The 106,251-nt window shown below is 48.8% G+C and overlaps 7 protein-coding genes and 14 non-coding genes across 27 annotated transcripts; 11 read left to right on the top strand and 10 right to left on the bottom strand.

Annotated features, from left to right (window-relative positions):
* Positions 1-7,884: 7,884 nt before the first annotated feature.
* POFUT2 (protein O-fucosyltransferase 2) lies at positions 7,885-17,429 on the bottom strand. 2 transcript variants are annotated; one of them, XM_021547280.4, is made up of 9 exons: positions 17,248-17,429; positions 16,337-16,587; positions 15,161-15,305; positions 14,756-14,866; positions 12,597-12,663; positions 10,537-10,662; positions 9,824-10,004; positions 9,465-9,588; positions 7,885-9,189 (listed from the first exon to the last, which is right to left on the bottom strand). In XM_021547280.4, the coding sequence occupies exons 1-9, from the start codon at positions 17,421-17,423 to the stop codon at positions 9,036-9,038; spliced, it is 1,335 nt and encodes a 444-aa protein (XP_021402955.1). In that variant the 5' UTR covers positions 17,424-17,429; the 3' UTR covers positions 7,885-9,035. The 2 variants fall into 2 exon arrangements, with proteins under 2 accessions (XP_021402955.1, XP_085440846.1); XM_085584720.1 differs by lacking the exon at positions 17,248-17,429 and having other exon boundaries at positions 9,019-9,189; positions 16,337-17,148.
* On the bottom strand, positions 17,424-18,308 carry YBEY (ybeY metalloendoribonuclease). 2 transcript variants are annotated; one of them, XM_021547277.4, is made up of 3 exons: positions 17,832-18,304; positions 17,678-17,746; positions 17,426-17,563 (listed from the first exon to the last, which is right to left on the bottom strand). In XM_021547277.4, exons 1-3 carry the CDS (start codon positions 18,168-18,170, stop codon positions 17,477-17,479), a joined length of 495 nt encoding a protein of 164 aa, XP_021402952.1. In that variant the 5' UTR covers positions 18,171-18,304; the 3' UTR covers positions 17,426-17,476. The 2 variants fall into 2 exon arrangements, with proteins under 2 accessions (XP_085440847.1, XP_021402952.1); XM_085584721.1 differs by lacking the exon at positions 17,678-17,746 and having other exon boundaries at positions 17,424-17,563; positions 17,832-18,308.
* Positions 18,309-18,700: 392 nt separating this feature from the next.
* MCM3AP (minichromosome maintenance complex component 3 associated protein) lies at positions 18,701-40,790 on the top strand. 4 transcript variants are annotated; one of them, XM_085584718.1, is made up of 28 exons: positions 18,701-19,492; positions 19,577-19,800; positions 20,431-20,509; positions 21,775-21,922; positions 22,987-23,117; positions 24,220-24,359; positions 24,647-24,844; positions 25,060-25,328; positions 25,507-25,669; positions 26,228-26,388; positions 26,859-27,103; positions 27,908-28,098; positions 29,360-29,460; positions 30,282-30,413; positions 31,035-31,148; positions 31,296-31,448; positions 31,858-32,055; positions 32,373-32,441; positions 33,162-33,296; positions 33,698-33,851; positions 34,968-35,226; positions 35,562-35,659; positions 36,414-36,804; positions 36,923-37,180; positions 37,505-37,634; positions 38,267-38,455; positions 39,072-39,222; positions 39,342-40,790. In XM_085584718.1, the coding sequence occupies exons 1-28, from the start codon at positions 18,718-18,720 to the stop codon at positions 39,498-39,500; spliced, it is 5,415 nt and encodes a 1,804-aa protein (XP_085440844.1). In that variant the 5' UTR covers positions 18,701-18,717; the 3' UTR covers positions 39,501-40,790. The 4 variants fall into 4 exon arrangements, with proteins under 4 accessions (XP_085440844.1, XP_085440843.1, XP_021402950.3 ...); XM_085584717.1 differs by having other exon boundaries at positions 22,921-23,117; positions 27,911-28,098; XM_021547275.4 differs by having other exon boundaries at positions 18,703-19,492; positions 22,921-23,117.
* Positions 40,791-40,960: 170 nt separating this feature from the next.
* Positions 40,961-41,042, bottom strand: TRNAS-GCU (transfer RNA serine (anticodon GCU)). Its single transcript has one exon. It is a non-coding gene; the product is annotated as a tRNA-Ser (tRNA).
* A 309-nt stretch (positions 41,043-41,351) lies between these two features.
* TRNAS-GCU (transfer RNA serine (anticodon GCU)) lies at positions 41,352-41,433 on the top strand. The gene has a single exon. It is a non-coding gene; the product is annotated as a tRNA-Ser (tRNA).
* A 1,213-nt stretch (positions 41,434-42,646) lies between these two features.
* Positions 42,647-42,718, bottom strand: TRNAP-AGG (transfer RNA proline (anticodon AGG)). The gene has a single exon. It is a non-coding gene; the product is annotated as a tRNA-Pro (tRNA).
* A 486-nt stretch (positions 42,719-43,204) lies between these two features.
* On the top strand, positions 43,205-43,286 carry TRNAS-CGA (transfer RNA serine (anticodon CGA)). The gene has a single exon. It is a non-coding gene; the product is annotated as a tRNA-Ser (tRNA).
* Positions 43,287-44,500: 1,214 nt separating this feature from the next.
* TRNAP-CGG (transfer RNA proline (anticodon CGG)) lies at positions 44,501-44,572 on the bottom strand. The gene has a single exon. It is a non-coding gene; the product is annotated as a tRNA-Pro (tRNA).
* A 1,113-nt stretch (positions 44,573-45,685) lies between these two features.
* Positions 45,686-45,757, top strand: TRNAA-UGC (transfer RNA alanine (anticodon UGC)). Its single transcript has one exon. It is a non-coding gene; the product is annotated as a tRNA-Ala (tRNA).
* Positions 45,758-46,607: 850 nt separating this feature from the next.
* On the bottom strand, positions 46,608-46,679 carry TRNAA-UGC (transfer RNA alanine (anticodon UGC)). Its single transcript has one exon. It is a non-coding gene; the product is annotated as a tRNA-Ala (tRNA).
* A 1,077-nt stretch (positions 46,680-47,756) lies between these two features.
* Positions 47,757-47,828, top strand: TRNAP-AGG (transfer RNA proline (anticodon AGG)). The gene has a single exon. It is a non-coding gene; the product is annotated as a tRNA-Pro (tRNA).
* Positions 47,829-48,154: 326 nt separating this feature from the next.
* Positions 48,155-48,226, top strand: TRNAA-UGC (transfer RNA alanine (anticodon UGC)). The gene has a single exon. It is a non-coding gene; the product is annotated as a tRNA-Ala (tRNA).
* A 1,342-nt stretch (positions 48,227-49,568) lies between these two features.
* On the top strand, positions 49,569-49,650 carry TRNAS-GCU (transfer RNA serine (anticodon GCU)). Its single transcript has one exon. It is a non-coding gene; the product is annotated as a tRNA-Ser (tRNA).
* A 386-nt stretch (positions 49,651-50,036) lies between these two features.
* On the top strand, positions 50,037-61,685 carry LOC110479768 (feather beta keratin). Its single transcript, XM_085584714.1, has one exon. It carries the CDS (start codon positions 54,312-54,314, stop codon positions 54,597-54,599), a length of 288 nt encoding a protein of 95 aa, XP_085440840.1. The 5' UTR covers positions 50,037-54,311; the 3' UTR covers positions 54,600-61,685.
* Positions 60,084-60,155, top strand: TRNAA-CGC (transfer RNA alanine (anticodon CGC)). Its single transcript has one exon. It is a non-coding gene; the product is annotated as a tRNA-Ala (tRNA).
* On the bottom strand, positions 60,469-60,540 carry TRNAP-AGG (transfer RNA proline (anticodon AGG)). Its single transcript has one exon. It is a non-coding gene; the product is annotated as a tRNA-Pro (tRNA).
* A 773-nt stretch (positions 61,686-62,458) lies between the features above and the next one.
* Positions 62,459-62,530, bottom strand: TRNAA-UGC (transfer RNA alanine (anticodon UGC)). Its single transcript has one exon. It is a non-coding gene; the product is annotated as a tRNA-Ala (tRNA).
* Positions 62,465-69,361, top strand: FTCD (formimidoyltransferase cyclodeaminase). Its single transcript, XM_021547270.3, has 14 exons — positions 62,465-63,613; positions 64,359-64,542; positions 64,878-65,006; positions 65,119-65,207; positions 65,425-65,604; positions 65,693-65,830; positions 66,123-66,254; positions 66,909-66,970; positions 67,641-67,770; positions 67,881-68,042; positions 68,410-68,453; positions 68,532-68,670; positions 68,941-69,036; positions 69,213-69,361. Exons 1-14 carry the CDS (start codon positions 63,560-63,562, stop codon positions 69,297-69,299), a joined length of 1,626 nt encoding a protein of 541 aa, XP_021402945.1. The 5' UTR covers positions 62,465-63,559; the 3' UTR covers positions 69,300-69,361.
* TRNAP-AGG (transfer RNA proline (anticodon AGG)) lies at positions 62,857-62,928 on the bottom strand. The gene has a single exon. It is a non-coding gene; the product is annotated as a tRNA-Pro (tRNA).
* Positions 69,362-70,192: 831 nt separating the features above from the next.
* Positions 70,193-72,584, top strand: LOC110479767 (uncharacterized). The gene is made up of 4 exons (XM_021547278.3): positions 70,193-70,370; positions 70,790-70,825; positions 71,073-71,419; positions 72,278-72,584. The coding sequence occupies exons 1-4, from the start codon at positions 70,208-70,210 to the stop codon at positions 72,335-72,337; spliced, it is 606 nt and encodes a 201-aa protein (XP_021402953.2). The 5' UTR covers positions 70,193-70,207; the 3' UTR covers positions 72,338-72,584.
* Positions 72,585-73,347: 763 nt separating this feature from the next.
* On the bottom strand, positions 73,348-98,951 carry COL6A2 (collagen type VI alpha 2 chain). Of its 2 annotated transcripts, none has more exons than XM_021547281.3 (28): positions 98,736-98,951; positions 94,313-94,449; positions 92,284-92,882; positions 91,793-91,813; positions 91,079-91,144; positions 90,634-90,687; positions 90,508-90,552; positions 90,300-90,326; positions 89,955-89,981; positions 89,806-89,850; positions 88,432-88,485; positions 87,964-88,026; positions 87,630-87,692; positions 87,060-87,149; positions 86,204-86,266; positions 85,772-85,834; positions 85,585-85,647; positions 85,065-85,127; positions 84,587-84,637; positions 84,203-84,238; positions 83,762-83,824; positions 83,462-83,524; positions 83,231-83,266; positions 82,964-83,009; positions 82,686-82,838; positions 82,062-82,514; positions 81,745-81,783; positions 73,348-74,726 (listed from the first exon to the last, which is right to left on the bottom strand). In XM_021547281.3, the coding sequence occupies exons 2-28, from the start codon at positions 94,419-94,421 to the stop codon at positions 74,119-74,121; spliced, it is 3,063 nt and encodes a 1,020-aa protein (XP_021402956.1). In that variant the 5' UTR covers positions 94,422-94,449; positions 98,736-98,951; the 3' UTR covers positions 73,348-74,118. The 2 variants fall into 2 exon arrangements, with proteins under 2 accessions (XP_021402956.1, XP_085440792.1); XM_085584666.1 differs by having other exon boundaries at positions 74,604-79,107; positions 98,736-98,944.
* Positions 98,952-106,251: the final 7,300 nt, after the last annotated feature.

Raw genomic sequence — 106,251 nt, 5'->3', positions numbered from 1 at the left:
GCTGCACTCTGGTAAACCCCAATGGAGAATTTCCTACTGGTAATTGATGGAACACCAGGGACTGTGGGTTTGTATCAATGAGATTAGTATCAGTAACAAGGAGAAACCACGTTCATAGCAGATAAAACTCTACTTTTTGCTACTTACCTGTGCATTTTTAAAACTTTAGGGTAGAAAAGAGCTCCAAACAGAAACCTAAATGGAAAAAAAATAAACCAAATTAGCTGGAGGGTTTTTTCTACTCACTTACAGCTCTTGTACTCTGAGAGGTAGTCTTGCCTTCATCCTTCAGTCAGCTGAGATGGCCACTGTTAAGGCATATCTCATAGAAAAGGTCCTGAACATCATTCCAAATGAAATGGATTTAACCAGCAGGACAGAAGGATTTTGACAGTGCTGCTCTGCCAGATCTGTCCTTTGCAGGGGACAATCTCTTTTTGCAGATTTATACTGTGCTGCACAGAATACACTGACACAGAAACCATTGACATCGTGTAGCCTGTTCTGTGCTGCTGCTTTGGATCTGCCACGTTGCTGTGATGTTTTGTAAATGATACAGGGACTAAAATTTGTCCAGCAGGGAGAGGAAGAACATCACCTGTTAAAGCAAGGTGTTACCTTTAGGCATCTTCTTAAAATTAAAGGGAGAAGGAGAAAACACACTACAAATTTGGCTAATGGCATGAACTGATTTGTGGAAAGCAGTTGACAGCATAAAGCTGGTAATTGCTGGTTAACAAACTTACAACACAGGTGAAAGTAAATTCAGAAGTTTTAGGAGCTAAAGGGAAAATATGTGGAGAAAGACATAACAAAACCCCGAATTCCAGTTACTGCGGCTGTGTCCATCACTGTGAGGAAAAGTGCAATACTGACAGCCGTCAATATTTCACAGAAAATTCTTTTTTCTTATAAATTTGCAATAATTGGAGGGATAATTCAGTACAGATAATGAAACTACATTGCTCCAAGAACAGTGCATGTTTATAAGTTTCTTTCTCTTTCCCTTCATAAAATCTCATATCTAATATGAAGGCTAATAACCCAAACAAATCTCCCAGAGTTCTGAATTCCTTCTTCAGATATCTTTAATACAGATGGCTCATGCATTTTTCCACCTGTGCCATGCAAAGTAGCACTTCACATAGATAGAAAGAAGCAAAGAAAAATTATTGGATTGAGTTGATCTTATTTCTTCCTTGTTTAGTTCATATTCTTCTCAGAGTTTAGCTCCATCAGAGATTCAACCCATTAGTTATCAAATACAGTACCTGTCACAAGACTAATTATCCATTTACTTAAGATTGAAATTGTTCTGTTTGTTCTTACTGAATTTATTTGAAATTTGAATAACTTATGCAAAATATTGTTGTCTTAAAACTGTTTGGATTATTGAAAATGGTTTGATTATTTGTGAGATTTTTACATTTATCCTGTAACACTTGTTTCTTGTACAATCCAGTCATCTTTTCCCTATATGATCTATTTTAGTTACATATTTCCAGCAACATAAAAAGTTTCTTTTGATTTATAAGAGAGATTTGATGAATGTATAGAAAATGCATACAGAATATCAACCATCTGTGAAACCAAAATTTGTTCCCACTTGTGCATGCAGACTGAAATGCTGTGTTCAGACAGATGTGCCCTTGGTGATCTATCTGGAGTAGCTTAAGAAATTGCATTGCAACAAATCTTTGTTTCCATCTTCCTATCACTTACAAGTTCTCTTTTCTTGTCACATCAAAATGAAATAGATTAGTTCAAAGCCACCCCCAAATGACTGTTGGAGTGGAAATGCTCAGATGATTTAAGATGTCATTATTTTTGTATGTCTTTTATTAGGGAAGATGAGAAGACAGCTAATAAAGCTTCTAACAGGTCTGTGTCTGATGCTGTTTGTATTGCAACACCATTATGAAGAAATAAATTTGCAGGTACATTTTTTTCAGCCTTATGCCAAAATAAAGGAAGAGTAAGAGTACAAAAAAGGATGTCAAGATGGACTATTTATGATGACTCCACCAGTTCAAATCCCATTTACAGTGAAATGTAAAAAGTTTATAATCTCTATTTCTTAATGACTTTGACTTGCTAAAGAGGGCATAATGTATAAAACACAGACTGACTGTATTTAGTGACTCAAATCATACACTTTTTTCACTTTTAAGCTAAACAGAGATAAACGGATTTATTAACTATTACATCCTTAAATTTTTATTAGTATTGAGCAGCCTCACAGTAAAAAGAAGATCTGCAGGCAGCTCCTGCTGCAAAGCCCCACCAAGATCCTGAAGGTTGATATCTCTTGTCTCCTTACACATGAGGAAGAGCAGAAACCAGATGACTTTTCGCTATCACCTGATCCTCTCTGGCTTCAGGGACCTTGGCATTCACCAGACTATTTTCACTTTGGTTGTTAATCTTGGTCTGGGGTTATTGGGGGGGGAAAGCTGAGAGTGCCAAGCTGAGGTGACAGCTAAAAACAGTCGAATTCAGGGCCCGTCGTTTAGAATTAGGCAGTACATGCATCATGTCAGAGATTAGAAATCAGACTGCAGTTAAACAGCACCAGCAGCATACATTTTCCCTTTTTTCGTTCTCTGGCCAACATCCAGTTCTTCTTTCTAACTCCAAAAGCCAGCTTTCTCAGCCAGGAAGGAGAACTTAAGGACGTTAATTGAAATGCAGCCCAAGCTTATGATTTCACATCTTGAGACAATGTGTGCTGAAGCTGAATGAAATCAGAAGAGAATTAAACAGCAAATTTTGTAACTGTGGTCTCATTCAGGCAGAAGAAAAATGCTGAAACGATTTGGGAAAACACCCTTGAACTGGTGAAGAGAGCAAAACTAATTTGAAATGCAAGTGACCTGTCTCTTCCAGTTCACAGGTGATGGTACACCAAACAAAAATATTTATTGGCTTTGCCATTAAGAGGACAAATGGCAATGCAGTGCAATTCTAGGTGCTATTTATTTGCCTAATTGGAGTTCCCCACTCTTCTGCTAATTTGGGCATGCATGCCTGGTTGTGTTAGTAATTCCCAGATTGTGACAATTTGTCTGGAACACATAGATCCTTTAGGATTTACAAGCAGTAAGAAAGTTTGCTGCATATTTGGAAAAGAGCTCATAAGATCACAGAGAATAAACTGGATTCTGAGAAAATAAATTTCTAGTTCCCTGAACTGGGAAGATTAAATAGGCTAGATCTCTGTCAGATTCTACTGATATCAGCCAATATTAAATTTTGCTTGAATTTTTTAATTCGCCTGCCTTGAGGTGAAATTAAAGCTAAAAAAGAATATTCTCCCTTCTTTTTACTTATGAAAACATTAGATTGGGAGGCAAATCTAGAAAATTAACAGTATTCTGTATGAAGGACTAGAGACATTATAACATGCATATCTTTTAAACAGACATAAAAATTTTATTTTATCCTTTTTACTGTACATACAGTTACCAAGGAAGCATTTACCTATTCTTTAAATGGGTATTTCAAGCAGTTCCTGTTGAGTGCCTCTTGCATCTTTGTGTGTGACAGACCATACAGATGATATCAATGCTTTTACTATCAGTCTCTGCACAGCCAATAGCTTTTCTTTCTGGATCTAAATTTCAGCCAATTTTTAAAAGTCTGGGATAAAAATCCTCCCCTGTACCATATTTTTATGTCACAGGCATAGCTCATAAAATGCCTGTTTGTCCTGTTGTGTCAGTGTTACAGAAGGGATTATCTGTTTCCTTTATTATATCAGGAAACTACCATAGGCCTGAAACTTCAAAATCTTCCCCAGAAAGGTGAGGAAGATAAGTGTGATTTTTGCTTCATTTAGACATGTTGTGCACCAATTAATTAGCATGTAAATTAATAAGAGAAAGTGGAATTATCAAGAAACCTGTGATGTTTCAGGTTCTGTCATCCCCCTAAGTTTGGGATTTTTTTGAGTAAACCAGGACATCTCTACTGGTAACATCACCATCATCCAAACAATTGTAGATTTCAACAGTTGAATAGGATTTTTCACTCTTGTAGAAGCACAAAATAGTAAAAAAAGAGGAAATATTGGCAACAAAAGGAAGGTGATTAGGTCAGTTCCTTTATTCAGAACTAATATTTATAACTTGGGCAGGTGTTTATTTCATAAAATTGTGTATTTTTAGCAGCTTGTATTTGATTGTTTTGTTAGTTGTTTTTTTTTAAGGCTTCAACACCTTCACAGATGAACAATTTTGCCCCTATTCTGTTATCCTGACACTGATGTTTTTTTCCCTGATATACACTCTTATTCTTCCTTATTGTTATTTATGAGCATTGCAACTTCTCTGAAACTGAAAACTCTAGTTTCTATAATTTTTTTTAGCTGTCTCAGAATTTACAGGGTTATTATTTCAGTCCTTCCCTAGGATTAACATATTATTGTTTTCTAGACCTTCAACCACTCTGTCTCCTCTAGATCCATTCATAGGATAGTGAAAATGCTGAAGAAAGTGAAAGGATTGTTTCAATTGACTTGCATCAAATCTTACTGATCTAGTAAGATATAGGTAAGATACCTGTTAAAAAATAAAAGAAGGGATAATGCTGATTTTAATTTAGCTCGTGGATTGCTGCAAGCCCACTTTTTACTCATTGTCATGGTTGAAGCTATCTTGTAGCTGCTGAATAAATTTGGTCATATCAGACCTTCAACCTCAGCCAGCCTAGAGGTGAAACAGGTCCTCAGCTGAGGCAAGAATAAACTGGATTTCACCCAATCATGTTCCATCCTAAGCTGCACACTCCTCACTGGGCAAGAAGCTGGGCTGTGTGGAGATCAGACCAATCAGTCTGAACTAAACAGTGGTTTAGAATGGGTGTTTCAAACTATATCAACTAGGTTGGATCAATAAAACTCCCTGTTGTTGCATGAAGACCTGGGTGTGTGTTGTCTCCGTCTCTGACCACAGAATCCACATTACATTTCATGCTGCTTAACCAGTTGTTCCTGGTGTTCTGTGTAGCAGATTATTTCTACCTAGATGTAATCCCTCCTACTTTTCCATGTTATACTGTACCTTGCTGGTTTATGTCTGTTCCTTCAGTTTATCAGGATCACCTTGCCCTCTGGAATGGTTGCTATCTATATATCATTTATCATGTTTTAGAAGGAAAGAGTGTATTTTTTATATATATACTTGGTCAAAAACTCTACATATCCTTAATTCCAGGTCCTGTTAGTTTATTGGTGCTCTTGGAAAGGTGTCCACTCCATTAAGTTGCTCCCTGGGGAAGTATTTCACATTTGACAAGCGCTCCTGCCACTTTGCCATCCCCTCTTGATGTGTAGGTGGTGTTTTGCACAGTGGATTCAATAATGGAACTTACAGTGATTTGTAGGGTGTTTCTCTACTGACCAATTTTGCCTCCTCTGTATTAATGAAAATACTCAAAAGTTTTCACCACTTATTTTTCAGCCTGAACACAGATTTCTGGGCTTCACTCAGTCCTTAAATATGTCACTGGTTTATCATCTTGGAGAAACATAATTCCTAAGGTGTTTTATGATTAATCAACAAAGTCCTAAGATTCCTTTTTAATGTCTATACTGTCCTACAAAGTTTCTGGGAAATGTGCCAGTGCTATTATATATTTTCCATAAACCCCCGAAACCTAAAATGATGCTTTGTTTATGATAAACCAGAGTGTGTTACTGCATGTGCAAATACAGCTATGAGTGTTTTGTAGGAATCCTTTTAATGATTCTTTCCTCACTATTTCAAACCCTTTTAGCTTTCACTAGCTTTCACTAGTTTTTCTCAATGAATGTGTATTTTCATTATGAAATCATATTCATCTGTCCTTCCTTGAGCATGTGGTTGTGTTGACTTTGGAATTGGACGTTTAAATAGAAAGCTGAAAATGTTCCCATCATGATAGCACATTATCAAAGAAATACTGCTTTTACTGCTGTGTTCCGAAGATCACAGAATCATGGATTGGGTTGGGTTGGAAGGGATCTTAAGGGTCATACAGTGCCACCATCTGCCATGGACAGGGACACCTTCCACTGTCCCAGGCTGCTCCAAGCCCCAATGTCCAGCCTGGCCTTGGGCACTGCCAGGGAAGTTTACTCCTCTGGAATGTCAGAGCTTGGGAAAAATGGCAGTTTTGGCTTTTCCTGATGGTACCCGTGAGGTGTATTTTACCTAAAAGCCCCTTCCCATGTCTTTCCCTGTATCCACCAAAAATCCCCGTTCATTCCCCAGCTACTTTGTCCCTCTCTTCCTTTATCCAATAGAATTTTAACAGGTGAATATTCCCCTCTGGAAGAGCACCTTTCATTCCAAACCTAATACCAAATGAATAATTTTCTTTGACCTTCATTATAAGGATTCCACCAAAAGCCAGTGGATGGAAAATGATCCTGCCCTGGCCCCTGCTGGATTCCTGGAGCAGGGATTCTTTCCCTCTTTCCCCCATGGTGGCCCTGCTGCCCAGTTCCACACCCTCTTTTCTCCCATCCTTATAGTTTCTCCAAGAACAGAGCTGTGTGTGGAGTTGTGTTTTTATGTATGTTTTATATATTTGTATTGTTTGGTTGGTTCGTTCCTGTACTCCCCTATTTCCCACTTGGTTTGTTCCTTTGTTCTCTGTTTTCCCGCCTGGTCCTCCCTTCCCGCCTTTCCAGTATTTGTCCATCATCCTGGAAAGTGCAAAGTCATTCCCCTGTCTCCTCCCAGGTGCCTTGTCTGTCACTCGGTGTTCCTTCCCCTCCATCTAGAAGCTTCTACTCAGGGCACCGAGTGATTGGACGAGGACCTGGGGCCCCTCCCATAACCCCTTCCCATTGGACCAGGCAGGATCACCCCATCCCGGAGCCACTCCCTTCCCCGCTCCCCATTGGTTCCCCCCTCACGATCCACCCCTCCCACAACCCATAAAGGTCTGTGTTAAGCCCAGCCCAGGGTTCCAGCTGGCTGGCACCTCTCCCCCGCGTTTGGCCCCGTTGGCCGCCAATAAAGGAGATTCAAGCCCGCCACTGGATCCGGCTTTTCTTTACCCTGTCGAGGCTCGCCAGCGACATCCCGGGAACCCACGAAGGCGCCTCCTAAATCCTCTTAGAGGAGCAGCGGGGGGTGCCTCCACTGCCTGTTCTCGCCCCAGGAGAGAAAGAGCTAGCCGGGGCTAGAGAAGGAAGAAGGGCATCTGGGGCGGGAGACGCGGCAGCTGTGCATTTCCATTTCCTCCTTCCACAATTCCCACAAATCTAAACCTAAACTTGACACAAGGAACTCTTGGTGCCTACAAATCCAAACCCAGACCTGGCCATCCCTAAACCAGCAACTTTGAATACACAATCCTGGACAACTGGCATTCATTCAAACCTAACATTTAGGACAAATCGAATACTTCAAAATTCTCAAGAAACATCCTGTCACCTTCAGCTCCCAGGGATTTTTGGACTCATATGGATTTGGGGCTCAAGGGATTTCCCTGAACAAAACCTGTGTGGTGTATGCTGGAATCCCAGTGGTGCATCCTCAATCCCATGACTCCAGAGAGTGTTAGAAGTTTAGGCTAACCTGGGCCACCAGAAAGGAACTCTTAATAGCGATGAAGGGGCACTGCTGAACACCAGGCAACAGCAAGGGGACACTTTAAACACTCACTTGAAACTTTGCAGCAATTGCTAACACCAGCACCAGAGGTTGCACCCTGATGTGCAGGGCTGACTTAGGAGATGAAGCCTGGGCACTGTATGACTGACACCATCAGTATTATTTAGCTGAAATTAGATATAACAAAACCAAAGGGAGCTCACACAAGAAGGGAAAGAGGAAAGAAAAAACACTGCGTGAGCTCAAAAGCAGGAACACTGTATCAGTGCACATCACCATCTTGATTTTTTATATTTAGATATTTATTTGCACTGGATTTTATCCCCAACAGGTCTAAGAAACAATTTTATGAAATGTTTTTCTATTGGTACATTGTGAAAATTTATTATTGCTCTGTGTATGTGGCTTTGGCCACACTTGTGGAGACACAATATAAGCACTTGGATTCCTCTAGACACATAATGGGCAACATGTGTCAGAAACCCTGTGTGGATAAACTGCTGCTCTCCTGTAGATCTGCAGTTGTGCTGAGTTTTGCAGAGTAGTTGAAGGGTTTAACCACCTTCACTGTGGGGAAGGCTGATGGACTCTTGAGTACAGGGCTGTGATGATGGTTTTGCCTTCTGTGTGACTTTACTTTGTGGACACAAACCACTGGAAAAGCAAGGCCCTGAAGCAACCAGGATCCTCCTGAGAGGGCCACCAGCACTGCCCCACTTCCAGCAACAGTGCTGAATACGCCCACTCTCCTCTAGCCAGTGCTGTGGCAGGCAGAGGAGGGAGCTGCCTCAGAAAATGGAATCTTGGCCCTGTTTCACCAGGTACCAACCTCTTTCTCCGCTAGGCAATGTGCCTTCACATGAAAAATGAGTCCCCAAGGGATGGGCCTTGCAGGCCTTTGGAGTGGGAGCAGCTCCCCCTGCTTTTATTCCAGTGGCAGCTTGGTTTCTCCCTGGGTAGAGACCAGTGCTTCCAGGGTGAGCACTCCTGGTGACATGGTCAGGACCCCAGCGCTGCAGTTAGAAAATGACCACAGACCCACTGAGAGAACCATGGCCAGGTATGAAGTGCTCCAGTAGGCGAGGCTGGGTTGAACTGCTGCATCCTGGGCATTGCTTGGCTACTTCCCATCACAGATCTGCAGCCAAGAGGCCCCTGTGGTCTGCAGCAACCCAGCCAGTGCACGTGGGACCACAAGGCAGCAGGAGCAGGACCTACTGGGGACCCAGGTGCAGCAGCCACATAGAAATGCAGTGAGGTCCAGAGACACTGAGCAGTACAGCTACCCCATGTCATACCTACGCTGGAAGGGGAGCAGGAACTGAGGGTACAGGACAGGGTCATACTTCGTTCCAAGGCAGGTAATTGCCCACGATTTTTCCTTATTATTTTGAACTCTAACAGTATCAAAACCTTTGTGTTTCGCTGTGTTTAATATACAATTTTCCAATGAGCTGGCTGCTCACAGTTTTTCTCTGTTTCACCACAAAATCGGTTGTAAGTTGTTTTTGGATCAAATCCCAAGATCTCCCTTTCCTCATGGATTCGGAAGGAAAATGTTGAAACTGAGGTGCCTATAAAATACCTATGGAAAAAAATCAAAAAGGGTTTGTGAGGGGGGGGCAAGTTTTTAAAATTCAAATAATTAGATTTCAGTCCAATGAACTTCACTGTCCAGTGAAATGATAATAAAATTATCATATATACACACACAATATAACCATTATACACATCTCAATTATATAATTGATTATATAATGTCTTACACTATTTGTAAACAAGCTTGGGCCAAAAATCATGTTCAGATTTGTGACAGTGCTGAGTAATAAGCTTTGGCTGAATAGGAGTCAGGTTTGCTACCTTGCATGTGCGCAAATCCACTGGTCAATCACAGCCAAGCCCCCATCCTTATAGAGTTCCAGCTCCTCCAGAGAGGGTTCAAACCTCACCATCTCAGGCAGCAGTTTCTTGAGCAGTTCAACCTCTTAAAAAACAAAGAATATTAAGTTATCTCTACATTATGAACAGCAACTTGCTGCTGTCACACAATGTGTTTGTTTAAGGAAACCCTGGGTGAACAGTTAGAGAGCAAGCGACACCAAAATCTACCAACAATTCAGCTGCTGAAATTCACAGCACTGCAGGCAGGGAGAGGAGCCAGTGGTAACTGCTGCACTCTTCAGAAGTTACCAGTCCTGAAGTGACTGTGATCTACCTACCTTCCTCAACAGCATCAGTGGCTACAAAAACTTTTTCAAGGTTTAGCATCTCCAAGAGGCTGTAGATTTTCTTTACTGCTCCTTGCAGGGAAGGCACATCTTCTCTGTGACCCCAAACGAAGTCTCTCCTTCTGAGATGAACCCCAAGGTATGGGCCACCTAGAGCTGTGCCTGTCTTAATCTATGAGAAAAAGACCAAAACTTGAGAGCATCACTGTTCACACTGAAAAGCCAGAATGCATCATATGTGGATAAGGCACAGAATCTCTCTAGTTGCAGACAGAAATTTTTAAGTATGGACTGGAAGTAGCTTGGGACACATTGCAACATTTAGATCTTGGGTGGCCACCATCATGCAAGAGAAACTGGAGTGCCAAATCTTTGTAAGCAAAAATTCTTCTCGACCAAATAAATCCTCAACTGGCAGGTAGTAGCTGAACTTTACACCCACACATAGTACTGAAAACAGAAGAAATTCAAACTTCCTTTACTGAAATGAGGACAACAAAGATCTGGCCCTCAGAACCAGTCAGGCACAGCTCAACACTCTGTTAGCTCATGTCACACAGGGAGAAGGTGCATGAGGAACATGTGTGTCCACCTTGATCAGAAGAATGTCACTCACGTGTACCTTCCAACATGCTCTACAGCGCATAGCCAGGAATACACAAATAAAATATTTGTTATAGGGAACAGCTTGTTAAGGATTTTACCTTCATCTGTGTCCAGTCCTCCTTGTACTGAGTCTTGTCTGCCTCATCAGTGGATTGAAGGTATTCCTTCCTAAACTTGTCTCCCACCACGCGGAGGTGTTTAGCAAACACCATGCTCCGACGGGTCTGTCGGAATAAGAGCAGACACTGAGTCAGAAAAAGGAGAGTTAAAAATGAGTAGGTGGAGACAGTTTCACACACACAGCACTTCCAGGATGCAGTTACTTCTGGTATTGCTATGCAGTACTCCAAGCAATGATTTTATCCAAGCCTTAATAGCTTATTTCTAATTATCACCACATTTATAACCAGCATACTCACCTGCCCGTGCAATACACAGGTAATAGGGAGGACACAGCAGTTATTTACACAGCAGAGCACATGATACACCAAATTAAATATCCCATCAATATACCTCACTTCTGGAAACAAAAGCTGGGCAAACACTTTAGTGTGCAAAACACCTGTAAGAATAAAACCTGCTGTAAAAATATTACACATCTAGCCAAAGACACGCCTATGAAATTCAGTGGAAAAACGACAAAAAATGAATTATTTCCTTAACTTGTGAATAATAATCTCTAAGATTCTGTGATGCAGTTACCACTGCACACAGCCACAAGTGGCCTTTTTGTTAACAGGCAAAAGAATGAAGGAAATCCCAAGTTTTCCCTTTTTGTCTGGAAAGAAACAGAGCAGGGAGAGATCCTTCTCAGAGAAGCATGGAAAAAAGAGAAAAGGCCCCGGGTCCAAGCTGCAGTGAGTAAATTTTTGTTTGGACATCAGGCAAAACTACTGGGGCAATGTTTAAAGTGCCACTGCTAAGAAATGTGTGTTATGGAGCCATGTGGATTTCATGTCTGCTTTTACAGGACAAGTCATACTCAAAAATGGTACCTGGGTTGCATTTCTTTCTTTGAGAGGTTACTTTTAATGAATAATTTGTGGTAGCAAACTACTGATTGGTCCAGTTCTGAAAACATGCCATATCTCAACTGAATAGCCAGGTATTTACAAGACTGAGGTAATTTGTGTAATTTGTTTTGTAGTATCATGACAGTCAGTTTTTCTTAGGAATTTTAACTACATCAAGCACTCCGTATCATGTTCCATTTTCCTGTGTCTGAACTTTAACATTTTCTTAAAACTTTTATGACAGAAAATATTTTACCATAGACCTTTGCCTTGAAACACATGGGAATTTTGCCTTTGAAGCCAATGGGAAGGGACAATAATGAGCATGTTACGGAATTATTTTGAAAAGACTAATCTTGAGGTTGACTAGGTAAGAAACTGCTCCCTTCTGACTGTAGATGTGTTTTATAGGGGAGGTGCTTTTAATCACCATGACCTGCAGTGTTGTGGTGTGTTTTGCTCTGTTTGCCCCATTCTCCTCCCTAATCCCCTCCCTTCCCCAGTTGTCAATCTTCTGAAGCCTTTCCCTAACATCCTCCAACCCAAGTTGTCAATCCTCCCTGTCTCTACCCCTTTCTCCAGAGAGTTCTGTGTCTGTCTTGTTGCCCTCGACACTCCGTTTATTGCTGTGAATTATTTCCCCCCGCCATTTTCCCTGATAGGCTCATGAGCTATTTGCCCCACCTTATACTCCTCTCTTACCATATCCTCGCTGGTTCACTTTCCCACACCCCTACTCTGAGCTGCTGTTTAAAAACTGTTCACCCCCACCCCAGTCTTGTCGGGGAGCCCAGGAACAAATCCATCTTGTCCCACCCCAAGACCCGTGTCACCGCTGTGTGTCCCTGTGCCGGACCTGCCGATAGCTGGGAATTGCAGAGCTCGCAGGGGTAGAGTTGCACCCCTGCCACAGCCGCCCAGCACGCTGCAACACTGCGCCTTTAGGCACAAGTCAGCAGGGCAAATTCCTGTGTCACATTAATCCACAGCAGCCTGAAAACCATGTTAGTACACATTGCTGAAACAGAAGACAGAAGTGACTTTCAAGACAAGAAACCTGAGGCAAAACTGAAGCACGCATTGGTTACTGGATTTTTAGCAGAGCCAAGGAAAAAGTCTAGAGAAGCTATCTGTAAAATACTCACATTCCAATAATCTTTCCCTCCGTAGTGGTCATGAAGAAGGTTTTCAGCTCTGTCTAACATCACTGACCTATTAAAAATTGTAAAACTGAGTGCAGTTCCCTTAGGAATAGAATTTACATTATGACGTTTCTTTACACATTTGCTAGGATAAAGCGCAGACTATAGTCTGTTTGCTAAGGAATGTGGGGAATGAGGGACAGGCTCCTGTGAGGCAAATTCTAGTTCTCTACAAGGCAAATTGTGACCCACATTCTGCTAGGGAGAGAAGGGAACCATGCCCCTCACTGTGCCTGCTCTCTTCCCTAATAAATGGTATCCTGACTCTGAAAGTTAAACACTAACAAGCATTAACCACCCCCCACGTTCTTTGTAATAGTTGCTATAGGAGACATTAGATTTCTAACAGAGAAGTGACCTGTGTGATAATGCTCGGCCTCAGAGCACACAACAGCCTCTGGGAGGAAGTAGATCATGAAAACAAACCCAGAGAATGTGTTTTCCACATGAAGAATAAAATGTCCTACAGTAAAACAACAAATCAAGGAACACAGAGACACTACCAAAATGTGTGGTAGTAGACAACAGTTTGCCCTTCTCATAAATAAACACTTCAGCATTGTGTACTGGAAACATAATTGCGCTATCAAAGTTCTAATAAGCAGAAGAGATTTTGAGAGCTTCAAGTATTCCAGAGCATAAGAGATGTAGATTTAGTTTGTGAGCACACTGATAAGCAAACACATAGAGAAATGCTTTTGCTAAAAAGGATCAAGGTTGTTATATGCATCTCCTTCTACTAAAAAGAGAGGAAGCAGATAATCAACTTTGGATTATCACTGCTGATCATCAGCTGGACACCTGCATGAAAGGCCCTAAATCACCTGGAAACAGACTAGACTGTGCTGGTGAAGAAACAGCACTGCATCTAACAGGATGATTGGAGGTGATTGAGGTTACTAATTGAAATGCATTGAGAAGTTTCCTTGAAGTGACCACACTTGAGGGGCAAAAACCCAGTCCTAGGACCACACAACTGGCCAGAAGGGCAATATGGGAGATCAGAGCTCTGAACAATCATAGTAGTTTGAGGATACTGCCACACATGAAGTTAAGGGACATCTCAATGACACTGCCTAAGAAGATTTCCTGACAGCCTTCATTAGAGGCTTTTAAGAAAACTTGGCATAGAAAGGTTCTTGCATGGATTAAAAAATAAAAAAAAAAAGAGTTTAGAGACAGGGATTAATGTATGTTTCCCATTGCAGAGGGAGGTCACAAGTGGAAGGCCTCTTAACCATATTCCTAAACAACCTACAGAAGGGCATGCAATTAGGTGATATAGCTTAACTATTTTAAATTCCTCAGAGCAGCTAAGGCCAACTATGAAGAATTAGAGAAGTCTGATCACTGGCAGTGAAGTGGCAAATGAATTCTAACATAGGAGTGAGCATAGTTAAAAAAACCAACAAAACCTGGCTTCATCTAATGGTCTTGATGGTCAAGAATGTGGACAATTTGATGCAAACATCAAGACAACACTCAGACATGAAAATAAGGAACGTGTGTCTCAAGAATTAGCAGAAAAAGTAGAGACCACTTAGGCGTACTGCAATGTAACAGGTTTACCCACACTCAGTGTGCAGGATCCTGCTGAACTGGTTCAGTAAGGTTTGGAGATTGGCAGTGGTGACAACCAAAGGCATGGAATGGCTTTCATATGGAGAACAACTAATGGAGCCAGGACTCTTCCCACTGAAGAGGAGACTGCTGAGGGGGAACGTGCCAGAGATGTAAAATTGCACGTGCTGTGGAGTAGAATACGGAACAGCTGATGGTTCAGCATCTCTTCCACTGCATGATCGAGGGGATATTTGATGATACCTTGGACATATGAGTCACAAAAGCTGCCTAAGAGGGAATATAAAGGAGCTCAAGGCTATTTGCTCTTAGGTTTTAGCACTGCAATCTTAAACTAAACTTACAGTTAAGTGTTTTTTACACTGTAAATCTCTTTTGTAATTATTTTAACAGAGTACAGTAATTCAGTGATGAAGTACCTCAACAGTGGACAAGCCTTTAAATTCCCCCTGCTCTTCCCACCCAGCAATGGGGTTGAACAATAATAATACAAGAAGAAATAGTTACACAAGGCAACTCACTGTGCCGAAGTATTCTTCAGAAGGATGGGAGCCACAACAGAGGCAGATCCTTGGACAGACAAGCAAGAGACATTTAGGCCTCGTGTTTCCTTGTAACCCCAGAACCAGCCCCTAAAACAGAACGTAAAGGATTGGTTCACAGGCTTGTATTTTAAATTAATGCCATATATAGAACAAAACATCCTAAAAAAACTACATATGTTACAAATAAACCAGCCACCTCCTTTATGCTGCTTTTCTGTGTAGCAACAACTTTATAGAATTGGATCTTCTCATACCAATACAACATTGTACTTTTCACGAGCTTTTTAAAAACAAAGTGAACTCCAAGCACCCAGATATCTACAGTAAGCAAGTATCTCTCTGAATACAACTGAAAAGACCACAAGGAATGCTTGATGTTACCTGTAGTAGCCATGTTTGTCTTTGGAGTACATCAGTTGATCAATGCATGGTTTTTCATCTATTTTTTCTTCCCATGTTCCTTCTTTCCATCCTTCTGCATAGCCTTGTAGCACATAAACTTGTTCAATAAAGGGCCCACCTGACTCTGAACAGAAGGCAAAGGATTTGTAAGCATTAAAACCCACACCATAAAGGTATGAACAAGCATCAGTTGCAGTTAAAAATCTGCTAGAAATGCTAATGTTACACTACTCTCTCTTCCCCGCTTTCCCTATAAAAAAGGAAAGAAAGTTCTGAGAGAGCCAGAAAAGCTAAAAGGGTCAGGTAATGTGATTGCTTGCTATCCCACCCAGTTCTGTGTGACTTAATGTCCCAAATGTAATAGAATCACTGTCACCTGAGTAAAACACACTACGAAGAACACAGGTTTTCAGTGCTGTAAGCACCTACCATAGCAGGAGTGCCTCCAAGAAAAATGTCCAGTACAAGCCCTTCTTCCCCTAAATTTCAGGGTTCTCTACAAACATTTTCTTGGAAGGCAGGGAACAGCCTTCCCTTCAGAGCTCTTTGCAGAGGCGTGACATTTGGTGGCCTTTATTTCCTCTGCTGAACATGCCAGTGTGCAGTGTTCACCAACTGAACACTTGGTGATTAGCTCAATGTGGCATTAAGTCCTAAAGGAACCAACTTCACTTTCTTATGGAAAACCTTTCTCTTAGACACAAAAAGCAAGGGGTATTTCAAGGATGTGTAGTACTGATGATGAAAAAGTAAGTTCAGGGAGAACCTGCTTTACAACTTTTACTGTCCAACCACCACATCCAGGAAAAAGGTGGCTTGTCTGTATTTCAACAAGCTGCCTCTCTCCTTTATGGTCTTGTCATTATCGTCAGAAACACACAGAAATACCACAGGTGAATTTAACCACAGGCATTAACTGTCTATCTTTGGGGGTCCCAGAAGTTAAGGGGGCAGCAGTACTACATCAAACAAGCTGCCAAGTAATTGGGTTATTCCATCCTATTGGTTGTGTAGCTCAGCAAAACTCCTTCCCATCCCTCATCTTGCGACCTTTATGATTTTTTTTACATAAAAGGATAGAAGCTCCTACAAGGGCAAACCTGTTAAAAAACCATATCAAATATTAACTGTAGATCGCATGATCCTATACCCCACCTGCAAGGAACTGTTCATATTCAATGACAGGGATGTTCCTGTTGAGGCTTGGGACATCAAAGAACTCGGACCAAGCGATCCGGGTCTGGAGGATGTCAGGGCTCTGCCAGTGATAAAGATGTCCCCAGGGAGGCAGAACCAACACCCAGTTTTCACTTTTCCGCAGGGTCTTAAGAAGGGAAGCAATGCGAATGTAGACATCTCTGCGAAGGTTGAACCCTTCAGGGGGGTTTACATCGTACAAAAGGTATCTGGGGAGAACACAGGAATACCATTTTTTCTGGGAGCACATTGAGGCAATCACACGTTTTTCTTTTTTTACCCTACAATCCTGTGATGAAACTGTTGGGTAAAAAAGCTGTTCCTCTTTTTGAGTTTGTGGTGCTTGGAAGGGGAAGAAGTATGGGAAGTCAGAGCAGTGTGTGCTGCAGGGGCTGGAGGGGCCACTAGGGTCTCCTGGAGAGGTGGCACATGCCAGGAGCCTTTCTTGCAGCAGGTCAAGGAGTGAAGAGTCTTGCTCATCCCGAGGGCAACATGGGGTATGTGGTGAAAATTGTGAAACCACGGGCATGTAACCCAGGCTAACTCTTGTAAGCTGCACATAAAGGCAGGAGGACATGCTCTGGAGAAATAGGGCAAAATAACGCATCTGGGAACTGGCTGACCCCTGCGGCATTCGTGACAACTCGGGACATTCTACAGACGAAAGTCCTCTGATAGCTGCGATGACACCTTCCAAAAACCACCCAAAAAAGCACCAGTAGGCGAAAGAGTCCCTTTACCAGCTGATGGCCGAGGCGCAGAGGGTCGCCTGCGCAAGGGGACACCGCACGGCGGGGGGAGATCCCGGGGGGAGATCCCGGGGGGCAGGACCGGCCCGGGTCGGGGGCGGCGGGGCCGCCGCTCCTCACCTGGTGCGCGAGGCAGCGGCGGCGGCGGGCAGCGAGGAGGCGGCGTGGCCGGCGCGGAGGGCGGCGGGCGGCTCGGAGCCGGCGGCGAGCGGCGGCGGGAGGGCGAGCACGGCCAGGCCAAGGAGCAGCAGCGGCAGCTCCGGGCAGCAGCGGCCGCCGCGCCCCTGCGCCGCCATCCCTACGCCACGTCCGGGGCGGTACCGGCGGAGCCCCAGCCCCTCTAAGGGTCTCAGAAGAGGCCGGCTGTGAGGGGCCGCAGGCGGGAGCCTGTGATGCGGTTCAGCTCCCCCAGGATTTGCGCTTCCTTCTGGTACATCTGCAGAAGCAGCGGCGGTCAGCACCGGGCGAGCCCCGGTTCTCGTCATCGGGGCCTCCGGTCCACACCATGCCGGAGCCCGCACACCCTCCCCGGCCCCCGCGCATCCCGCACCTGCTCCCACTCGGGTTTGGTGTCGTGCCGGTAGCCGAGTAGGTGACACAATCCGTGGGCCGCCGTCACCTGCGCGGGGGGCAGGAGCACGACACGTGTTACCGACCGAGCCCCGTGCTCGCCCCACCGCCCGCCAGGACCCAGCGGGGCTCACCGTCAGGACATCGTCAAAATTCTCCCCGGTTTCGCGGCACTGCTGATGGATGTATTCCACCCCCAGGAAGATGTCCCCCAGGTTGTACTCGCCACGACAACACGGCCGCGGCAGCTCCCCGGCCGCCACTTGGTGGAACGGGAAAGAGAGGACGTCGGTAGGCTCCGGGCAGTGTCGGTAGGCGCCGTTCAGCCGCTGCATCAGCGCGTTGCTGGCGCACACTAGCCCCACGTCGAAGCGGGAGGCGCCCAGGGCGGCGCGCAAGGCGCACACGGCGCGGCGAAGCGCGGCCCGGCGTACCGGCACGGCTCGCTGCGCGTTCCGCAGCGCCACGCTCATGGCGGCGCCACCGCCCCCCACAACCGAGACCGCGCCCGCTCAACGAGACCCACCCCCTGCACGGGGACCACGCCCGCTCAACGAGACCCACCCCCTGCACGGGGACCCCGCCCGCTCAACGAGACCCACCCCCTGCACCGGGACCCCGCCCGCTCAACGAGACCCACCCCCTGCACCGGGACCCCGCCCGCTCAACGAGACCCACCCCCTGCACCGGGACCCCGCCCGCTCAACGAGACCCCGCCCGCTCAACGAGACCCACCCCTTGCACGGGGACCGCGCCCGCTCAACGAGACCCACCCCCTGCACCGGGACCCCGCCCGCTCAACGAGACCCACCCCCTGCACCGGGACCCCGCCCGCCTCCTGTCCCGCCGTTAATACGCCCGCCCACTTAGGCCGCTCCACAGCCGCGCGGCTGCTCCCGCCCGTCTCCCGCCGAGCCCCGCCCGCCCTCACTGCCCCCACCCCGCCCCATGGCTGGAGCGTCTCCGCACTGCGCATGCGGGCCCCGCTCCGTTCGGCGGCCCGGGGCGGCCTCCGCAGCCATGTCGGCGCGGGGCCCGTTCCGTAGCCCGCCCTCCTTCCCGCCGCCCCTGCGCTTCGGGCAGCAGGCCGTGTTCGGCCAGGGCGGCGGCCCCGCCGGCTTCCCCTTTACGCCCGCCGCCACCTTCGCGCCGCCCTACGCGCTGGGCCAGGCTCCAGCCCCGGCGGGGAACGCGGGATTCAGCTTCAGGCCGCCCACCAGCCTGGGCGGCTTCCCGACCTCCAGCGAAGCGCCGGGTGGCGGCGGCGGTGCCTTCGTCGCTCCCGAATTCCGCTTCAAGGCACCCGAGAGCGCCGCCGCCTTCAAGCCAGCGTCAGGCAGCGAGGTGGAGAAGGGCCCGGCTGCCCCCACCGCCTTTGCTTTCTCGTCGCCCTTCGCCTTCGCGTCTGAGACGGGCCCCGAGGCGGCGGTGGCGCGGGAGCCCTTCTCGTTCTTACGTCCCGCCGCCGCTCTGGGGCGGCCGGAAGAGAGAGGTGTGAGGGCGCCGCCGGAGGAGCCGGGGGAGCCGCCGTCCAAGGGGCTGAAGCGGAAGGAGGAGCGGGAGCGCTCGCCGCGGCGGGCGGCGGCGGCGCCGGGCGGGCGGGCGGCGGCGCCGCCGGAGAAGCGGGCGGTGATGCTGAGCCGGCCCCGCGGCGGGATCCTCTTCGGCCGCACGCTGGAGGAGCTGCTCCGCAGCCAGGCCCGCGAGCAGCGGGAGCGCGGGGACGTTCCCGAGGCCGAGCGAGGACCTGCCGAGGAGCCGCCGCCGGCCGAGGCTCGGGAGCCCGCCCGAGAAGGTGGGCGGGAGCCCGGTGGGGAGTAGCCCTGCCGCCCGGTGTCTCCCTGCTTGCTGACTCGTGTCGTGTTCCTTCTCGTCACAGATGCGGCCCCCACCGCCCCTGCTTGCCGGGGCCGCGGCAGCGAGAGCGCGGAGGGGCTGGGGGGCCTGCCAGCCGCCGAGCTGACGGCTGTCCAGTGCAAGAACATCCCGGACTACCTCAACGACAGGACCGTGCTGGAAAAACACTTCGGCCAGTTCGCAAAAGTTCGGCGGATCATGACCAGGCGTAATAAAAAAATGGCTGTTCTCCACTTTTTTGATCACGTGAGTATCAGAAGTGGCATAGCTCTTGGAAGTTTTCAGCCTGGAGAAGTCTCCAGGGATACCTTAGACCCCCTTACAGTGTCTAAAGAGGGCTTACAATATAGAGGGAAGCCAACTTTTTATAGGGACAGTCTGGAAGAGGACAAGGAGAAACAGTATAAACTAACAGAGGATGTTAGGAAGAAATTTTTTGAAGGTGATGAGGCCCTGGCACGGGTTGCTCAGAGAAGCTGTGGCTGCTCCATCCCTGGAAATGTCCAAGATCAGGTTGGATGGGGCTTGGAGCGGCCTGGTTTCGTGGAAGGTACCCCTGCTCAAGGCAGGGGGCTGTAGCTGAATGGCAGGTCCCTTCCAACTCAAACCATTCTATGATAGTATGAAGAAAGACTTAAATCTGAGCACTTGGGGTCGGTCCAGCACTAATGAAAACTACACTCTTGTTTGTAGAAAAGCGACAGTTTTTTTGTGGAGAACAATTCAGCTGATTGCATGTAAGTCTTAACTGAAGTTAAAATACAGCAACCAGAATTTTTTGGGAATCGATAAATGTTTCTGTGGCAAAAACTGTGCTGCGTGTTTGGGTGTTACGATGCCAATAGGTTTCCATGCTCTGCGTTTGTTTCCTTTCAGGCCTCTGCAGTTCTTGCCAGAAAAAAAGCGAAAGAGTTGCACAAAGACATAGTAACATTCTGGCAAAAGAAGAAAACAAGTAAGTCTGTGTTCCCAGACTACTGAATGATCTGTAAGTAGCTTGCCAGCTGCTCTTTTTTTTCCCTGATGTCCTGAGGATGATACCTAAATTATCTCTTAGTAGGAGATACCATGGTTGAATCCTTAATGTAGTCATACAATAGCAATATGGTGATGTTCATCCTTGTGCTTCTGTCCAGAAGTAGGATGTTCTTTGGGGGTGTAAGAAAATCCAATCTGAAATGCCTTAAATGCCTTGTTCCCTGCCACAGATCATGGACTGGGATGGGGACTTCCAGCTTTCAGGAGAAGGTTCTGAGAACCAACCTAAGGAAAGTGTCCTGAGGTTCTCTGCCGTGTCTGCTGAGGTTGCTGTTCTATGCATCAATAGTTAGACAGCGTTTGAACCAAAGAAAAAGAGAACAACCTACAGAGTTTAGAAGTGGGAAACCTGGATTCCAGACCCTGCTTGGTATTAGGGCAAGAGGAGATTATTCAGTCTCCAAGGAAATACTTACAATGTCAAGTACTTCCCTTTCTTTAGCTCCGTGAGTGCAGTGTGTGTGCCTGTGAGAGCCTAGCCTGTGCGTGCACTTTAGCTGCCAGCACATGGATGGTTCACCTCAGCTTTGACCAACCACAGCCTTGCCTCCCAGAAGACAAATAGTTGCTGAGTTGTCTCCCCGAGAATTAACATCTTGAAGCAGCAGCTCTAGGGCTGCCTCTTTGCTAATGTCATTTTATCATGGTGTTACGTCTGTGGCAGCATTCTGAAATAACTATTCTGGGAGGGTTCAAGAAATCCAGCTGGTGGAAAAATTGTCTCTGGAAGAAGAAATTCTCCCTTCCTGCTGGTGCTAATTCATGCCAACCTGAGTCTAAGCTTGGATATGTGAAAAAAAGTACTTTCAGTAGGAGCACTTGTAATTGTGGTTTATGCAGGTGAAATGGATTTCGTATCCCATAGGGAGTTATGACCTGTGGATTATATCGTAAACCTGAAAGAACTGTGATTCAGTTGAGGATTAGACTTCATTTACTGCTAATTACTGTTGTTGCTAAGTAATATTGTCTTGAAAGATGCTTATTCTTTATAGAACAATGACCTTGATAGCAATTGGTGGAAACTTGGTACAGCTCCTAGTGCAAGTTGATGTGGAAGTTTTGCATGCATGTACAAAACTGGGAGTCTCAGTTTTCATCACCACCTCCATGGAGTCAAGAAAGAGCTCTTGCTTAAACTACTTGGCAGGTACCTGGTTTCATACTTATATGTAATTTCAGGTCCAGCAAAAAGAGAATTTTCATCCAAGGAGAAGAAAGCAGGTGAAGATGAAGGAAGGCAAAGCAGTGAAGAGCAAAGCTATCAGCATTCCCCTCTTAGAAAACCTTTAATAAGATCTTCTGCTAGCAGTGTCATGCCTGGGAGAAGGTATGTCCTATCCTCTGGGAATCCATCTGGCAGAAAATGGGGAGCTTGGAGAAGAATGGTGGTCACTGTGTGCCAAATACAGTCACATTATCTTCAGGGAGGCTGCTTCCCTTCTTTTCTGAGTTGTCTGAATTAGAAGCACTCAGCTCTCACGCTTTGTCGGAAGGATATTCCTAATGGCATATTAGGGTTTTCTATTTTGGTGAAAGCAAAAGATTTTGTTTGTAAAAGCACCTGTAGTATGAGGCATGAGGGAAGCGAACAAACAGTACTGAGCCCAGCTAGGACTGAGTAGTAATGACACTGTTTGTGGTTGTGATTCAATGAGCTTCTCAAGCAAGCAGTTTCCTTTGGAGGCAATTAGAGCTCTGTGTAATGAGGGTCTCATTTTTGGAGTAGTTTGGATTACTGTCTCACTTCAAGTGATCAGGTTTGTGGTAGTCACAGAAGTGACAAGACTGTCATCGTTATCATACCTCAATGGTTTGTCTAGTCTGACAAAAGTAATTTGGTGTGTGTAATCATATAACTGTAAAATTAGCAATATGTTGTGAAGCAATCAGTATTCCTTGATTTAAAAAACAGGTTTCTACTTGGCCCTGTAAAATCTTTAAATAATCTCTATTACTGTAGAAAACACATTGGGTTTGTCTCTAGTAAGCCAGTTCCTAACTTAAAATACAAACTACTGTGCCATAGTGTTGCAAATGTTACAAGACTCATCCATTTTTGTTGCCTGTATGGTCTCTTTTCCTTTTCTGTTAGGACTTTCTCCACAATGCCAGAACTCTTGGCAGCATTGTCAGGGTAGTGCTGAAGATTTAACCAGATTAACCCCTGGGGCTGGTGTTAGCGAAGCACATCCATACATTGTTCATGTTTCCCTGTGAACAAAATACTCTTCTAAAGAGATGCTGGTATCCTAATGAACAGTGAACTGATTAAGACCAGGGTATGCACTAATGTATTATTGTTAATAGAAAAGTCTTCTGCTTTAGCTCCCCAGCAAAGAAGCCTGCCCTTCGAAAAACGCTGCAGTTTGAAGCAGAGCTGTTTGTTTCCAGTTCTGAAGGGCAGAGCTCGGAGGGCTTGGGGGCTTCGCTGTCATCACTCAGTAACCTGGTGGGATTGGTGGCTGAGACATCTGAAGAGAGATACAGGCTTTTGGACCAGAGGGACAAAATCATGCGACAAGGTAATTAGTATAAATTAACATAAAAAGTGAGTGTGTTGTCTTTTTCTCTGCTGGAAAGAAGTGTTTGGGTTTTGTGGCAAAGCTGTTGTGATGTTATGGAAATGGCTTAAAAGAGAGTTTAATGTAGAACAGTCCGTAAAATACTCTCTCAGTGTATTATTTTCTGTATTTTTTTTTCTTGTAAAACACACAAATCTGTTCTACTTATTGCATGTGCAATTTTTCCCTTTCCCTTGTGTAAAGGGAAGGGTGGAATGTCCATCTTCTGTGAAGAAGGGCACATAGAGAGATCTGCATCTCTATAGACTCTTTAAAGAAGGTTACTCAAAGCCTTAACTGCATTTTATAGAGCCATGGATAACAGAATTATTTGAGTTGGGAGGGGCCCTAAAGCTCATCCAGTCCCATCCCCTTGGCATAGGTAAGGGGCACCTTCCACTATCCCAGGTTGCTCCAAGCCCCATCCACTTCCAGGGGTGGGGATACTACAGCTTCTCTAAGCAACTTGTGCTAGTGTCTCTAGTTTTTCTCCAAATTCAAACTATTATACAGTTGAGAATTATCTCAAGAAATGTCCTTTTGTTTCACAGTGGTTGTTGTAACACCTTCCATTCTGTTCTTGCAGTTTCAAACTATTATTGGAAATTCAAACTATTATACAGCTGAGAATTATTTCAAGAGATGTCCTTTTGTTTCACAATGGTGGTTGTAACACCTTCCATGCTGTTCTTGCAGTTTCAAAATTGACCCCATTTCTAATTTAAGATCTTATTTTTAATATTGGCAGACTTCTTGTCTGCTCAGTGCAGAATTTTGAAATTGCTGTTCCTTAGGACAGAAAACATAGGGTGTATTTTAAAATCTTCAGTCTTTTCAGCGAAACTCAAAGTATGTACAATACTTGGACAGGCCTCAGAGTGGGGAGAATCCACCCTTGTCCATTTCTGACTGTACCAAAATCTGGGTACATGTTTTGGCACATCAGGGTAATAGGTTATTGTGAAGAAAAAAAAAGGAAGGAAACCCAAAACCCAAGAGATGCTTAGTGTTTGCTCAATTATTTCTGTGGTTTGTTTTTTTGTTTGTTTTTTTTTTTTTTTAGCTCGAATAAAAAGGACTGATCTTGGCAAAGCAAAAACTGTTGTTGGCACTTGCCCAGATATGTGTCCTGAAAAAGAGCGTTACATGAGGGAGACAAGAAGCCAGCTCAGCATCTTTGAATTGCTTCTAGGAACTGATAAGGTATGAGATTGCCAGGATATCAGTATGTCTGATGCTCATTGGAGCTGTCAGTATTGTTTAGCTGATTACAGGTGTAACTCTGGTGCAAAAATTCTAAAGCTGTAATTACATATTATATGTAATTATTTATAGCTATATATTGTCTTAAAGGTTATGAATTTGAGACTAAGTCCATCTTCAATAGTCATCTCCTTACTGAAGTTAAAGGCATGGGTGGGATGAAATCCTCTTTACTGCTGGGAAGTTGTACAGACTTAGGTTTTTATTCATTTCCTCACCTCTTGCAGGTGGATCATGCAGCAGCAATCAAGGAATATAGCAGGTCTTCAGCAGATCAGGAGGAACCTTTGCCCCATGAACTCAGACCCTCCGAGGTGCTGAGCATGACCATGGACTATTTAGTGACAAATATTATGGATCAAGGAGAAGGAAACTACCGAGAATGGTATGACTTTGTCTGGAACAGAACTCGTGGAATTAGAAAGGTAAGCACTGTGGATATAGGTGTTTGGCGATAAAAAGCAAAAGATCCCATCAGGCTGGAAAAAAATTAAGCAAAAAGCAAATGTTGCTGAAATGTTCTGAATTGCAGAGTGACTCAAAGCACAGTGAAATGGGTTTTCCAGAGGTAGCGCCAGGTGACTGCACTCTTCAACTAGTTTAAAAATACATGTAAATGCATTCTTTTTCATTCTGTTAGGATATAACCCAGCAACACCTCTGCAACCCGCTGATGGTGTCTCTGATTGAGAAGTGCACTCGCTTTCATATCCACTGTGCTCACCACTTGTGTGAAGAGCCCATGTCCTCCTTTGATGCTAAAATCAACAATGAGAACATGACTAAATGCCTGCAGAGCTTGAAGGAGATGTATCAGGACTTAGCTAACAAGGGGATTTACTGCAAGAGTGAAGCAGAGTTCCAAGGTTATAATGTCTTGCTGAATCTCAACAAGGGCGATATTCTCAGGTGAGAAGAAGACATCATTTGTTTTCTCTCTTTACCTCTGGGAAGAATTGAGTTTAGAATTAAATAGAGACAAATTGTAATGCTCCTGATTTTAATTCCGTGCTATTACAAGTTGCTCTTGAATTGTGATTTTTCAATATTGAAACAAAGGTTTTTTTCCTGTCTTTTGTCTCCACAGAGAAGTTCAGCAATTTCATCCAGAGGTTAGAAACTCACCTGAAGTTAGATTTGCAGTTCAAGCTTTTGCTGCACTAAACAGCAACAATTTTGTGAGGTTTTTCAAGCTTGTACAAGCAGCTTCCTATCTGAATGCCTGTCTCTTACATTGTTACTTCAACCAGGTGAGGAAAAAAACAGATGGATATTTTTAAAATTATTTAATGAGTAAGACAGTCTGGGATTTGGGAGGAAATCATCAGAAAACTTAGTAGATATTGAGCCATAAAAATAATACTGTTATTACTTCTTTGGAAGTCTTAAAAATTTTCAGGACCCTTCTGCTGTGATATGAAAGGCTCTTTTTTACTGAAATGCTCTTTTTTTTTTTTTTCTTGTAATTGTGTACAAATGAATATTTCCCAGAAACACAATTGGGTAGCAGAGAAGCAGGCCTGAGAGTCCTGCAAAGAAATGTGAGTCTGCACTTTCAGAAGACCTTGCAAGGTGTTTTTTCTGCAGAAGAATCACAAAAAGATATGCTCAAAACAAATATTATGAAAGAGGGATAGAAACCAGAAAGCAAATGAGTAGAATTTAAAAAGAAAGTTGCAACTCTAAATAATTGTGTGCATACTTGATGACAAAGTATCGGTGTATTTAAACGTGATTCTCACATTTATTAGATGCTTTATAGTTTGAGTTCTTTCCTAGTAGTTATGTGGCTTTTTCTTTTCCCCCAGATTCGTAAGGATGGTCTCAAATCCCTCAATATTGCCTACACTGTGAGCACCCAGAGAAGTACAGCATTTCCCTTGGACCACCTTGTCCGCATGCTGCTGTTCAAAGACTGTGAGGAAGCAACTGATTTTATAAGTTACTATGGCCTGAGTGTATCAGATGGGTAAGTGTGAGGAAAGTGATGCCCTGGGGGATTTAGCCTGTTGTCAAACAAAGGCATAATGTGGGCGAGCTGCTCCTGAACGTTGGAACCAGAGAAAGAATGGGCCAAGAACAGGGGATGAGTCTCCATAGGAAATAAGGACACAGTTGTACTTAATGGGAAACTGGCATTATGGTGATGCCTGTAGGGTGGGATGAAGCTGAACAGTGCAAACCAACTTTTAGAGGATGTTGGAGGACAGCAGTTCACAGATAAGTGTCTGCCATTAAAATCCATGCATTGTAAGGTGTGTTCATCCAAACTTGGGAGTTTTGAGAGACTGGGAAAGGATAAAAACCTTTGAAGATGCCAGTTAGTCATCTATTCGTGTCAACCTTCTGTTTCAAACCAATGAGTTTCAGAATTGAAAGCCTGTAGGTTACTGGAGCTTTGTGGACATATGCCTGGTTGTTACTTCTGTTTTTCCCCAGTGGTTACGTGGAGCTGAATCGCTCAGCTTTTCTGGAGCCAGACGGATTGCCCAAACCACGGAAATCCCTGTTTGTCAGCCAGAAGCTCACTGTCTCTGTTGGCGAGGTTGTGAATGGGGGGCCCTTGCCCCCAGTGCCTCACCATGTGCCTGTGTCCAGCTTCAATGGGCAGAACAAGTACATTGGTGGAAGCACCTCCTTGGATCAGGCTGGCAGTAGCCAAAAACCCAGTGTGGAAGCAACAGGTGAGAGCAAACCTGCAGTTTAGGTACTGCTCTAAATACAGTTTCAAGGCAGCTCTGTAAGCAGGTTCATTGTACAAAGCAGAAGCTGTTGGTGGCTCAGAGATTGAAACTGCATGGCAGTTTAAATGTAATGAAAGGATTAGAATTTAAATTTCAAGAGCATTACAGAATGGTTTGAGTTGGAAGGGACCTTGAAGCTCATCAAGTTCCACCACCCGACACGGCAGAGGCACCTTCAACTGGACCAGGTTACTGAGGTGTGTTTATGTATCTGTAAAAACCAAGAACAACCTAATAAATAAAATGTATTTCCCAATTCAGGAAATTCTCTATAGAGCCAAATTTTGCCAACGTAAGTGGAAATAACAAATGTTCAACTACTTCAGAAAACAAACTTCCCTTTGCGGTTTGCATGTTTTTTATTTGCAGCTGTTTGTTGCCTCTGTGTATAAACATGTTAGTTTTCAGATTAGCTGAATGTGTGCTTTTCTGTCTTTGCTGGAAGTACAGATAGTGTGTGTAGGTGCCAGGTGTGCCTGACTTAAAACAGTTGCTTTGTTGGAAATACGTGTGCTCGGTAATGGGGGTAATGTGCAATTAAATGTTTAAATGTTTTGTATAAAACATTCATAAATGTAAATTAATTTCTATGTTATATTTATCACTTTAAGGCAACAAACTGCTCTTTTAGATTTATTTTACGACCCGCTGAGTTTTATCAGACAAGCCATTTTTTGATGATAAAATTTGCTTCTGTTTGTGACTGATCTGATTTCCTTATTTTTTCTCCTTTTCCCTCCCAAGAAGGAAGAGTGGAAAGCAGAGGTGTGGATTTAGAGGCCACAGCAGCAAGAGTCCAGTCCCCATCTCATCTTCTGCCCTCGCTGTTGCCTCATCAGCTGGTGCCAGTCCTGCCCTCTGCACAGCCCATCTCCCAGTCTGCTGCACAGCCTGAGCCTCCCCCTTCAAAGCCTCAGCCTGGTTACTCAGATGAGGTAGGGAAATCTAAACTCATCAGGAAATATTTTGGAAAGATCTGTGAACTATAACAAAAGATAACCAAGTTCTTAGGGTATTTTATTTTTCTGGAACATGCAGGTATGTCAAATGAGACATGACTAAAGTTTCTTGCTGTGGGTACATGACCATTAATGCTGGGTCTTGAATGTGTTGCAGCGAGGGTGGGTCCTGGACGGTCGGGACAGATGGAGATGAAAGATCTTTGGAGTCAGGCCTCAGGGTATATGATTTATTGTGGGGCCCTGCTCGGAGCTGCCAGCCACAGCTCAAAGCAGGTCCCAGGGAGTGGGGTAGGGCGAGATAGCAAAAGAGTTCTACAAGAGGGTCCAAGGGACTAGGAGAAGGGGCTGGAGCAAGGGCTAGGGTAGAGAGAGAAGGGCAAGAGGAGAGAAGAAGGGAGCTTTTCCTCCCGGGGACACCTTATCAAGGGGGTTTCAGAGGGGGGTGAGGAAAAGTACTTTGGACCAATGGGATTACAGATACATCATACTTCAGGGGAGGGTTGCAGGTGCAAGAAAAACTCTACATTTCTGAGGAATGAGACAGAACACTTTATCTGACCCTTTGATTTGTCTGTGGGTCAAAAAAGGGAGTTACCTTCTACTAGCTACACTACTGTCCACCAATGCTTAGCAACCAAAGTCTACCATCTCAAAACTCGTTTTCATCTCAATCTGGCTCGCATTCTCTGCACTTTCCAAATCCCCCACTAGGCAATCGTACTTATAAGGCCTTCCTATTTCATCTCCCCCAGCAATGTGTACCCCGTCTACCTGTGCTGTTTTTCTCCCTCCCACACAGGTTTTTGTATGCTGATGCTGAACCAGTCTCCGAATGTCTCATTGCTTTGTACAGTACAGTTGTCGTATTCTGTCTAGATAATGGCAAATTTCAGTGTAGGGTAGACCTGATAATTTGGAATTAAATCAGCTAGAATGGAACTCTAAAGTAAGAAAATAGGAGTCTCTCCTCAGTTATGGTTTCCTGAATTGCTTTGCCCACATTTAGTACAAAAATCTGCTTTTGTTTCTGGGCTGTTACTAACCTTTTAGATTGTCTAAAAATTTCTGAATTTTGCAGGCTGTTGTGTTTGCTTAAGTTGGCTCAGTTTGTAAGCAGAAATACAGATGCTGCTGTGAATTACAGTCAGTTAAGGAAGGCTGGAGAGTCTTCCTCCCAGCTTACTCCTGACAAGGACCACAGCTTGTTTCAGCTGCTTCCTCTGCTGTGTTACAGGACATTGCTGAAGTGGTGGATGGGCTTGTGCATGATGTCCTCAAAGGAGAGTGCAGAGAAGTGGGCAGAGCAGGAGCAGCTTATGTGACTGCTGCTATCTGGTAAATAGCATTTCTTGCAGGTTCTCCTGGAGTCTGTCCCCAAAGTTGCCCCTTGCCATAGGAGCACCATGTGTGAAGGTGGTAACACTAAGCACTGTCAGGTCTGTGATGGAGACCATGTTACTGATGCAGTGGTAGGGAAAGCAGACCTTTCTTCAGATGTCTGTCACATCCCAGCTCTAGCCTTAAGGGAAGGCTGACCCAAACCTCTGGAAGCTTTGTCTGGTTAAAAACCCCTGTCGTGGAATGGAAGGTGCCCAAAGGGGAAGAAGAGGAGCAAGTCCAGATCTGGCTGCTTCTCTGATTCTGATAAATTTCCTCTCCAGGGCAGTTGGTAGAGTCATAGATGTGGGATGTGACCCAAACAGTTGATGTTCAAACACTGTTTGGATGGGGATAGCTGACCCAGGCTGACTAAAGTCCATTCCCTGTGATGTCATGGTCAGCAATAAAACTGGGTTAGAGGGAGAAATTGGAGATTTGTGGCTTTCAGGGTGGACATTGATTGGGTACTGTCTGGGTATTGCTCTTCCCATGGGAAGTGGTGACTGGCTGCGTTTACTTTGCTTAATGGGGGAGTAGGGGTTTTGCCTTTCTGTATTACAGTGTGTATTTATTCCCATCCACGGGTTTTCCTTTCTTCTTCCTACTTCCCTGTGGCAGTGTGGGGAGGGGAGTGAGCCAGTATCAATGTGTGTGTGCTTGGCTAATGGCTGGATCAGCCCACCACAGAGAGCAAGGTGTGGCTGAGAAAAGTATAGACCTGGGACTTTGAATGAAACCATTCTGGCTTTGAGAAGAGATTTGCTGTTTCTGCACAGTGCCTCAGAAGCCACCGTTGAGGAACTTGTGACTGTGGTGATGGGGGATATCCTTAGAGAAGTGGCTGGAAACATGCTCAGTGTGGAAAGGCAGCGTGTTCAGGAGGAACGGCGCAGAGTGGAGGAGGAGAGGTGAGGCACTGCTTTGGCTGTGGGGCAGAGTGGGCTGGGTAGACCCCAGACAACGTAAGGACAGCTGGTGCCAGCCTGAGTCCTTGTGCCTCTGCTCAAGGCCCATGTCTTTCTGCCACGGTGGCAGGACAGGCTCACCTTGAACTCCCCTGGGATTGTACAGGCAGGGTTCCCCTCTGCATTGTCAGGTGATCTGCAGGTTAGCATCTTGGTCACCTCAGAGCCATGGTGAAAATGGTGGGTGGGAAGTTTAGGAACTTTTATTTACCCAGAGCTTCCAGAGAGGGATATGCATTTGCTGTATGCAGGAGCTTTTCCTTCTGAATGAGCTACTTGTTTGTAGCTTATTGGGGTAAGAATAAATAGAATTCTAGAATAGTTTGGTTTGGAAAGGACCATAACGATCATCTAGTTCCAAGCCCCAGCCATGGTCATGGATGGCACTCACTAGATCAGGTTAAGGTGTTTTTTGAGGGAAACCTGGCTCTATGCAAAGCTGTTTATTTAAAAACGAGATAGTGGGAAATAATTGTAGGCAAATTAGCTGTTTGGCACGGCATGTAGTGCTTGTGTAACTAAGCAGCATTTTTGCCAACGTAATTTTTTTCTTTGTCCTCCCAGACAAAAGCAGGAAAGAGAAGAGTTAATAAAGCAGTTGAGCCAGTTGCTGGGTATGGAATTAATGGAAGAAGTAATAAAGGAAAGTGTTAAAGAAGCTTCAGTCAATGAGTTAAGGTATGTACAATGTGCTGCATGCACGTACATGTAGTTTGCTTTCTCAAGGGTTTCCTACATGTAATGGACTTCCCTGTTTGCCCACTGAATTGGCATTTGCTGGATGTGTTCACCTTAGCAGTCTTGTTTTGTTTTATTTGGAATCAGATGTGCCTTAGAAAGAGACTGGCAAGCCCGGATTGCCCGGTGTTCAGAAGAAGTGTGTGGCCACTTCATGGAGCTCTTTCTGCAGGATGAGATTTTCCAGATTGCTAAAGAAATGCTTCAGGAGCTCCAGTGTTTCTGCAAATACTTAAAACGGTGAGTTACCACCCTGGGACATGGCTGCTTCACTTGGGAACATTGGCATGGAGCAGTTAACAGAGATGGAACTACTGCTGTCTGGTTGTGTTCTTTTTGAGACAGTTTTTTCTGTCTTATCTCCATGATAAAGGTAGACCTTACAGTCTTAGTACCAGCCTTTGCTAAATTATGTGGGGAGGGGATCACATCTTGTTGTAGTCAGGTAATGAGCTTGGTAGGAGATTCCAGCTTCATTCCGTCTAGAAACCTGTAGTAGTTTATCCTTGCATTGTTTCTGCTGATCACTGGTTTTCCTGCCCATATGCTCAGTGTATTGTGGTCGTTGTGTTCATTATAAAAATATCTGATGACAGAGGTCTGCAGAAGAGTTCATGAATGGGACCTATTTATCTGTTGTTCTCCAAAGGTGGAGGGAAGCAGTGGCAGCTCGGACAAAGTTGAAACGTCAGATGAGGGCATTTCCAGCTGCTCCCTGTGGCTTGGATTCCAAACATCAACTGAAAGCACTGTCCCCCAGTGCAGAGTGGCCTATAGCCATGGAGAACTTGTGCAAGAGATTTGTAAACCTGGGGAATGGAGGAAAGCTAGGAATCTCTTGCACGAGGTAAGGGATGCTTCCAGTGGCATCAGTAGGAAATCTGGTTGATTTTTGGAAGATGAGTTATCAAAAATTCATTCATTGTGAATGTTAGTTGGTTTGCAGAACTGGTTATTCTTAAATAGCTTCCAAAATACTTCCTCCATAAATGTCATGGCCAAGACTGAAAATCCAAATAAATTCTCATGCTATCAGCAACATTCTGAGGCCTCTGTAATATTTCCCAGGCCTCAGTGTTCTTACATTTGTTTAAAGTATGTGTTTTATACACATACTTATACGCATATACATAAAATATACAGCAAATAATATTTCGTTTCCAGGTTGAACTTCCTGAGAAACAAGACAGTGCATGAAATTAAAGTTCAGCACTTCTACCAGCAGTTGGTAAGGTAGGCTGGGGTTTGGTTCTTGTTTTCTTTAGAAGCAAGCTGCAGCAGATGTGCCAGAGATACCAGAAGTGGCCAGAAGGTATGGCTAACCATGGCCGAATGCCTGCTTGCAGCCTTGCTTCTGGGAGTATTTTGGAATAAGGGGAGCAGGAAGGTCAGAATCATTGGATGATCTGGGTCAGAGAGGACCTTAAAAGATCATTTTGTTCATTCCATCCCCCTGCCATGGGCAGGGACACCTTCCACTAAATTAATGAAGGCGTTGGGTCAGATGGTTCTCCTGGGTGTAATTTTAAGGATCTGATGGGTATTATGGGGTGTGACTTTGTACCTGGATGGGATGGGGCCTGGGATGGGCTACTGGGGGAAGAAGAGTAAATGAGCTATCGGTGACCTGGCTTGTGGTTGGAAAATATTGATTGAGATGTTTGAACTGTAGCAGAAGACCTGGCTTCCCATGGCTCCTTATGCTCTCCTGGCCTGGGTGTGTGTTGAATCAGTGTGGAAGTGAAGCAGTACACATAAGCTCCTGAAATTTCCAGAGTAAGGCTCATGTGTCAGGTTTAGCAGCTGCAGTTCTTGAAGGATGAGCAACAGATCCAGAGAATTAACTGGTCAATACACTACAATGTTGTAACTGTCAGTGCAAGACAGACATTCCTTAGCTAGGAAAGAGCCCTGAGGTGGAACTTTTCACCAGTTCTTGTGTCTCTCTTTAAGTGATTTAGCTTGGACTCCCCTGGATCTTGTCTCGTTAATCACGGAACATATTCCAGTTCAACAAGAACAGGTTTTTTGGAAGGTGCTCTTGGTTTTGCCCAGTGATGATGAGTATTCCAAGGATGATCCCAATAGGTATGTTGAAGAGTTGGTTGCTGGGTCCCTTTCTCAAACAGGGCAGACTTTTATTTAGCTAGAAGATTAGTAGTACAGTCCTTGATGTAATTTTTCCTGTACCATGTCAGATTTCCAGCTTTTTTTTTTTTCCTTCAGAGTGTTCTAAACAATATAGCTATAATTTATTACAGTGATCTGTATTTTTCAACATTGTTTAATTACTTTTGCTCATACTGAAAACTAAACCTTGATAGATGACAATTTCATTAAAATATATAGCTATTTATTAGGTCTGTTTATAATAACCTAAATATATAGGATTATGATAGATTATGCTATGTTAGAGGTGCTGATACTAAAACCCTAAAATGCCAGTTTCAACAACAAAACCCCCCAAAGCCCTATTTTTTGTTTGCTAGGATACTGGTGGATTGGCTGAAAGCCAAGTTTATGGGACACAGAAGTGGTGAGAAAAATGCTTCACATACAGAAGGCAAAATTCAAACGCTGACGTTATTTAGTTCTCTTGGCATGCAGGGGACCAGAAGCATTAAAGTCAGTGTATGTATAAAGGTAGGTGAGAACAAGTTAATGATATCTAATAGGCTATAAGAGCAAGGTGGGCTCTTTTTCAGTGGATGTTGTGTCCTGTCAGATGGATGGAGATGATACTGGGAGGTTGTCTTGGTTTGAAAAGACAGGTGTCCTCTAAGGAAGGCAGGAGCTTCCCTTGAAACGGAAAATGCAAACCCTCTCCCTCCAAATTAATATAATTTTGAAATTAAGGGCCTCTAAGGCAAAGATATGGGAGTAGAAATAACAGTTCTTTATTAGGAAAAAAATAAAAATAAAAGAAAATATAAAAATAAAATGCAGTTAATAACACTGACAGAATATGACCTGGTACCTTGTTGGTTACCCTATATGGTACTGATAGCAGTCTGATTAAATGGTGGCTGCAGTTTTCCTGGAGTGACAGATGTGGTTCTGTTAAAGCTATGATCCTGTAGAAGGGGGTAGTTTTCCTCTGAAGATCCAGTGGTGGTGTAGATGGGCCTGGTCTTCCTCTGGGAATCCAGTGGGAAAAGCCTGACTGTGGTGTTCCAAATCTCAGATTATATCGAGGAAGGAGTGCTTGGCTCCTCCCCCTGAGCAGAGCATCTCACAGTGGGATGATGGAATTTTATCAGCCATGCAGTGACACTCAGTGGCCCATGAACAGAAGAGATCTCCTGGAGGAAGGATTGGTTATGGAGGAGATAAAGAAAACTGCATGGACCAATTAACAGAAGATAACACCCCATGTCTAACAGATGGCAATAGAATAAATACCCCCACATAGCCACATCTTGCATTTCCAACCTAAGACAGAGGGATAGAGGGTTGTTGAAAAGGTCTGAAAAAAGGTGGATTTTTTTTCTTTGTTTTCAATCAGCTGAGAAATACCTGTAGTAGTAGAACATGAATCATCAATTCCTGATCCCAAAGCAGGTGCTGAAGGGCACTTCAGCGCTCAGCTCACCTATCAGACACATCCATGTTGGCCTGACAACAGCTTACTGTTTAGGTTGTGTAGAGCTCCTGGAAAAGGATGTCAAAGCTGAATGGCAGTGACAATAAACTGCAGTTTTGCTGTGAAAATAGCTTTGTTTAGCTACATTATTGCTGTCATCTTTGTTGCCTGTCTAGGTGGCACATGGTCTGCTCTCTAACTCGGAGCTTGATTTGGCTGAGACACAAAAGGACTTGCTTGGGACCAGTGGCCTCGTTCTTCTCCTGCCCCCCCAAGTTAGCAGTGAAGATATTGCAGAAGATGATGTTTACTGGCTTTCAGCTTTACTGCAGCTGAAACAGCTGCTTCAGGCCAAACCTTTCCACCCTATAATTCCCTTGGTGGTTCTAGTCCCCAGTCAGAAAGAGAAGGCTGTGGAGAAAGAAGTAGAAGATGGTATGTAATTGTTTTTGTGTCTTGAAACAATGAATGTTTAGGGCTGCCCAAAGTAGAAGTGTTGTGACTAGTTCAGCCTCTCTCCCTTTAACTGTAACCAGTTAAAGCAAGAGGCTGTGAAATACAGTGCATCCCAGAGCTTTCCTAAAAATCTTAAGGCCTTAAGTGCTCACCAGTTTTGGCTTCCAGTTTTCTTTCACAAACAGTATTTGATCCTGAGAGTCTGTGGGCAGAGATGGAGGGGAGCAGCAATGCAGTGAATGTAATGCAGAGCATGTGGCCCAAGGACATGTGTCCTTATTCTGTGTACCTGATAAGTTTTCTTATTTTTTAAGGTTTGATGCTCCAGGACTTGATTTCAGCCCATCTTATTTCAGACTACACCATTGTAGAGCTCCCAGGCTCTGTCAATGACTTAGAAGCCACCAGAAGGGTAAGAATAGCAAGATGCAGGAATTATTTTCCCTTATTTGTGACTGTTCTATTTTCACTGACCAGACATCAGTGGCATTTGCTACAAGAAAAAAAAAAAAACAAAAAAAAACAACCTGAAAACTGCACTGAGACCAAAATTCATGGATTACTTAAGCCCACTCTCTTCTGCCCTGCCTGTGTTGCTGCCCAACAGAGGAGTGCTGGTGGTGGGTAAAACCATTTTATCCTCAAGCTCTTAGTCCTAAAATGCTGAAGACCATTTGTAACTGTTGTGCTGCTGTGAGATCATCCAGAGTTATCCCATCTTGGTGGATATGACTGAGATGCCTCTACCTCTCATCTTCTGGAATTCCCTGACAAGCCCGGAGTGATGCTCCCCCACAAACCCTCACAACTTAGGTCTGCACTTCAAGGACTGCCATGATCCAACATAATACAGTCACCCTGGGCTAATTTCTGTGAATTTTTCCAATTTTTCCTGGATAAGTTTTCAACAACACCAGCATCCTGCAGCAGGGAATTTTACTGCATACCTGTACCTCATGTAAACAGCCTCTTCTTTGTTCCTGAGTTTGCTGTGTGGAAATTCAGTTTGTGGCCACCTAGCTGGAGAATTATTGTTGTAAATATAAGTATGATAATGCCTGATTTATTTGCCTTTTGCTGCCTATTCTCTTGAAGAATGTTATTGAAACTTAGGGTTGAATCCTTTGCAGAGCAGTTTCCAGCCCTCCCTCTTTTGTGTGTTGTAGGTCTCTGCAGCCGTAGGCTGGCTGGTGTCCCACTGTCCTGCCTCCCTTGAGCTCTGCAGCCAGACCCTTCAGGAGTACATTGAGGATGGGATTGATGGAGAATTTGGCAAGCGTTTCTACCATGACTGGAAGGAGAGGCATTTAGCTGGGCTGCCATCCCAGGAGCCTGGGGTCATCATAGAGCTCTACAACAGTGTGCTGCAGTTCCTGTCAGATGTGGCATCCTCAGAGCACTTTTATGACTTGTCTTGGCCTGTCACAGAGTTTTCAGAAGCAGGGGGTAACAAGATGTTGCCCCACCTGCAGTGGAACATGCCAGATCACCTGGCTTGGCTGAGGAAGGCTGTGCTGTCCTTCCAGATCCCATACCTAGATCTGCCTCCTTTAGGTGGTAGGTACTTCACACTCTATTATCTTCTTGGAAGCACATTGTTCTCCAAGATATCCCTGTGCAGTGTTGGTTCTGTCACAAATTCTTGCAATTTACTTTGATTTTTTTTTTTCCACAGCTCCTTGGCATCCTGTTTGCCATATGATTTTTCAGTATGTCTCTCAGATTGCAAGTTCTTCCCACACTCAACCACTGATCCAGTCTCGGGTGGAGAATCTGTTGAGCAAAACTTACCAAAACTGGAAAACCAGAACAACTGGGAACTCAGATGAAGATGGACCTTCTGTTGATGAGATCCCTTGGGATTGTATCTTGGCGATCTGTATTGATCATAAACTGAGAGACTGGAAACCACCCAAACTGCCTGTTGCTCCAGGTATTGTATCCTCCTGCAGTATGGATGATGCTTCTTTTGTGATGGTATTTAATCCACTGCCAGTGGTGCCTTTCCATATGGCAGCAAGTGATGTGTAGCAGGCAGCTGTGGTCCTGCTGTGTTCTGCATGTGTCTTCCCGTTGGAGCGTGTATTTAGTATTGGTTATGGCTTGACTTGATCCTGTGAAGAGTGTCCCAGACTCTGAAATCTACTTGAAAGTGAACAATTCCTCTTGCCCCAAATTGCCTTTTTAATAATGAGCTTTTCTTCCGAAGGAGAAAACCTGTGCAAATTATAAACGTTGGGTTTGGGTTTATTCACAGAAGCTATAAGCAAAGATGGTCAGATTCGTGTGTACTTCTTCAAGGGGCACTTAGAGAACTACAGCGTGCCTTTCTCATGGGATCAAGCCAGGCTGCGGACACAGGAGGAGATCCGGCAAGGCCGTGAGAGGTGAGGTGGCCTGCACGGTGCTGAAAAGTAGCATTTGGCATCCTCCCAGAGCCTTCTTGTGTACATCTCCCTAAAATGATGTACAAGGCTGTGCTGAAACAGAGTAGGAAGTAGATTTTATTTGTACAGGGTTACTCAGCTCTCAGAGAAGTGGATTGCTTGGGGAGTGCTGAAAGTGTAGAAATAAACTTCTGCCAAAAAAAACCCTGCTGCTCAGGCTTTGGAGTTGTGCAAAGCATGGTGGGAAAACAGTGTGAATCTGAGAAAATGATAGGTTGAGGGGGAAGGATGCCTTAGAGCTGTGTGGCATTAAAGTGTTTGAGATGGCAAGTCTAGCTCACTTCCCTAGCCATGATCAGATGGCAGCCATTCTCTTCCCTCTTGGAAGCTTAGCTGAAGCTCTGTTCTGTAGTGGGTGAGGTTTGGGGTGAATCCTATGCTCCTGTCTGATTAATTCCTCTAATCCCATGCACAAGTGGTGCTGTGTTGGACCCTGGGACAAGGGCATTATTTCTCTAAATGATTACTTCTCACTCCCTGCTATTTCCAAGCTTCAAGCTGAGAGGGAAAAATCAACACACTCATACCAATTCATGTGGTTTTGTTTATTGTTTTTTTCCTCCCCTCTTCAGATCAAAGATAAAATATCCCAAGTCTTATAAGAAACCCTACAGTTTCTCCATGGTGCCAGGTCAGTATGACTCTGGCATGCTGCCAGGTCAGGAAGTGAGTGTTCCCAGTACAGATCAATTCAGAGACACGTCTTTGGCCCAGCAGCATCTGTTGGCACAGTTACAACTGGAAAAAATAGAAAACAAGAGGTAAGTTCCCAGAGCAGCATATTTTCCTTGCAGCTTCAGCCTAGGGTTGTAAACCATTTGTGACTTTTATGGAATAGCAAGTTAAACTGTGCTAGAAAAGAACCCAGACTGTCTTGAGTTCCATGTGATTTCATCAAGCATCGGGGCAGTTCCCTCCTATTTCCTGCTCGCATCAGGGGAACAGTCCAGGATGGTAGAAATTCTTGGAGTTCTCAGGAATGGTTGGAAGCTCTGTGGTCAGTCATGCCACCAGAACTGAAGCAGTACAGTGGTCTGTGTGTCCCCCAGTGTCACAAGTGTCTATAAAGTCCTCTCTGGGATGTCAGTTTGTAGCAATGAAGATCACAAAGATGAAGAACTAAATCTTTTGAGGTTAGTCCAGGGGGTTTTTGTCTCTTCTGCCTTCCCATAAGTTGAGTATCTTCAGTCTGTGTAGCTCCTCTCTGTACCACAGTCCTCTGTGATGAATTTTGATAGCTGCAGTGGGGCACAACAGACTGTTTTGAATATGGCTGTGGAGATCAGATACTTCTGAATCCAAAAAACCTTAGTGTAATGCACTGGTTACAGGGACAAAGCCTGTCATCTGACTGGTGCTCTTGCCCTTCCCATCCAGGTTTGAAGAGCAGCTGCACCAGTATCTAGCTGAGGATATGGAGCCCCTTGAGGATCTCCTGGGTCTTCCTCTCTACCTCCCTCAGTCTCTGCTCTCCTCCCCAGCTGCCACCTGCCCCTTGGTGAAGAGTCCCATGTCAGCTGCTCAAGAGGTAAGAGAAGGCAGTTCTGAGCTAAACTAAAGCTCTAAGAAGTGCAGTAGCTGCAAAACCTGTAGTGGGAATTAACCTTGGGAGAAAGTCTCAGTCTCATCTCTTTTCCTTCTGCCCAGGCTGGGAGTCAGGAGAAACACAAAATTCCAGAGATGGAGCAAAGCTCTGCGCTGTCAGACAGACTCAAACACCTGCAGCAGCTCCTCAGAGCCACCAAGGAGGCTGAGGCTGCCTCTGAGCTCCACCTCTCTGCTCTGGTGGACATGGTGGACATTTGAGCAAAGCTGAGACATGAAAGAAGTCCAGGTCCAGGTGATTGAAGAGATGCACTCCTCGGCATGTTCCAGAACAAGCAGCTGTTCTCCTGGGATGAGAACATGGAGCAGCCATGGGGCCTGGGCCCTTTTCTCATGGCTGAAGTGCACAGGGTGAGCGTGTCATGGATGGTCTGGAACTCCCTCCTTTTCTGCTCCACAGGCACAGAGACAATTCAAATGCTTTTTCTTGGAGGGCCTTAAATGACAGTGGTGGTTTTTCTTTCTCCCAGCTCTAATTGTGGGTAAACACAGCTTCATCAGGTTCAGCTGTAGGGTAGCATGGACCCCTGGGAATATTGGAGCAATTTCTGTCCATAGCCACAGTCCCTGAAATGTTATGTCAGTCTATGCTTCCTTCATGCAAGAACTGCCTTGCAGCAGCACTGTGGTTTGAAATTCCTATTGTTTCTAGAAATGTCAAAACATTCATTCTCAAGTTGGAGCAGCACTTGGCCATGATTTTTGTACTTCTTATTGCTCAGTGCAAATCCAGAAGAATTTTTGTTGTTCTGGGCCCAAGGTCTATTTTATTAAATGTTTTCAGCATTAAAATTAGGTGAAGTGCTTATTCCACAGATTCCATGTCGTGCTGGAAAACAGGATTCTTCCTTCAGTCTACAGTAAATAGCTATGGAGAAACAATTTTCCTTTGTTTTTGGAAGAGCAAATAGCCTGCATTCTCCAGCATTTAAAAACTTTTGGAAGTTGAAGGCCTTTGGCTTGGGTTTAATTTCCCGCAAATAATTTGAAGATGTATTTCATGTCTGCAGTACTCCTATACAGTTCATCTTTTTCTTATAAAATCAGCCAATTTTTCTCAAACAGAGCCTTCTGCCAGGTTGAATATAAATTACTGCACTAAACTGATTATCTTGCGTGCCCAACCGAAGTTGAAATCCTCAGTAGTCTGAAACTATCAATTGCCTTCCAAAACAGAAGTTTTACATTTTTTTAAAATAGCATTTCATTTGTAGTATTTCTCTTAAACCCAAAATAGCAATAGTAGCTTAATGCTAAGTTGAAATAAATTTAAATTAGAAAGGGTGTGCCTAAGGCCGTTCCTGCTCCATGTGCTTTTTTTTGGCTTAGTTTTGTTGTTTAACTCATTCTATGTGAAGGGAAGCCTGTGCTCTGCTTTTGATGTTTACATGAAATTCAGCTGTCAAAACCCAACAGAGCTTTGGGAGCGTGGCTTATACTATTTGCTGTAAATTGTATTTTGTACCTAATAAAAATTTTAGCGGCTTGAAAGGTGCCTCATTCTTCTATAAAAGCTCATGGTGTGGAATGCTCTCAAGGGGGAAGGGCATGGGGAGGGGTGGCTCCTGTCTGGGGGTACCAGTGCGGGGGGCTGGTCTCACTCCCGGCCTCTCCCATATTGTTTATCTGTGGGTGGAGAAGCCGGCGTAGCGGCAAAATCTCGACGAGGGTGGGATTCGAACCCACGCGTGCAGAGCACAATGGATTAGCAGTCCATCGCCTTAACCACTCGGCCACTTCGTCCCGCGCCGCGCCGTCCGCGGACCCGCCTCGGCAGCGTCCGGGCCGGGCGCGCTGCGGAGCCTCCTCGCGTGGCCACGGGGAAACAAGAAAACACCGCAAAAAACCCCGAACGCTGCCCTCTCTGAGGCTCGGTGTCAGCATTACGAGTGACGCGCTGCCTACTTCCCTAAGAGGACGCTGAACCGAGTGGCTGCCGTCCGGCCTCCCGCGGGCGAGCAGGTGACGAGACCGGGACGGGCGCCGGGCAGGGCGGGAAGGGGCTGCGGCGGCCGCCTCAGGCCGGCAGGGGGCGACAAGCCCTCTTGGCGGGACGAGGTGGCCGAGTGGTTAAGGCGATGGACTGCTAATCCATTGTGCTCTGCACGCGTGGGTTCGAATCCCACCCTCGTCGGAGTTTTGCTGCCGCGCGGAGGGAACCGGGCATAATATGGCATAATAACCGGGCAAAATACTTAGAAATCCTTACGTGAGCGATTACTGCTGAAAGTGGCTTTTGAGCAGTCAGGCGATAACCTTCCAAAACGTAGCGTGCAATAGGGAAGTAAACTGGGACAAAGGAAGTGTGCAACCGTGGATGGATACCATGGATACTGTGGTGAGAGCAGGTACAGGGGAGGAGGTATAGGAGAGTTTTTCCCATGAGACTTGGTAATTATGCCCGTTCATTGTTACTGGGAAAAAATGCAGCAAAGCGAGCAAAAGGCAAAGTGCAAATCTGATCCTGGATGTGGTAGGAGTCCAGAGGGGCAGAGGAAGGTGCCCTGGGCTCACATCACCCTGAGGCCCCACTGGCATCAGGATGCTGGGTGTGGCTCTGGATGATTTACCTGGAGAGGGATCCAAACAGCTTCCTACTTCCCACCCAGCGGGGATTAACCCTCTCCTATGGCTCATCCTGGCCACTGGACAGGTCTGGGCACCTTGGGAAAGGTACCTGAGATGTTACCAGATCTCTCCAGCCAGCCCTGCCAAGTGTAGGAACCTGGAGGGTGGGCTGTCAGCTGGGCAGCCATGCCGAGGGAAACAGATCCGGATGCTGCTTGTAGGTCTTGCAGGTGCCATGGGGCAGGAGCAGGTCCTGGCTGGGAGGGACTTCTTGATGAATTTTTATGTCCAGTGGGGGACCCTAAAATAAGCTTTTAGTAAAAACGTGCACTCGCATTGCTCTGAATCAGCACCATCATTGTGAGGGGCAAACAAGGGCAGTGGGGAAGCCCCAGCAGTGCCCCGAATTTGTGCCAGGGAGGCAAAGTAGACTCCCAGGTGCCACAGGAAGTGGAATCCAGGATCTCCTGTTTACTGGACAGGTGTTTTGACCAGCTGAGCCGGGGCCCTCACCCGCCCCACTACCAGGGGTGCCCCATGGCCACAGACACAGCCCTTCCTATGCCATCCCCATCCCGCTGCCAGCTCAAAAATAGCGTCACTCTGCAGGACCAATGGGTTGGGACTCCAGGGACGGGGAACAGCCCCCTACGATGCTCCGTGGGCTAATCTAAGCTCAAAGCTCTACGGGTATCCCTGTGGGGTGAAAATCGTGGTGCGGGTCCCATCGGGCTCTGCACCGGCCAGGCGAGAGCAGGGTGGTGATGCCCAAAAAAGAAGGGCTCGTCCGGGATTTGAACCCGGGACCTCTCGCACCCTAAGCGAGAATCATACCCCTAGACCAACGAGCCGGGGTGCGGGCCCGCCCGCCCTGCCCGGGCTGGGGCCGCTCCCCGCGCACAGCCGCGTCCGCAGCCCCGCCGGGACAGCGCGGCACCGCGCCCGCACACCCGCACATCCGCACACCCGCACACCCGCACATCCGCACACCCGCACACCCGCCAATCCGCACACCCGCACACCCGCACACCCGCACACCCGCACATCCGCACACCCGCACATCCGCACACCCGCACACCCGCACACCCGCACCTCCGCACACCCGCACACCCGCACACCCGCACACCCGCACACCCGCACATCCACACACCCGCACACTCGCACACCCGCACACCCGCACACCCGCACACCCGCACACCCGCACACCCGCACATCCGCACACCCGCACACCCGCACACCCGCACACCCGCACATCCACACATCCGCACCCTGCCCCGGCCGCACAGCCCGCCCGCTGCCCCCGCCACAGCTGCCGCTGTGCCCGCCCCGCCACTGCCGCTGTGATGGCCGAGGGGTGAAGGCGTTGGAGTCGAAATCCAATAGGGTTTCCCTGCGCAGGTTCGAATCCTGCTCACAGCGATGGGTTTTACCCACGCCCTGATACACCCAAGTCCTGGGATAGCGCTCGATGAACAGCCGCTCTGCCCTAACCTCTGCCCTTCTCCCTCGCGCTTCTGCAAGATTTGCACAGCGGAGCAGGAGCATCCTGAGGATGCTGGTGTATGACTCCTCATAACTCTGTCCCGCATTTGTGGGGGAGCAGCGTACCCCGCCTGATTGTGCGGGTGTGAGATTTGTGTTTTAAGAGCAAATGGTTCTGGATTCAACTGCTGGATGAATCTGCCTATTTGGCACTCAATACCCTCCTCCTTCTGAGCCCCATGGGGAAAGTTATAAAAAGGCCTCCTATATTCTGCAGCCTCCGGGTAGGGTAGGGAAAGAGCCACGAGATTTTTATGCAGCCTTGCAATACTAGGACACGACATCAAGCCTTTCTGCGGGAGCTCTGGCAGCCTTGCAACCAGCGTGTGCGTCGGGTCCCTGTGCAGGCAGGGCCCCGTGTGGCAGCGTGTGCGTGGAGTGGCATTTTGCCTGGCAGCGAGGAGGTGTCCAGGATGTCCTGGGCACCCCGGCTCGTTGGTCTAGGGGTATGATTCTCTCTTGGGGTGTAAGAGGCAGGGTTCAAATCCCGGATGAGCCCTTTGTTTTGGACACCCAGCATCCCCCTGCCACCTGGCTGGTCCCCCCAGCACTGGTGATCACCCCAAGAGACCCTGTGAGCGCCGTGGGGAAGAGACTCTGGGTGCCTCCACACTATTCAGTACCTAGGTAAGGAGGGAGATCTCGGCAGGCATTTGCTTGCTGCCTGCCTTGGGGTGCCAAGGGGCAATCCCAGGTCAGACGTGCCCACAGGCAGCTCCAGGGATTTCTTGTGGGGCATCTGGGGAGTCTCTGGCAGCCCTGAATCCATCAGGGAGGTGTCTAGAGAGGCAAAAGGACATGGAGATGCTGGGTGTTGATTCCACGCCCTTTTGCCTGCAAATCAAGCACTCTCCTTCTGAGCTACATCCCCGTTGTGCCATAGCGAGGGAATTTGGCCGAGTGCCCTCACCCCACCCTGCCCCCACGGCTCCAAACCCGACTGCCACAGGCTGCCCTGCACTCTTCCCACTGCTGCTTCCAAGACGCTCCTCCTGGTTTAAGGGCCAGAGCACTGTGCCCATCGCTGCTCCGCAGGCACCGCTGCCCGCACTGGCTCCACCACATCCCAAGGCACGGGGGTGCCAAAAGAAGGGCTCGTCCGGGAGTTGAACCCGGGACCTCTCGCACCCGAAGCGAGAATCATACCCCTAGACCAACGAGCCGGGTGGCCTGGGGCTGGGAGAAAATCCTTTTTCTTAGTTCGAATAGTTACAGCCCTGCCTGGGGTTACATGGGATTTGTGGCGGTTCTTTTTGTCTCTGATACATGGTCACCATAGAGAGGTCACCCCTGCTCTTCCCTGGCTGTGGGGATGTCACCTGGGCATATGTCACAGGTTGCTCTGGAATGCCAGAAACCGGAATGGCAGAAACATGTCAAACAATGCTCTATTTCCCAAACAATCAGTGTTAAATGAAGAAAAAGCAGTCACACTGCTTTTGGTGTTGAATAAAGCTGAAACCAGCCTAACTCATCAACCTCCAATTTAAGCATCCTGATAGTGAGATCAAGATATAGTAGATCTGGTAAAATATCTGGATAAAAGAACACACAACTAATAATGCTGAGAACTTTACTAAAGCTGTTGAGCTGGCACAGCTGGCCTGTATATACCTGTCTCACAGTCCATTCTTTTACAGTATAAAAGTCCCAAATTTGAATAGCAGGGTTTTCTGACAGATCCTTTCTTGAAGTGTATGTGTGGAGATCCCCCCTGGGGTGGAGACACTCCTCAAGGTCACTCCTTAAGGCTGAGCCCGAGAGATTTGCCCCCAGTCATTGGTTATTCTGTTAATAATTGGTTTTGGCAGCTTTAATATAGTTGCTTTAATAAAATTGTTTCAATATTCCTTCACAGCGCACTATATTGTAATAGTTGTTAAAGTACCTATATTGTGTACTAAGTAATTCTGATTGAGATTTTTTTTTGTCTAATCATAATAAATCCTATGTATTTGTGTAAGTATTTATTTTTAATCCTGCAGGATAAAGCTGTATAGAGTTTCTACTACACCTATACAATATTTTAGAGATAAACTGCAAAATCTGGGGCTAAGGTTGGATCCAGCAACACCCAGACTCCTCTCTGAAAAGTTTAGAAAGCCAGGGGTTCCTCTCTGCATCTCATGGTTCAGTGGGAGTTTCTAAACTTTGTCTGAAGCTCCCACTCTGCCCAGCACAGCATGGCTATGGGCTGCATCTACCTGGTTTTAAAATGGGGCCACGAGAGACACGGTGGTCAGCAGAACTCCCCCAGAAAGGAGAGGATCCAGGCAGGGGATGTAGCTCAGTGGGAGAGCGCTTGCTTTGCATGTAAGAGGCCCTGGGTTCAATCCCCAGCATCTCCAGGGGTGTTTTTTTCCCTCCTCAAACCCACCTCCTCCATGGGCCAGTGATAATAAACTTGCATCTACCTCTGGAAGGGCTCCCCAAAGGTGAGGAATGCACCATGGCAGAGCTTCCCCCTGAAGCTGCAGTGGTAGCATGGCCTCCACTGCTCTGACAGCTGTTTCCCAACCCAGGAGGGAACCAGACCTGGCCGTGGCTGAGCTGTGCTTGTGCCCATGGGCACTGGGCAACACTGTGCTCCTGGCAGTGCTGGGGCCATCCCACCCCAGGGGCCACCCAGCAAGGGAGGCTGCCTTTGCCCTGTGTGCTGGGCAGTGTCTCCTGACACTGTAGAGGCCATGCCTGGCCACAGGTGCCCAAAAGGAGGGGTCATGCAGGAGGAGCTGAGCCTAGAGTCCACAAGCCCACCCAATGCAAGAGCACTGCCCCTTCCTGGTCCACTGCTCTCCAGGGAGAAAAATCCTGAGAGAGGGGGTCAGACACCCTGGCACCACACCCCACCTAGCCATGGGTAAAACCTGTCACCTGGAGCAGAATTTGAACCTGTGTAGGGAATCCCTACTGGATTTCAACTCCAACACCTTCACCCCTCAGCCATCACTGCCTGCCATTCAGGTGGTGACAAACGGGCCCATCCCACTTTGCCTCAGGTAATGCCATCCCCCAGCCTGGTGTGGGGCTCTGCTCAGCCCCAGTATCCACACCTGGAGGGATGGGAAAAGGGAACACACAGGAATATTCACTGATGGCTGGAAAAAATTCAGGTGCTTTGGCCATGAGACAGGCAGCACGGGAAAGCATCCTCCAAGGATGCCCAGAGATACAGCAGCTCTCCTAGGGGAAAAGACGTGGAGATGCTGGGGGCTGATCCCAGGGCTTCTTGCATGCAAAGCAAGCGCTCTCCCGCTGAGCTACATCCCCTGTGCAAGGTGGGGAGATAGCCTGCCTGAGTCCCCTCATCCCTGGGGCACACACTGCCAGCTTTGGGGGGTCCATCTTGCCCACCCAGCCAGGAAGGGGCACCCAGCCCTCTGTGCCAGAACCCTGGTTATGCTGCAGTCCCATGTGCCAGCCAAAGAAGTTAGGTGCCCAAAAGGTGGGCTGATCGAGGAGCTGAACCCAGGACCTCTCACACCTTAAGTGAGAATCATGCCCCAGATCTGTGTCCCCCAGTTCTGGAGTTGAGGAGGGTGGCTGATGTTGCCTTTTGTCGCTTGGCACAGCCTGCAACAATGAAATCATGGTGCCCAGGAGGTGGGACTAGCATTCGGAGGTGTCCATGGTGCATAACTTCCCTGGATCCAGTGGCCACAGGGGCAGGTGGACCATGAAGACAGCGGGGACTCTTGGGCACCGCCCTGCCCTTGCACAGGGGCATGGACCTCAGGGGGAGAGCACTTGCTTTGCATGCAAGAGGCCTTGGGATCAACCCCCAGCATCTCCATGTTATTTTGCCTCTCCAGACCCCTCCCTGTTGTTTGTGATGCTGGCAGAACCCCCAAAGACCCCCCCAAAAACCACTGGTACTGCCTGAGGGCATGGCAGCCCCAGGAGCGGGGGGACAGCAGTGGTGCCCAAAGTGTGCCACACCCCATGCCCTCGAGCTGCCCCACTCATCCTGCCCAGCCCCAAGCTGCAGTGACTGGAGGGGAACAATGGGAAGACCCCAGAGGGCTCTGCACCTCCAGAGAAAAATGGGACAGGCTCTGACCAAAGCCACAATTCCTCTGGGAGTGAGACCCATGTCTCATCCTACCTTAAGGTGGAAACACACTGCAAACCTGCATTGTTGGGCACCTTGGCCCCACTGCTGTGGGCTTGCATGGGTCCCAGCTAGCCTGTCAGTAAAAAGAGATAAACTCATCGCCGGGAGCATTTACCCTGACCCTGGAGTGAGTGGTCCATGCCCTGTGCTGGTCCTTATTCCGGCGGGGCCGCGGGCGCGGCCGTGCGTGGGGAGCGGCCCCAGGCCGGGCAAGGCGGGCGGACCGGCACCGCGGCTCGTTGGTCTAGGGGTATGATTCTCGCTTAGGGTGCGAGAGGTCCCGGGTTCAAATCCCGGACGAGCCCTTCTTTTCCCACACCATGCCCACAGCTCCACGCACTGCAAACATGCCTTCCCCTTCCCACTCGCACTCGCCGCCTCCGCCCCGGCCGGCCCTGCAGCCGTGCCACCTGCACTCTGCTCCTTGCACCACCGCGGGCCTGGAGCATCACCTCCCTGCTCTGCCCCACTCATGCCCCCTGCTCCAACCTCCTCCACCCCAATGGCACCCGAGGGACCCGCAGTGCCTGCAAAGCCCTGAACCCCTTTTCCCAGCTTGGGCAGCAGGGGAAGGCAGCAGACGCAGGCATTTTCTCAGACGGAGAAGAACACCAGGACACACCTTGTGTCAGGGGGTGTAGCTCAGCGGGAGAGCGCTTGCTTTGCATGCAAGAGGCCCTGGGATCAACTCCCAGCATCTCCATGTCCTTTTGCCTCTCCAAGACCCCTCCCAGAGACTCCCCAGATGCCCCACAAGAAATCCCTGGGGCTGCCTGTGGGCACGTCTGACCTGGGATTGCCCCTTGGCGCCCAAAGGCAGGAGCAAGGAAATGTTGGTGGACATTTCCCTCCTTACCCTGATGCTATAGGGTGTCGATGCACCCAGAATCTCTTCCTCACGGCGCTCACGGTGTCTCTTGGGGTGACTATTGTCTTTGTTTGATGATTGGTGATAGGAGGGAGCAGCCAGAGATGGAGATGAGACTAAAGTTGTCACCTCAAGGCAGTGTAGGGTGGCAGCTGGAACAGCTCTGCCAGGGCAAGGGGAGGGGGCAGCATGTCCCTGTAGGATCTGGGGACCGCCAAACCAGTTGGTGGTGCTTACAAGATGTGTTGGGTTCCTTGTGCTGGGGCCTTGGGTCAGCATCAGTAGCGTTCTCAGCAACAAAAATAGATCATGTTTGCAGCTGGGGAGCCCCAAACAAGTGGGCAGAGAGGTGGGCAGAAGGTTAGGTGTTTTAAGGAGCACCCAGTGTCAGCAGGGCCAGTGTGTGCCATGGCTCAGCTGGTCAAAGTGCCTGTCTAGTAAACAGGAAATCCTGTGTTCAACTCCCAGTGGTGCCTCAACCTGGGGGAGTATTTTCCTCCCTGTCCCAAACTGGGGGCACTGCTGGGCATCCTTGTCCTGCTCTGAGGCACCGTCAGTCCCCAGTTCTCTATCCCCCGTGACTCTACTCTGAGGATGAAATGTTTCCTTCTGCTTTCCCTCCCTTCACATTGGAGAGTTGTCCTAAACTATTTCCAGAAACCTGGAAATTTGGGAAATAAGAGATACAATAGATGGTGTCTGGACCCCTCCCATCTTCCCTATTACTTTGCACAACCGGTGTGGAATCACGTAGGAAAACCCTCTGGACACAGGCTGGGTGTGGGTGCATGATGGAGATGCCTGGTGCACGCGTTTTTGTGGCAACCATAAATGCCACGTTACCCTCTGCCACCCCATGGACACAGAAGGGAACAGGGAGAGGGGCAAATGAATCACAAATGCTTGCTTGTCTCCCTGCCCTGCTGTGACTGGGACTGCCAGGGCTCTGCCTGCCTAGACTTGCTCACCAAAGGACACCCTGAAGAACCAGCTCCAGTATTGCTGTGGGCAAGAAAAGACAAAAAAAAAAAAATCTGCTAAAACAAATTTTGCTTAAAGAAAAACCCCAAAAACAAACAAACAAACAACAAACAAACAAACAAACAAACACCAAAAAACAAAGACAAACACAAAAAACCAAAAAAAAAAAACCACCAAAAAATTGAGTAGCAACGAGGACGAGGTGGCCGAGTGGTTAAGGCGATGGACTGCTAATCCATTGTGCTCTGCACGCGTGGGTTCGAATCCCACCCTCGTCGGGTTTCCTGTGAGCCCTCCCTTGAAGAATGTCTTTTGTTGTAGCTTGCCCCATATCCTTCTCCCTCCCTGTTTTGCTCTCTTGTGTTAAATACACATTACACTTGCTCCTGGATTGCTGCTCCCACGGGCTGAACCTGCTCATGGTAGCTCAGGGACTGGTGTGGCCCTTCTGTGCAATACCCCATGGAAGCAGGGTGCCTGAGCCCACCTGCCAGCCTCTCCCCTGCCATCCCATTGCCTCTTCTCCAGGAGCATTGAACTGTAGGCAGGGAAGGTCAGGACTGGGCATCCCTGGGCATGCATCCTCAGGGATGCCACCCTGGATGTCTCTGGTGTGTCTCAGAAGTGCTTGTTCAGGGGATGGCAGAGCTACTGTGCACCTCCCTTCTGTGCCTGGAGCAGCACTCACAGATATTCCTGGAGACAAGAGAGCATAACTGATGCCAAGATGAAGAGGAAAGAGGTAAAACTACTTCTGGAATCTCAGTGGTCTTGCAGAGAGGAAATCCCTGCATTTGGCAGTCTGTATTTTGAGGCATCTGGGGAAAGGTATTGTGCCAGTCTTGCCAGTGCCTTCTCGTTTTCCCCTCTACTCCTCTCCACCGATGAGGATGTGGCCAAGCAATGCCATGGCTTCAGAGCAAGGTGAGGATGCTCGGGCTTAGCTGCCCACACCTTTTTGACCTTCACTGTGGCTACATTTCCTTCCCATGCCTTGGGAAAATGTCCCTGGGTACCAGTGAGAAGCTGCTTCCCTTCACCAGCGTCTCCTGAGCCAGAAACCATGACCAGGCTTCTGGGAAACAGTGGCTCCATCCCATTCCACTACCGTGAGATCTTGTGGTGCTTGGCCAGGTCTGCAGCCCCAGTAAAGGGGGATGTCCCTGCCTGGACAGCCAGGTGCCCTGCAAGGGATCTGTGCGAGATTTCCTGGGGAAAATGCATTCATTTGGGTCCAACCCTGCACAGAAACCAGCTTGCGGCTGGAGATGATGAAATGGACTGTGGCTGTGGGTACAGAGGCATGCAGGGGGATTGCTGTCACAGGATGGGACCTGGGACTTGAAAGGCACAGGCAGCCAGGAGAGGATCCCCACTGATTCCCCTGGGACACCCTTCGATCCTGCCCTGGCACACACATGTCCCTGTCATGGTGAGCGGTGACGAGTCCTCCTGAAGGGAATGTGCCACTGTCAGGGGTGCTGGGGGGCATCAGCCCACCCAAGGGACCTGGCAATTACAGGGATCCTTTAACAGCATGGAACTGGATCATCTGCAGCCCCGGGACAGTGCCTGGCAGCCGGAGCCTGGCTCTTCCCAGTGGCACCCCTTGGGCTCCCTGGGCTGCACAGAGTGGCCCTAGAGCACACCAAGTCTGCTTTGGCAAGGACACAGGCAGCCAGGATGATCTGGCTGCATCAAGATTCTGCCTTCTGGCACTGGGGTGTCCCACTCATCCATCAGCCATCTGGGAGTGGTCTCTGACTGTCCTGCTGCCAGGAGGCAAGCCCTGAGTGAGCGCCCTGGATGCAGACATTCCTTGGAGATGGGATGCTGTAAGCCTGTTGCTGCTCCAAGATGTGCCAATGCCTTTGGCTCTCAGGAGAAATTTTTGGACAGGGGTAAGCTCCCACCCTCCAGTCAGTCTCAGATACATCCGACCCTTGGGTTGTTGGAAATCAAAATGCCAAGTGCTACTGGGACTGGTGATAGGAAGGGAAACACATGGATTATTGATCCTGGGCCATGGTTTTTTTTGTCCTTATCTGCAGGAAGGGGCAGGGCTGAGGTGGCCACACATCCTGGATCCATGCAGAAGTTAAGAAAATGGATCTGACATGTTTCATTTGGTGAATTTTTTTCAGGTTTGAGGTTCGTCAAGAGAAAGTCACATCTCAAGCAGAAAGTGCTCATTCCCTGAAATGAATATGGATTGGAAAAGTCAGTCTTTGTTTATCTCCCAGATATCTGCCCTTTCCCCTATTGTTTTCCTTTTTAAAAATTCAATCACTACACAGATCTGATTATTTTAACTTCCTAACATGTGCCTTTTGTTTCCCCTGCTGTATTTTCTGCAGTCCCCTGCTGGAAAAAAAACTTGTTTCTGTCCACAGATCTGCTCACATTCGACAGCATTTCCCCTCTGAGTGCCCCATTGCAGCATTTATCCCAAGCATCACTGCATCTATGGATATTATTCTAGGACATGGTGGCCAATGTGAGCAGAACTTCCAGTGCTTAAACTGGATTTCAAAACTGAAACACACAGTGAAGCTGCAGTTCCAAATATCCCACCCTATGCCTGGAAGCCTGCAAGGGAGTCACCCAGGAAGGGTTGTTTTCCTGAGAAAATGGGATTGCACAGAGACACAGAACAAAAAAATCCAAACAAACCAGATTTGTAGAAGAAGGGTTTTGCTCTCAGGCTGTCGGTCCAAGGTGCACTTTTGGCACCAATTTATTATTCAAGAGTGGTGCAAAAAGCAGCACAGTAAAGCCTAAACTAAAACCTCATATTTTCCTGCTTGCCAAGTCACCATTTAGGAAATCATGAATGATGAACCCACAGCATCCTGCCTTACTCCAGGAGCTGCCAGGTTGCTTCTCCCTGAAGCCCATGTCCTCTGCTGAACCTCGGAAAACCTGATTTTTTTCCCTTCCAGAATGATGTTAAAAAAATACTTGAGTTCAATCTCAGAACCTTGGGAAGTCTTTGTTGCCCTGACAGGCAGGCAAAGAGGAGTCACTAGGGACCATTCAGTGTGATCCATTGTGGCCAAGTCACCTCAAGAACTCAAATGACTCCCCAAACCCCACAAGGCACATTTTTGGGCCCCACACACACACGGTACATGTGTCCCAGTACTGTCAGGGTTTATTCCAGGGCAGGAGATGTTTGCACTGCCAGTTGGGCTCTGCTGGTGTGAAATGAAAAGCCTCTTTCAAACTTTCCTTGCCTCTAGAGCTCATGATGGCTCATCATGGTCCTGCCTGGGACCACATCAGCAATTCCCTCTCCCCACTGTCAGGGTGATTCACGTTTAAGTGCAGGTTGAGATGTTTGGGATGTTTAGTAGCTAACAGGCTTCCAGCAGAGCAATCCTTGATCCCCAGTGTCACACCAGAGCCTTTAATTACTGGAATTAACCCTGTCTTGACTATGTCACTCCATCACAAGGAAGGACACCTGTGACTTTTTGTCTCACTGCTACCACCCTATCCAAAGAGTGGGATGGGGGCCTCTAGAAAGTCATCTCCCTGCACAAAATCACAAAATCAGCTAGTTTAGGTGTGTATCAGCTGTGGGGCTGGACTTCAGAGCCCATGATCACTTTGCTTTTAAAATCTGATGTGTCTTCCAAGCAGGACTTATGCTCCAGCTGTGAGAAATAATAACAAAAAAAAAAAAAAAAAAAAAAAAAGAAAAGGAAAATCCTCTAAGTGCATCCAAACCCATAACAAATTGCTCATGATGGGCTTGTGTCCACATCGCTCATGTCCTCACTCCTGCAGCCCCTCAGCTTTCCTGCCATCCATGAGCCTCCTAGCACAGGATTTCAATACAAATGGATGTTCCTTACATTCAGTTTACATCGCTGGTCTCACCTCAGGTGCATCAGGGAGCTGAATTGGTTGTGCTGAGAGGAAGGTGGGGATGTCTGCTCTAAATTCTACTGAAACACTATCCTGCCTGGTGGCATAAAGACCTAAAATGTCCCTTGGCCTTAGGAAGGAAGGTAATGAATGCCTGTAGCCCAAATAATTTCAATCTTACTCAGTATTACATGGAAGAAAACATGAGAGATGAAAGAGGGAACTGCTTAATCAGTCAGGGGAGCTTTCCAGGAGAAAACTGATGGTTGTTGGGGAGTTTAAAGATGAAGGCACACACCCACTCCCCTGGGGGCCTGGGCCACCCTATAAAACTGTGCAGACAGTGCTTGTCCCCACCACCTGCTCCAGCTGCCACCACTGCCACCTCCGTCTGGGTAAGTCAAAACAGGCTCCATCTGCTTCCCCACCCCTCCCTCTTCCCTTCCAGCTGCACAAGACATCAGGGAAGGGTGTATTTCTGCCCTAAAATGAAGAGTGCAAGGGGATGCACTCTGCAGGATGCTGGGCTTACAGGGTCTGCAACTACATAATCAGTTGCATCCTGCATGATTTTTCTTGCCGAAGCAGAAAAACAAATTAGAACTGCACATGCCTGGGTTGCAGAGATCAACGTGTCTCTGTTTATGGATGTGCATCAAATGTCCCATATATTTTGCGATGGGATGTCTCAATTCACGTTGTGCTGATTTAAGTGGGTTTTGCTTCAACCACATGCATCTTGTGACCACCTTGCTTGTCAAAGGCTCCCCGTTAGCTCAGAGTAGGAGTGGGTCTGCTCTCTGGTCCTAGCCCCTGGTGCCTCCAGCTTTCCCAGACCAACCTGCAGCTCAAACAAAACTCCCCTCATTCTCCCGAGTGGTTTATGGGGCAAGGTGGGGGGAAGCTTTCTTTGATGTTTCTAAACCCTTCAAATTCACTCTATAGCTTGCTCTCCCATGCCTCTCAGTATGGGAGGTACTGCGTGAGGGCTCAACAGGGACAGACGGGCCTCTGCATTGCTTTTGCATCCCAGCTCTGGCTTTCAGGTGCACATCCTTGCTGAACCATGTCCTGCTACGACTTGTGCCTGCCCTTGTCCTGTGGTCCCCGGCCCCTGGCCACCAGCTGCAACCAGCGCTGCTTCCGCCGCTGTGAGGACTCCACTGCCTTCATCCAGCCACCCACAGTCGTGGTGACGCTGCCCGGGCCCATCCTCAGCTCCTTCCCTCAGAGCACCACGGTGGGCTCCACGGCGTCGGCAGCGGTGGGGAGCTACCTGCGCCGCTGCGGCGTCCCCGTGGGCTCCCGGGGCCCGGGCAAGGCAGGACTGCTGTGCCTGGGCGCCGGGCTGTAGGGTGTCCCAGCAGGCTCCTCCTCCTGCCCATGGGTGGTCAGGAAAGGCAAGGAAAGCACGCCACCAAGACTGGGGGAGAGGACTGAGGAGATGCCCCTGGGTTCCCCAGCAGCCACCCCAGGAGGACAGTAACCATGTGAGCTCGTCACTCCAAACCGTGCCTCTGTACACCTTTATCTCACTTAAGTCTTTATATTTCCATGTTCTATACGGCATTTGCTGCTGGCTGGGCAATAAATGCTTCTAGCAGGCTGTAGATGGCAGATGACAATCATGGGGTTGTGGGGCGAGGGGACACCTTGTAGGATCAGCTTGCCCCAAAGTGGGGATATTTCTTTATTGAGCACTGGAAACACACTTGTACTCTGAACTGGTTCACTCTCCTTCTCATTAAAGACTTGCTACATCATAGCCTGAGTCTTCTGTTGTTCCTTGTTCAGGAGCCTGGAGGGGTGACCTCCTCTGGACGCAGCTTGTTGCTGCTGGGGAGGTTTAGTTTTTACATGAAACGGGGGTTTCTGCTGCCCAGCTCTTCCCTGTGCTGACAGACGTGTGTGGTTTGCCGGGACCAGCCCCAAGGCAATTTTCTTATTCTGGAAATCTCTCCTCCTGCCCCACGGCAAGCACCTGCTCAGGGAGGAATTCCTGCAGGAGCACACTTTATTACCAGTTACCTCAAGGACCTGGGAGTGTGTAGGTTTGACATTTCAAAATTACATTTACTCTGCATTTTGCAGTGATATTTTGGGGGCCTGAGCTAAGGAGGTGGGCATGGAGTCAGGGAAAAAATGTAGAAGTGAGATTTTTGGGAGATGGGTTTCTTTGGATGGGCCCCCTATGCCAAGCTTACACAGTGTTTAATGGGTGGCAGCAAAGAGTGAAAAAGAAGAAACAATAATTACTTTATGGGTAGGGGACACTAATGTCTCTGGAAGATGTCATGAACTGAGCAAAGCCTCTTTTTAAGATGCCATGGGCAGAACCTTTTCAGCTGATGAAAGGAGAAATAGGAATATTTGCATAAAGTTTGTGAGTGTTTACAATGAGTGATTATGCTGAGCTTGAAAGCCTAATGGTCATTAAAAGCCTTTAACCAAGCTCAACTGGTTTTATTGCCCAGAAGACCTTTGCTGAGGTGCTAATTTGGAGAAAATTTACATGGCAATTGCTCAGAAGTCAGTGCACCAGGAGAAGGAAGGTGTCTTGTTTCCAAAGACTGCTCAGATATTTTTATCCCAGCTCTGGCAATTGTCTGCAGAGATAGGATGCAAAATTTTGAATAAAAAATCACAAAAAGCTTTGAAATTCCAGCAGAAGTTTTGTTGGGAAGCTGTAGGTCTCTGTGCCTTGTGCAGCTGCCTTCCTCAAGCCTGCTTCACTGAACAGTCCAGGAGGGAGCTGGCGGACAGAACAATGACATTTTTATGTAGTTTTGCACTGAATGATTCCACTGGTGGGGTTATATAGATTTTAATCTGTTTTTTGCTGAAAACCCAATATCTACAAAAATCTACACAGCTCCTTGAAAATGGTGGTGTCTTACTGCAGACAGCTGGGGAAATGAGGACCTCGGTGCCTTTCAGCACTGCCTATCCTGAGGCTTGGGGGACTCTGTCTCCCATGGTGGCCATGACTCCAGCTGAGAGCTGTTGCCTCCTTGGCTCCCAGCTCAAGAGCAGTCCTGAATTCACCATATTTCCCCCCAAGCCAGCCCTTGCCCCAGGCAGAACCCCCCAGACCTGCTGATCAGGCCCTAAATAGAGGCAGGGCAGACAAAGGCTCCAGTGAGAAACACAGAGCTACATAACAAGACGGGGATGAAGAATATTGCTCAGCAGGTGGAAGGGAGGGAGCACATGGAGGGAAATAGTTGGGTCCTGGGTTTTCATCCCAGCATTGCCTACCTATAGCATTTAAAAGCAGCAGAAGCATTTTTTAGAAGAGCTTTGGATTATGGCCCAGATGCTACCCACTGGCCATGCCTGTTGATTTTTATGTCTCCTCCCCACTTCTCATCTTCTTTCAGCTGCTTCATGATCTTGGAGGAAACCTGCTCCCTGTGGTCATTCAGTATCCTCAGGCACCTGAAGGACAGGTACCTTCCCACCCTGGGGGTGGATGAGGTAAAAGGAGAGGGGAAGTTATGGTTTGAGGAGGAACAAACACAGAGACCTGTTGTGGGAAAGGGGAGATTGCTGAGATTGCAAGTTAGTGGGACCATTCATAATGGAGACTTTGCCTGTGGAGGGTTGGGGATAGAGGAAAAGATTCTTTCCCCAGAGGGTGGTGGGGCACTGACCAGGCTCCCCAGGGAATGGGCACAGCCCCAAGGCTGACAGAGCTCTGGGAGCATTTGGACAACCCTTTCAGACAGAGGGTGAGATGTCTGGGTGTCTGTGTAGAGCCAGGAGTTGGACTTTGATGATATTTACGGGTCCCTTCCAATTCAGGATATTCTATGATACTATGGAAGCCCCAGGCAGCATGGTGCTGGTAGTAGGGCTGGGACTGGCGGTGGTTGGATGATTCGTGGGACAACACAGCACATCAATCTGCAGCTTCTCTGTACATCCAGGTGAGAAGACAAAAATCGTGGTGCATCACAAGCAGTGGGAGAGGATGAAAAGACAGATCTACCACCTGTGCCTTTTCTGGGTTGCCAAAGGTTTATTCCAGACTGGCACTGGGGCACTGGGCTGAGGGCAGTGCTGGGAGGGTGAGTTGCATCAACAGACAGCATCCCTCATCCTCTGCACTGGGGCAAGGACTTCTGGTCAGAGCACTTGGGGACATGCCTGGAACCAGCCAGGTGAGAGAGACAGAGCCCCTGGGGCTGGGACCCTGCAGGCATGGCAAGCAGAGAGATGGGACTTGTGTGGCCAGTCCCTGGATGTGTCCAAGGCCAGGCTGGATGGAGCTTGGAGCAACCTTCCAGATTGAGGAAGGGGAGAGAAAGTGGCTGCATGGCCAGGATAAGAGAGAGGAGAGGGCACTGCTGAGGATACCTCACCCCACACACCCATGGATCAAGCACAGGGCAGGGACTCAGGGTGCCCTGCCTGCCACACCTGGGGAGCCAGACAGACAGTGGCTCTGCCAAGGGCTCTGGCTCTCCCCCAGGGCTGGAGGTCCCATAAAACAGGAAAATAACAGCCTGCCCACATGTGTGAGTCAAGGGGGAAGAAGCAGGCAAATTAAAAGGCACAGGCATGCTGGTCTGGCCCTCCTGGTGCTCCCTGTGGGAATGGGGCTCACAAGACTTGCATCCTGCAGCCCTGTTGGCTCCACCAGCACTGTGTCACCCTGAGCCCACATCACCAGCAGACATCGCTCCTGGCTGTCCTACACCCTCCTCTGCTCTGAGTTTTTGCTGTGGAGGGCAGCCCTCAGGGAGAGACTGGAATGAGCACAATGAAAGTCGAGCCCAGATCCCAATGGTTTGCAGGGTCCTGGGATGGAATCTAAGTTTAAAAACTCAAGAATTGTTTGATTAAACATTCCAGAACTGTTAATTCACGTTTGCTGAGAGGTGTCTGCCTACCTCCCAAAGAGGAGAAGTGTGGTGTGGTTATTGCTATGTGGGGTAGCTCTTGTCAGCACTGGTTATGTGGGGTTGAAGGAACTGGGTGTCTGTGGGAGGTTACAAGACCTGGAAATCATGGGGTGCAGTGTTTCCCTTTCCTGCTCCCCTACACCCCTCTGTGATATGAAAGGCTGTGGCTGAATCAGCCTCCCCTCAGTTCCCCTCAGTCGGTTCAGGGAGATTGGATGGGGGAGTCTCTGCACCGGCAGCGCCATGTGTTACAGTTGGCATTGGGGGCTTGCTGCTGTCTGCAAATCATCTCCTTGCACTGTTCTTCCTGTGTGAAGGGGGATCCCCAGCAGCTGGGGCTCCTGCAGCAGCTCATCTTCCCACCCAGCACAGCTACAGGCAGCCGAACCCTCAGGAACTATGTTCTGGAAAATTGCCCATGTCTTGCCCTTGAACTGTGCCCCTATGGCACCCCATAGGAACACCAGTGCCCTGCTGACCCCCATGGGAGCTGGTAAAAAAGAGCAGCTACCCAGCACTCACAGCTCTTGTCCATCAGGAGCCATGCCAAAGCCACACTGGGATCTGTGGGGCTGTGACAAGGATTGAACTAGGACTGGTCCCACATCCTGTCTTGGCAAATTCCTGCAGGCAGTATGGAGCTTCAAGGGTTGGCAGCAAAGGGCTACTGGAGCAAGGGATGTCACTCAGCAGAAGAGTGTTGCATGCAAGAGGCCCTGGGATCAACCCCCAGCATCTCCATGTCCTTCTGCCTCCCTGGACCTCTCCCTGCTGGGTGCAGGGCTGCCAGAGTCCCCTCAAAAGGCCCTGGGATTGCCTCGTGCCATGGATGGCCTGAAAATTCCTCCTCAAGGCTGTGGGTTTGCTGGGCAAAAGCACAGCCTCAGCCGTACCCCGAAATCCAAAGTGTAGGGCTGGGGAGGCAAAAGGGGTGCAGCACTCCAGATTGTTGGTGTAGGGATGTCTTGCACATTTGCAAGAGATCCTGAGTTCAACTCCTGGAAAACCCTCCTTTGGATACAGCCCCTTGTCCTGGTTTAGGGCAAATTTGGGAGAAAACCTCCAAAAAGGGCCCCCTCCAGAAAGCAAACCCACATGGCCCCTCCCACCAATTAGTTTGGGAAGAATTTCCTGGGAGAGAAGTGGAAAAAACCTGTTTATTTAGCAGGCAAAGCACTCCCCAGCACAAAAAGCGAACAGTACCAGATGACAAAACTCATTTGCTGCTCTGAAGAGATTGCAGACTCAGAAAATCTCTCCAGTGGATGGTGGCTCTGTTATCACTGCCTCCAGCACTGGGAATGGCTGCTGTCCTGAGCGGGCCCTGGTAGCCCACAAAGTGCGAGCTCTTGGTGTTTCCCCAGGTCCCTGTCTGGAGCAGGTTTGAACGGATCCAAGAAAAGGGAAAGAAAATCAGCTAGCTAAACTAAAACGCAAAGGAGGGCCCCGTTCCACCCCATCCGCGTCCAGACAGCACAGAGGAGTTCTGTGTTCCAGCAGAATGTGGAGGAGTGAGTGCAGCCCCTGATAACAAACTCCGTGCTCCTTCTTCTTCTCCCTGCCTTCCCTCTCTGAGCCCGTCTTGAAGGCACAGAATATAATATCCAGCATAAACAGAACACACGACTGGGGATACAAGCATCATAACGTTACCCTAGGACATCCTTCCTTTTTGGGGGAAACCCCTCCTTTGGATAAAGCCTCGGCTTTGGAGACGACCCTTTGTTAGGACAGCTCCTCCTCTGGGACTGCACCCCTGCTGCTCTTTGCTAACCGGGTGTAGGACGAGCAGCTCTTGCATCCCCCAGCTCCTGGCAGGCAGCATCCCGTGGGGTGGCTGTACCACCTGCCGTTCAGAGAACATTGCTTTTAGCAGATAACACAACCCCTGCAGCGCCAGGACAATGTGCCCTCCCCTGCAGCCTTGCAGAGGGGATGTAGCTCAGTGGGAGAGCGCTTGCTTCGCATGTAAGAGGCCCTGGGTTCAATCCCCAGCATCTCCAGCTGTTTTGAGGAGCTTTTTTGTTGTTTTGGTTTTTTTTTCCCCTTCCACTTCCACCACGAGGCGGCGGTGATAACTTCCTTTCGCATCGGGTTTTCCCAAAGGCGATTCCGTGCACCGTGGCTGTGCCGCCCGCTCCCGGCCGAAATGCAGCCCCGCAGCTCCGCCGCCCCCCCGTGCCCCGGCAGCCCCTTCCCCACCCAGGACAGGCCCAGCCCCGGGGACAGCCGGGCCATGTCAGGCCCCCGTGTCCCCTGCGCAAGGCGGCGCCGTCCCACGCGTGCCTGGAATCCAGCGACCCGTGCCAAAAAGAAGGGCTCGTCCGGGATTTGAACCCGGGACCTCTCGCACCCTAAGCGAGAATCATACCCCTAGACCAACGAGCCAGCATGTGGGGGTATTTTTCCACACTTTCCCTACGGCTCGGACATCCCAGACATTTTCCCACTTCCCAGCAAAATTGCACAGTGCAACCTGCAGCCACCGTGCCCCCTGCACCATGGGCCCCGGGCTGGTGATGGCCGAGGGGTGAAGGTGTTGGACTCAAAATCCGATAGGGATTCCCTGCGCACTTTTCAATCCTGCTCACAGCGATGGATTTTACCCAGCACCCAGGAACCCATGCTGCAAGTGTTGGGGTGCCCTCGCTGGGGTTCCCGGTAGAAGCTGATACAATGAGGTTATTGGCATCCAGCGCAGCCCCAGGCAGGGGTTGTGATGCCCCCGGGGCAGTTTCGCACCCAGGATTCTCCAGGTTTGGCAGACCTGGGAGAAGTGAGGCAAAAGACACTGAGGGGAGCAGCATAGGGGGAGGTGGAACTGTTTCCAGTCTCGCTGAGTTGGTGCCCGCTCACCATCCTGTCCCAAATCTCTGGCAGAGCAGTTCACCCCACCTCGTTGGTCCAACTCCCAGAACAGTTTCTGGGTGCCACCAGCCCTCCTTCCCAGCTGCTCCTCCCAGCACTGATGTACACTCCTAGAGGCACCCTGAGACTGATGGGGAAGGAAAACAAAGTGATCCAGTGCCCTGCAGCCTCTGGGCAGTGTAGGGAAAGAGCCATGGACATTTCTGCAGAGGCTTGCGGTGCCAGGAGGCAGCGCCAGGCCTTTCCTAGGGAGCTCTGGGAGCCCTGCATCCAACAAAGAGGAGAGTTCGGGGAGGCAAAAGGACATGGAGATACTGGGGGTGGATTTCAGGTCCTCTTGCATGGAAAACAAGCACTCTTCCACTGAGCTACACCCTCTGTGCAAGAGCAGGGAGGGGGCCCTGGGATGCCCCTGCTGGGGTGGGGAAACCTTGGTTCAGGGTTCCTTCCTGGATTCACCATCTTGAGCTGCTTTAGGGATCCAGACGTCAGAGACTTTGCCATGGGAAACCTGCAAGTGGCACCAGGGAGGAAACCATGTGGTGACTGGATGGGAGTGGAGCCTGCAAGGAGACATGTGGGGCCCTCATTGGAACACCTGGAGCTGCCCAATGAAGCATCTGGGGCTCTGTGCAGCCTTTCACACTCTGCGAGCAGGGAGGTGCTCCCAGAGTGTGAGATGCCAGATCCAGCACGTCTCACTTACGGCCCCTCTTTTCTCCATAAATGGCCCTAACCGGCCCTTGCAGCACTTGGAATGGCCGGTGCTTTTTCTGCCACCTTTTGCTGTGGGGCATCCTGCAAAAGCAACCTCCTATGAGCCGTGTTTGTCCTCAGTAGCAGCAAATGGCCGTGTCTGTGTGCCAGGGGCTGTCCATGCATGGGGTCCTGCGGTGCTGGGGGTGGGGGATCATGGGGGAGTGCAGCGAGCAATGTGGGAAGTGTGAGTTAGTGCCGTGAGTGGGGTGTGGAAGGGCTGTAAAGGGTTGTATGGATGCGTGTGCAGGCAGGGCCCCGTGTGGCAGCGTGTGCGTGGAGTGGCATTTTGCCTGGCAGCGAGGAGGTGTCCAGGATGTCCTGGGCACCCCGGCTCGTTGGTCTAGGGGTATGATTGTCTCTTGGGGTGTAAGAGGCAGGGTTCAAATCCCGGATGAGCCCTTTGTTTTGGACACCCAGCGACCCCTGCCACCTGGCTGGTCCCCCCAGCACTGGTGATCACCCCAAGAGACCCTGTGAGCGCCGTGAGGAAGAGACTCTGGGTGCCTCGACACTCTATAGCATCAGGGTAAGGAGGGAAATGTCCACCAACATTTCCTTGCTCCTGCCTTTGGGCGCCAAGGGGCAATCCCAGGTCAGACGTACCCACAGGCAGCCCCAGGGATTTCTTGTGGGGCATCTGGGGAGTCTCTGGGAGGGGTCTTGGAGAGGCAAAAGGACATGGAGATGCTGGGAGTTGATCCCAGGGCCTCTTGCATGCAAAGCAAGCGCTCTCCCGCTGAGCTACACCCCCTGACACAAGGTGTGTCCTGGTGTTCTTCTCCGTCTGAGAAAATGCCTGCGTCTGCTGCCTTCCCCTGCTGCCCAAGCTGGGAAAAGGGGTTCAGGGCTTTGCAGGCACTGCGGGTCCCTCGGGTGCCATTGGGGTGGAGGAGGTTGGAGCAGGGGGCATGAGTGGGGCAGAGCAGGGAGGTGATGCTCCAGGCCCGCGGTGGTGCAAGGAGCAGAGTGCAGGTGGCACGGCTGCAGGGCCGGCCGGGGCGGAGGCGGCGAGTGCGAGTGGGAAGGGGAAGGCATGTTTGCAGTGCGTGGAGCTGTGGGCATGGTGTGGGAAAAGAAGGGCTCGTCCGGGATTTGAACCCGGGACCTCTCGCACCCTAAGCGAGAATCATACCCCTAGACCAACGAGCCGCGGTGCGGGGCCGGGGGGGGTCTGCTCTGCACCCGCCGTGGCTCGGGACATCCCGGACTCTTCTGCACTCCCGCAGAACGGAGCACGGAGTGGCCCTGGGCACCGTGACCCCCGTGCCTGAGGCACCGCCGCTGTGGTGGCCGAAGGGTGAAGGCGTTGGACTCAAAATTTGATCGGGATTCCTGCGCAGATTTGAATCCTGCTCACAGCGATGGGTTTTACCCGGTATCTGTGGTGGAGGTCCTGCCTGGAGCTGTCCCCTTCACTAGGAATAGTGGTCATGTTGCAGTGACTTATCTGCATGTGGCAACCACAGCGTCTTGCTGACTGCAGCAGATTTTTTTCCTTAATCTTTTAATTGGTGCTGGTGATTGCTGCCAATTGCCTCACAGAGCCCTTGTGCCCAGAGCTCCAAGCACGGCAGGGCCAGCATGATGGTGTTTATCCAAGCTCTTTTCTGTCCCCTGGCCACACATCGATTCAGTTAATGAGAAACTCTGGCTTGAGAAAGAGGCAACGTGCTGGCTTCTGAGAGGCTTTCACTCTGCAGTGAGACGGGAAAGGGCAGGAAACCCCCGGGGTGTGAAGAGCTGAGCTAGGGGCTGAGGGCTGCAAGCACGCCGTGGGACCATGGCCAAGCTGGTGGAATGCGTCCCCAACTTCTCAGAGGGGAATAACAAAGAGGTGAGGGAATATGTGGAAGGGCTGAGGGGTGGGTGACAATAAGCTGCTGACAGCCAGGTTTCCTTCTGCAGAGTGGTATGCACTGCTAGACTCTGCCATGCCTCCTTTGCAGTGCTGTGCACCTTTCACTACTTGGCTAGTGCCAAAAATTCTCCCTTTATGGCACCTCGATGAGAAGTAAGGGCTGAGACCTCTTCCACCATTGCCAGCAGGGTGCTGTAGCACCAGGTCTGGGCTTAGTCTGGGATACCCCAGACCCCAAATAAATATTGCTTGCACTTGTTGTGACAAAACACGGTGTCAAGGTTAATGGAGTCTGTCCTGGGCATCAGCCTTCAACTGAACTTTGGCTCTGCCAGTGGCAGGAGAATTTAGCAAACCCAGCAATGCTGCAAAAACACAGCCTCCTCCAGTGAAGAGGCTTAGCAGAGCTAAATGCATTGGGAAGCAAGCAGGTGGATGTATCCTCAGGAACAGCAATTTGTGGTGGTGTTCTGTGACATGCAGCAGCAGCCAAGTGTCTCTCCCCCACCATAGCCAGTTTGGGGAGCCAGGGGTGCCCCAAACCCCCTTGGTGGGAGTGGGATGCTTGTGCAGGGCTACATCCCCACTGATCACGGGATCATTCTCAATCCAATCACAAGTGGGAAGGGGGAGAGCTGAAATGCCCCCTCTCTTGAAATGCCATGGCTGTTGTATAGTCCCAGCCATCTCAGCCCCCTTTCTACCATCTGCTGTCTGGCAGGTGATCGATGCAGTGGCACAGGCCATCTCCCGGACACTGGGATGTGTGCTCCTGGACGTGGATGCCGGCAGCTCCACCAACCGCACCGTCTACACCTTTGTGGGGTCCCCTGAGGCCGTGGTGGAAGGGGCATTGAGTGCAGCCCGTGTGGCTGGGCAGCTCATTGATATGAGGCAACACTCGGGTGAGCCTGGGAGAGGCCCTGGGGCTGGGCTGACGTACTGCTGGAACCACACATGGCACTGGAACAGGGACTGTGGTCACAGGGCCAGGCCCAAAAGAGTTTAAGAAGTGTTTGCAATGCTCTCAGGCACATGGTGTGATTGTTGTGGCTGCCCTGTGCAGGGCCAGGGGTTGGACTCAATGATCCTGGTGGGTCTCTTCCAACTTGGGTTAGTCTGTGATTCTATGATTTTCTCACAGCAACGGCGTCCAGTCTGTAAGAGTGTGCAAACATGTTCTCCCTTCTTGTCTGCTTGTTCTTCCCACCTCCCATTCCTGTATCTGCCCTGCCACCAGGTGAGCACCCTCGGATGGGGGCCTTGGATGTCTGCCCCTTTGTGCCAGTGAGGAATGTCAGCATGGAGGAGTGTGTCACTTGTGCCCACATTTTTGGGCAGCGCTTGGCAGCAGAACTGGGTGTACCTGGTGAGTGGGGTCAGGAGCCTCTCCACATTCCATCCCATCCTGCATGATTCCAGCTGTTGGAGAAAGTGCTAGACCCTGCCTGGTGGTGCTCACGCCCAGCTGTGTCTTGCAGTTTACCTGTATGGAGCGGCCGCACGGCACGAGAGCAGGAAAGCTCTGCCCTCCATCCGTGCCGGGGAGTATGAGGCGCTCCCCAAGAAGGTGAGCCTGGTGGTGGCACAGGCTGGGCAGACCTGACCTGTACTTCCCTGGCTTCAGGGAGCATGCTGGGGGCTGGTGCAGTCCCTTTGCACCAAGAGGAGCTGGTGACACAGGTGGTCATGGCAGATTCAAGCCGGGGAGAGAGATGCCCTCCTTAGGAGGGTGGCATGCGCTCCTGGGCGGTGCCAGGCCACACACTCTCTTCCCTCCTCCCCAGCTTGCAAAACCAGAGTGGGCTCCTGATTTTGGGCCCTCAACTTTTGTCCCCCGATGGGGAGCCACAGTGACGGGTGCCCGGACCTTCCTTATTGCATACAACATCAACCTGCTGTGCACCAAGGAGCTGGCCCACCGCATTGCCCTCAACATCCGTGAGCAGGGCCGTGGCCCCAACCAGGTACCTCAAGAGCACAGGCACACCAGGAGCATCCCTGCCTGTCCCCACACCTCCTGGGCTGTGCCCTGAGTGTGGCAGTTGTTGGCAGCCCGGGCGCTTGAGGAAGGTGCAGGGCATCGGCTGGTATTTGGAGGAGGAGAACATGGCCCAGGTTTCTACGAACCTGCTGGACTTTGAGACCACGCCGCTCCACACCGTCTACGAGGAGGTCTGCCGAGATGCACAGGTGGGTGGCCTGGGGTGCTCGTTCCCAAGGGGGCTTCCCAGACGATGTCTCCCACCAAGTTTTCTTCCCCACTGTCAGGTCAGGCTCTGGTTTCTCTCATGCTTAGCTCGGCCAAAGTGCTAAATATCACAAAACCCCCAGAAACTCAGCAACTTGCTGTGAACCCCTAGCTCCTCTGTTGAAAGCTTTTCTGTGAGCTTCCCATGTCCTGGGAAGGGATGAGGACCACCAGGCTGAGGTAGTAGTGGCAGCAGGGCTCTGGGGAAAATCACATTTCTGATGTCCTTTGCAGGAACTGAATCTCCCTGTGGTGGGGTCTCAGCTGGTAGGGCTTGTTCCCAAGAAGGCCATGCTGGATGCAGCAGACTTTTACATCAAGAAGGAAAAACTCTTCATCTTGGAGGAGGAACAAAAGATCAGGCTGGTAGTGTGGCTTCTCCTGATACCAGCACAAGGGTGGGATCATGGAAGAGACACATCCTACCCCCCCACCAGCCTCCCAAAGTGACACTGAGCACCGATTTGGGACTGCTCAGGCCTCAGGCATGACACTTGTCTCCAACGTGTATTTTGCGGGAGGACAGCAAGTGGGACAAGTTGCTTTATTGTGCTGAGGATGCCGAAATGCACAGGGAGCAGGAAACACAACGCAGGTGGACTGAGTGTGGGTAGCAGCTGCTTGCCTTGCCTGCATGGAGGCCAGGAGGGGAGGACGTGTACCCAGAGCTCAAGGACAGTGTGTGGCACTATGGGAGGCTGTCCCAGGATGGGGAATGAGCTGGAAAGGAGGAGACAGGCTCTGCTGTTCCACTGCAGGAGGGAGGGACTTTTCCAGCCTGTGGGGAACGTGCTAGATAAGAGCAAGGTAATGATTTATCTGTACAGCTCCCAGTCATTCAGAGGTGACCGCATATCACCCCCTAGTCTGCGACGGGATGGGCTGGTGGTGCCAGCTGTCCTCTCCCTGGGTGGTGGCCCAGTCCCAGTGCTGACTCACGCATGGTTAATTAGCAGTGGGGAATGAGGATGCAGCAGAACTTATGTGACAGGGCTGACACAGTGGTGCTGCTCCTTGCAGGTGGTCAGTCGTCTGGGCCTGGACTCGCTGTCTCCATTTCAGCCCCGGGAGCGCATCATCGAGTAGGGATCCACATCCTACTTCTTGTCATGGTGCCCACCTCCCTGGATGGGGGGGATCCTGATGCCTGCATCCTGCACTCGGCTTGTTCTGGGAGTGGTGGCTGCTCCCAGCTCCTCTTCACCTCCTGGGGACATCTCTGCTGGGTGTTGTGCAGGAGCAGGGTGGTCCCTGCTACCAAATGCTGATAGTTGTGAACGTGGAGTGGGGGAAGTCCAGGTGTCTTCAGCAGGCAGTAGAAGCAGGTTTTGTGGCCAGATTTGAATGTTAAATTCCTTACCCTATTCCCATGCAAAACTCCACTGCCTCTGGTTCACATGCTGCAGCACCTGGTGTGAAACATAAGTCTGTGGGGGGAAAGGAAGGGAAATCTATCCATGAGGTGAAATTCTTGTCACCCTTCCTGGGCCATGGCTGCAGGGGCATTTCTGTCCCACCAAATGCTGCTTGTATCAGCCCAACCTGGCTAATGCAGAGCAATGCCCATACCACCTGTGTTCACCAGATGTCCCCAAGGGCCCAGTACTTACCCTGGCCCTCAGGCTGAGTTTTTTGTCTTAGTCCCCTACTCATTCACAGGTTTGATGCTGGAGAGGGCAGTGCTGGGTGAGAAGGGTCTGGGTGGTGTTGGTGTCCCTACACCCGGAGGGCTCTAAAACACCTGTCCTGCAGGTACTTGGTGGAGGCAGGAGAGGTAGATGGGGGGCTGGTGGCCAAGCCTCTGGGTGCCTTTGTGCGAGCAGTCGGAGCGAGGTCAGCAGCGCCGGGAGGAGGCTCCGTGTCTGCAGCTGTGGGAGCCCTGGTATGTGCCCCACACCAGGAGAGAGGCCTGGGAGTCCTGGGTGCGCCAAGGGGAGCTGGCATGGTGGTTGCAGTGGGCACTGTGTCCTACTGAAGTATTTCCCCTGGCAGGGAGCAGCGCTGGGCAGCATGGTGGGGCTGATGAGCTACGGGAAGCGGCAGTTTGAGAACCTGGACCCCATCATGAGGAAGCTGATCCCCCCTTTCCACCAGGCCGTGGAGGAGCTGGTGGCAATGGTGGATGCCGACTCTCAGGCCTTCAGCAGCTACATGGTGAGGTCCCACCAGAGGCATCCTGAAGGGAAACAGGAGAGCTTTCTAGCTGGGAGGAGGGCTGGGATCACTGCCCTCTGGATTCCTTAGGAACAGGGCTCTGACCTTAGAATAACAGAATCATTAATGTTGGAAAAGACCTCCAAGGTTATCAAGTCTGACGTTCTACTGAGTACACCCATGCCCCCTAAACTATATGGCAAAGTTCCATGTCTGCTTGGTTTTTGAACACTTCCGGGGTCTGGGGAAGGGACATTGTCACATAAGGGAGGTTTGGAAGAGCACGGGAGCTATGGGATTTGTCCCAACCCCCGATGCAAGACACGGTCTGGGTGATGGCAGCAAACGTGCTTTTCTTTGCCTACAGGAAGCCATGAAGCTGCCCAAGAACACCCCTGAGGAACAGGAAAGGTGAGCTGGGCAGGTGGGGACTGGCTGACTGTGGGGGCACAGCCACCTGTCATTCAACCCAGGGCTGTCCCCCGCCAGGCGCGCAGCTGCCATGCAGCAGGGGCTGAAGACAGCCGTGGGGGTGCCCTATGGCCTGGCAGAGAAGGTGAGCGGACTCTGGCCCTCTCTGAAGGAGCTGGCACGACACTGCAACCTTGCCTGCAAATCTGACATCCAGGTATGGCTCCAGCTCACACACACTTGTCCTGCAAGGTGTTCGTGTTCCCTCATGTCCTAACCTCCAGGATACATCTCTCCAGATGTGCTTCCTAAACTGGCCGGTGGCTTCCACCACTGGAATTCTTTGATAGCCACTTCCTGAGACTACCAACATATTGGAGAGCGCTGCATGCTGCTGGGTGGTTCAGGGTGGGAGTGCTGCAGCATAAGGGTTTGACCTGCTTCAGCACCGTATGGTGGAGCTTCTCACAAGCCTGACTTTTCCCAGGTGGGAGCCAAAATGCTAGAAGCAGCAGTGTTCGGAGCTTACTTCAACGTCATGATCAACCTCAAGGACATCACAGATGAGAAGTTCAAGCTTGTGGTGAGCTGGGCTGTGTGGGTGCCCCCTGCACAGGCACACCCTGAGGAGTGGTGGAGATGGCGGTGGTGCCCCAGAACCCCTCGTGCTCCTCTGCCGCCGGCAGGACGCATAGGGTGCATGGTGGATGGCTCTTCTGGCCTGTCAAGTGGCAAATTACTTATCTTGTCCCCACACAGATGTCACAGAAGGTGTCCAGGCTGCTGGAAGAGGCGAAGCAAGACTCGGCGGTTGTGCTGGAACTGCTGGACAAACGGGTGGCCTGAGAAGGGCTTGGGAGTGCTCTGGGCGATCTGCCAGTGGCAAATACATCTGGGAAATACTCTTGTCCCTGCCTAGTCGCTGTTGGTATCTGCCTCTGGAGAGCTGGTCTGCTCAAGCACATCCAGCATCATATCCCCTGGCCTTTCCATGGACAAGGGGGATTTTTGCTGTCTGGCTCCATCCTCTGATCCCTGGGGTGACTGGGTAGACAACTGGCTTGGCAGTGCCTGGGACCACAGTGATCCTAACAGAAGGGATGGCAGGATCCCTGTAGCACTGTCTACAAGAGGTTCCCGGTGCATGATCACCTCCTGACCCTGCACAGTCCCTGTGTCCAGAAACCCCCATGAAACACCCTCCTACCCGAGATCTGGGGCAAGACCTGGCACGGTCCCTTTCTGACGGGTGTCTTTCAGGCTGTGTGTGACCATTCCAACCTGTTGAATTGCCTAGGAAGGGAGCACTGCCAAACATGAGGCACCATCAGAGGTGTTAACAGGGAGATGGGGTCGGTTGAGATGGGAGAAATCCTACCCCTTCCTTATAGATCTTCTAAAAGGAAAACCTGAAAGTCAGGGCACCCAGCCCTGCCTCCTGTCCCTGTTGATCGGGTCTGTCAGCAGATAGTGTGTCCTCCACCCGCACACCGCAGCAGCACCCTGAGCAGTGTCAGGCCCCCAGACGCCACTGTCCCACAGCCCCGTCTGCGGGAAGGTCACCCCTGTTCCTGGACACTGTGCTTGAGCGGGGAGCACCGAGTCGGGGTTCATGGTGGGGTCAGCTGACTCACCCCATCCCTCCCTCGACATCGGGAGCTGGAATTACAGCCCTCCATAGCCTGTGTTTATTATCCCCTTTGTGGGACCTTTGTGCTGGCTGGGAGCGGAGTGTTGACGTTTCTTGCGTGCCCATGGTGACAGGGTGGTGTCACCTCTCCGGTGTCACCCCTGCCTGCCACACCCCTGCTCAAAGGGGCAGGGCCCCGCTATTTAACGGATGCCCTACAGCCGGGAGAGCCAAGGACCCGGAGTGCTGCCAGTGTTGCTTCTTCTGGGAACTTTTCCACAGGTTTGGTGAGTGCAGGGCAGCATCAGGCAGCGGGAGCATGGGCACCTGTGGGCCAGGGTGCACTGTCCCCACGGTGGGCACTACACCCAGGCATGTGTCCCCAGTCTCTTGTGGCCCACAAGGACATGAGCTCGGTACCCAGGCTGGGCCAGTGTGGATTTATTTCTATTAACAATGGAAACCACATGCCTGGGCTTTGGGGGTGAATGGAGAGGGGTGGGGGACAGTTGCTCTGGAGGTTGGTGATGTCACCAAAGGGACAGGATGGCATTTGGGGTCTGGGGGGGGATGGCATTCTGAGGGAAGTGAGCATGGTCCCTGTGCTGGGGGCAGACATGTGGGACAGAGGAGACGGGTCCCAGATGCTGGCCGAGCGATGTCCCATGGCAGGAGGTGACTGATGGTGCCTGTCCTTCCCTTTCAGCTTGGAGACCACTGAGGATGTGTGACCCCAACCAAGGTGAGGGGCTGTGGGGCCAGGCAGGGCTGAAGGTACCACACAGCCATCAGGGCTTAGAGGGGAGCTCTGTGCCATGGCCATGTGCACCTGGGAGGTTTACCTGAATCCCAAAGGGATGTGGAGTGTCCTTTGTGAGGAAGAGGTAGACCAGGGTGGGCCCTTTGGGTGGAAGACCACACCAGCTTCCTGCACTGTCTGTCTGGGGAGAGCCTGTCTCTGCTCATTAACAGGCTCCTCTTCTTCCTAGGCCCACCACAACCGTACCTTGCCGTATGCCCTCCTGCCCCTTCAGGATACCCTGGTCCTGGCATGGGTGGTGGCATTGCAGTTTGCCCTGCTGCCCCTCCAGGACACCCCGGTCCTGGCACAGGTCCCTGCTCTGGCAGTGTGCCAGTCTGCTCCCCACACCCTGCTCCGCCTGGCCAGCACCCCCACGGGCACCCCCCGTTGGGGCATCACCCCCACGGGCACCCCCCGTTGGGGCATCATCCCCACGGGCACCAGGAGCACCATGAGAAGCACCATGAGAAGCACCATAAGAAGCACCATGAGAAGCACCATAAGAAGAAGCACTGCAAGCACCATGAAGGCAAGGTAAGAGTGGGACAGGAGTGAACCCTTCCCTATTTCTGCTGAGGACCTCCTCCAGCAGACCACAGCATCTGGCCCAAGCAGCTGGGGCTCTCTTCTCCTACCCTGTAGTGGCTGGAGCAAACTGCCCGAACATCAGTGGCTTTTTTTAGATGTGGAAACTCATTGGAATAATAAATAGGCAAGAATGAGTCATAGTAAGTGAGTAAGTTGAAAAGCAATCCATGAAATTCCTTGAAGACATTTAAAGTGGTAGCATGGCTTGGGGCACGGCTTGCAGTGTATTAAATCCCAGGACTTTGTCCGACTCACTTGAGTGCAAGTCATGCCCCCATAATGGATGATTACTCAGTGTCTTGTAGCAGAGGAACTGTTTGGCTCCTCCTTAAAAAACAAAACAAACAAACAAAAAAATAAACTCACAAAAAAAAAAAACCCAAAAAACAACAACCTAAGCAAAACAAAACAGAAAAGGAGAAGCAATTCCCTGTGCTTAGAGTAGATTCTGCAGAAAATACCATTCGAGGGATGGGCACCATCCTGAGCAGGTCTGAATGAGGGACTGCTGAACAAGGCCAACACTGGAGGTGGAAGCGTTTCTCAAACAAATCCTAACAGCAGCTCCCCTCACTGGGAAACAGCTCTGGAAGTGACCTGCTGTGATGCTGGTCCTTGCTGGCAGAGAGCAAGACCTTTCTGAAATTTCCTTTAGTGACCTTAAGAGTCGTGTAAAAAAAAAATCATAAAAAAACTCCAGCCCTGCCACAGTATGGGGCAGCCACCACAGGGTCACTAACCCATCTCAGGAATGCTGTGACATGCTCGTTTCCCTGCTGTCCTAAAGTTGTTTTCTTTCCCCAGCCCTCTGGTGGTCCGTGCAGCTCAAGCAGCAGCTCAAGCAGCAGCTCTGACTCTGACTAAAGGTCTGGCATGTCCCACCTGCTCCGTGGTGATCAGCATAACATGAGGCCAAACTCCTCTTGGGAACGCCTTGCGTGTCACTCCCCTCCCTCCCCCTTTCCCTTGGAACAATGTTTTGCCTGCTGATTTTTCTTGTGTGTAAGAGCTTGTAAATCCTTTGACCTGGAATCTCCGAGTCAATGAACAACACTTCCACCCTCTATCTTTTGGGAGAGCCTGCTGGAAGTCATCACCTGCTGTTTTCCAATCTGCTCGTGTCTGTGTGTTTTTTCCTGTGCAATGATGCTGGCTGCTAACACAGATCCCATAAAACTCCTTACATTTTGTGTGAGCTTTCCCAGATGTAGCAGAGGGAGTGGCTGGGGGATGCTGTAATTATGTGGGCTGCCATGCTACATGCCAGGGTAATAATTGATAGGAAAAAGCTCACCATGGCAGAAGGATTCTCCTACAAACAGATGAGGAGCATGAACAGCTGGAAGTGTTCAAGACCAGTGCTTGGAGCAATGGCAGGAGGAGTGGAATGACATGAACTTTCAGTTCCTTCCCAACCAAAACCATTCTGTGATTCCATGATTATCTGGACTTACCAACCTGAAACCAGAAGAATCAGCTGCTCACTAAAAATAATTTTTAAAATCCCCACTGTTGCAGCCTGAATTGCTGGGAGTGAGGTCCATGGTAAGGAAGCAAAAAGGACCTTTGCATAATATCCACTGATGTTTAATTCAGCTGCACAGTGAGATGTTCAGAGTCCAAGGCACACTCATCAGGAGACTCCAGGTTTCTCTGTTGAGGGGTCCAGGGGCAAACCTGGTCTCGGGGTGGTACAAAGATGAGGGCCAATCTGGGAATAGGGAGGGAGGGGCTCAGGGACATAGGAACAGCAGAAGGAGCCAATGGAGTCTTAACAGCTTTTTGAGGGAAGCATCTTGTGTCTCCCTAACCCAGGGGATGCCCCCCAGGGTCTCCAAACCCCACAACTACAGAAAAAAGAGGCTTTTTCAGGATAGGTTGGAAAAGGTTTGTTTATTTTTGCAGACAGCACAATTTGAGTTCAAATCTGGGCATTGATGAGTAGATACTGGTGGGAGGAAGGTACCATGGATGCTTTGAGCTTACTGGGATGACTGGAAGGCAGCTCTGGTGGCTGTCCAGTATTTTGTTGATGCTGGGAGTTATGCTGCCCCTCTCAGATGAATTTCTGCATGCAGTAATAGATTACCAGGTTCTGATGAAGGGCAGAATAACAGAAGGAATCAAGGCAGGTATGGCCCACAGGAAAATAAAGATCTTAGAGATGACTTGCAAAATTTATGATAGATAAACCCGCCCCCCAAAAGGGGCAACTGTGGAAGGAAGCAAAACCTCTCACACCAGCCTGCTGTTCCCAGAAAGGCGGAGCAAGAGGCACTGAGAGATATTGAAAACTTGAGTTATTAATTGGTCCTGCTACAGTGGAAAGGTTTCTTGCATCTCTGATAAGCCCTCCTAGGATTACAGTACGTACACAAGTCATGGCTTAGGGTGTGCAGAGCTTTACAGAAGTACTTCATATGGCTCTGTATCCTGCTTTGATCTGGTTTTTAATTAGCACCATAAATGTAAGATATGTGACTCTTCATCATGAAAATCAATAAAGAGCTCTGGATTTTGGTTAGAAAGAAGGACCTAGAGGGCAAGTCTTCAGGGCTAGCAACCATACAGGGGGAAGAAAATACAACAGGTAATATCAGGTGTGTGTATATGAGTGAGAGAAGGATTGTGCTTGTGCACTTCTTTTAACAAATCCACCGAATGAACCTGTCGAAGAAGCTGGGCTGGGAGAGGCTGTCATAGTCCTTCTCCCGGAAGATGGCTGCCCGGTCCCCCAGGCCAAGCTTCAGCAGGACATCCATGTCCACATCGCTCCCCAGAGCCACCACCGTGGGCATGACATCTTGCTTCTTCATGGAGTTGATGGCCTCCTCCAGGTTCTTGCTTCCTGTGATGCCGTCAGTGATGAAGACGAAGGAGAGCTCAGCATTGCGCCGGGCAAGTCGCTGCCCGTTGCCTGGGCTGAGCACAATGTTGTTGATGGCATGGATGATGGCTGACCCGATGTTGGAGGACGAGTCCAGGTACTTGATCTGTGCCAGCGCGTCGGAGATCTCGGTGAGGTTGTGGGTCAGCGGGAAGACCACGTTGTGGTCCCGCTCGCTGCCGTACTGCAGCAGCGCGATCCGGGCGTTCATGAGATCGCTGCTGCTCCGGGCCAGCATCAGCTGCTGGGCCACATCCTCCACGAAGCGGTGGGCACGCTGGAAGTTCTGCTCTCCAATCCTTTCCGAGCCGTCCAGCAAGAAGACGATGTCAACAGGGCGCTGCGTGCACTGGGCTACAGCAAGCTCTGCAGGGGGAAGAAGACAGGAGCTGGGAGGATGAGAAGCCTACAGGATAATTTGGGCTGGAGTTGGCTCTGTGCATCCTTGTCCAAAGAAGAACCAGCCCAACACCACTGCCAAAGCCTGTCTTTACAGCTTGAAATGTAGCTTGGAGCAACAAATGGAGCTTTGCTTCTGATGCTCTCAGCTACTGGGCATTTAATGAATGTTAATTCTGGGGCTGATGGCAGATCCTCGTGAAGTTAGACAGGTCTGTTCATGTCAGTCCCAGAATTACGCCCGCTGCCCTGCATCAATTTCCAGCTCTTATTTGTGAAATATCCAGAGATTAATGGAAAGCAGCATCTGCAAACCTCTCAGTTACTTTGAGAGAGCAGTTTACTGTCAGAGTTACTCTTATCATAAAATCATAGAATCAGAGAATCTGAGAATGATTTGGGTTGGAGGGAACCTAAAGATTTATCTTGTTCCAACCCCCTGACATGGGAAGGTACAACTTCCACTAGATCAGGTTGCCCCAAGCCCAGTCTAACCATATAGAATACATATATGAATATATGCAGTGAATAAACTCAGGAAAAAACAAAAAGGACAAGAAAGTAGCTATCTTTCGAGTCAGCTGATGGGGACCATTATTTCCTCCCCTTTCTGTAGTTATGTGCATTGCATTCAGTGTTCCTCTGAGTTCCTCCCGAGCTGGCAGCAGAGCATAGCACTCTGAAGTAGTTCTGTGGGTCTGAGACTAAATCTTGAAAGGGCGAGGTCCTGAAGATGTTGCCATGTTGTGCTGCATCCCTGACAAACAATAGGAGCTTCTGGAGCAACCCCACCTTGAGCATCCATTTCTGGTAACAAGGGGTAACTTTGGGGGTAGGAGTGTAACGTTACATTGAATTTCCACACTATGAGTGAATCCAGCCTGACAAAGAGCTTCCCTAGTGCTGAACAGTGCTATGCCTGGGTCCAGCACAGAACTGGGGAGTCAGAGAATCTGAATGGTTAGAAAAGCCCTCTGACATTCTCTTGTCCAACCATTAACTCAACACTATTGTGTTAACCTTTAAACCATATCCCTAAGAACAACATCATATTTTTGAACATTTTAATGGATGATGACTCCACTGTTTCCCTGGGCAGCCTGTTTCAGTGCCTGACCACCCTTTCAGTGAAGAAATTTCCCTTAATATCCAACCTAAATCTCCCCTGGTGCAACCTGAGGCCACTTCCTTTTGTCGTCTCACTTGTTATCTCCCTTCTTTTAAAGCAATAAAGGCACATACTCACCTCTGCCCAAAATTTGTGAGAAATGTTGTATAAAGGCAAGTTGATGCTGCAGTTCCTGGTACACAGGCACTGCTGCCATGAGGACACCTCGCCTTGGCAGCACCTGCACTCCTGGTCCTCACCTGCTCTGAGTAGCCATGGAAGGGGAAAGGCAGGAAGGAATCCCCTTGCAACCACACAGTGCAACATCTATGTGAGAGTCTGTGAAAGCAGCTGGGAGCAGGGGCTGTGCATCGTGTTGGGGTAGTGTTAACAGCCTTCCCCAAGGCCTGCCCACATGTTTTTTAAGACGACAAGAAAGCCTGAAGAGCTCCTGGCTAAGCAGATAGCAGCATCACTCCATGGAGCTTCAGTGAGAGTGCAGTGCACATCTGATAGGAGCATTCCCCAGGCTCGCTGCTCAGCCCTCACAGCTGAAGAAGTCTGCCTTCTGGTGCTTGATAAGGTGCCTTTACATACATTTATCACAAGGGAATGTGAGGCAGCAAAGCCTCGGGTTTGTCCTGTTCAGTGTCAGGCTCTGGTTGCGGCTAGTTCCCATTTCTGAGAGGCTGAGGACCTGAGCACCCTTTCCTGCAGCAAGATTCTCATCCTAACTGGAAGAGAAGCTCCCAAAGGCACCACCATGAATTAGGCCAACTAAAATCTTCCTGTTGTGCTTTTAACTGGTGCATTGATCCCTTTCATGTGGATCATGAATGCCTGTGGCTCACAGCTGAGGATGTCTAACAAAGGCAGCAAAAATAATCAGAAATACCATTGATTTTTCTGCCATTAGTGTGTGCAGGGCAACCCCACCCATTCACATCACCTTCCTGCTTCTTATAAAACCTGAGGAACTTGTATTTCCTCTATTCTTTCCCAGTGTTGACAGTGGAGATGAAAAGTGAGGTGGGGACTCACATCCCAGACCTTTTTGGGGTTTCCCCCTTTCCCAGTCCCTCCTGTCTTTGGGGAGGCATGAACCATCCTTTACAGAGCTCCTCATCTGTCCTTCCTTTACCCAAGAGCTTCACTGAAGGAACTGCTACTGTGATGAAGTCCATCTGGTTTTATAAGAGGGATTAGCTAGGATTATGCTCAAAAAAACACTCCTTCACCCATTTGCCTCTAACAAGAACATGCACAAATACTCCTCATGCAAAGAGACATTTTCTCCCTCTCCTCACCTCTAAAGAGCTGAAGGGTTTTGAGAGATAAAAAACTTTGTTTCTAATGTTTTGCTAGGAATAAATGGCCACTGTGTGATGAAATTAAATAAAATCAACACCCCCTTTGCTGAAATCTACCCTAATTCTCTCTTTGTTTGGCAAAATGTCCCAGCCCTGAAATCTTTTTGAATCAGTGGGGTTTGGGAGCTTTTCCTCTGGCATCATGGCTGGAGCAGCTTAACTACTCTGAGTTCAGTCCTGCATCCCAGCAGGCTAAGTCACACTCATTTTGCAGTAAAAAAATCAAAAGAGAGGGAGTAAAAAATCAAAATCAAACTCCAAAGGGAGTTTGGCTTTGCACAGACTATCTGGAATACGTGAATTATGACCAGAGTTAGGCAGAAACTCATCTTTTTGCTTTCACCTAAAACACAGAGCATATCGTGGAAAGCCCTCAGAACTCTTTTCCCTCTATTCTGCGCTGATAGCAGTAGTGTTCTCTGAGCAACTTGTCCCTGGGAGGAAAAAGTGCTGAAACCTCAGAGGAACATGGCAGTAAGTGAAAAGCGGGCAATTACAATGGCTGAGCTTGGCAATTGGCTCCACTTTTTACACCTGGAAATATTACAGCCACATTCCTGAAGATAGCACATCTCCCTTCTGCCCATTAAATATGACATTTTCTCAGTATAGTTTATTGCAATAATACCACGTCAGTCAGAGTAAGCGCTTCTACTCCTGTACACGAAATCCCACTACCTCTAAATAGAGCTTCAGAGCAGTAAAACTGGAGGTGGGAATGGCACGGGCCTGCCTGACTTTGTGCAACCAGGGGCAGCTGAGTGGATGGAGATACCAGGCCTTATCTAAATGCACATACCTGCAGTGCAGGTGGTGGCTCTGTGGTCTCTGAGCCAAAGCAGCACTGGGTGTGGATTGAGTAGGCTCTACTACATCAAGTTTGCTTTTTAACAACTCACATCAGTCAAGGAGTTTTGCTTTGGACCACTTGGCCCCACGTGACAGAATATCTGCCTTTTGTATATGGACAAGTACATGCTGTGGATTATGACAGAGGAAACACAAATGTACAATCAGAGAAAAAGGCCAGGGGAGCCTACAAAGCTTCTGAGAGAAGCACTGCCCAAGTGACAGAGCTCCCAATAGAAAAGGAGCTCCCAATAGAAAAGGCCATCCCATCCTGCTTCCTCCTTCCCTCCACACCCTCAGCTGCCCACGAGGGGTTACACAAAGACATGGTGGTGAGTAGGGATGCACCTTCCTTAGTAAGCCTTGCAGGATCTAGAGAGAGCCTGTGGTAACCAAGAGAGAAGATGCAGAAGATGCTTTGGAGGGGGTCCATAAGAACACATGCAGGAAGGCGTGGAGAAAATGCATCATTCGGCTCTTGGCAAAAAAGCAGCAGGCAGAACAAGAGCATTCTTTGACACTGCTGGGGAAAGCCACCATGATAACTAAGCTGGAGGGGACTGCTCCTTGTGTCCTATCTCCAGCTGAGTGCAACCAAGCCATTCCACTGCCTCTGTCTCTCCTGAACTAAAAGCATCTTCCCCTGGCTGTCCCCTCTGCCATACAGGAGCCATGAGTTCCAACTCCACTCAGCCTCCATCTCCACGTGACCCCCAAGAGAGGTCTCAGCACAGGCCTAGCACAGTCTCTGGGTCCCCCACAATCTCACTGTGCACCATTTTGAAGGTGTCAATGAACAAGTCCATCCACTCTTGCCGCTCATTTCCAGTGGCAAACTTGGCTTTTTCGGCAGTAAAGGCCAAAGTGGCCACCAGCTGGGTGTACATGCTGGGGTCCCGGGATTCCCGCGTGGAGTTTAGGAACTGGGCGATCGAGTGTATGGTGCTGGGGAAATCTATGTTGACTCCCTCTTCCATGGGGTGGAAAATAAGTGGGTTTACACTCCCAGGATTCCTGTCATCTGCAAGTGAGCGTCAAAAGAATATTTTCAGGGCTTGCTAGTAATGGCTGCATCTCTGAAAGTTACCTGGGTTTCCTACTTGCACTGCACCAGAGAAGAACACAGCTAACGAGGACAGAAAAGTAAAGATCAAAGCCAGATTTTAAATCTTTCTGCCATTTGTGTCTAAGGAACCATGAGATTTGCCTGAAATCTTTCACACATCAACCAAGCGACTCCAGCAAATTACACAGAACCTGAACTCCCCACTTCCTACTGATCTGGCATAGGCATGGAGAAGGAGCAGTGCTCAGGAAAAAGGCCACTCCCTTCTGCAGATGGGATTCAACCATCATGTAGCTTAGGACTGTGCTATGTGCAAGCTGCCCACATGATGCTGTAAGGCAGAAAGACATCTAAAGGATAACATTATGTGACCTCCTTGCCTAGCCCTCAGCCTCAGGGCAGTGACTTCAGTCAAAGCTGCGTGGTGTCTGGACTTGTCAGAACCCTGGGAGCCTCTGTCTGCACCTGGATGTGCTGAATTTAACTTCGAATAAAACCCCAAAGCTCAAAGCAAAGCCTTTTGCATCGGTTAGCAAGAGCCTCTCAGGATGTCATGCAGTTTCTATGAAGCAAGTGGTTAGTTCAGGTTTGCTCAGCATTCAACCCTCCAGCATTCTGTTAGCACAGCAGTAACTGATGAGAGACAAGGGGCTGTGCTGAAAATGGGAAAATCTCAGGTAAAGCCCTGAGGCAGCATGGGGGGAAGAGAGGCTCCATGTGGTACCAGTCCCTGCCTGTGCTCTGCTGGCAATACCCAGGCTGAAGCTGGGGCAGTTGATTTGCCCCTCCAAGTGTCAGAACCACCACGCTGAGCCATAGGGCCAAGAACAGGGCTGGTTCAGCTGCCTCCCTGACCTGTCTGTCTGGCCAATCCACAAGACACGCATTGGATGTGCACTGGCTCAGTCCTTCTCTTCGAAGGGCACTGTCTCCACCCAGAGGAACTGCATGGGAATTGGCACGAGCTCACGGGATGTTCTGAGAGAACCAGAGGAGCCCCAGGCCTTGTCATGTGCCTTTTGTCCCATCCCATCCAACATGTTCCATTGACACTAGGGAAGTGTTACCACTGCACATTCTTCTAAATGATGATAGCAGCACACCACCGACCAGCCAGTGTGGTGGGTGGGAGGCTCCTTGCCCAAAGATTCCTGAACCTATAACTTCAAATTTCATCTACCAGACCTAGAACAACTTCTGCCCACGCTGAAAGGGCACTTTGACAGGAGGCAAACCTTTCCCAACCACATCACTCTACCTGCTAAGTTCTCTGGGGCGCAGGTGTTGCCTGCACTTAGCCTGGTTTGTGTATGGCACAGCTTAAGGGATTCACCAAAGAGGGAAACCCCCTCAGATGCATCCTCAAGCCATTTCTGTTCTGGTTCCAGGGCTGCCAGGCACCAGTGAACTGTTCTCACCTTGCATCAGGAACAGGAACACCCAACTGCACTACAAGGAAAGGACTGACAACTTTGCCCTGCTTTGGAGGGCTTTGATGGCCCAAGCCCAGGAGAAACAAGTGTGCCACTGCTTGTGCTCCTTGGAAATGGGAAGGTTGCAAAGACCAAAACCTTTGAAGACACATGCACAATCACCAGTGTGGCTTGGGGATGTCATCTACTTGAGCATACACTGGCAGGCAAAGCTCCTCAGAGGACACAGCAGAGGAGCTCGGCATCATGGTTGCACACTGTGTCCCTGGCATGGCCATGTGCAAGTACTCAAAATACCAGCAAGAGATTTTAGACAGGAATAATTGCAGATTTTTCTCTGGATTTCTGAGCATCCTGGGATCAGTTTTCCTTTCCTTTGCATGGAAACAAAGGGACTTACTTAGAAATGAAATTTGATAGTCTGTATAAGTTGAAGCTGGGGACTGTGACTAAAACATTCATGGCAAGAGAAGAGATAAAAATTGCAGAATGGGCAAAACTGTGGTCCTCTACAAACTTTGTGTATCAGCACAGTGTTCATCTATAGTATTTAAACAGACACTGGAATTCAGACAGACAGGACCTCTAGAAATTTGGGATGCACATCTGCCCCTTAACAAGCAAAATGTGAGGCAATAAAACTACCTTCAGCACACAGAACACCAGAGATCCTTACTGTCTTTTCTTTTAATACAACACCCTGAGTTAATTGTTAATTAAATACAGCCAGCATTAGAGAAGCCAAAGCTTTAGGTCCACTACGTTGCCATTTTCCAATGATCCCTAATATATGCTCTGCCTGTCATTCCCAAGGAGCATTCTGCTAAAAAGGTCATGTGAGTGGGATTTTAGCAAGGAGATTTTGACTTGAGTTCGGAGGTCAAAACCTGGTGGCTCCCAGGAATTTGGATGGGGAAAAATATCAGGGATGAGCTATGCTGGTGCACTCACAGTGCACTTGTACCTACCTCTGAGAACTCAGAGACAGGAAGACAGCAGGAGATGAAACCCTGGAGCCTCTCCTCACGTAAAGTAACACTATTTCCCAAACTCCTGCCTTTCAAAGGAATTGAACAGGGTTGCACCCCCCTCTCTCCTGAGCATCATGCAGTCTCCCCCCAGAGTCTGCAAATGGTATGAAGCTGCTTGTAATGTTTACCTGTCTGGCAGGGCAGCTCAGGGCAGACGACCTGTGGATCTGAAAGCAAAAGAAACAAGGAAAACTAAGCCATGTGTTGCCATCCCCTTTCACAGTCTGCACAGTCAGAGTGGCAGGACAAGGGCTCTTACAAGAAGCACCAGAGGACTGCCCCAAAAGTTTGGTCTGTATCTGAGGAAGGACTCTTAGTCCAGGGCTAAGGTCAGACCCCACTATGGATGACTCAGCTGTTGGCCAATCTACTAGGACACATCTCTGCCCCCTTCCCCAAACCCCGAGTCTCAAAACTCCAGCTCCATGCAAAGACAGGGACAAACCTGGGCAGAGCACATCTTCCATCTTGTCAATGAATTCCTCTGCCACTAGGTCTGAGAAGAGCCTCATCTTCTGGACTCTCTGGGGTTCATTGCAGGCAATGGAGACCAGGGTCTCACTCTGCTCCGGCTGGTCGAACATGTCTCCTATGCCGATGGTGTTGACCACCACATCTCTACCACAAAGAGCCCCGAGGTTCTTGTCATCATCCCGGGGGTCATAGCGCCCATCTGTGATCACCACAGCGAACACTTGGGCTTTCTCTCTCCTGCTTTCCTTGATGAGCTTGTTGTAGGCAAATTGAAGGGCAGATGGTGTCCAGGTGCCTCCAGCGATCCACTCCAGGCGCTTCACCGCTTCCTTGAAGCTCGACAGGGAATCTATGCGCTCATCATCAAGCTTGATAGCTTCAAAAGTCCCTTCATGACTGTACTGTACCACCCCAACACGGGCACCTGCCAAAAAAGTGTCACATTACTTGGCTTTGCATCCTTGGGAAAAAGTGGATAGAGTCAAAGAGCTGCCCAACGGGTCTGAAAAGACATGGAAAATAACCATTGAGGTTGAAAGGATCCAAAACCCTTTTCTTTTCCCCATGTCCCTCTGTGTCCCCACAGAGTCCAGACCTGTCAGTGATTTGGGGTCCTTGGCAATAGAGCCCAGCCTGCTGACCACATTGATGACAAAATTCTTCTCCAGGGTGAAGTTGGTGTAGCCGATACTCTCGGAACTGTCTATAACAAACATGATGTCCAGGGCACCGCAGCGCTTCTCGCAGTCTGGGGAGAGGGGCAGGGGGAGGGAAACACAGGGGTCAGTGATGCTGGGAACCTTCTGGTGACCCCCTGTCCCAGTCCCTCATGTGGCTGTTCCCCTTCCCTGGGGAGAGGTGACATCAGCTCACCACAGCATCCGCACGTCTCTCGCACGTAGGTCATCACGTCACAGTCCTGCCAGGAAAAGGACGCAGGATGAATGCTTCCCTCTAAAGCAAAGGCTCCCCTTTCTCTTCCCACCCAGACAGCCCTCTCCCCTCTTTCCCTGGCTCCCATGGGAAGCCACAGGCCACCTCTGTCAGGCAGCAGCAGGACCTGATGTCCTGTTTTGTTCTTGGGCTGTGCACAGAAAAAACATGATTGCCCCAGAAGGAAGAGTATCAGGGGTTACTTACAGTCAGACCAGGATCTCCTGGTGGGCCAGGGGTCCCCTGTAAGAAGAGCACAGTAATTTCAGGCACAGTTTTCCCAAGAGTTCTTTGTCTGGGAACTAATTGTCAGAGACATCAAAAATGTGGCCTTTTGCAGAAGGGGAAGGAGAAGGTCTACTGTGAGCCAGTGGACACATCTGGAAGCTCTGTCCCCTCCGACAGTGTCTGCTCAGACACAGTGCCATGGGGCTGTACCTCAGGGCCTGCTTCACCAGGTGGACCACGCTGTCCAGGCTCTCCTCCTGGGCCAGGATCACCCTAGGGAAGAAGTAAATAAGAGTCAAATATTGCCTGGACGATGTTGGTAATGCAGCCCTGGTGTTCAGGGCCACTCCTGACCCCCTGGTCAGCCCCAGCCCTGCTAAGCACAGTCACCAGCATGCATGAGCCTGGGGACAGGGACCAAGCAGAGAGTGGCAGTGTCATCCACAGCACACATGGCAGTGGTGTGGGAGGGACACACTGACCCTGGGGTAGGACAGGGAGTCTACTTACCGGCTCCCCCTTCTCTCCTTTGGTCCCTTGTACTCCTTTTGGTCCAAGCTCACCTCTTCCTCCCTGCTCAGTGGAAGGAGAACCAGATGCGGCATGGAGCACATCTGGATGTGCTCAGGCAGAGGCTCTGCTGCATCACAAACACATGCCTGCCTGGCCTGGGACAGCATCCTCTAAAACAGCAGCTCAGAGCACAGCAAACAGTGCTTATACAGGCATTAACAACAACAACAACAACAACAAAATAGTTCTGCAACACATTTTTCATATGATTTCAAAAGGAGATGGGTTGGGAGATATTATCAGGCTTCAGCTGCAGGGAACATCCAGGGCATTTGCTGGCAGGGCTGGCTCCTTAGCCATTAACCTAGGCACTGGGAGACAACTCCTTGGCATTCCAGTGTGTACAAAAACACAGATGACAGAGACAAGCACACTCACCTTGGGTCCTGGCTGCCCCTTCTCACCCTTGTTACCCTGCAAAAGGAGAGGAGGAAGAGATCAGCAGCTGTCCAGGACTGGCCCCACACTTTGCACCAGTACACCCAAAGATTGCATTGAGGGGCAAAAAGTTGAAGAGCAGGCTGTAGCTTCAGGCTGATGCTTGAGGGACCATCACTATGATTGGAGCTGGGGTCCCAAGCACCTGATGGACTGTGGCCAGATTCAGTCCTGGGGCTGAACCCTCTTTCTCCTACACAGGCTTCACACGTCTGTGACCCTGAGCATTTTTCTTCCTCCTTTCCTGTTTTCTCAGTCTTCTCAGATCCAACAGCAACATCCACTCAAACAGATTTCCTCATGTGCTGGATGATGAAGACATACCTGAGGTCCTCTGGGTCCAGGGTAGCTAAAGCCAGGCCTGCCTCTGTCACCCTTTGGTAGGAAAAAAAAAAAGATTAACGAGATACCAAACCTGGCCCTTCTGACCTGCTTCTGTCTGCGACAGTTACAGCCATTTTCATCTTCTCTGGGTGTGAGACACCACCAGGAGCCAAGGCTCTTGCAGCTGGCCCTGAAGCACTGGGAACAGCTTTGCAGAGCAAGGATTTGACGAGGTCTTGGGGATGTCATGTACCAGGGATGCCCCTGAGTTGGCTCAGTGAGGAGTTTAATCTGATCTGCCTTGGTCAGAGAAAGACCTACATTTCTGCCCCATAGGGAGGCTCAGGTCTGATTCTGTTTTTGAGGCACACAAGTTTCTGCTGTGAAAACTAAATTTAATATTTTTTTTAATAATAAATAAATAAATAGGAGCACAAACCTGCCTTTCTAAACATAGAGGTTTATTAATGAACTTTACCTTTGGTCCTGGCGGTCCAGCATCACCTCTTGGGCCCAAGTCACCAGGGTCTCCACGTGATCCCTGCAGGACAGATTTGGGGAGAAGGCAGGAAGTGAGTGAGGATATTCCCTGCTGCCCCCACAGCAGACCCTGCTGGAGAAACCAGCTCTCGAGAGGCGCTGCAGGACCATCTCCCTTCCTGGTGAGTTTACTGAGGCAGTGACTGTCTCAGCAGTGGGGTTCCCATGTCCCATAGAGACATCTGGATGTCACAGCACTACTGCCATAGTGGCATGATGGACTAAGCACAGACACAGGACAAATAGGTGCTGGTGGAATCCCATCTTCTCTCTCCCCAGTGACCCAACCACTCCAGAGATCCCTTCCACATTGTCATGGGAACACTCAGCTTTTGAGCCTCCCTGAGAGAAGGTCGTGCAGGTTCTCCTTGAGAGGGACAGTGCAGGCAGCTTGTGTCATCGGGGCAAGCTCTCACCAGAGGAAGGCACTGTCAAACACACGCCCAAGTGTGACTTACTATCCTGCCTGGCTCTCCCACAGCACCTGAAGGGCCTCGGGGTCCTGCTAGTCCTTGTTCTCCCTGCACATCAAAGAAAAACACAAGAACACACAGTACATGAGGAGGAAAGCCAGGCAAGCTGCCCTGGATGGCACCAGGGCTCCGCCTTCCTCCTGACTGCCACCAAGTCTTGATCCATGCTTACCCTGGCACCTTTGTTTCCAACCTCACCGGGCAGACCACGAATGCCCTCCGGACCAGGATCTCCCTGTGAGAAGGGAAAGATATTCCTGGTCAGGGATGTCTCCAGTGTTATCTGTGTGCATGGCAGTGCTCCATGATGTCCTTCTCAAACTTCGTGTTTCTTAGTTCGAAACAGTGTCAGGGCAGTGTGTCCTCTGAATGTGTCTCTCAACCTTGAGGTCTGCTGCCCTTCATCCCTTCTCTGGACCAAACCCTGGAGGAGGAGACTGTACCTGGTGCCAGTGGCACAGTGGGAACACAGCACAGTGGGATCTGCATTCCCAGCTCTGGTGCTGCATGGACACTTCATGGCTGGGCCGTAGCACATCACACACACTCCAGACCTATACATTTGGGATTTATTTGCAATTAACTGGGCAGTTGCTTTACTCACCCTTTCTCCTATGCCTCCAGGAGAGCCTTTGCTGCCTTTCGTCCCTGGATCTCCACGTCGCCCCTTGGCAGACACAGAAGTCATATAAATGGGGTGAGAGGATGGATGTCACCTGGGCAGTGACCCCTGGCTGTCCTCTCTCCTCCCTCTGGGCCCAGGAGATGTACACCTGCCCCCTAAGCAAGTGTGTTCCCAGCAGCAGGGAAGCAGGGTTGCCCATGCTTCCCTTTGGGAAGCAACAGCCAGACTGTTTCACCACAGTGACCACAAACATGCCTGGTTCATTCCCTCAGGGTTAAAGACTATGATTACTTGCAGCTCATCCAGTATTGCTTTTCCCACTGGATCTTGCACAAGGAGACAGGCTGGCTGGGTTCTAGCCCCTTGGTGCTGGTGGAGCTGTGCCAGGGATCATCCTCTCCAACCCACTCCCCAGAATTTGCAGTGCCCCATCATATTAACTTGGGCCCGTGTGGCACCACTGATATGTGACCCTGCCCTTTTCACAGAGCTCTGCCATTATGACCACCAGATCCCGACTCTTTGAGCTCCTGCAAGGACTCAGAGGTTTGGAGATCTTGCCAGAGTACAACCAAAGTGCCCCTGAGCATCCACAGAGGCCAGGGCTGTGTGGTTATGAGGGAACACAGGATGCTTCTCTAAGGTGAATGGTTAACATCAGCCTTAGGATTATGGGTGTTCTGCTCTGTGACGATGGGAGAGACAAAGAGATCATCATCTGCACATCTTTTGGGATGCACAAAGCATGACAGGGGAGTTTCTCAGCACTCATCCATCAAACTGCCTCAGGTTCTTGCAGTGTGCCCAATATCCAGGGATCTATTCAGCCACTTACAGCCTCTCCTTTGGGTCCAGAAGGTCCCACTTCACCTTTCCTTCCCTTGGTTCCAGCAGGCCCTTGAGCTCCAGGGTTGCCTGGAAGTCCCTTGGAGAAGAAAAATAAATACAGTTTGTTGGAAGAGAGGTCAAGGTGTGCACACACATTTTTATCCTGCGTCAAGCAGTCCTCCTTGAGCAGAAATGTGTATGAGCATTCAGGTTCTGCTTCCACACACACGGCATGCCCACATGGCACTGCCATGAGCAGGGGCTGCAGCCTTGGAGCAGAGTGATCCTGTGTCACCATCCCTCCATCAGCTGACGAGAGGTTTGTCAACTGCTCGTTACAGCAACCATCCAGTCCTGCCCAAAGCCAGAGGGGCTGTGGCTGCCCCATCCCTGGAAGTGTTCTAGGCCAGGCTGGACAGGGCTTAGAGCAGCCTGGTCTAGTGGGAGATGTCCTTGTTCATGGCAGGGGGTGGAACTTGATGAACTTTAATGTCCCTTGCATCCCAAACCATCCTGTGATTTTTTTGAACAGACCACAGTAAAACCCTGGAGAAATTTGAATGCAGCATGAACCTACCGGGCTTCCTTTTTCTCCTGGGGGTCCCAGGGGTCCACTGCGACCAGGCCGGCCAGGATCTCCCTGAAACAGCCAGAGAGCCAATGGTCATTGCCTGCCTCAGCAGCACATTGTACTACAAGTAGCCCAAGGAGCAAGGCCAGCAAGGCCCTTCCCTCAGCTCTTGTGCCTGCTGATGAGATCCAGACACCAAGGCCTATGAGCTCCATAAGCAGTAAAGGATTTAGGATATATATATATATATATATATATATATAAATATGGGAAATGGTGTTTAGCTGTCCCCACTGGCTGCCTCTGCTCATACCCTGCTGTCTGTCCAGAGTACTTGTACCTTTATGCCTGCATCTCCTCTTTCTCCTTGGTCTCCTGCATCTCCTGGGTAGCCATCAGGGCCCTGTGGAGGGAAATGACAAAGAACACATTTCACATTGGGAAGACTTCCATGCAGAATAAATAAAATAAAACTTTCTAATTAAATAACATTTCTAAGCCAGTGCTTAGAAAGTTACTCTAGAGGCTAAGGTCATTTCTGCTTGTTGCTAATGTTGATGAAAGGGGCAATTCCTCCTCCCTGTGTGGAAGGAAGGGACACTGGGGGCTCCCAGCTTGCTTATCCACAGAAAGGAGGCACAGAAAAATCAAACTGTGGTCCTCATTCCAGGGATCCCAGGTCTGCGATCAGATTATACAGCCAGTAGGAAAATGGGCCAGTAGCCTTCCGTTGGCCATCTTTCTACCTGTGTACCTCACTCAGCACCTACATAGCTGATGTGCTAGTGAAAGAGTAAAGCAGTCCTACCTTGTCACCAGGGTCACCCTTGCATCCTGGTGGTCCAATTCTCCCGAGCCTGCCCTGGAGAGATTACATTCAAAAGGAAAAGACTGAGAAGTTACAGGTGGCTGAAGGGAAAACACAGCTTTTCTTGCTGACAGTTAATGATGTTCGCATCATCTGTTGACCTTATCTGTCAACAGCTAGAGAACAAATAGCAAATGTATCCCTTAAATGAGGAGAAAAGTGGAGAGGAAGAAAGCAGAGTAAAGGAAATCAGGCAGGCTCATTCCATGAGTGTACCCTGAGAGGTGGGAATGTCCCTTGAGGCTGAATTTGGTGGTCATTCATATTCAGGGTTGTGCTGGTCCTCTCTCATGCTCCTCCCCATCAGAGCAGCTCAGGTGTGTGGCAACCACTCTGCCTGACAGAGGCCACGAGAGAAGGGAATGCCTTGCCCTGTGTCCCAAAAAAGCTCTGTCACTGAGATAGTGCAGTGCTAAGTGTGCTGAGACAGCTCTGGGACAGAGGCTGCGGGGAGCTGAAGGGCTTCAGTGTTTTAGAGTGGGGAGGATTGAAGGATGTTTTAGATCTTCAGCAGCACTTGAGGAGTGGGAAGAACTGTTCTTACCCACACATACACTGGGGGCTGGGTAGAGGGAACTGTGCAAAGCCAGAGTGTGCTGGCTAGTGGACAAAGCCAGGGACTTTGCTGTGAGGCCTTTGAATTTGAATTTAGGGCTTAAATACTAAATACAAGCTGTGGTTTAGAGATGAAGTGACAAACTGCCCTGAAATTCAAATTTCCATGAAGCTTTCTGTGTCTGTATCCTGTAGGACTCACTAACACCCAGGATAAGTTATCTGCACCCAAATTATCTGGCTTTATCACCTTCTCAGCAGAAGCACAGACTGGGTCACACATCCAGGTCCTGCAGAAAGCTTGCTGACCGAGGGATGGTAGCTAATGGCATGGAGTTGTGTGGGGGAATTAGTCTGGATATTAGGAAAAGGTTCTTCTCCCAGAGGGTGGTGTGGCACTGGACAGGCTCCCCAGGGAAGTGATCACAGCCCCAGTCCTGCCACAACTCCAGGAGAGTTTGGACAACCCTCTCAGGCACAGGAAGGGATTGTTGGGGTGTCCTGTGTGAATTGGGCTTGATCTTTGTGGGTCCCTTCCAACACAGCATAATCTGAGATTCATTCCTGCGACCTGAATTACTTCACGCATTTGTACAGGACATGCAGAATAATGTACAGATAAGTTGACAGGAACTTCAGTTGGAACAGAAAGCCAGCATGTGGGAGAGAAGAAACTAAACAACCTGTGGGGGTGAGAGGGAGTAAAGAAATGCAACAGCAGCAGCAACATTACGGGGTGCTCCCAGTGCTCCCAGTTACCTTCTGTCCATCTGTGCCATTCCTTCCTGCCAAGCCAGGGGCACCCTTGGATCATCACGGGGAAAAAAAAATAAGAGGGATCTATTAACACACAGTCCAAGGGTTCGGGAGCTGGAAATGCATGCAAGTTAGAAAATGTTCTTTCTTACCCTCCGTCCATCAGATCCAATTTCTCCCTGGGAGAAGAGGACAAGAAGTCAGACACTACCTGCATCCCCCATCACCCTGCCCTCCCACTTTGGTCCCTTTCCCCACCACCTGCCTCTCACCCTCCATTTACATCCTAAACCCATTCCTGCTTCATCAGATTGTGATCAAACCCTGAAGGAGGAGACAGGCTTTTCCATGCCCTTGGAAATCTCTCCCCAGGTCGACAATTACACATTAATAGCGCTGCTATCCTTCCCCATCATAGCTAATCTCTCCTCTGTGCATCAGAAAGGAGCGTGGTCCCTGCCAAGTGCCAGCCAGACATTCCATCTCTTCTTTCTCACCTTCTCTCCTTTCATCCCTGGAACACCCTGGGGGAAAAAAAACCCAAAAATCCCTGTGTTAGTGCCTGGGCAATCAGCAGGAGCTGGGGGAAATCAGCAGGGGTCTGGGATGGGAAATGGGCAGGTGTGAGAGGGAAGCAAAGCTCCCCTTGCTTTACCAAAAATCAGGGAATGCAGAGAGCTCAGCCATCATCTATGCAATTCTTACCTTGGGACCAGGGTATCCGATCGGACCTTCAATACCTGGGTCGCCCTTCGGGGAGGAAGGCAAGGAGAGTTAGCTTGAGGTCATCAGAGATATAGCAAACCGAGGGGAGGATTTTGCACAACTCACCTGTCGTCCCTTCAGCCCGGGGGAACCTGGCTCACCCATGTTCCCTTTTGCACCCTAAGGAAAGGAAAAACCCAGCATAAGTCCAGGCTTGGTGCTGACTGAGGAAATGGCAGTTTCTAGGAGAGCAGAGCACCCAGAGCTGGAGCAGGAGAATGGGACACCCTTGTGCATGTGAGAGCTCTGCTCTGAGAGTGAGGAACTCAGCAACAACTGCTGCCTCAATGCTGGTGTCCTCAGGTGCTCCACTGTTTCTCTGCATGGCTGGCAGTGCATCATCCTCGGCACAGACATGGGCATACCAGTGCTGGCTTTGTCTCCCAGGACTAAGACAGACACCTGGGTGCTACCTGAGAAGGCAGCTGAGGTGAGGTGAGGTCTAGGGCACGCTGCAGTTGTTTTGGCAGGCAGGGGCATTAATGCCTTTTCACAGATAAGAGCAACTTACCTTCTGCCCTCGGTATCCCTTGGGACCAGGTGGCCCTGTAATCTCCAGGCAGCTCATCTTGTAGCACTGAAATACAAGAAATTAAACTGAGGTCCTGGCAGTGTGCATCCCAAACTCAGCTCAGCTCTTCACCCACAGCTCTCTACATGCCTCTCCCCATCAACTCAGGGCTAAAATCAATTGGGTCAGGGATGAAGTAGCAACAAGGACACAAAGAAATGATTCCTGTAAATTAAGAGTGGAAAGTTGACATGAGCATGTCATTATAGCTTGGCTCTGGGCCCACACTGGAAGAACAAGACTGCCAAGTGTTAGAGGTGGTGGGGGCTGCTCATCTGCCATCATCATGGGACTGGCATGTTCTTTGGAGCATCCCCTGCACACCCTGTGTGTGCCAAACCCTGCCCCTGTGGTACTAGCAGGGCAGAGCTTCGGCAGGGGCAGCACTTAGGTAATGTGCCTCCAAAGTGAGGAAATTAGTCTATTCCATAGACCAGAACCCACTTCAGGTGAGGGGGAGGCAGGGAGTGAGTCCAGTGTGCCATTACAACCCCTGGATAAGGGAATATGTCCCTAGACTCTGTCCTGATCCACAGGTGGGCAGGGACCCATCCCATGCAGGTCCATACTGTTCTGGGGTGTGAGCTGGTCTACTCTAACTGGGGCAAATTAAACCTATCATGTGGCAAAGGCATAGAGATGCTGCTCACTCACCTCGCCATAGGCTTCGTGTTTCTGCAAAGGAGAGAACAGGAGGAAGAAGATTAGTTAAGTTGTTCAGTCCCACAGGGAGACAGCAGCTCAGCCTTGGAGGGGAGTGTGCTGGTAAGGAAGAGGAGTTGCTAAAGGTCCCCTGGCTGTAAAGATGCCCTCTGGAGATCCCCTGATTAACAGCACCTCACAGCTGAAGTCTCAAAGACCAAGCTGATGGCGAACACATGTCTCAGTGTGGCACACTCTTCCACATGCCCCTGGATGGGGAGCAGGCTGGGGTATGTCCTGGTCTTCAGCAAGAGCAAGGACTAGTGGCTGCCTGCCCAGACATGCTGGGAAACAGAGACACAAACCAAGGCATCCTGGCTAAGTACCAGAGAAAGGCTCCACTTTCCCTACTAGAGGCTATCCCCAAAAGCCAATAGAAGGGAAAGCATCTCCCATCTGTGAACTGCTCCTCTTGTGCCCCCTTTTCCCCTCCTTGCACCTACCATAGCCTGGATGATCCTGTCGATGGTGTTGACATCGATCTCCAGGGTGTCCCTCTGGGTGATGGCATAGTTGTTGCGGTACAGCTCGTGTGGCAGGTTGGCTATCTCCCGCAGGCCCTGCTCGTACACCTTCTCACTGGGGGCCACCGCGAACAGCTTGATGCCCATGTCTCGTGCCCTCTCGGCTTGCATCTTCATCCCCCCACAGGGGCTGCCTGTTACATGGCCATCGGTGATGACCACCGCGAAGTTGACACCATTGGCCATCTGGGTCTGGATCTGCTGGGTCATATTGGAGATTGCGCAGTCTGTGAAGGTGCCCCGGCCCAGGTAATTGATGGCAGACAGCCTGGGCAGGTAAATGTCTTTGCTGCTTGTCAAAGGGCTGTAAATTTCTACCACGTCTGAGTAATGGAGCCCACCAAACTGCCAGGTGATGTAGACTTGGTTCTGGTAGAGCTCACTCTCCAGTTTATCGATGAACATGGGGATGAACCGCTTTATCTGGTCCACGAGGCTCTGGATGGGCACAGTCTGCAGAGCCACGCTCTCTGAGGTGTCAATGATGAAGTAGACATTGATGGGGCAGTTCCTTTTTTCTGCATGGGGACATTTATTCAGACAATGTCAGAGCACTTCATGCACCCCCTTTGCTATCCCGCAGACACCTGGACCAAGTGTGATGCCAGGATAAGCACAAGTCCCACCTAGCTCTAGAAGTGACACTTGTGTTTGGGCCAGATGGTTCCCCAGTGACCAGGATTTCTAAGATCTGCTATAGAGTCACAGAATAATTAAGGTTGGAAAAGACCTCTAAGATTATCAAGTCCTGTGGGAACTCAATATGTCCCTCAGACATTTTTGGAGGTTCCAGGCCCAGGTCAGAAGCATTTGAGACCCTGGCAGGCAGCTGGAAACAGTTGTGATTTTGGGTTTGAGCCTTGGAACAATTTACCAACCTTGCAGGAAGAACAAGAAGTCACAAAAGTTTAGATATTATAGTAGAAGTAGTCACAAAGTAGAGGGAAGAATTTTTTAATGCTTGTACAGGGGGGTTTTAGTTTTGTACATGGGTGTCAGAGGTTTTATGATGGAGGGATTTTGGCCGGTCCTATCCTTCCTCTTTCTTCTTCCTTACCTCCATGTTTCTGGTGATGTTGGCATTCACAGTTTGGTTTAGAGTAGAAAAGCACCATTTAATATAGGTAATAGGCATTGGGAAAAACTGTAACCATGTAACACGTAATGTACCATATAAAAGATAGAAAATCACCCTTTAATATAGGTAATAGGCATTGAGGAAAACTGTAACCATGTCACACGTAATGTCCCATATAAAAGACAGCAGCTGCCCTGGGCGGGGAGAGAAGAAGCAGTCGGGAGTCAGAGAGGATGTCAGGGTGTGTGTGTGCCTCTGCCTGAGCTGTGAGCAAACCACAGCAGCCCCAGAAGAATCTTTCAGATAACTTGCAATAAACAACCATGAGACCGAACAACAAGAGGCTGCTGAGCCTTTCTTTGGAAGCTCGGGCTGGAGGAGAAGCTTTTCCAACACACAAAACCACCCCGCAACCTAGGGTGGTCTTTGACAAAGTCCAGCCAGTAATCCAGCACTGCTCAGTAATAAATCAATCTGGAAAATCTTGCTTTTTTCGGTAAGAGTCAGGCTGGACCTGTAAATCACCTCTGCAGTGTAAGTGAAAAGTGAGGAGAACACCAGATTTAAAGCGAACAATTATCTGGTCTCAGATAGAGAGCTGACTGCTGGAGACTGAGTGGTGTTTACTGCACCTACTGGGAGAGACCACCACTGGCAGACCCCAGCTCTTCCATCTCTAGCTCTCTGCACACCAAAGCAAACCTGGAAACGTGATTTTGGGTGGAGGATGGATTGTTAACACAGGAGTGCAAAGGGCCAGAGGAGGTGGAATGTCCCCGTGTCAGTTCCTGGCAAGCCAGTTCTACAACTGAGCATTGTTTTTGTCAAAATTGCTGCCCACAGAGGTGACCCAAATTATTTGGTTAATACCTGCACAGGAGGTAGGACTGACATCTCCAACATCCACATCAAGCTGAGCGGCGTGGAGAAGAACTAGAGCCACACAAAGGACAGTGGAAAACAAGGCTTGTCCAAACATCTCAGCGGCCCCTCAGGATATTCAGATGCTTGTGGGAAAACACAAGTTGCATGTTAAACATGATGCACAATCTCCTGACTCTGCTGGCATGACACAAAGCCAGCCAATGCTCCCTGTAAACCCACAGAATGAAAGGACAAATAAAAAACCTCTTGAAGAAATGCACATCTTCAGTGTTCAACACATCACCATGCCTCCAAGACCCAGCTGCATGTGGGAGTTTATTTCATGTAGGGTTATGACAGCTTAAAGCAGAAGAAGACTTAGAGATGTGGCCTGAAAAGTTCTTAGGAATGTATGGAAGTGTTCAAAGGTACATGGGATTTGAAAGGATATTCTCAGGCAACATTCAAGCAACACTTGGAGTCACTATCATGGAGTATGAAGGAAGGGGAGATGCTCACCTTTGTGTCTAGCGGACCCCAGAACCAACCAACACAACCCTGTTGTGGCCCAGAGGTGCTTCTCTGCATGGTAGCCAACTCAACACTAACCAAAAAGGGGCATGTGGGATGTCTGTTATGAAAAAAAGACCTGAATCCAGTCCAAAAAGACAGCTTCTTCCTTGAATGTTTTTTTTTTTTTTTTTTTTTTTGGGTAACTTTTGGAAGAGTCCAAGGCTTGAAGGGACACTGAGCATGCATTTGGTGGCAATGGCAATGCAGGGGGAGGGCAAGGGAGCAATGCAGCTTTCTGCCACAGATGCCTGAGGAACAGCACTACTGTAGAATAGAGGCAACTCAGCCCTCCCTGGCATCCCTTGAGACCCCTCTCCACATGGTGCCCTAGCTCTTGACTGGTAGGACATGTCCCGTTCCACTTTACAGTGCCAGCTGCAGTGCACCACAGGCTTCTGCAAATTGTTTTATGCTGGAAAGGTAGGTGTCAGTGCTGTTGAGACCCTACAACAGTGACAGCCTTCCTCTGCGCTAGGGCTTGTGCTTATGAAAGAATTTGGATTCTTCAGTCTACAAGAGGAAAGCCTGAGGGGTGACCTTACAGCACTTTCTGGTACCAAAAGCGAACAACAAGAGAACTGGAGAGGGACTTTGGGCAAGTGCCTGGAGTGATAGGACAAGGGGGAATGGCTTCCCATTGGCAGAGGGTAGGGTTATGTGATGTATTGGGAAGAAATTGTTCCCTGTGAGGGTGGGGAGGCCCTGGCACAGGTTGCCAAGAGAAGCTGCCCCATCCCTGAAAGTGTTCAAGGCCAGATTGGATGGTGCTTGGGGAAGCCTGGTCTAGTGGAAGGTGCCCATGGCAGGGAGTGGGATGGGATGGTATTTCAGGTCCCTTCAAACCCAAACCATTCTACAATTCTATGATGTCCCTGCACAAGTCAGTGTGGCTAAAGTTCCATTGTGTTGCAGAGAATAAAAGTGGTATGGTAAGGATAAAACACTTTCATGCTAAACAGGTGTTTTAGTTAAGATCAAGATTTCGCCCCTCTAAGCCTACTGCAAACTTTCCTTGTTTTGTTTACCCTTCACAAAACAGGGCTACAGGAGATCCTGATCTTTTGTAGGACACAATAGCTTTGAGCCTTCAGACAGCACCATTTTAGAGCCAGCCTTTAGCTGAGGAAGATGGAGACATTGACTTTTGGAGAGGCTGGGAGCACTGTGGGCTTTGGCCAAGTGTCAGACTCATCATTGAATGCTGAGTTTAACCACCTCCCTCTCTCCCTCTGTGTGTGTGGGGGGGAAGGCACTGTAGAGAAGAGCAGTTGGCCTGCATGGGTAACCAGGGACAGCTCTGGCACAGGATGGCTCCTGCCCACAGCCCCTGGGGCCTGGGACTGGGTCAGTGAAGCACCACAACCTTGGACTCTCCATTGGCAGAACAACAAGCAGGAAAGTGACTCCTGAAAACACGAGTTTTCACAACTCGCTTCCCTGAGGTCATCTTGCACCATCTCCTCTACCCCACTCTGAACCCTGAGCTACATTAGTCTCCAGCTCTCCCAGCATCCCACCTGGTATTAACCCCCCCTGGATACATGGTGGGGGCTGTTGAGAGCTCCAGTACCCACCTCAGGGGTGGGCTGATGCTGCCCATTTTGTCATCCTCAGAGAACCACCACCTGTTGAGATGCTCTTGCAAACCCCATAATATTTGATATTTGACTTAAAGTCCCACTTGCCTGAGTGGGGACTCAGATGCTGAGATAGAAACCTCAGATTTCAACAGTATTTCAGACTGACTGTTTTTCATATGTTGAATGCAATTTTTGAATATAAACAGTTAAAAAAACTAATGCAAAGAGCAAGCTGGGAGCTGAGTCATAATGCCTGGACACTTGGGTCTGCTCATCTTGTTCTTCCTTGACTTTTCTCTTTTTGCCAGAGCAGGACCTTCGTTCCTATGAGGCCTTCTCTCAGTATTTGTATTTTTGAGTGTATCACCTCTTTTGCCATGAGATGCACACAAGGGAAAAACAATAGGGAATCTCAAGCAGTGGGTCCTCTGAAAAAAAATTTTGAGGGCATGTTTTGCACTATTCTCCCTGAATGAGAGTCTGTGCTCCTACCTCAGGCGCAGAAAAATGCAATCTTTGCTGTTCCCACATGGCAATCCCAGGTGACCTGGCTGTTACACACATAACTGAAAAATATATGGATTTATCTAGACAGAGCCCTGCAAAAGAGTGGTCTTGCAGGAGGACCCAAGTTCTCTGCTTGCTTCTCTTCCCAGCACGAGCGACTGAACCAAAAGTGGTATTACGGCAAACAATTTACTTGCAGTGGCTCGAATGTGCAAATTATATCTGGTTACTTGTGCTCTCACATCTTAGAGCAAATCCCAATTATTACTTTGAGCAGATCCCAGTGCAATGGAAATGACACCTTCATGCACATGGTCAGGCAGAGCCATGGTCTGCTTTATCCTACACACTGATATTCCTGAAGTTCCCCCTGGTGCACTGTGTATGTCTCCTCCAATACAAGAACAGCCATTGTAACTGACCAAACTGTTCCCCAAATTCGCAAAAATCGAGATGTGCTGCTCTCTGAGATAACACTGCCTTCAAGGAACTCTTCTAAAGCCACATAAATTTAAAGCCACACAAGTTGCATTCCCCTCAAGGAAGGAGAGTTATGCTGGCTGTGCTAAAATATGCAGAATAAAGTTTGAAGTCTTCCTGCTGCTCAGTCCCAGCATTTTCCATAGCCATGCCCAGCATGCAATGCCTGTGGTGTCACTCACTTGTGCATGCATCATTTTCTCCACTCATATGTTTGATAAATGAAACTAGAAAAGAAAAATGTGTCCCATTTGGAACAAAACTCTTAAAAATGCACCTCCTCTTCCTTCCTGTTTGTATTTTGCACGCTGCATGAGGAGGGAATTTCAGCACTGGTTGCAGCCACTAGCAAACTTGCCTTGTAATTTTAATCCCTGGGCAGAGCACCCAGGGAAGAGGTTTCAGCTACAGAGACTCCAGATATTCTCCAAGTCTCCCAATATAATTATCCAGGGAAAGTTTGGTCTGCAGGAAGGCTGAGAGGAGCAAACCGCTGCCACCAAGTGCAACGAATTCCCAGGCATTCCTAAATGTGCTGCCACTTCCCAAAACAGAGGAGCTTGTGCTGATGTAATTCAGCATAAATAGGAGACAGAGGCCACCGGTGAATCCAAATCGTACCTTCTGAAATCCCAAAACTCAAGGGGAAATCACACAGAAGAGTTCTCTGCCTTGCTGCTATCACTTCACTGTAGCTGCTGAACTAATCCATCCTCTTCGACTGAGGGATTTTCTAGACCTGTGGCCCTGGCAGTTTGTGGTCCACACTACTTAAAACCTTCTAATATCTTGCTAAGCATATTTTCCTGCAGTCTTAAGGTCTATCTTAGCCAAGCTAAAACTGAACTAAAACTAAAACATGAAACATGCTGTTTCATATCCTTGCTTACTATACTATTGTAGCATTTTCTACCTTCAGACTTTGCAGCTGCAGCTAGTTCTAATTTTCTCTGCTCTTTCTGTTCCTGAGGCCCGCATTTCCAGCTTTCTGAAAATCACCTTGGGGAAAACAAACAAACAAACAAACAAACAAACAAAAAAAAAAACAACCAAAAAACAAGCCAAGAGAAACCCCAAAAAGTCAAAACCTTGGAAAAAACACCCAAACCAGCCAAGAGCTGAAAGTAAAGGAAAAATTTATATTCTCTTATAGCAGGTACTGTCTAAATGCGAAATAGGCACCTTGCTGGAAAGCCGAAATTTCAGAGGGATTTCTGTTATTCCCAGCCGGAGCTCTGTCAGCAAGCAGCCACAGAAGCCCTGTAGTCGGAGTGAAAAAGTCTGCCTACCTGGAAAACGAGGTCCTCAAACCTTGGTGCCCGTGCAGCGTGAAGGGAAGGGCTCTGCGGGGCGGCCAGGCTCCCGCACCGCCGGGACGCGGCTGAGCGACCGCAGCAGAGCGGAGGCGGCCCCAGCCCGGCGCCGCTATTTCCCGGCCGCCCGGAGCTGCCCTCCGAGTTCCTCCTCCTCCAGAATCGTCTGCAGTGACCGCGAACATCCACGCAGAGTCACTGTGGGTCTGCCGAGACCCGGCAGGGTCCCCTCCCCTCCTCTCCGCGCGGCCCGGGGTGGGCTGGGTCGAGGTTGTCCTCTCTGGAGGTGAAGGCATCTTTGTTTGACGCGGGCTGGAAGAAGTCTCGTTTTTCCATGATGAGAGGCCCCTTTTTGGGGTTGGCATTGCTGGCCCACATCTTTATTTATACCATCAAATAGTCTTTCTCTTTCTTCCCCCGCTACTGTCCTGCTCCTCCTCCATCCTAGTAACGTGTCCTGAGGAGAACAAATGAAAACAAGAACATTCCAAAAAAGAGCAGCATGCACAGAATGGCGGAGTCATTGCCCTTGCACATATGCAAGTCTTCATCACAGCCAACCAAGACTATTACTGGTTTCTGTTAATTAATTTCTGGATTTGGGTTCATAGAATCATGGAGTCAGGGAGTATTCTGAGTAGCAAGGCGCTCACAAGGATCATTGAGTCCAGCATCTGGCCCTACACAGAACAGTACCAAAAATCACACCATGTGCCCGAAAGCATTGCCCAAACACTCCTTGAGCGCAAGGACTTTGTTGTTGTAGGGTTTTTTTTTAATTACTTTTAAATTCACAAGGTATTTTTAGCTCTGCTAAATGAAAAAATAGGGGCAAAAGCCTGAACAAAAAATATGGAGAACAGCAATGACTTTCAGGAACACAGCCTGTTGTTCCTTGAGCTATAACTTTGTTTTGAAGAACAAAAGAAGGATTTTGTGAGGCTGTTGTTTTCCAGGAACTCTCCTGAAGCTCGGAATGGGTTGGTCCTTTTTCTTCTGGAGCATCTTTAGTGGAGAGGAGGGGGTCCAGATTTTGCTGACGGGGATTTACCAGACAGCACCTGAGACATCTGAGCAAGCCATCCACCTCCCAGTGATCCAGTGAATATGTCACATTCCAGGCCCTTCTTTTCCTGTTTCTGCTGTGTCCAAGCTCTGTTACATCCATAGGTACCTGTCAATGCTGCTTCTAGTCCATTCAATGCAGCTGTTTCTAGGTGAACCTGCCCCTGCAGAAACTGTTTCTCCAGCAAGAAGCCTTATCACAAACAGCTGAACAGCACATCTGTGTGTTGTGGGGAGGCTGGTGTTGGGGTTTTTTTGTGGTTATTTATTTGGTTTTTTGTTTGGTTTTTTTTTTGGTTCTTTGGTTTTGGTTTTTGGGGGGTTTTTTGGTTTGTTTGGTTTTTTTTTTTTTCTTCTCTTTTGTATCTTCTTTTAGAACTGATGTTAAAGGCCTGAACTCATTTTCTGTAATTGAGGGTTTTTTCCTTAAGAATGGGCTGAGGATATTTGAAGTTCTGAAGGAAAATGGGTGTGCCCTCTTTGGCTCCTTTTCCTAATCGTCAAATAAACTTCCATTCTTTCTTCCTCCTTTTAGTGGAACTGCAGATTTAATGGAAAGATATTTTGCACAGAGTGTGCATGGATATGGATTAGTTACCTTCTATGTTGGACTTGGTGACCTTGGAGTTCTGTTCCAGTCTTAATGATTCTATGATTCTGTCTGACCTGCAAATTATCATTGCACCTCACAGAATGCACTGTACTGAACAGACACTGAGTATTCCACTATATTTAAAATGGAAAGAGAGGAAATTGAAGAAGATGAAGGGTAGAAAGAAAGACAAAAGCTTGATTAACTGCTATCCTCTACAACTGACTCTATAGACTTGAAGTAAGGCACAGATGGCTACTATTTCATTTACATCCCCTTGGAAATGGAAATGTGTTTTATGGTTTGTTTAGTTGTTCCTTTTTAAACCGTGTATCGGCTCTTCTTTTTTTTTCTTTTTGTTATGTGACTTGTAGCCCTGTTTCAAACGTGTGTACACGTGGGTTATGGGTTCTCTGGAAAGCAGCTACTGTAGTGCCTTTTTCTGCAATTGTAGCCACTCTTCACGTCATTCTGATGTTATGCAGTGGTCTCCAAGGGTCTTGTTTTCTAACTGTGAGCAGAGAACAAAAAACTAGGCCAAAATTGTTAAGTGCTTACTGAGAACAATGCATGCTGGTTTTCAACTCTTCATAAGTATGCAGCTGATATTCTCAGTATTTTCACTGATGACAAAAAGAATTTTTTGCTCTTTTGTAGTTGCCCTTTTCTGAAATTCTTGCTTCCTATTTACAGAACCAAGCAATGCTTTGGGTTGGAAGGGACCTTAAAGCTCATCCAGTTCCACCCCTGGCCTTGGCCAGGGACACCTTCCATTAGATAAGGTCACTCCAAGCCTTGTCCAGCCTGGCCTTGGACACTTCCAGGGTTGTGACTTTCAAGCTCAATTCATACAATGTGTTAGTATTCCTTCACCCCAACAGGCAAATCCCTGCCCTCTGATGCTCAAGGCTGTAATTCTGCTCTTTGCCTAGCTGACCTCTCTCACCCCCTGAAGTGCCCCAGTCCCTTCAGACAGGGCTGCCTCCAACCCACTTGGTTTTAGCCAGTTCTTCCCCGTGGTAGTGGGGTTCAAAAGATCATCTCTCCTGGTTGGTTCATTCATCAGCTCCATCAGGAACCTGCCTTCAAACCATTCCAGAAACGTCTTGTGGTGCTCGTGCCCATTCTGTGGCTCTAAGGATTTCTCCAAGAGCCTGAAGTACACTTCATCCACCTCCTCTTCATCACCAGGTGGTCTTCATCAGAATCCTACTATCCTACTACAACATCCCCTGTGCTGGACCATCTTCCCCAAAACAGATTTGGCTAACTCTAACTCCAAGACATCTCTGGCAGATATTGCCCAGGAGAAGACATCTATTTAAAGGAACATATATATGTAAAAGAAAATAAACTTATTTTTCTGGATTAACCCAGTTCATGCATGTAAGCAACAGCCCCCACTGAGCCTGATGTTCTCAAATTGCAGTAAGATGAGGCATAAAGGGGAATCTTTCTGAAGAAAATAGCAAATATTCATTTTATACCATATTTTAGCAGCATTTCCTGGGACTTAGGTCGCTAAAGCAAACTACTCCAGGATGTTTAGAGAGTGTTCATGAACACATCAGTACAATCTCAGGCTTTGCATAATTTTTCCTATTTGTTATCCCAGTGTTAACTTTTCATCTCCCTGTGCTCTTGCAGCTCTTATTTACTTAGCACCCAGTTTTTATATACAACTTTGTGTGCTTGCAAATTGTTGCTTGCCAACACATAAGGAAGAACTGTTTGGAGTTTCTAGAATTTTATTTTAAAAAACCCCAAGGTTTTCCCAACCTATAGCACTTTTGAAGCTCTGCCAGACTCAGGCCTATATCTGTAGTTTTGTGTTTTTTCTAGACTAGAATAAGGTAGAGCTCAAGATCCTTAGGGGGATGAAGATATCCCAGGGTCTCTACAATGTGTAGATATAGTGGCGAGAAAGCCTGATTCTCTATGAGTTCTAATAATCTTCCTGAAATGGTTGTTTACATGCTACTGGTGTGGAGGCCCTTGCTCTAATATCTCCTGCTCAAGATTTCCCTTCTCAGAATGTGTTTGAGGACGGCAGCTTAAAGAAACAGCAGGGATGCTTCTGTGCCAAGGCGCACAATTTCTTTTGGTCTTTGGAGTAATTAAGGCCATAATTACAAACTTATGAATTATTGTACCTTCAGTTCCTCAGTCCAAGCCTATTGTCTAGAGCCAGCTTTTTCCAGCATCTTCTGGAGCTGGCCGCTTCTGCAACGGGAAAGTCCCAGAGCATTTCTGGGTCTGCTCACTCTCATGGAGGGGGTGGCAGTGCCATCTCAGGCATTTCAAAGGCAGGGAAAGAGAGAGTGCTCAGGGTTCTCCCAGAACTGCCAGGCAGCACCAACACAAGATCATTATGTGAACACAACGAGCAGATTATTTTGTTTAGGCTGGATATCAGGAAAAGGTTCTACTCCTAGAGGGTGCTGGGGCACTGACCAGGCTCCCCAGGGAAGTGGCCACAAGGCCACAAGTGGCCCAAGCTCCAGGAGCATTAGGACAACACTATCAGGGATGCACAGGGTGATATTGATGGGGTGTCCTGGGCAGGGCCAGGAGCTGAACTGGGTGGGTCTCTTCCTGCTCAGGGGATTCTTAGACTCTATGAAAAATGGGTAGACAGACAGAGAACAGAGAGAGTGGGGAAAGGAGGAACTGAAACACTTTCTCCCAGAATAATTTACTTTTTACCAGTTTCCCAATCTAAGCTTTTTGATGCTTTCTCCTCTTGCAGCACATTTTTTTCAGGCAGCCAGTCTGGATGGTTGAGTCCCAAAACTTGTTGACTCATGGAGAACAGCCTTTGCATAGTGAAGCAACTGCATTCCAGCTCCCTGGCAGGGCAGGACCTTAGAGTTATGGCTGATGCCTCCCTAATGTGGAGCACATACTGGATAATCCCAAGATATCTCTGTGGAAATTTCAGGCCATCTGTAGTTTTGCAGCCCTGGGTAGGGAGGGAAAAGAGTTAAAACACACAATGTGAGTATTTGGGACTTCATGGTGCAATACAGAAAGAGCAGAACAACCCAGCTGCATTTGTTTTATTTACGTGTCACCAGAGAAACGAGAAGGAAAAAATTGCAGTGGTGTTTCCATGAAATTAAGGAAAAAAACCCCACACAGTTGATAGAAGAAACATAATCCCCTTCCCTAGTTTTTTACTGGCGATGGTTTGAAAAAAAGTACATTTTTTAGTCTTAGTCACATCCCATCCCACCCCACTCCACCCACGGTCCTTAACGCCGTGTACAGACCTAGGAAAGAAATTTCATTTTTCTTCCTATCTAAACATTTGCTGGAGCCTGGAGGTGCAGTCTACAGGCGGCCCCCTCTCTCCCTCCCCTTTGCCATGAAATGACTACTCTGGCTAAGGTTAAACTAAAATAGAGCCTTTCTCTTTTAGATTTCAGCTAACTTCATGAGTAATATTCCCTCAAGATATACTCATTATATTGAACTATAAATCTATGGGAGACATTTTTGCAATGACTAATGGGTATAAATAGAAAGGAAATGAATTAATTATTGCCTTATCCTGGGAAAAGAGGGGGCTGAAATGGAGCAGATAGGGGAAAAAAAAGACTTTATTTTCTAAATCTGGGGGGGGGGGTATATCAATGTCGGCTGCTGCAATGGAAGGGGGCTGGTCCTGGTTTCAGTGACTTCTCTCAGGAGGCCGGGTGGCCTGGCAAGGCCTCTTGGGGATTCACTAATTGAGCTGATTTATTTGAAATGCTTATTGTGTCTTCAATCCCAGCTTTGTCTCTGCAACCACAATATTCTGCCCTCGGGTCTTAAACAAAAAATGTTTCCAACATTAGCCTTTGTATGGAGCTGAATACTTGAGTAAGATTATGTCTAATTCCCGTTTCAGTGGGACTTATATAGAGGAATTAGAAAGGAAATGTGAAAATCTAACACTGAAACCGAAGAGAGAGGTTTTGTTGGCTTTAGCCACTTGTTATTCAGATCCTAAAAGAAAATCTGTGCATTCAGGTTTGCAACTTGCTACTAAAGATGTTCATCAAGAGAAAGCACTAAACTGAGGTTTTTGAAAACCCAGAATCCTCTGGGAGGCTGAGGAATGGGCTCTTGCAGTGGTTGGGAGCTGTGTCTGGCTACTCACTTCCATTCCCCCAAACTCTCTGGAAGACCAGCGCGGTCCTGGAGCAACGGATTCCATTGTCACCCCTTTCATGACCTCAGTATGGGGCCAAAGTTTCCAAGGTTAAATTTGCAATCGCAACAATTTGCAAAATCACTTGAAACCCCAACATTTTGCAGGTGATTCAAGTCTTGCCAACAGTGTATGCCACAGGCACACACACAGAGGTGCCACAGAACTGTAGTGAGACCCGTGAAATCTGTGTCCAGCTCAACCAGCCACTCAGGAAGCAAAATCCCAACTTGTCTTCAGCCTTCCTTGGCCTGGCTTTATGTGCCGAGCTCTTCAGGACTTGCTTCCCTCCACCAAGGGGGATGCTGCAGGAAGCTGCCCCGCTCTGTAGACATCCCTGTTTGGGGAGGGTGTGGGCAGCCTCCCAGCTGCTGTTCCTGTGCTTGCTGAGCTTTTCCACTGCTCCAAGGCTGCTGCTCCTCACGTATTTGATGTGGATCCAGGGAACCCTGCGCAGCCCGTAGGCTCAGCTCCCAGTCACGTACAGCAGGGTGTCGCTTGTGCTTTTGGCACAACGCTTAACACCTCCCCTTCCCGTGCACACATGCTGGAATTTTTGCTCTAACACAAAACACGGCCCTCGTCCCGTTTGTAGCTCTCTTTATGCTAAAGAAATTTAGAACTCTGTAATGAATTGTCCTCCTGGCCAAATACAACATGGCAATAAAAAATTCCCCTCTACCATCACGTGAACTGGGAAGGAAAACAGTATTTGCACCAAATGTCTTAAAAGTTTGAACAGGAGTTTCAGGCATGTAAGAAATGTCATCTAATTAGATACATAATCAGTGTTAAGACAAAAATTCTTATCTGAGCTGGTTTCAAAGGTGTTACTCCAAAGTAACAGCAACAACAACAACAACAACAACAACAAAAAAAAACCAACCCAAAACCAAACAAAAAACAACCCCAACAAAAACCCCAAAGCAAAACAAAATAAAAAATGTTCATTATCAAATAGCCATTCCCCTGAGACAAAGCAAGTACTCTGCAGAGTGAGTTAGGAGAGCTATATTCCATCCTTCCTTGGATTACTTTGTGGATGGTACCTTAAATCAAGCCAAGAGATCAGGGTCACAAGGAAGTTTAAATATTTTTGCTGGAGATGCAACATCCCCTTTCACCAGGCTAACTGAAATTCTATGCATTTAATTGGAGCATTAACGTGAACTCAATCTCCAGCATCAAAGGAACTAATTTTAATCGTGCACACAATAAATAACATCTCATGTTTATACTTGTTTTACTTAAGGCTGCCAGTGGAGCTGGAATGCTTATCTGCAGTCCAAAGAAGCTTGAGATTTTCTAGCTTCAGTGTATGTGATAAACAGAATGAAGAGTGAGGAGGGGAAAGTGCAAGCATGTACTCACTGGCTTCTACATACACTTCCTTTACACACTATTTTTTTACAGTCCTTCTTTTACCTACCGTTCTTCTTTTACCTGCAGCTCTTCTTTTTACCTAGAGTTCTTCTACCTACACTTCTTCACCCTCCCTTCTGTCCCTTCTCCAAACAGGCTCTGGCAGCCTCCATCTACAAATATGAAAATGCAAAGAGACACACAGAAATGAGGAAGAAATAATGCATCACTCATTTTTTTTTAAATAATTGTCTTCTTGGCCATAGAAGCCAGAGTTT

Source organism: Lonchura striata, chromosome 7, assembly GCF_050655825.1.
Source record: "Lonchura striata isolate lonStrDom1 chromosome 7, ASM5065582v1, whole genome shotgun sequence".
NCBI classification, from domain to species: domain Eukaryota; kingdom Metazoa; phylum Chordata; class Aves; order Passeriformes; family Estrildidae; genus Lonchura; species Lonchura striata.
Note: the sequence above shows the minus strand (reverse complement) of the source record. Positions and strands in the feature narration are given on the sequence as shown.

Coding starts and splice junctions, on each gene's coding strand:
- POFUT2 (XM_085584720.1), bottom strand. CDS start 17,012: ATGCCGCAGGGGTCAGCCAGTTCCCAGATGCGTTATTTTGCCCTATTT. Junction 14,867..15,160: donor GACAAACATGGCTACTACAG/GTAACATCAAGC, acceptor GTTCTGTTTTAG/GGGCTGGTTCTGGGGTTACA. Junction 9,589..9,823: donor CACTGATGCTGTTGAGGAAG/GTAGGTAGATCA, acceptor TTGTTTTTTAAG/AGGTTGAACTGCTCAAGAAA.
- YBEY (XM_021547277.4), bottom strand. CDS start 18,170: ATGAGCGTGGCGCTGCGGAACGCGCAGCGAGCCGTGCCGGTACGCCGG. Junction 17,747..17,831: donor ATTTTGACGATGTCCTGACG/GTGAGCCCCGCT, acceptor CCCCCCGCGCAG/GTGACGGCGGCCCACGGATT. Junction 17,564..17,677: donor CCAAACCCGAGTGGGAGCAG/GTGCGGGATGCG, acceptor CTGCTTCTGCAG/ATGTACCAGAAGGAAGCGCA.
- MCM3AP (XM_021547275.4), top strand. CDS start 18,718: ATGTCGGCGCGGGGCCCGTTCCGTAGCCCGCCCTCCTTCCCGCCGCCC. Junction 27,104..27,907: donor ACCCAGTGTGGAAGCAACAG/GTGAGAGCAAAC, acceptor TTCCCTCCCAAG/AAGGAAGAGTGGAAAGCAGA. Junction 37,181..37,504: donor CAAACTGCCTGTTGCTCCAG/GTATTGTATCCT, acceptor GTTTATTCACAG/AAGCTATAAGCAAAGATGGT.
- LOC110479768 (XM_085584714.1), top strand. CDS start 54,312: ATGTCCTGCTACGACTTGTGCCTGCCCTTGTCCTGTGGTCCCCGGCCC.
- FTCD (XM_021547270.3), top strand. CDS start 63,560: ATGGCCAAGCTGGTGGAATGCGTCCCCAACTTCTCAGAGGGGAATAAC. Junction 65,605..65,692: donor AGGGCCGTGGCCCCAACCAG/GTACCTCAAGAG, acceptor AGTTGTTGGCAG/CCCGGGCGCTTGAGGAAGGT. Junction 68,043..68,409: donor AGGCCTTCAGCAGCTACATG/GTGAGGTCCCAC, acceptor CTTTGCCTACAG/GAAGCCATGAAGCTGCCCAA.
- LOC110479767 (XM_021547278.3), top strand. CDS start 70,208: ATGGTGACAGGGTGGTGTCACCTCTCCGGTGTCACCCCTGCCTGCCAC. Junction 70,371..70,789: donor GGAACTTTTCCACAGGTTTG/GTGAGTGCAGGG, acceptor CTTCCCTTTCAG/CTTGGAGACCACTGAGGATG. Junction 71,420..72,277: donor GCAAGCACCATGAAGGCAAG/GTAAGAGTGGGA, acceptor TTCTTTCCCCAG/CCCTCTGGTGGTCCGTGCAG.
- COL6A2 (XM_021547281.3), bottom strand. CDS start 94,421: ATGTTTGGACAAGCCTTGTTTTCCACTGTCCTTTGTGTGGCTCTAGTT. Junction 90,327..90,507: donor TCGGATACCCTGGTCCCAAG/GTAAGAATTGCA, acceptor TTTTTCCCCCAG/GGTGTTCCAGGGATGAAAGG. Junction 86,267..87,059: donor CTGGACCCAAAGGAGAGGCT/GTAAGTGGCTGA, acceptor GTGTCTGCCAAG/GGGCGACGTGGAGATCCAGG.